Source organism: Cimex lectularius, unplaced genomic scaffold (assembly GCF_000648675.2).
Source record: "Cimex lectularius strain Harlan isolate CLEC.00 unplaced genomic scaffold, Clec_2.1 scaffold14, whole genome shotgun sequence".
Classification (NCBI taxonomy): domain Eukaryota; kingdom Metazoa; phylum Arthropoda; class Insecta; order Hemiptera; family Cimicidae; genus Cimex; species Cimex lectularius.
In genome coordinates this window covers 2043375-2181436 of record NW_019392637.1, presented here as the reverse complement: position 1 = coordinate 2181436, position 138062 = coordinate 2043375, and the positions used below count along the sequence as shown (strand labels likewise).

At 36.5% G+C, this 138062-nt stretch overlaps 15 protein-coding genes and 1 long non-coding RNA gene across 24 annotated transcripts; 8 read left to right on the top strand and 8 right to left on the bottom strand.

Annotated features, from left to right (window-relative positions):
- Positions 1-3809: 3809 nt before the first annotated feature.
- LOC106671940 (apolipoprotein D-like) lies at positions 3810-10309 on the bottom strand. The gene is made up of 5 exons (XM_014402942.2): positions 9914-10309; positions 4561-4787; positions 4387-4501; positions 4175-4326; positions 3810-4120 (listed from the first exon to the last, which is right to left on the bottom strand). Exons 2-5 carry the CDS (start codon positions 4783-4785, stop codon positions 3899-3901), a joined length of 714 nt encoding a protein of 237 aa, XP_014258428.1. The 5' UTR covers positions 4786-4787; positions 9914-10309; the 3' UTR covers positions 3810-3898.
- Positions 10310-10930: 621 nt separating this feature from the next.
- On the top strand, positions 10931-15839 carry LOC106671953 (FK506-binding protein 59). Of its 3 annotated transcripts, none has more exons than XM_014402964.2 (8): positions 10931-11439; positions 11538-11748; positions 12806-13317; positions 13376-13526; positions 13586-13758; positions 13814-14002; positions 14226-14454; positions 15628-15746. In XM_014402964.2, coding segments are annotated over exons 2-8 (1467 nt in total). In that variant the 5' UTR covers positions 10931-11439; the 3' UTR covers positions 15630-15746. The 3 variants fall into 3 exon arrangements, with proteins under 3 accessions (XP_014258450.1, XP_014258452.1, XP_014258451.1); XM_014402965.2 differs by having other exon boundaries at positions 10942-11448; XM_014402966.2 differs by lacking the exon at positions 14226-14454 and having other exon boundaries at positions 15628-15839.
- Positions 15840-16302: 463 nt separating this feature from the next.
- Positions 16303-18810, top strand: LOC106671964 (dephospho-CoA kinase). The gene is made up of 5 exons (XM_014402986.2): positions 16303-16583; positions 17959-18162; positions 18216-18303; positions 18368-18527; positions 18595-18810. Exons 1-5 carry the CDS (start codon positions 16472-16474, stop codon positions 18712-18714), a joined length of 684 nt encoding a protein of 227 aa, XP_014258472.1. The 5' UTR covers positions 16303-16471; the 3' UTR covers positions 18715-18810.
- A 2926-nt stretch (positions 18811-21736) lies between these two features.
- Positions 21737-28836, top strand: LOC106671941 (E3 ubiquitin-protein ligase MIB2). Its single transcript, XM_014402943.2, has 13 exons — positions 21737-22165; positions 22235-22406; positions 24341-24782; positions 24840-25061; positions 25121-25262; positions 25325-25598; positions 25669-25825; positions 25898-26052; positions 27175-27367; positions 27423-27599; positions 27664-27851; positions 27920-28095; positions 28159-28836. The coding sequence occupies exons 1-13, from the start codon at positions 21943-21945 to the stop codon at positions 28386-28388; spliced, it is 2751 nt and encodes a 916-aa protein (XP_014258429.1). The 5' UTR covers positions 21737-21942; the 3' UTR covers positions 28389-28836.
- Positions 28837-41296: 12460 nt separating this feature from the next.
- LOC106671961 lies at positions 41297-44394 on the bottom strand. The gene is made up of 3 exons (XR_002910381.1): positions 43522-44394; positions 41963-43438; positions 41297-41889 (listed from the first exon to the last, which is right to left on the bottom strand). It is a non-coding gene; the product is annotated as an uncharacterized LOC106671961 (long non-coding RNA).
- A 3343-nt stretch (positions 44395-47737) lies between these two features.
- Positions 47738-61007, top strand: LOC106671880 (procollagen-lysine,2-oxoglutarate 5-dioxygenase 3). The gene is made up of 11 exons (XM_014402834.2): positions 47738-48005; positions 56063-56285; positions 56348-56688; positions 56746-57071; positions 57785-57906; positions 57965-58066; positions 58136-58261; positions 58984-59299; positions 59972-60076; positions 60149-60295; positions 60360-61007. The coding sequence occupies exons 1-11, from the start codon at positions 47936-47938 to the stop codon at positions 60642-60644; spliced, it is 2163 nt and encodes a 720-aa protein (XP_014258320.1). The 5' UTR covers positions 47738-47935; the 3' UTR covers positions 60645-61007.
- A 774-nt stretch (positions 61008-61781) lies between these two features.
- Positions 61782-68999, bottom strand: LOC106671882 (kelch-like ECH-associated protein 1). Of its 2 annotated transcripts, none has more exons than XM_014402839.2 (9): positions 68047-68999; positions 66584-66862; positions 66344-66493; positions 66166-66287; positions 64435-64783; positions 63096-63166; positions 62903-63028; positions 62627-62832; positions 61782-62562 (listed from the first exon to the last, which is right to left on the bottom strand). In XM_014402839.2, the coding sequence occupies exons 1-9, from the start codon at positions 68350-68352 to the stop codon at positions 62228-62230; spliced, it is 1944 nt and encodes a 647-aa protein (XP_014258325.1). In that variant the 5' UTR covers positions 68353-68999; the 3' UTR covers positions 61782-62227. The 2 variants fall into 2 exon arrangements, with proteins under 2 accessions (XP_014258325.1, XP_014258324.1); XM_014402838.2 differs by having other exon boundaries at positions 62903-63043; positions 68047-68434.
- Positions 69000-69642: 643 nt separating this feature from the next.
- Positions 69643-74394, top strand: LOC106671884 (uncharacterized protein C31H12.03c). Its single transcript, XM_014402843.2, has 6 exons — positions 69643-69955; positions 70162-70314; positions 70381-70542; positions 70600-70803; positions 73741-73815; positions 73892-74394. The coding sequence occupies exons 1-6, from the start codon at positions 69908-69910 to the stop codon at positions 74087-74089; spliced, it is 840 nt and encodes a 279-aa protein (XP_014258329.1). The 5' UTR covers positions 69643-69907; the 3' UTR covers positions 74090-74394.
- Positions 74395-74736: 342 nt separating this feature from the next.
- Positions 74737-77981, bottom strand: LOC106671883 (cytochrome c-type heme lyase). Of its 3 annotated transcripts, none has more exons than XM_014402842.2 (5): positions 77818-77981; positions 76642-76773; positions 76515-76562; positions 76070-76434; positions 74737-75133 (listed from the first exon to the last, which is right to left on the bottom strand). In XM_014402842.2, exons 2-5 carry the CDS (start codon positions 76771-76773, stop codon positions 74875-74877), a joined length of 804 nt encoding a protein of 267 aa, XP_014258328.1. In that variant the 5' UTR covers positions 77818-77981; the 3' UTR covers positions 74737-74874. The 3 variants fall into 3 exon arrangements, with proteins under 3 accessions (XP_014258328.1, XP_014258327.1, XP_014258326.1); XM_014402841.2 differs by lacking the exon at positions 77818-77981 and adding an exon at positions 76854-77145; XM_014402840.2 differs by lacking the exon at positions 77818-77981 and adding an exon at positions 76842-77133.
- Positions 77982-79380: 1399 nt separating this feature from the next.
- On the bottom strand, positions 79381-81029 carry LOC106671885 (ejaculatory bulb-specific protein 3-like). Its single transcript, XM_014402844.1, has 2 exons — positions 80729-81029; positions 79381-79648 (listed from the first exon to the last, which is right to left on the bottom strand). The coding sequence occupies exons 1-2, from the start codon at positions 80979-80981 to the stop codon at positions 79455-79457; spliced, it is 447 nt and encodes a 148-aa protein (XP_014258330.1). The 5' UTR covers positions 80982-81029; the 3' UTR covers positions 79381-79454.
- A 4535-nt stretch (positions 81030-85564) lies between these two features.
- LOC106671888 (ejaculatory bulb-specific protein 3-like) lies at positions 85565-87497 on the top strand. The gene is made up of 2 exons (XM_014402849.1): positions 85565-85874; positions 87222-87497. Exons 1-2 carry the CDS (start codon positions 85700-85702, stop codon positions 87422-87424), a joined length of 378 nt encoding a protein of 125 aa, XP_014258335.1. The 5' UTR covers positions 85565-85699; the 3' UTR covers positions 87425-87497.
- A 1715-nt stretch (positions 87498-89212) lies between these two features.
- LOC106671886 lies at positions 89213-98550 on the bottom strand. Of its 4 annotated transcripts, XM_014402847.2 has the most exons (6): positions 98108-98550; positions 96069-96189; positions 95911-96010; positions 92771-92899; positions 89926-90010; positions 89213-89838 (listed from the first exon to the last, which is right to left on the bottom strand). In XM_014402847.2, exons 4-6 carry the CDS (start codon positions 92872-92874, stop codon positions 89596-89598), a joined length of 432 nt encoding a protein of 143 aa, XP_014258333.1. In that variant the 5' UTR covers positions 92875-92899; positions 95911-96010; positions 96069-96189; positions 98108-98550; the 3' UTR covers positions 89213-89595. The 4 variants fall into 4 exon arrangements, with proteins under 4 accessions (XP_014258333.1, XP_014258332.1, XP_014258334.1 ...); XM_014402846.2 differs by lacking the exon at positions 98108-98550 and having other exon boundaries at positions 96069-96238; XM_014402848.1 differs by lacking the exons at positions 95911-96010; positions 96069-96189 and having other exon boundaries at positions 98108-98548.
- On the top strand, positions 98217-109026 carry LOC106671881 (ATP-binding cassette sub-family D member 3). Its single transcript, XM_014402836.2, has 16 exons — positions 98217-98469; positions 102392-102434; positions 102704-102894; positions 103869-103938; positions 104002-104028; positions 104099-104169; positions 104257-104437; positions 105521-105733; positions 105807-105876; positions 106743-106840; positions 106899-107070; positions 107383-107576; positions 107630-107731; positions 107803-107976; positions 108277-108438; positions 108511-109026. Exons 1-16 carry the CDS (start codon positions 98354-98356, stop codon positions 108586-108588), a joined length of 1962 nt encoding a protein of 653 aa, XP_014258322.1. The 5' UTR covers positions 98217-98353; the 3' UTR covers positions 108589-109026.
- Positions 109027-114310: 5284 nt separating this feature from the next.
- On the bottom strand, positions 114311-117299 carry LOC106671931 (10 kDa heat shock protein, mitochondrial). The gene is made up of 3 exons (XM_014402920.2): positions 116894-117299; positions 114798-114968; positions 114311-114706 (listed from the first exon to the last, which is right to left on the bottom strand). Exons 1-3 carry the CDS (start codon positions 116894-116896, stop codon positions 114563-114565), a joined length of 318 nt encoding a protein of 105 aa, XP_014258406.1. The 5' UTR covers positions 116897-117299; the 3' UTR covers positions 114311-114562.
- Positions 117300-117320: 21 nt separating this feature from the next.
- Positions 117321-127524, top strand: LOC106671930 (60 kDa heat shock protein, mitochondrial). Its single transcript, XM_014402918.2, has 6 exons — positions 117321-117690; positions 121183-121579; positions 121785-121933; positions 122199-123012; positions 126684-126862; positions 126931-127524. The coding sequence occupies exons 2-6, from the start codon at positions 121183-121185 to the stop codon at positions 127099-127101; spliced, it is 1710 nt and encodes a 569-aa protein (XP_014258404.1). The 5' UTR covers positions 117321-117690; the 3' UTR covers positions 127102-127524.
- Positions 127525-128531: 1007 nt separating this feature from the next.
- Positions 128532-131833, bottom strand: LOC106671890. Its single transcript, XM_014402852.2, has 2 exons — positions 130649-131833; positions 128532-128993 (listed from the first exon to the last, which is right to left on the bottom strand). Exons 1-2 carry the CDS (start codon positions 130709-130711, stop codon positions 128826-128828), a joined length of 231 nt encoding a protein of 76 aa, XP_014258338.1. The 5' UTR covers positions 130712-131833; the 3' UTR covers positions 128532-128825.
- Between the last annotated feature and the right edge of the window lie 6229 nt (positions 131834-138062).

The following is a 138062-nucleotide window of genomic DNA, read 5'->3' as shown; positions in this document are numbered from 1 at the left end:
TAACATCGTACTGACCTCCCATTGGGAAGAGAGGTTGATTTCACAAGTTGCCTGGTGTGAAACTAGCAAATAAAGAATCTTCAAACGACAGTAAACTACTTGAGAATCAACCGGGCAACTTAGTCGAATTGACCAAACCGCCTCATCTGAAATAGGCCTTAAGGAGTACTACGGTCACTACGGTCAATATAAAGGTCAAAAACTTGGTAAAAAATTACTATATTATTTTTTCTTTTTTTTTACTGCATTCCTGATCTCAAAAAACAACTCGCTTGTATAATGACTAGAGAAAAGCATCTAAGTCTGGCAAAGTGATGTATTTGTATCAATTGAAGATTTAAATGACAGAAGAAAAAAAAATTTGATTTCGTCTTGTTGGCATTACAGGACAGATTAGATTAAATTTATTTTTAATAAACAAAGAAAATCTTTAGATTGTTTAAATTATGGTAAATAGGAGTTAAGCGAGGTTTTTGAGAAGCAGGAAAAAGTAAAAAAAAAGAAAAAACACTTTAGCCAAGAGAATTCACAAAACAGATTTTGAGGGCTTAAGTAAGTTAATAAATAAATTATGTACATTTATGGACCAGAAATTATAGGGATATCACAAATGTCATAAAAATCACAGCTCAGCCTCAAAGCAGAATGTTCTTTATTCGCTGATGCTTCCAGCACTTATTAAATTTGTAGGTTCTTATTTTTCTGCATAGGGCATTCCTGCTGGCAGAACATCTGCTGAAGAAGCACGCGTTCTTGACTTCACCTTCATGAAATGTTCTTCATTTTGGTCATCTCGTGAATCAATACTGGTCCATCTTCGGCAGGAGGTGACAAACTTAAACTATTTTGGTTCACTTATTGAGGTTTACCCACCAAGCGATGCTCCAAGGGGCATGCATACAGAACTAGGGGCTTAACAATGCTTCTGTACAGCTTTTTGTTAAAAGCAAAACTTGTCATGGAATGATAGCAAAGGAAACGCATCCTGTTAGCAGTTTTTCCATGGTCGATTCTATCTGCCACATACCCGGTGAATGTCGCACTGCTATCCATTGTTAAACCTGGATATTTAAGCTTCTGTTTTGGCGGAGTCAATTTTAAATTTCCATCTTTGGCAGAAATATGCAATTTTTCAAATTAGATAACAGGACAAAAAGAATAAAAAAATATATATAAGAGGTTGAAAATAACCGGTATCTGCATCGTATGCTAATGATGAATCACTATGTTTCACATGAAATCAGCCCCTGTCAATTATGATAAAATAGAATTCTTACAAATATGTTGAATCAGGTCAAAAGTTTAGATGACAGCGTTTTTTGTTTTTTTTTGTTATGTAAAAAAAAACACCCAAACAGAATCTCTATTGAAAAAATTTATGCAAGAGTGCTAGCTTATATTTTAATTTTTTTAAAGAATTTAATTTTAAAAAGAAGCATTTTAACAAGACAAAAAAAAATTAATTTAAGGGTAAAAACCGTAAGAAAAACCCTAAACCATAGGTAAGGTTTAAACTAAAGCTTCCCTTCCCAAACAGTTGACTGCTTTCACAGAACAAATTCTAGGGCAGACACGTCGCATTTAAGTATTTAAAATTAGCTACTTATAATAAATTAAAGTTGTATAAATTAGCCAGTCCATTAGGTTTATGGAGAGAGATATGAAAACAAATTTAACTTTATTAAAATCCAAATCGGACAGAACAGAATAGATTGGTATTACAATTCGATAGTAATAATTTCAACATTTAACTAATTAATGGTAAGAGAGAGGTTTTTTTTAGCCTGCCCAATTTGGCAATGTTAATTTTCCGTTTAAATTTTTGATAATTGGAGACGCATGACTGGTTCAGCTTTGGGATTTAATTTTGGCGACTGTTCAGATAGAAAATACAGATTCGCATAATATGGAAGAACGTGTTTCGATTTTTCAATTTTTTTTTTTTTTTTCTAGTCTAAGTAATGTCTGTCGAAGAATGGTTGGCTTGTCGAGTCTGAAAATGGTGGTTCGACCGCCTATGATCTTGCATCATTTTATCTCGAGATTTTAGGAAGTAGAGTAGACATCTCCCAACTTTGAATCAATCATTTAACACAGGAAAACACTAATCACTGAGCCATCCTTCGTCGACCGATGAGGAGACGTTTTCCGCGAACTCCTGGAAAAAGCCCCTTTTGAGCGATTGGAGGGTGATGGTGGAGCAAAGCCTCTTGAGAGGGGCACTCTCAACACGACATGCAAGAATGGCACAATTACGTAGAAAACAAACACTTTGAGCCCTGAAGTTGATCTCAATAAAGATCGAAACGTTGGCACGATAAAGAAAATGTTTTTCTGAAACCTACGTCACACCAGACCGCATCTCACAATTTCTGAATAATCATAGACTAACGGTCACTAATCACCACACATTACTAGAAATATATCTCACTACACCTGAAATGGAAAACTCCTGATAAAAGAAATGTACTACACTTCCTGATACTGAGATACTAGATATATCTTTTCCAAATCCTGATACAAGAAAAATCTCCAACTGTAGATACCGGGACACAAGAAATATTTTTTCCAATCCTGATACAGTCATACTAGAAATTAATCTCTCTGAACCTGATACTAGGATGTTTTAAATATCTCCTGAAATGGACAACTCCTGATACTAGGTTACAAGAAATATTTTTTCCAATTCCTGATACTGTCATACTAGAAATACAACTCACTACCCCTGATGCTAGGATGTTTGAAATATCTCCTGAAATGGAAAACAACCTGATAATAGAAATATCTTTTCTGACTTCTGATACAAGAAAAATCTCCAACTCTAGATACTAAGACACAAGAAATATTTTTTCCAATTCCTGATACTGTCATACTAGAAATTTATCTCGCTGCACTTGATAGTAGGATGTTTTAAATATCTCCTGAAATGGTCAACAACTGATACTAGAAATATCTTTTTGAACTCCTTATATTAGGATGCTAGAAATATATTTTCCAACTAGTGATACTATCATACTTGAAATATAACTCCGTACACATGATGCTAGGACACTGTTAATATATCGTCCAACTCATTAAGATGCTATATAAATACATTTTCCAAGCCCTAGATACTATACACAAGAAATATCCCCTGTGCTTCCTTATACTAAGGAATATCTTCTACTAGAAATATCTTCCAATTTTTGATTTGCAATAGCATGCTAGAAATATCTTCCACTTTTGAAACTATAAATATCCCTACCTCTCCCCTGATATCTCTCCAATAACTTATATCAGAAAGTGCTATACTCCAAGACGATTCTCATATTTGTGGCATTCTTACATATTCTCTATATGAAGCGAAGCAATTGCACCCTTGAATTATATCGGGCCTTTCTGTACATGCAGGACACATGCGTGGTCTTTGGCCCAACAGTAAGTGTCCGTGTGTCAACCTCACACGGCCTATCCTTAATGGGGTGAGGATGATCTTTCGAGTCAGATCCTCCATGTGATACAAGAGCACTTCTTTGCTGGCCCGCCAAGGCTGCCACTTTTCTTTAATCATGTTTTTTTATGGCATTTTCTGAGTCAGATCATGGTGGAAGTTGGAGGTTGGGACTTTAGCCGCGTCTGTAGTTTTGCCGAGAATCTCCAGTTCGTGGTACCTTTCCAACAAGAGCACGACCGGGTCGATGGAGAACCTTACTTAAAATTTAATTTGTATTTGTGTATTTTCAGTATTGTTTAGTGTTTATTTATTATGACTTATCGCCCCATGTAATATTGTGCAAATCATTATAGATCATGGTCAAACATTTGTCTTTAAAAAAAAAAAAAACTTTTTTTAATTGTAAAATAAACTTTTGTACATTTTTTGTTCGTTTTTTAGTTTGTTTGATCGGGGTCGAATCGTTTACAAATTTGCTTTTCCGCCTCCACCCAGCAGAGATGTGACACCGTCGCCCAACTTCTCACCCGTCTTGCGTACAACATTACCGATGTTCTTCGCTGATAGGGTTTCAGGGTTGATGTCGACATTGACATATGTCTCATCTTCAACTTTCGGACATTTTGTGTGGTCGATTATCGACAGGTCAAACGGCGAAATGCCGAAGAGCGACATCGTGTTGCGAACCTGAAAATTTAATTTATTCATATTTTTTTGTTTTATATTTATATTTGTATTTACCTTGTCGACGTATTGTTTGTCGAGAGTTTTCCTACGAGAGAGTATCGTCACCGATCGCCTGTTTGATGCTGGAAGCTTTTGACACGTGTAGATGCCTGCGTAGGTGTTATAGTCTGTTGAAAAGACTATGAACGAAGACGTCCCAGCTATGTCTTCAATAAAACAAGAGTAGCATTAAAAAAAAAAGTAGTTAAAAATAAAATAATGCGTACTCAGCGGAAACTTGACAGTCATCCTAGCTGGAGCATCTAGAGACGCCTTCAATGAACCTGTATAATGGTATTTATTGTCGACGCTTGCGATGCCGAGAACAGGGTGTTCACTCACCTAGGACATAAAAGGTCAAACAATTTAAAAAAAAAAAAAAAAAATTGAGACAATCATACCTGCTCAATAAAATATTCGCCAGGCTCTTCACCCACGGTGAAGTTATACGTGAGGCACCGGCTCCCAGTCGAAGTCTTCTGTATGGCGTACCACAATCCAAGGAACTGGGACATGTGGAAGTCGGACTTGGGCTCGACGACAGGGCATTCGCCGAGGTGGTACGTATGGCAGAGGCCAGCCCCAATCAGGCCGGTCAAAATCAACCCAACAGTCAATCCCTTCATATCTATATCAATGGAACAAAAACAAAAAAAGATATTCTTTAATTAAATAATCTATAAATAATTATGACAGCATATTGTTGCATATGCTGACTAGATATGACACCCCAAATATAGTGAATCCTTTCCTGCCATTGGGCTAAAACATTGTACAATGTAAGGATGTTGTAGGAATGTGTAAAGGAAACAGCGCATCCTGTTAGTAGTTTTTCCACAGTCTATTCTATCTGCCACTTACCTGGTGAACCTAGTGGTCGCGCTGCTATCCATTGTTAAGCCTGAATATTTGGCAGAGTTGTTTTTAAATTTCCTTCTTTGGCAGAAATGTGCAATTTTTCCATTTATATAACAGGACAAAAAGAAAAAAAAATTATATATATAAAGATGTTGAAATAACGGGTATCTACATCATAAGCAAATGACGAATCACTGTATTTCGCATGAAATCAGCCCCTGTCAATAATGATAAAACAGAATTCTTGCAAATATGACGAATCAGGTCAAAGGTTTAGATGATTAAGTGTTTTTTTTTTTTTATGTTGTCTAATCATACGGAAAAAAACACCCGAACAGAGTCTTTATTGAAAATATTTACATAAGAGCGCTAGTTTATACTACAACTCCTGCTATAGAATTTAATTTTTAAAAAGGGGCATTTCAACAAGAGAAAACAAAAATTACTTTAAGGGGAAAAACCATAAGAAAAACCCTAAACCATAGGCAATGTTTAAACTAGTTTCCCAAACTTTAAAGCCAGTTGACCGCTTTCACAGAACAAATTCTAGGGTGGACAAGTCACATTTAATTATTCAGAAATTGTGAGATGCGGTCTTCTGGTGTGATGTAAGTTTCAGAAAAACATTTTCTTTATCATGCCAACGTTTCGATCTTTATTGAGATCATCTTCAGGGCCTGGGATTTACAAACAATGTTTACATTTAACAAATACACAGAAGACAAACACTTTGAGTGAGTAGAAATACTTTGATTGAATATAAAAAATATATTTTGCATTGTATAAATTCACTTTTCCACATCCTAAATGTATTTGTTAAATGTAAACAATGTTTGTAAATCCCAGGCCCTGAAGATGATCTCAATAAAGATCGAAACGTTGGCATGATAAAGAAAATGTTTTTCTGAAACTTACATCACATTTAAGTATTTAAAATTAGCTACTTACAGTAGCTAAGGTTTTATAAATTAGCCAGTCCATTAATAATTAAGTTTATGGAGAGAGATATTATTAAAACAAACTTAACTTTATTTATAAAATCTGAATCAGAAGAGAATAGATTGGTATGTAAAATTTGATAGTAACAGTTTGAACATTTAACAAATCAATGGTAAGAGAGAGGTTGTTTTAGCTTGCCCAATTTGGCTATATTAATTTTTCGGTTTAATTTTGGATAATTGGAGACGGATGACTGGTTCAGCTTCGGGATTTAATTTTGGTGGCTGTTCAGATAGAAAATACGGATTCGCATAATATGGAAGAAGGATGAGTTTCAATTTTTCAACAAGCTGTTTTTATTTTTTTATTTATTTATTTATTTTTTTTTTTTTTTTGTAGATTCAACCAAAAACTATATCGGACTTGAAATTAAATTTTAAGGTTGAATCTGAAGTAATGTCAGTCGAAGACTGGTTGGCTTGCCGATTCTGAAAACGGTTGGACTGCCTTGCAGCATTTTATCTCGAGCTTTTAGGAAGTAGAGTAGACATCTCCCAACATCGAATCGATCATTTAACACAGGAAAAGACTCCACCTCTTCCTTCTTGACAGATTCAACCCAACACTGGATTTTTCTTTTGAAGGCGAGAACTTTGTCATTGGCATCGAAAATTTTGATACTTTTCCCATGCGAAGAAAGACTCAGCTCATTCATTTTGATGAAAATATCTTATAAATACGACAGCCATTTCCCATCATTGAAAATTTTGGTGTCAATTAGGAATTCTTTAATTTTTTGTCTATTTTTAAAAGGTTATTTTTAATTTAATAATTTGCTGGAAACGAGTGGATTTTATAGTCTATGTATAATACTATTAAGCTTGTTTCAAATAGTGTATAAGCACGGTGCGAAGGTGTGATCAGCTTAGTTGCGTACATCATTTTTAATTTATCGATGGGTAGACAATGTGCATCCGGGCCTGCAGAAGCGTTTCTTTCCTTCTGCCCATTTTTTCCTTTCTTCTTCTTCTTCTTCTCTGTCCTCAAGACAGCGCTGCACTGCGCTTCAGTGCAAGCTCACTTCATGAGTTATTTCTTCGTTTATTATCTGCGGAACTGAGAGTCTGGAATCTGTCAACTTCATGGAGCATCTCGTCACTCCAGCATCCAGCCCCATATTTTCCATTTCCATTCAGCCAGCATTCATTTTGGACACTAATGCCCCATAACTCTCAGTCAGATTGTTCTTTTTTGTCTATATATTAGTTTGTCATTATTAATTTTATTAGCTTAAAAGACATTTTTTATTGCATGCAATACTAGATGTTTTCAAGTGAATTTTTCGTATTTGTTCTTTATATATATTTTTACCACTGTATATATATTAACTACAAATTGTATTAACATTATCAAACAAGAACATCAATATTCAGAATTGAAAAACAATAAATTCAGTGCTGCCACAAGGTAGCATATTAAGTCCACTGCTTTACTCGTTATACACTGGAGATTTTGCGAAAATAGACGTTATACAAATTGGTATGTAACTTACATAGGGATCTTAAGATCGAGGAGGGAGGTTACAGTGAAAATACAAAGATTTTCTGCCAAATATCAGTCTTGCCTCAGCCAACCAGCAAGAGAACAATAATTTTTTTTTTAATTGTTATTAGTTTTTTAATTTTATTTATACATTCTACATTTATTTTTGTAATTATTAATTTTTCTCGGAGTTTTCTGCTGAACCCCAGGGGGTTTGGGAAGCCCTGAAATAAAGGGTTCTTCACACTCTTATGCCTGTACACAAAGTCCGTAGTCCTCAATTTTTCAAACTGACTGCTGCTTAGCTCACACCATTATAAGAAATTCTTTATGAGGTGTTTTATATGGTGTACAACATAATCCATGTCTAGAAGCGGTTTGATGGGGTCACCAGTTGTAAAAACTTATTTTGGGTAATTTGTAGTTCGGTCTCGATATCAAACCCATGAGAGGCAGGCAGACAAGAGCGTTGGGCTAATCATTACTTTATAATCACGGATTGCACCTTTGCCTTTATTCCTGACATTTTGGGACTTGAGGACAAAAAAAGTTCGTACGTATCACCTTGACAGGGGTCAATTGAGCGGAACAACTCTCCTTACAATTAATTAATTACACAACACACCTAGCAACTACATACGTACTCCACAAAAGAAACACTTTTCCTATCCCTATGTGAACTTAGGGTAACGGTTAACTACTTTTAAGTTGAATTTTTTCCCATCTCAACTATTGATAATCTCTTTTAAATGTAGTTCTTAGTCACAGTTTGTGTTTAAGAACTATCAGCTCGATAAAGCGTGAATAAAAATTATCTTTAAAAGAGATTAAACAACATACTCCCCTCACCTTTATCTACCATTAGTGATATGTACTTCAAAAACGAACTAGATCGAATGATTCCCTAGTTGAACTAGTGTTTAACTAGTTCAACAAAAGGAACTCCGAAAATAGCTATTCTCCAAAAGGAATGGTTTTGCCCATATCTAGATGATGTGTGCTTCATAAAAGAACTAATCAAATGAAATATTTTCACCAGTTTGATAAAACGAACCGTCCTGAAATGAACTATTCAACTAAGTTTGATTTTTTACATCTTTAATGGATGGGATCTAGAGTGATGTATAGTTCATGAACTAACATAAATTCCTAACTTTTACTCTTCCTAAAAAAAGCTAGAAAGAATGATCAAGTAATTTCACTGAACTAGTTCAACAACGAATTGTCCAGAAAGGAACTTGTCATCAAAAGAAACTTTTGCCAACATACATTAGTGATTGTGCAATTTATAAAAGAACTAGTACAAATGAACTATTCTAAGAATTAGTTGAATAAAACGAAACGTCCTGAAATCAACTATTCATCAAGTTGACTTTTCCCATCAAAATGTTGTGTAGTTCATGAACGAACTAGTAGTTCAAAAGAACTATTCTAAGAACTAGTTCAATAAAACGAACAGTCCTGAAATGAACTATTCATCAAAAGTTTTGACTCTAACCATGTCCATTAGTGTTGTGTACTTCGTAAAAGAACTAGTATAAATGAAATATTTTCAGAACTAGTTCAATAAACCGAATCGTCCTGAAATGAACTATTCATCAATAGTTTGACTTTTCCCATCTCTATTAGTGATGTATAGTTCATAAAAGAACTAGTTCAATAAAATGAACAGTCCTGAAATGAACTGTTCATCAAAAGTTTGACTTTTTCCTATCTCTATTAGTGATTTAAATTATTTGAAGTAGTTCGTTCATGAACTGCACATTTCTAGCAGATGTGTAGTAGAGATGGGCAAAGTCGTCCTTTCGAGGAATATATTTTATTTATAATTAATTATACTTTTTTTAACTTTTTACTTACTTTTAGTGTCATTTCATCTCAACCAGGACGTTAGATAAAAAAAAAGTTTAATTAATTAAAATAAACAATAAGGTGAATTATGAAATGAATATTTCCACAAAAGGAACGGCTTTTTCTATATATCTCTCTCTCTATTTATTTGTAATTCATGAACGAACTACTTCAAGAAATGGTTGATTAAAATTAAATTTAAACTAAGTAAAATTATCCTACATTAATAATAAAATAAAACGGACAAAGAAATAAATGACGTACAGAATCAAGGTGAAGTAGCCCCAAGACGGCTTTTAAATTACAAAAAAAAGTCCAACCGTGGGGCATCACTGTTTACATAACTGCATTTTTGTCTACAATTTAGTTTTTATGTTATGGTCCTTATAGCATATGTGTATTTAATAATAATAAAAACCTATCTATGTTATAGTATGACGAATAAAACGGATAATCCTGTGCGTACAGTAAATTTTATAAAACTAGGACGTAAAAAATTTAAGAAGAAATTAATATATAAAAAAATGTTTTTGTTGTTTTGTTATTTATATATATTTTTTATACCTGAATGTAGTTCCGATTGAGTCGTGGGAGGGTCGGAAGGAATTAGGTTCGGACGTGAAAGCGGAGAATAATTCTAAGCCTAGATCCACTCCGACTACTGCTTTTATCCAATCCGCGTCCCCCCACTCAAAGGTCGAGATTTCTTGAAGCCTAATTGGCCAAATTGGCTCCTTCCTCGGAGGACGTTCGTGAGTCACTGGATGGGATTCCGAGAAACCGTTCTTTCGTCCGGGCGGGAGGGTTGATGGACGTAAAAAAAGACAATTTTTTTTTTATAATTACTGAGAATCGCTTGAGATAATGAAATGGACTCCAATCGCAATAGTTGTCAAATTATAACGTTTTATGAGTTAAAGACAAAGAAAAAAACTAATCCTTTGTAATCACAAAGGGCATGGTCCGATTAGTCGTATGTGATTTGTGGAAAGTGTAGTTCATAAAAGAACTAGTTCAAATGAACTATTTTCCGAACTGTTCTATAAAACGAATAGTCGTTAAATGAACTATTCATCAAAAGTTTGACTTTTCCCATCTCTATTAGTGATGTACAGTTCATAAAAGAACTAGTTCAATAAAACGAACCGCTCTGAAATGTACTATTCATCAAAAGTTTGAAATTTGAATTGTCCCATCTGTATTAGTAATTTGATTTATTTGAAGTAGTTCGTTCATGAACTATACATCTGTAGCAGATGGGCAAAGTAGTTCCTTTTGAGGAATAATTCCTTTCGGGACAGTTCGTTTTACGAACGATTTCTAGGAATAGTTCATTTCAAATAGTTATTCAGATATCGTGAGATGCGGTCGGGTGTGATGTAGGTTTCAGAAAAACATTTTCTTTATCGTGCCAACGTTTCGATCTTTTATTGNGAACTATACATCTGTAGTAGATGTGTACAGATGGGCAAAGTCGTTCCTTTAGAGGAATAGTTACTTTCGGGACAGTTCGTTTTACGAACGATTTCTGGGAATAGTTCGTTCATGGACCATACATCTCTAGTAGATGTGTAGATATGGGCAAATTCGTTCCTTTTGAGGAATAGTTCTTTTCTGGTTCTTTTGTCGAAGTAGTTCGTTCGTTTTAGCTTTTGCAGAAGAAAAAACAGTTAAAGTTTTAAATGTTTATCTTATTTCATGGATTTATCGAAAAACTTATATTAATACAAGATAGAAAAGGGAAAAAATATACGTAGTTTACAAAAAAGAAAGATAGGCAAATATGGTTGTTCTTTTTCGAGAATAGTTGGAATGAGCTAGATATAGTTAATGCTTTAATATAAAAGGCAATATTTAATCCATATTTGTTTTTCTATATTTGTGGTTTTTTTAAATATATTTTTTCCTTGAAAGTGAAGCATTTTTTAAATTTTTTTTGAAATTGCAACCTCATATAACCTTTAAGATTTCGGAAAGTTCTAGAATCTATTCGACTGTCCGAGAACCGCATCTATAAACGGTCTGATATATTTTTCGAACTTTTTCTATCCGATTTTCCTGCCTCTATTGAACGGTTTCATCTCAACAAGGTTTGTCAAGTAAATATTTTTTTTTTTCGATTGTAACGATAAGACATGCATGGTCTCTAAATTTAAAAAAAGTTTTAATTATTTTCATTTGTGTGCAGATGGTGACTGCAGAGGAAGACGGGTCTGTGGACGTCACGCCGGCCAAAGACGGAGGAGTGCTGAAGAGAGTCGTGAAGGAAGGGTCGGGCGACACTACACCGGCGAAAGGGTGCAATGTCTACGTCCACTACACGGGCAAGCTCACCGATGGCAGTGTGTTCGACTCAAGCCGGGACCGTGGGACGCCGTTCGACTTCCAACTCGGGAAAGGTATGTCGCCTCGAATCTTGATGCAACGCTATATTGGGTTGACAACAGGGTTATGATACCCGTCTTTTTGCCATAAGAAATATACGATAATTGACTTGTAAGAAATGTAAGATAAATATAATATCACTCGAGTGTGAACCCGGCCTTACCGTGGGATTTTAACGCTTTTGTATCGCTCACCAGAGAATGGTATCTCTGGCAGTGTTGATTTTGATTTTATGCCACTTTCGGTTATCATTTGCGGTTGTTTTTACTTTCGGTTGTTGATATGCATTTCACTGATCACAGTTGAATTGTCAAATTTTGAATTCTGATCTCTTGTTCATGCATTATCCTATACATCATTAATCTTCTGATTTTCCACTTAATAGTATTCGTGTAGATATAAAAATCTAACCACCGGTAATTGGGCTCCAAGGTATTTCCAGGGAGGACTGTTGAATTCCAAGGTATTTCGGTGGTCATCAGACTCTATGGTATTTAAATGGCCATGGAATTTCAATGATTATTGGATTCCATGGCATTACAATGACCATCGGGTTCCATGGCATATCAAAGGTCATAATATGTCTGTGGTCATTGTACTCCATAGCATTTCAATGACTATGAGATTCCAAGGCATTCAAACTCAACGATATTTCAGTGGTCGTTGGATTCCATGGCATTTCAATGACCATTGTATATGCCATGGCATATCAAAATCTATGATATTTCGGTGGCCATTACACTCTATGACCATCGAATTGTGTAGCATGTCAAATCATAACGTGGCATTTCAGCAATAAGTGGATTCTATAGTAGTTCACAGGTCATAGTATTTAATGGTCATTAGGCTAGGCATTTCAGTGGTCATTGGATTTCATGGTGTTGATTGGCTCCTCTGGTATTTCAGAGTTAATCGGATTCTCTGTTAATTCCATGGCCATGGTACTTTCATGCACTTTCCACGGTTTTATTGCAATTCTGAACCCACTTAAAAATTTAGCTACACAAATTAAAACTGTTCAAAATGTGCTAGCATCATATTTAAAGTATATTTTTCAATTTGTTCAATCAGGCAAAGTGATCCGAGGATGGGACATTGGAGTCGCAACAATGAAGATCGGGGAAGTGTCCGTACTCACAATCCGTGAGGACTACGGCTACGGTAAGTCAGGAAGCCAGCCAAAAATCCCCGGTGGGGCCACACTCATTTTCGAGATCGAACTGCTCGACTGGGAGCCTGAAGACTTGTCCGGGAAGAAGGACAAAGGAATACTGCGCTACCCGATCACAAACGGGACTAACTTCGAGTCACCAAAGCCAATGGCTGAAGTCGAGATACACCTGAAGGGTGAATATGAAGGGAAAGCGTTCGACGACCGGGATGTCTCATTTATGCTCGGCACGGGCTCATCTTTGGACGTCCCACCTGGCGTTGAAAAGGCCCTCGAACACTTCACACTAAATGAGACATCGAGGTTGGTACTCACACCAAAATACGCATTCGGCTCGGTCGGATGCAAGAATCTCAACCTACCTCCAGATGCTTCACCTACCTACACCGTAACTCTGAAAAGTTTTCAAAAGGTGAGGTTTTTAACTTCATTTCTTGTTCGGGTAAATTTATTTTTTATGTTTGACTTAGATTAAAGACCGTTGGCTCATGGATCCCGAAGAGTTGTTATCCGAGGGGAGAAGGTTAAAAGAAAAAGGGACAGAATATTTGAAAAAATCCGATGTTAAGTTAGCATTAAAAATGTATAAACATATGGTCAAAAACTTAGATAGTCCGTTGAGTAAGTATGACGATAATTGGTTATGTGTACGGGTTTTTATTTTTTATTTTTATCATCAGCTGATGGAGACGGGGAGGATGAGAAGGAAAGGAAGGCACTGCTCGCCGCCGGCCATTCGAACATCTCCTTGTGCAACCTAAAACTGAACCGACCAAGGGATGCCATACACAGCTGCAACTCCGTCCTCGAGATCGATGAGAAAAATGAGAAGGCCTTCTTCCGCAGGGGGCAGGTAAACTTGTCCCTTGCCAATTTTTTTTCTCACCGTTAACAAGTAATTTTTCCAGGCATATTTGGCAGTTGGTGAACCGGAGAATGCGAAAAAGGACTTTGAGATGGTCGTAAAGCTTGAGCCAAATAACAAAGCGGCCAGCGCGGCCATCCTACAGTGCACCAAGATGCAGAAGGAGTTGAAAGAGCGCGAGAAGAAGATGTACGCCCACATGTTCGAGAAATTTGCCCAGAAGGATCGTGAGGTTAGCTCAACTACTTAAAAAGCAAAAACAAAACCTGCAGCTTTTGAATTTAACTAGAGGAAAAATACATTCCTTTTCCTAAGTAAATATGCATTTATCATTTAAAAAAAAAATACAATTTGGCAAGAAAAAAATTTGCGTTTTTTCTTTTTTAAATTTAACAACTTGCACACCATGGTTCTTTGTCGCGGTTCATTTTAAATAAGATTTCCGAATGTCCCAGTGGAGGTTTGGATGGCTTGAAGGCGAGAAGCCAATGGTTGAAATGGCACCGGATAACCCGGAGCTGGCGGCAGAGAAGAGGAAACAGATTGAGGCGAAGAAAAAGTTCCTCGACGAAGCCGCCAGACGCCTAAGGGAAAAGAGGGAGGCGGAGGCATCCGCGGGTGGTCACGAGGGAGGGGAAGAGGCAGCCGAACCGCCTGAGGGCGAAAACAATACGAATGCGACATGTAATTATTCAAACAAAACTTAATCCAACGCTAATACCTATTTATTTTTAAAAAGACTAAACCAAAGAAATAGTGCAAGGTTGTTGTTGTTATTTTAACAGTTTTTGCTTTTAGTCAATAACAAGTAAAATTATGCATTCAGATCCAATGCAGTAGGAAATGTGTGGTCAGATGGTCGGATCTGACCGTGAGATAGTCGTGTTTGATAGCGGGAAACCTGAGCCCAGATCATCATCCGACAGTCGGATTTGATAGTTAAATTTTTGGTCAGTCCATCAGTTGGATCGGGTAGGAAATATGCGGCAGAACATCCGACAGCCAGATCTGAGTTGTAAATTCAACCATGCCATCTGACAGTCAGATCTAATTATAAAAATGTCACGCATTGCATCCAACCCATATTGATAGTTATAAATTCAGGAGGGCTAACCGACACTCTGATTCTATAGTAATGTCAGTCATGTCATATGACAGTCATATGTAATAGTAATAAATTAAGGCACGCTATCCAACAGTCATATTGGATTCAGGCGTGTCATCCGGTAGACATATTTAATAGTTATAAAACAGGCATGCCATCCAACAGGCATCTTCGATAATCATAAATTCAAGCATGTCATCCGACAGTCATATTTATTAATTTTAAATTCAGGTAGGCCATTCGACAGTTAAACTTAATAGTTATAAATTTAGACATGCCTTTCAGCAGTTGGACATGGTAATGAGAACAACCATTCCATCTGACCCTCATATTGATAGTTATAAATTCAGGAGGCTAACCAACACTGATTCTAAAGTACAAATGTCAGGCATGTCTTTCGACAGTCGTATTAATAGTTATGAATGTCAGATATGCCATCTAACCCTCATATTGTTATTATTATTGTCAGGCATTAATCAGAAGTCGATTCTGATTGAAGGAAACTTGTGGCATGCCATCCGACAGTCATTTTAGATAGTAAAAATGTCAAGCAACAAAAATATTTATTTAAATGAAATTATGTGATAATTTGTTAGAGCTAACATCAGCAGATTTGCGACAGTTGTGATTATTAACAATCGGACTTGACCTACAGTCTGAAGCATGGTACATTTGTAACCGCATGAACCAAGTCCATTCCATTACGGCCGGCATACTCTTTCATTGGTTTTTCTTTTCCCGCTGCCGATCAGAAAGAAGAAGAAGAGAGGAAAAAGCAGCCGGACGTCATGAAGGGCTGCTTTGGCGAGTGGGGCGCAGACGAGAGGGAACGCGAACCGACCGACTTCGAGAAGGAGAACCCCGACATTCTGATGCTGGAAGGAAGTGGCGATTTCAAGAATATGTGACCACCCGGATTGTGTCACTATTTCCATATCTCCTTATCGTATTTTACTGTCCCGTTTTACTCATTTGTAAATAACAATTAAAAAATTAAAAAAAGAAAAAGTCTGTGTCTATTTAATTAATAAAATTAATACATTCAAGGTTTATGCGTAAAGTATGTGATAGTTTAGCAAGATGGTGTTTTGAATGTGTAGCAGTAGACAACACTGAAAATACATGCCTGAGTCTGCAAAAAGAGAATGTCTGTAAAGCCAACCAGACGCCGAATAGAATTTAGCAACTTGCTGAAAAAAAAAAAGGTAAGTACCCTTCATTGTATCCAATTTGTAGAACCTCGATTGGATCCGAGTCGCAGTGGACAGGAAACGTTTTAAATTATCAAGAGCCACAGAATAAATATAAATAAAGAAAAATTGCTTTTAATGCTTAATTTTTATTTTTAACATGTTTCTTCCTTGAAACATGTTATCCAATTTCAGAGGAGGTTGTAACAACAATGACGAATCGAGACGAGGCGCGAAGGTTAACAATAACAGTACAGGAGGTTACACCTTCAATTGACATTCCGTCCTGTTTTTTTGGCTTGGACGGTTTGTAAAAAAACAAAATTTAAAATTATTTAGCTTTAAAAAAAAGAGGAAAATCTAAAAGTGGAATTTGTTAAAAGTAAATAAATCGGTCCCTTAAAAAATGTACATCGTCGGTCTGACAGGGGGAATCGCGTCCGGCAAGAGCACCGTGTCGAAAATCCTCAAGGAGGCCGGCATACCAGTCGTAGATGCTGATTTTCACGCGAGGAGAGGTGAGAAAAATGTACCAGTAGATTTTTTTATTTAGAGGAGTTTAAGCACTCACTTCCAAGTGTGTGCTGTAAGTACCAGATTCATTGTTATGAGTGGGTGAGTCTCAAATTGGAGTCATATTATACTTGTATGACTACCGAGTCATTATGAGTGGGTTTTGCTTAAGCACAACTCATTCCCAAGTTGGTGCCATAAGAGTCTTATGCTTGAATGACTCCCAAGTTGGCGATCATGGGGGTTTTGCTTGAGCACAACTCACTGCCAAGTCAGTGCCATAAGAGTCTTATGCTTGGATGACTCCTAAGTCGGGTGTCAAGTGGGTTTTGCTTAGGCATAACTCACTCCCAAGTCGTTACCATAAGTGTCTTATGCTCGGATGACTCCCAAGTCTGCTGTGAAGTGGGTTTTGCTTGAGCACAAATTCACTACCAAGTCGGTGCCATAAGAGTCTTATGCTTGGATGACTCCCAAGTCTGATGTGAAGTGGGTTTTGCTTGAGCACAACTCACTACCAAGTTGGTGCCATAAGAGTCTTATCAAAAACATGCATGTATTATATATATAATACATGCATGTTTTTGAAAATTAATTTCTTTTTTCCCCCCAGTTGATCATCTGTTTTGCAGGCTGTAGTATGAGTTTTATCTCATGCTCCAGAGTTCACAAACATTCTGAACTTTACATCTATGCACAAAATGGACAAACAAATGTAATCAATTCACTAACTTTGCAATAAAAACATGATGTGTGAAAAATATCTTTTTTCTTCCTTTCTTTTCATTCCATATAGCCACCAAAACAGGGCTATGAATTGAATGATGTGTTTTCTCGTTGAATCTATGCTAGTAGTATCTAGAATACTTTTATTTATTTATCCTTTCATTTCATAACAGACCAAGTCACAGCGAAGCAAGGCTCGGTACTAGCTAGTATTTAAGTAATTAAGCTTAAGTTGATGTCACAAATGGACTTGATTTAAGTATAAGTGAATGGTATGAGTGGATGTGACACAAGAATAAGTTGAATGATGAGTGGGTTTGACTTAAGCATAAATCAATATGATGTACATTTTGACCTAAGTATATGGGCTTGTTTGAGTTAAGCATTAGTTGATGTCATGAGTGGATTTGCCTTAAGCATAAGTCAGTGTGATGAGTGGGTTTTAACCGAAGTATACGGTGTTATGGGTGTGCTTGAGTTAAGCATTAGTAGATGCAATGAGTGAATCTGACTTATGTATAAATCATGATTGGGTTTTGCTTGTGTATAACTACCAAATCTATATCATAACTCACAAGTCCAATATGTAGTGGGAGATAACAAAACTTCACCTTTCAATTCACACTCTTGTGTTTTTTTCTGTCCGCCACCCAGTTGTCGAACCGGGGCGGAAAGCATGGAAGAAGATCAAGGCTGAGTTCGGAGATAAAATACTCAAGAGCAATGGCCAGCTTGACAGGGAGCAGCTTGGCATGCTTATATTTCAAGACAGGGCAAAAAGGAGGAGGCTCAATGAGATAACACACCCAGAAATCTACAAGGAGATGTTCTGGGAGTCAATCAAATGTTTTTATGAAGGTAACGCTTTGTTGTAGTTTATTTATTTATGTATTATTTTATTTTTACTACAGGACATGCTTTTATTGTGCTCGACTTGCCATTGCTTTTTGAGTCTGGGACGATGGTCGATTACTGCCACAAAATAATCGTCGTGACCTGGTAATCTTTACCGTTTAAAAAAAAAATCTTAATGCAATGAAGTACAAAACCGACCTTTTACCAGCGAGCCCGAACAGCAGCTGGAGCGGTTATTGTTGCGTGACAACCTGACCGAGAGGTCGGCCCGTATGAGGATTGAGAGTCAGATGTCATTGGATGAGAAAGCGAGGCAGGCGAGTTTTGTCATCGACAACTCTGGAACAATTGAAGACACGCAGACTCAGGTTTAAACAATTTTTCATGAGGCATAAAACCAATTTAATTTTTTTCTCTCTCTTTTTTTCTTAATAGGTCGAACAGCTCATAAGGCTCTTGAAGGCTGACAAGTTCCACTGGAAGGTCCGTCTCATATGTGGCATTGCAGTTTTCTTCTCTGTCTCGTTAGTATGCTGGCTCATAACGACTAAATGACACTTTGGATAACGGTGTAACATCTGCGATATCGTATTACCCACATAACACACCTGCTTTTGAATAAAAGGCCAATTTTATTGGGTTCTTTTTTTTTATTGTAATAATTTTTATTGTTATGAATTATCGAGGGTGCGAGTCATGCGACGACTGACAAAAACCGTAATGACTGGCCACAAACTTTGTTACATTTATTTGTCCATTAAATGTTTATTTTATTCAAACTGTATTATGTATTATTAAAGTGCCATACAGAATCATACAAGAAAATCCTTTGTTTTTTAAAATGAATGATTCAATCCTCATCATGTGGATATCAATTGTGGCATCGTAGTAATGCCATAGTATGGCAGAAGTGTGACTGATCAAGCTGAATCTTGCTGACAGACCAGCTGGATTAGACCAAACTCTCGCTGACAGGGCAGCTCAATTATATTAAATTTTGGATGACAGGTTAGCTGGAGATTAGAATAAATTTTTGTTGAGAGCACAGCTGGATTAGAATAAATTTTTGCTGGCAGGAGGGCAGCTTGAGATTAGAATAAATTTTTGTTGACAGCTCAGCTGGATTAGAATACATTTGTGCTGACAGGGCAGCTAGATTACATTAAATTTTTGCTAACAGGTCAGCTGGATTAGACCGAGTTCAGGCAGACAAAGAGGCTGGATTAGAATAAATTTTTGTTGACAGGCCAGCTGGATTATTAGAATATTATTATATCAATAATATTTCAAAGGCCAACTGGGCAGCTGGAGATTAGAATAAATTTTTGCTGACATCTCAGCTGGATTAGACCGAGTTCTTCCAGATTGGGAAGCTGGATTACAATAAATTTGTGCTGACAGGGCAGCTAGATTACATTAAATTTTTGCTAACAGGTTAGCTGGATTAGACCGAGTTCAGGCAGACAAAGAGGCTGGATTAGAATAAATTTTTGTTGACAGGCCAGCTGGATTATTAGAATATTATTATATCAATAATATTTCACAGGCCAACTGGGCAGCTGGAGATTAGAATAAATTTTTGCTGACAGGGCAGCCAGAAATTAGAATAAATTTTTGCTGACATGGCAGCTTGAGATTAGAACAAAGGGAGGAGCTATCTATGAACACCCACAAAACCATAATGATTCCTTTCACTATGAAGAGTTCATGTCTAAACGGGACCCTGATTTCATTTTCCAAGCAGTCCAAGTATCAGGGATCACAATAGAGCAACAGCTCACAAGGAATCAACATTTAACTAAAACCACCCAGAGAGCGAATTACCTGGGGCTCTGTGCCAAAAACGGGATTAAATCCCAAAACGACCCTATGGCTATAGGGATAGGGATAAGGATAAGAGAGGCGGCCACAAGGCCTACTGCACCTCGACCTAAATAGATCTATTGTGCTCCTCTGTTAATTATAACTTACTGGCCAGCTGCAGGCTATTAACCAGCCTCCACAGCTTTGCCAGCGGTTCCTTGATGTAGGATCTTGCTTGAGGTTTTTCTTGTCCTACTTACAAGAACCTGCACATACACAAACCTTCACAGAAACATAAAATGTGCTCTGCGGTCTCCTCCTCTTCCTGGCAGTATCTGCACAGTATTTCTTCTGTCTGTACATCTGTCTGGTGCATGTGCTTTCTTATGTGGCAGTGCCCCGTCAGGAGTCCAACCAGAATCCTGGTTCGGTTTGCGGCTGCTTTCCATTATTTCTTTTGTAAGTTTTGTGGATGGTCCTATGAATCTCTTTGCGTGCCTGATATCTGCGGTATTGTTCCACCAGGTTTTGGCTATACACCTGCGTCTTAAGACCAATGCTGACATATGGGTCGGTGGTGTGTCAGGCCAAAGCAATATAGCTGTTAAGTGACACCCAAAGACAAGCTTGTGTCAGTGCAACTGGAGCCAGAACACAATGCCAACTGCGGCCCTAGAGGTGTTCTTAAATTTCCCACCAGTTCATATTTTAATCCAAGGAGAAGCCAGAGTAGCAGCCCACAGGCTCATAAATGGACAACCATCTGCAGGGATAGGCCAGATAAATAAGCAATGGAAATTGAGAGCGGAGATACAGCCAGATACTAGATTATGCATGCCAATAAATACCACTACTCTAAAATATAATTTAACTAAAAAGTACAAGGTACAGATACCAGAACGTTAAGAATGGGCCAAAGGAAAAACCTCTAAAGGTAAACCCCTACTGTACACTGAAGGCTCAAAACTGACAAGGGCACGGTGGCTGGAGTCTTTAGGATGAACCCAAAGACCAAACTGACGGTCAACCTAGGTAAATATGCTACAGCTTTCCAGTCTGAAATCATAGCGATTGAACACTGCGCCAGGGAAATAAAAACTAGGAATACATTTGTGGAAGATATCTATTTTCTCTGACAATCAGGCAGCACTAAAGGCCCTGGCCTAGATTTATGGGTCATGAAGCCATGTTGCCCATCAACGATGAGGTGATTGATGGTTGATATTATCATACACTATTGATTCAAACAGTTTGCCTACATGTGAAAGTTTTGAAATGGGGCAGGTATTGTTTACTAAAGATTTGTCTCCAGGCTTAAACATGGGACGTAATACAATTTCCAGACATCAGAAAATATGCACGTTTGAATCGATCAGTCGAGTAGGATAGTTAGAGGTCAACTATTCAGAGTTTTTTCGAACGTCTTGACTCTCCCAATGAAGCGTTGAACTAAACCACAGGTGAAAATAACTATTTGATTAGTTTATTAATAGCAAATGTACAGTTATTTTTGTTTTTGAACGATTATTGAATGTTGTAGTGACGAGATTTGGTTTTGTTTCTGGGCGGTGTGAGACATTGTACGCCAACGCCTCCATGATTAATTCAGTAGGCTTCATTATTCAATAATTTTTTTAAAATAATATAAAGAATAATTTTTTATGGGAATTATTTTATTTTGTTTAGTTAGTTTGTAAGTTTATTATTATTTTTTTTTTGTAGATGTGTTGTATGTCAAATTGCAGTGGTGAAAGTCAAAAGGGAGTGTATTGTAATCCGTTCCGCGGAGTCGCCAGCTGATCGCCGACGAGAAAGCAGCTGTTTAGTGTTGTCGTTTCCCTATCCTGTAAAACGGCCAGTGTTTATTTTATCCATTTTTTTCGGATTATTGGATAGTTGGACGAATTAGTCGTGGACATATTAAAAAAGGGCTGATGAGTACGTGATATTCGGAAAAACAGGGGCCGTGCCACGGACGGGATGGAACTGGGCCTCAGAGTCGTCCGGGGTCCTGACTGGCTCTGGTCGGAGCAGGACGGCGGCGAGGGCGCGGTCGGGACGGTCGTCCACGTCGGCAGTGAGACGTGCACCGAGTCACCGGACGGGACTGTCGTCGTCTACTGGGATACAGGCTTCCGTTCCAACTACAGGGTCGGGTACAACAACGCCTATGACCTCAGGATCTATGACAACGCCACGATAGGTGACTTGAATTTCCTCCATTCGTCAATTTTGTGTCTATTATGTTGTCTAATAATCGGATACGTTCCAGGTGTCCAGCACGTTGACATCATCTGTAACGAATGCAAGAAACAGGGCATTGCTGGTCTACGGTTCAAGTGCACCGTATGCAACAACTATGACCTATGCCAACTCTGCTACATGGCCGACCGACACGACCTGGAACACCGCTTTCAACGCTTTGACGATCAATACTCACCCGGGTGAGATTTTGTTCTTTATTTCAATATGTCTCAAACCATTGGATCTGAGATGTTGCATTTACATCCGATCTCTCAGATACAATGGATTGAAATATTTATTGGATTACCATTATGTCTAAATCTAAGTTGCAAAAAAAAAAAAAAGTTGCATTAAATGGCTGTTGGATTTACCAGCTATACTTGCCCCGCCGTCAGATCTGATTGATTGAATTGCAGGCAGTCAAATGGCACACTATTCACATCATGTTTAGTCATGAAGTCTGATGGCCTGAAAGGGCTGTTGGATTGCCAACTGTAAATGTCCCACTCAGCCGTCAGGTGTGATGGCCTGAAATAGCTGTCAGATTGCCAGCTGTCACAGACTACTAAGCCATCAGGTGTGATGGCATGAAAAGGCTGTTGGATTGCCAACTGTAAACGTCCTACAAAAGCCGTCAAGTCTGATGGCTTGAAATAACGGTACTCTTCCTACCATCAGTTCTGGCGGCCTGCTATTTAGCCTGTGTTGGATAAACAGATTTGATAGGGTGTGACTGTCAGGTTCAACTACCATTTAAGACAAATTATCAGAAACGATCGTATAAAAGTTACTGAAATAGAAACAAACAATCGCTCATAATCTCTAAATTATTTTATCAGTTGTATTTCTTTTCTTATCTGATGTTTGTACAGGAGATTACTGGCTAATCTATAATTGAAAATATCTGGTGGGCATTTGTAAATATAAGTATAATACTTTGAACTTTTGAAGGCAATGCCAGTCATTAATACTTTCCCTATTGTGTATGACTGTCAGAGAGAATTTCCTTCAGTAACTTTACAGGTTTCAGTAACGTGACAGGTTAACTTTTTATCTCTAATATTATAGATACAAGATAGCGACACCTATGTCATAGTGCAATATCAACTATTTATATATATTGTGACCTTCTGTCTTTCAAAGCTTTTACAAAAATAATAACAATAACTATATATAGTTAGTTTTTTTTTTTCCTTCAAAAACATCACCCTGAGGGTTCATATAACCTTGTAGTTTAAATACCCGTGGAAAAAAACAAAAACAACTAAGAATAGGACATATGTCATTGACAAGTGGACACTTAACTTTTGAGCCATGTCCTGTGTTATGTTTCAGACTTGTATAGAAATATTCATTGACATGTCCTACTTACTTATAGGGTGTCATTCTTTGGCACTGGTTAGTGGGAATGCCTACTTACCAGTGCCATTGACTGTTAAACTCATAAGAGATCATGGAGCTGAAGTCAGTAATACAAATAACTGTTGACCTGAGTATAACAGGACTAATATTTGTTCAGAAAATAGTAAGGAAAACCAGTAACATTACTATTGAGCCAAATAAGCTCAACTTAAAAGAAAGTTGAACAAGAGCTGAAGTCATTACTACCAATTGATTGTTGAGCCCAGAAGAGAGTAATACCAATGACTATTCAAGTCAAGTAGGGCCAATGACTTTCGAACTCAAAATAAACTTGAACCACGGCAGTAGGATCAATGACAATTGAACTGAAGTCCTTAGTACCAATGGCAAAGGAGAGTAGGATCCTGGGTATTGAATAAAAACTGCAGTACGAATGAATGACAGTTGAGTCAAGGGCAGTAGGGTCAATGACTATTGAGCTGAAATCAGTACCACCAATGACTGTTGAGCTTAGATGAGAGTAGTACCAATGACAGTTGAGGTTAGATGAGAGTAGTACCGATGACTGTTGAGCTTAGATGAGAGTAACACTAAATACTACTGAGCCAGAGATGGTGGCTACAATGGCAGTAATACCAATGACTGTTGATCTCAGATGCATGAATGTGTAGAGTGAGAGGTTTCTTGGACCCCCTTACAATATTTTCTTTTTTATAACTTTTTATTTGGGCATTATATAATTTAATCTGTTGCTCTATTTGAACTGTTGCAGGGTGGATTTGCCGCCGAGGAAAGGCTGTGTTAAAATGGTGTTGAAAGGGACTTTCGTCGGTGCAAAGGTGATGAGGGGAAAAGACTGGGAGTGGGGAGAACAGGACGGGATCCCGGGTAAGTTTGGCCGAGTGCTCGAGGTGAGTGGTTGGAACAACGAGACGTGGCGTTCCGTCGTAAAAGTCATATGGTGGACGGGTTTTACCAACATCTATAGACTCGGGTACAAAGGCAAGGTCGATCTCGTATGTGTAGAGCCAGCATCCCCCGGAACGTACTACCCAGCACACTTGCCTGTCCTTGGTGGCCCCCCGTCCGCTTACGGTTCACTCCCGACCCTGACCGACTTTGCCTATTATGAAAGGGTCAAGATAGTCGTTGATAGCAACACACTCAAACTTATGCAGAAGGGCCACAATGGCTGGAATGTCCAAATGGCCGACGTAAGTCTTTCAGTTTGTATATTAGTCTGAGTTTTCAATTTTACTTTATTTCTTCAGACAATCGGCCTGGTCGGGAGGGTGCACAGGGTGACTGAAAAGGGTGACGTTCGTGTCTGGTATCCGCAGCTGCAAGTGAAATGGACACTCAATCCAAGAGCCCTTATCAAAGTCAACGAACACTTCGACAAAGGCGACAATGTCATCATTCTTAAAGACAAGGCTGTCGTGTCAAAACTCCAGCGTAATGGGCATGGCGACTGGATCGAAAAAATGGACTCAGTATGTATAAGAAAATAAATGTCCAAATAGTAGTAATTTTGTAAACCCGCACTTTTCAGATACTAGGCAAAACAGGAAAAGTGGTGAAGGTGTACGAGGACGGCGATCTTAGGGTCACGGTGGATGGGCAGACTTGGACACTCAACCCGCTCTGTGTTGAATCGACAGGCGAGCGTGTCGCCAGCACCTCAGAAGGATCTGGTACACCGAAATCAAAAACTTTTACTAAATCCTAAACTCTTGACAATCTCATCTTTTTTCAGACTTGGCAGAAGAATTGGAAAACCTGGACCTTGCGACTTCAATGAGAATGCACCGCATAATATACGACGCCGGGCAAGGCCTTCTTGGCAATGTCGAAGAATATTTCACTCAGAATCCAGATAAGATCAATTTCAAATCGGACAACAGGACGTGTTTGCAAGTTGCGGCTCATCAGGGTCAGATGGCCGTGGTCAAAAAGCTCCTCGAAATGGGTGCAGATCTGAACATAAAGGACGACGTTGGCGACACTGCACTACATTATGCTGCATTTGGGTATATAAAAAAAAATACTAAAAATTAAACATAAATGAACTTATTTTACAATATACTGGGAAAAATAAAGGAGTCATAGCGGGATCATGGACGTACTGCTTGGAGCGGGCGCGGACATAAACGCCGTCAACCATAGCATGTGCACCGCTCTGCACATATGCATCTCGAAAAAGCTCATTTCGTGCATCAAAGTCCTCCTGAAGTACAAGCCCGATGTCAACATACAGGTGAGTCTCTTAGGTTATCACCGGTCACATTGTGAAATTCAATATTTTGTTTTTCCACCCCCTCTCAATCAGGATAAATTGGGTGACACGCCTTTGCACGATGCGATCGCCAATGAGTGCTCTGAGGCGATCGAACTGCTCACTGAGTACCCGGGTGTCAACTTTGATCTCAGAAATCACAGGGGGTTCAACATTTTGCACCAGGCTGCGATTAAAGGCAACAGTTTGTAAGTAAAAATCCCTTGATTTACAACCCTTAAGTTAAACCAATGGCGTTGAGCCAAGGTCAGTAATACCAATGACTGTTGAGCAGAGAATAGCAGGACTAAAATGACTGTAGGGCCAGTGACAGTTAAGCCTGAAATGACTGTGTCAATGGCTGCAGTACCCAAAAGAGACTATTGTGGTGAAAAGTGAATAGTACAATGCCTATTGAGCTGAAAAGACTAATATCACTCCAGCCAGAGATGAAACAACAATGGCAGCAGTGTCAATGACTTTTAAACACAAAAGAAAGTTGAAGCAAGGACAGTAGGTCAATGACTGTAGAGTTGAAAACGGCAGTGCAAATGACTACTGGCCCAAGGACAGTGGTATCAGTGACTATTAAATTGAGTATATCAGGACTAATGACTTTGGAGCTAGTGTGAGAAGCAAAAATGACTGCAGTACTTATGATCAATCAGGACCATTTGAACAAAACAAAAAAAATTGAACTGGAGGGTAATAGTGCCAATAACTGTTGGCTCTTAATTGTAAGTACCGTACTACCAACGATTCTTAAAGTTGAGATGGTAAGAACTGTTGGACCAAAGATGTAGCTTTTGGGTAAAAGACAGTAGTACGGATGACTGCTAGATGATGGTAGTACCAGTGAGTGTTTACTTGAGTACAGCAAGGGACTAATAACAGTTGAGTCAAGGAACTTATTAAAATAACTATTGGGCTGAAGACAGTTGTACCAATGGTGGTTGACACAGTGATAAAAGCAAAAATGACTGCAGAACCAATGTTTGTTGAGGCAGAGACAAGTACCAATCAATAAACAAATGACTTGAAACCAAGGGCAGTAGGTCAATGGCTGTTGAGCAAAGGATAGTAGTACCAATGACTCTTAAGTCAAAGACAGCAGGATCATTAACCATTGGGTTAAAGTCATTAGTACCAATGACTATCAAGCCAAAGATAGAAGCAATGATGACTGTTTAATTAAGACAAGATTAAGTCAAAGGATTGTACGACCAATAACTTTTTCTCAGAATAGTTGTACCAATGCCAACTACTTTTAGCTGAATGGCAAGGCAGAAGATTATCAACCTCGGAAGATAATATTATCAACCATTTTTTAGCGCCGTGGAATGCATCCTGCTAGTCGCTCGTGATCTGGTCGACTTGAAGAAGGACGACAGTTTCACAGCACTCCACCTCGCAGCGCTCAACGGTTACAAGAATGTTACTGAAGTGCTTGTAATGAGTGGTAAAGCGGAGGTCGACCTCGTGAACAACAAACATCAGACACCTCTCATGCTGTCTGTCTCTCAGGTGAGAAAGCAGTGTTTTTGTTATTATTTTTTTATTACTTTTTTGTTTTGTAAAGGGGCATTGTGGGACCACAGAGCTTCTTATACACTGCGGCGCATCGCTATCGGCTGTCGACGAAGATGGCGACTCAGCGCTTCACATGGTGCTGATCAAGTCAGCTTATATAACAACACAGGTGAAAAAGGACAAAGTGCCGCGAATCGACCAGTCCACCTGTCCAGATATATTTAGGGTTTGTTTGTTTATTAAAAAAATTTCTTTTATATGTTGCATTTATTTATTTATTTTATTTATAGATTTATAGTGGTTTAGAGTATGGAGAAGAGAATAAGGATCGGTTGATTGCGCTTTCAATTGCATGCTACCTCGTCGAGGAAGGGTCTAGTCTGTCCGTAACGAACAACAAAGGGAAAACACCGATTGACCTCGTCAGCAGGCCCGGTGACGCGGATATACTTAAAACGTTCCTTATCACCGATGCCGAGTGAGACAGATTGTTTTGCAGCTTTTTATATTTTTATTTATTTTTTATTTATTTATTTTTTCTGCTAGGAGGTCGAGAAGAAGGGAGGCGAAAGGACCAGTCGAGTGCCTTGTCTGCTCCGAGCTCTGTACCTCTAGGGTTCTTCTCGAGCCGTGCGGTCACAAGGTGGCATGCGAAGACTGCACGACCCGTCTCAAGAAGTGTTTCAAGTGTCACATTTTCATAACGAAACGCATTGCGCAGGGTACAGTAAATTTATTACGCTGTACATTTTTTTAAAAATAATAATAAAATTTGTGCTGAATAGATGGAAGGGTTGTTGAGTACAAGGCGAAACAGCCATCTGTCGAGTGCCTGCGCTACCTCGAGACAAAGATCGCCGAGATTGAGGAGGTCCACTGCTGCACAATATGCATGGAACGGAGGAAGAATGTTGTCTTTCTCTGCGGCCACTCGGCTTGTGACAAGTGCAGTGCTGAGCTCATCACATGCCACATGTGCCGTAGAGCCATCGTAAAGAAAATCAACGTATACTGAAACTTTTTCTACGTTTCTCTCACAAAATCGTCTTCCGAACGCATCCAAATGTTATTTACCAAATCGTACGATGTGACAGCATCAGAACCAAAGGATGCTTTGATTTTTTTTATTAGCAAGGTAAGGTTTACAGTTTTTTTAATCCGTCTAGTGCAAAACGACTGTTCTAGTCATCATAAGTGCTGTGTAATCAGCCTATTTTATACATAAAAATATTATTTAAAAAATCAGCATTATCAATTAACTAAGTATATGAATATTTATTAGGACTGGTTTAGATTGTATCACTTGTATTTTTATTTGGGCTTTGAAATTATCTAATTTTTTTAAATTGTGTTTATAAAATTTAAAAATTTTCAATAAAGCACTGGGAAGAAAGGGAAAAAATTATGAAATAGTCAGAATTGTCAGATTTGTGAACTTAAACCAATAAAAGATGTTATTTTTCCATTTTATTATAAAAAAGACCTCCTTCATCCCATTTCAATCATAAAATAATCATCATTGTAATACTTCTTTATACAGCCTCGACGATGGCCTCGACTCTACTTCGTTCAATTCGACGGTCATCATAATATTTTAGATTTTTAAAAAAAATGAATTTATACAATGCTAGAAAATTTTAGATTGAAAAAAATGAATTTATAAAATATTAGAAAATTTTAATTACAAAAAATGAATTTATATAATGCTAGAAATTTTTTTAATTAAAAAATGAATTTATACAGTGCTAGAAAATTATAGATTCAATCAAAGTATTTGTACTCACTCAAAGTGTTTGTTTTCCGTGTAGGTGGGTCATTCTTGTTTCAATTTTCTAGCATTGTATAAATTCATTTTTTTCCACATCCTACATGTATTTGTAAAATTTAAATATTTATAAATCCCAGACCCTGAAGATGATCTCAATAAAGATCGAAACGTTCGCATGACAAAGAACATGTTTTTCTAAAACCTACGTCACACCAGACCGCACCCATGATCTCCGAATAATTTTTTTTTTTTTAAGTTTGTTTAAGACAAACGCGTTTGTTTATATATAAAATCTGAATTTTCTTCTCTCTAATGTAAATTTCCTTAACTTTTGACCCCGTTCTTAAATCAGATAAACAAAGAGATAAACTTCCACTCAAGTCAAATACCTAGGACTGATACCTGGACAGCAGACTGACGTGCAATCCCCACACAAGACTTAAAAGACAAAAACTTAACAGAGGACTTGGTTGATTCTAGGACTGAAATCCTTGTTGACAGACATGACTCAGCTAAAATTATACAAGACTTTACTGCGACCACTTTAGAGTTTGGACATACAGAGTAGAACAGTGGGGTTCGACCAAACCGTCCTGTGAATCAATCCTTCAAAAGTACTCAGACAAATCATTAAAGCTCTTTACTGTCACTAACCTTACCATCCAAACCAACCTCACAATCTAACTTAACCCTAGTGCCCAAGCCTTCTCTACACATTCCCAACCATAAAACCCGCCACTTTTCCTAAATTGACAATGGCCTCGAGACCTCCTTGTCCCTCACACTGATTGAGTATTGAGTGTAGCACTGGCACAAGTGCTGTGACCATGTGAAATTTGTAATACGTACAAGTATGTATCAGCTATGAATAAAATTATTTTTAAAAAACTTCTCATTTAATAAGGGCAATTTTGGACAATTCATTTGGTTTTAGAGCAAAACTGAGTGTTAATTTGTAAACACTGCTTTTTTATATTGAAGTCAACGAGCGTGTCAAAAAGGCCCATAAAAATATTGAAAAAATGTTTTTATCATATAAACAAATTGGCGACCAAATAAAGTTTACATAACTCTTCAATTTAATAAGGACAAATCTGGCCAATTCATTTCGTTATAGGGCAAAACAATTGGTAAATTAAAAGAAAAAAACTCTCGTTTAGCCTAAATGAGGATGACAGAAATGACCATAAAAATCAGGACTTTTTACATTAAGTATTCATTTATTTTCCTGTAAACTGTTTATGCTCAGCAAGTCCAAGTTAATAGGACATGAAAAATGAATAAAATATCGATAAATGTGGAAAATAGCTAAAAGGGGCAAAACACCCAGTTTTGGCTTTTTCATATTTTCTAATTTCATAACTTTTTACATTTGTTAATAGTTTATTTTCTTATAAACTGTTTATTAAGCCTGTCCATAAGGAGAATGAATAATATAACTTATTGTTATAACCCTTGGCTTTTTCACATTTCCTAATTTCAAATTCATGGTAGTAGGTGGTATCATAGTCTCATTCAGAATTCTCATTCAAGGTGGCCATTCCGAATCGCTCCAAGCAGTCCAAACGGAGGGACGCCGTTCCAAAAACCACGCCAATGGCAAAACTGAACTGGCGTGCCCGGATGTGCCGAATATTCGACCGGTCCAAACTCCATCGCGCCACTCCAAATATCTACGGCGCGACGACGGCATGGCACGTTGGTGAATGGGAAAACCTGGCGTGGAAGGTGGGGATTTTGGCGCGGTGGCCTGTTCGTGAATGGGAAAACCCTCGTTTTTTTGGCGCAGTCTCCGTCATTCTGTCACTGAGGAAACATCTCCGTCGTACATTCTCAAAAAGTCAAAAACGTTTATTCTTTATTGTAATGACATTCAATCGAAATTTTATTGTTGAGGTGATTGAATTGTATGGAAGTTTACCATGTTTTGAAAGTGGTGTTCAATGATTATATTACCACGATGGAAATAAAAGAAATTTGAACCTCAATCAGTTGGTCGACGTTTTCAAAACAAAGGATACAAATGCAATNCACGCATCCGGCGGACTTTTCGAATCATACTAATTTTATTAGGTTTCGTGGTCCGCTTGATGAAATAAATTCATTTAAATTAATTAAGCTTTTGGTTGAGATAAAAAAGTCAGTGTCACAAGCGGGATTCGAACCCACGACCTTCGGCTAAATACGCCGCTGCTCTACCACTTGAGCTATCGTGACTTCGATCCACTCGGAAACTAACTTCCCATCTCTACCCCACCTTTTGAATTTTCCCTCCTTTTTGTCATTTTTCAAATATCGTGTAATCTATTTGATTCTCGGAGACAAATGAAATACTAAATAGCCACGGAGAGCTTTAGTGAAGTATACTTCATCTTGCTTATTACATGTTATTATTTTGGTCCGCTTGACCAAATAAATTCTGTTCAATTAATTAAGATTTGGTTGAGATAAACTAAATACTGATTTCAATTATACTTTTTGTCTAAGGTTTTTGGTAGAAATGGAAAAGGTGTCACGGGCAGGATTCAAGACCACGACCTTGCTGCTCTAACCTGCCGTCTTGTATGATATAGATTTAGAAAAGCATTTTCTTTATTGTGCCTACGTTTCGATATTAATTTAGATCATCATCTGAGCATGGGATTTGCAAAATTGTTTGGATTATACAAATACCATTTAACATATAAAAATGAATTTATAAAATGATGAAGGCAATATAGGAATTTCAGGATTAATCAAAGTACTCACTCAAAGTGTGTGCATTCTGTGAAGATGTGTGGCAAGTATTAGCAAGATATAATTTTTTATGGATTTTTGATTTTGAAGGAGTGGGGAAGGAAGTAGGGTAAGATATTCGTTTTTCTATTAAGACTGAAAGCACTGTGTAAATAGCAGAAATGTACGAGGCATACATTAAATTAAATATAATTTACCTACAAAAGTAAGCTAGCAAAAGAAAAACTTCAGTTAAAATCAGTGAATACAAGACAAGATACATAGAAAAAAAAAAAAGATGTTATATAAATAAAATTTACCCTCTGAAGAGAACAATCCTCTTCATAAAACAGTTTGATGACCGAGCTACCTACATAGTGTTGAAGACTAGCAAAACAACTTAACGGACTGTTTAAATATCAATTGTACTCGCTTTGGCAGTACATACACTAAAATACCAATTTGTGAAAATCGAAATATCACCCAACACGCTTAGAAAAAGAAATTTCAAATTTACAAAGCATAAAATAAATTAAATGTAGTTTACCCAATAATAATAATAAAAAAATCGACCTACACACTGTTCAACACTCACAGAACCACTTAATGCACTGTTTAAATAGCACTTTGTAAAAATGTTTAAAAAAAAATTAATAACAATAATAATAAAAATATAAAAAAATGTAAAAATAGCACAACACCCTTCCAAAGAGAAATCAGAAATGTACAAAGCATAAAATAAATTAAATGTAGTTTACTCACATAACTTATTTATAAGATCATACATATATTATCTGAAGGGGCAGTAATAAAATATTAATATTAACATGCTCACTTACCTGACTACCAGCAGAGAGAGTTGATATACCATTTATAAATCCCCCCTGGGAAAATAAAAATTTCAATTAAAATCAGAGAATAGATGACAAGGTACTTATCAAAAAAAGATGTTATATAAATTAAACTTACCCTCTGAAGGCAACAATCCTCGCCTTAAAACAGCTTCGATGAACCAGCAACCGACACACTGTTCAACACTCGCGGAACTACTTAACGCACTGTTTAAATAGCACTTTGTGAAAATATGTATAAAAAAATGATAATAAATAAATGTAAAAATGTTCCAACTCCCTTACAAAAAGAAATTAGAAATGTAGAAGTCATAAAATAAATTAAATGTAGATTAGCCACAAAAGTACTTTATAAGATCATACGTATATATGTTGAAAGGGTAATAATTAAATATTATTATTTATCATACATATATTAGCTTAAGGGGCAATAATAAAATATTATTACTAACATGCTCACTAACCTGACTCCCAGCAGAGAGAGTTGATTTACCATTAGTAAATCCCTCCTAGAAAATTGAGAAAATACAGTTAAAATCAGAGAATAGAAAAATTATATATATACACATTCTACAATAAATGAAATATAGTTTGAACAGACAAATTTTCTATTAGTTAAAAAAAATTGTGGTTGTATTTAATGTAGCAGAGAGTTACAAAAAGGGACAAATATGTTTTACCGTACGTACAAATACTAAATAGAATCTCTGAATAAGTCATTTTAAAAAATGTTATGTAATTTTTGTTTTACCCTTCTTCAACAATGCATTTTTTTAACCAATACAATATAATTGTTAATAACATTGATATAATAGCATAGACTACAAATATAGTCTATTTGTGTGCGAACAACCAAGAAAAAAAGGAAAATTTTTCATTCTTGTCTTCGATGTAATAGATCTGCTGGGATGGTCGGAAGAATAATTTAGCTCTTAAACTCTTATTTTGGAAATAAACGAACAAAATTACAGAGTTTTTACATCTAAAACGACATGCAGTATTGATTAGAAGGAAAATTAAGCTAGGAAAGCTGTTCATTTTGAAATTAAATGCGAACAACCTAGAAAAAAATTTCAGTTTGTTTTTTGATGTAAACTATCTGCTGGGGTGATTGGAAGAAGAATTAAGTTCGTAAAACCCTTCCTTTTGGAAATAAACGAGAATAGCTGAGCAAAACGTAAATGTTTTTTAGTCTCTTTTTAGAACCAAAACGACTTGCTAGAACGATTTGCCGAAGAATTCAGCTCGTAAAGCCCTTACTTTTAGACATAAATGACTAAAACGTATAATTTTTTGTTGTCTTATTAGAACTAAAACTACTTGCTTTTACGAGTTGAAGTAAAAAAACATTCTATTTTCTTTTTCGATGTAAAACGACTTAATGGGTGATTAGAAAAGAATTAAGCTAGTAAAGCCCTCATTTTGGAAATAAACGCAAAAACTTTTTTTTTAAACGAATAAAACGACCTCCATCATTGGAAGAAGAAATAAGCTCGTAAAGCTGTTTAAAAATAAAATAAATACCTAGAAAAAAAGTCAAATTTTTCATTTTCTTTTTCGGTGTAAATCGACCGGCAGGATTAATTGGACGAAGAATTAAGCTCGGAAACCCTATTTTTGGAAATAAACGGTATTTTTTTTATTGTCTTTTTAGAAGTGAAACGACCTGCTATGACGTTTTGAAGAAGAATCAAGCTAAGACGTAAAGCCCTTTATTTCCAAAGTAAAAACGAAAAATCGTAAAAAAAAATCTATTTTCTATTGCATTCTATACCTATTGCAGGTTTTGAAAATTTGATTTATTTTCGTAGGTGCTTGTCATGTAAACGAAGGACAATCCTGGAATATAATTTACGGATTACAATAAATACTTTTAACTGTTATCTTTTATAAAAACATTTCATTTTATCCATTTACGTTTTAGCGGTCAATTGACCAAGTTACTTCTTTCAATTAATTATTCTTTTTATGTTTTATGTTGGTTGTGATAAAAAAAATCAGTGTCACGAGCGGGATTCGAACCCACGACCTTCGGCTAAATACGCCGCTGTTCTATTATGTTAAATTTATAAGATTGAAGACCTGAAAAATTAAACATGTCCAAACTAGATTTTCGTTAAATTTATTTGTACGAATTTAAACTTGAGCGATGTACAGCCCAAACCGCCCTTAACATCATTTGATCAGGTTGATATGTTGGCCAAAGAGGGAGCCAACATGAACTGGCCAGATCCTGAACCCTACTGTCGCTTAGCATCCTGCCACAAAAGGGATATATCTTGAAATGGGATCCTTAATGAGTCCAAAACCTGGTGGAACAATACCACAGGTACGAGGCACGCGAGGAGATTCACAGAAGGGCCATCTGTAAAATTACAACCGAACCAGGATTCTGGTCGGATCCTGATAGGGCATAGGAAAGCACATGCACCGGATAGGAGTACAGACAGAAGAAACACTGTGCGGATACTGCCAGGAAGAGGAGGAGACCGCAGAACGTATTTAATGTTTCTGTGAAGGTCTATGTAGGTGCAGGTTCTTGCAACTAGGACAGGCGCAAGCAAGTACATACACTAAAGAGCCGCTGGAAACGATATGGATGTTGATTAACGACCTAAAGTTAGCCAGTGAGCTATAAAAAAGCAGGGGAGCACAATAGATCTACTGAGTGCAAAATGCCTTGTGGCTGCCCCATTTATCCATATCCTCTATTTCTATCACAGCAGAGGAATATTGCCGAGAAGGTTTGGGATGGTTAGGCTATAGGTTAGAAATTGGAAACTGCAACGTCTTTGTCCAGCATTGGTAAACCGTAAGGGACAGCTTCTTCTTCTTCACTATATCGGCACGTCACATGTCCCAATGCCGACCCTGCGGGAACTTAAAGGCTGGTACTGTCTGTAGACAAATTGCCGATTTTGTCTGTAGACTCTTGCGGAACAAATCCAAGACGACCTAGAACCTTTGTCATAACAGCACAGCTCAGTACTCACTACGCTACCCATAAAAAAAGACCGACCACCTGGCTTTTGCACGAAAAATGGCCAAATTTGGAAATACCTATTTTATCAGCCTAATTAAAAATGACTATTAACATTTGTTTGTTTTTGGTTTGTATTTTCTATTTTGTTTTATCCAACTAACAAGAATAAATCGGTTAATTTAATTAAAATGAATATATTACAAATATCCTTATTTACTTTTGACCAGTTTATTTGAAATAAATTTCCTTTTTTTATAAAAATTAAAACTAGTTTTGACTCCCTTTCCAAAACCAGCATTATTTTTTAACCAGCTCAATTAAAACAATATTCCGTATATTATTTTCAAACATTTTCCAACGTTTTTATTTTTTTATTTAGCTGAGATAGGTTTTAATTATGAGAGATATTTTTTGCCGGCCAGTCATTGGCCAGGCCGTTTTTTTTTTGTCTTTGCCTGTCAATCATCCGCCATGCTGTTTTTTTCGCATTCCCATTCCGACCTTGAAAATTTGTGAACCAGGATGGACGCTTAAAAAATGTCAAACCTAATTAATTTGCAATTTTTACTTTTATTATAAATAAGTTATCTCGATTCAAAACTTACAAACGGATCATCATCAACATGTTGGACAGATTTAATTGACTTATTAGATGTGTAGTTAGAATAATTCAATTTAGAATAAATGATGACTAAAAGCTGATTCTTGATTTTCTAGTTGTCCGAAATGAGGTCTGAGTATTCGTTCGTTTGATGAGAATACAATGTCAGCCTACTTATTAAATAGTACAACAACAATTTCGAACAAATTTATTTTTATAAATAACTAGAAAAGGCATATATTGAGGCTTGAAATGAAATTGTAGCATCTTAACCGATGAACCGACTCGAAGAGCCAGTAGCCGAAAAACTTCCGATCCATAACCCAAAATAAATCAATATCCTAATTATATAACAAATGCAAACTGATCAATTGACTATTTTCAATGTAATTAATTTAAAAAACACAGAACCGGACTTGTATAAACTTAATAAATGTCAAAAAATAAAAATACCTTTTTAGAGGAAGAAAATTTGGTGTTGAATCTATGGCCGCCAGGAGAGAAAGAGGGCAAATAGCGGGAAAACACTTCCCCCCCCACAACTACAGATTCAGAATTAATCATACAATTCTGTCACAAATTAATTTAAGCATTGGAAAATATTTAAAAATAATATAAACCGGATATTTTAAGTACCTTTTTTTAAATTACACCCGATTCTTTGAAAAATTTAATCATAATTTAGTACTTTCTGGAGATACTTGGTTAAGCTGGCAGTGAACTGATAGACCGACGATTCTCCGTTTAGAATTTGAGTAATTATTTCATTTTAAAAAATAAATAATTAATTCTTAAATATTTTTTAATTTTTAGTTAATTTTTTGAGCTATTATTTTGAGTAAAGATTTTGAGTAATGTAATATTTTTTATTTACACGGAAGGATCCTTGAATCATAGGCCGTTTCCCGCCCTTCCCAAGGACAATTCAGGCTGCGAGTGGCGGTCGAGACTCGGCTTCTTCACGGTGAGCTTTTATTTCCAAATATTGTAATACAATAATAAAATAGTAATAACAATAATAACAAATAATATAATACAACAGTGTTATATTTCTTCAACAATGGTAGGGAACTAGATTGGTTTATAGAAATTTGAACTTAAAAGATGTAAAATTGAAAAAGGAGATAAGTGAATTAAAAATATCATAGATTTTGATTTACCTCCTACTTTAAATATATACCTAAATAAATTATACATAAACAAATTAATTTCATTTTTAATATTTAATTTTATCATTATTCCACTTTCACAATTCATGTCGAGAGATGTCAATTCCTTCAACCTGATGAGCTGTAAGCTTGAAACCTGAAAGGCTGCGACCTTATTGGTCGTTAAGCCTTGAGTCTATAAAAGTCAACGGTGCAGCCCAGCCCCATCAGAGCGAAGCCCCTGCATATCCCGGTGCCAGTGGAAAGAATGTTATTCCATGGACTTCTCAGAACTGATGCTTTTATTATTAATATTGTGCGCAGGGCTTTATTGAGGAGGGGTCCGTGTCTAGTCACTATCGACATCTCCTCCAAGCTACTTGGAGATTCCTTTATCTCAGAACGTTCTTTGAGATTCCAAGGGATGTTAGTTCCTTCAATATCTAATTCAAATTCAATTCAGAAAAGTTTGGTTTTTTTTTAAGTGTCAAAAACTCTTACTTGTTGGACAAACATGTCCAAACTGATTGTAAAGTTTTTTAAATTGTTTTTCAGTCCTGAGTAAGGCGTCAAATATAGCTGAAAGCTCGACAGCAGAAAAACATGTTGGTTTTTTCACCTACATGGCTTCATCCCTGATCACATTAGTTCAATATTTATCATGAAGGCCGATACTATACTCAACGATAAAAAATTCTTACTTTTACCAGGGTGCTATTCTGAGCAGTACGAGCTGATTTCTTCCAAGGCTGTCTGAACACAGATTTGACCCTTTATGTTGTTTTTTATAGTAAGTAGCTAGATCTCAGATCATTTATATTAAAAGAAGCATTAAATTAAATTATAAACTAAATATTAAGGAGTTGATTAATTTATTAAACATCATAAATTTCATTTTTATATTTTGCGCAATATTAAATTAAATATTTACAAAAATATATACAATGTTGGTCAATTCTATTTATCCCCCACTTTTATATTTACATTTCACCTCTCTTCCTCGTCTTCCTCATCTGGTGCGTACCTGTCGAGCAATTCTTGTTTTTCATTTTGTCATAACTGCTCAGTTAAACTACACTGCCCGAAAAAAAAAAAAAATAAAACCAACTTTGGAAATCCATATTTTCTCAGCCTGTTATGTCACAGACCTGCGCTAGGTCCCATTTTTTAGAAAATTTTATGCTAAAAAAGATGGCCTTTTATTGTTTCCCTAGCTTCAGTCATTTACTAGATGGATTAATACTGTATTTCATGACTAGCTATTATGGGGGGAGCCAAATGGTAAAATAACGATATATACATCGTTAAAGATATCTTCCAACTTAAATTGACATGAACCTATTTACAAAAGTAATTAATAATAACAATAATAATAGCATGTAAGAACTAATCAAATTACATCATCAAGTACATCGCGCTTCATTTGAAATCAATAATTACATGACGCAACATAGTTATTTACTATTCTTAAGTAAATCCGTTTTAAAAAATGTGTTTGTTTTTGGTTTGTATTTTCTATTTTGTTTTATCCAACTAATAACAAAAAATCGGTTAATTTAATTAATAAGAATAAACTACAAACATCCCTATTTATTTTTGAGCAGGTTATTTTGAATAAATAATTTTGATCGCCTTTGCAAAAACTGCATTACTTTTGCACCAGCCCAATTAAAAGAAGAAAAAACCTTACAATATTCCATTTTCCAATGTTTTTATTTTTATTTTTATGTAGGTGCGATAGGTTGCCATTATGAGGAAGATTTATTTTTGCCGACCAGTCATCGGCCATGCCAGGTTTTTGTTATTATTTTTGTCTTTGAAATATTGGATATTTGAGATTTTTTCAACTTATCATACCTGATCATTTAAGGCTGAATTACTAGATTAAAAATATTAACACTTCTGTTGAATGTAATAATATAAATGAATAAAAAGTAAGGAGGTTGTAGTATCAGTAAATAGTTATCTTAATTTCTCTGTAATTTGTGTTAATGATAACAAATTTGAACCGAAAATTTCCTTGAAACTTGGATTTACCGGTGTGCTTTAAGCACAGAATGGGGGATAATACATTAGCTCTTAAAGGGCGTAGTATAATATACACCCCCACTAATACTTCTATCTACCTACTGAATTTGAACAGATTATTTCAATGAGTGTTTAAAAAAGAAAAAAATACAATTGGTGCTGTTTATTTCAATCACTCTGAATTTTCCATTAAACTCATCATCAGAACTGATTCTTGCACCCACAACAAAAGCAATATTTAGTCAAAGTTTGTTTTATTTTATTTTGAAATAAGTTCTTTTTACAATAATAACCCCATGCACAATATTGTATGTTTTGTAGCATTTGCTGTTATTATATCAATATTATATCAATGCTGTTAAAAATTTACATTTTATTAGTTGAAAAAAATTCATTGCCATCGATGGTTAAACAAGAATTACATGGGTTTTTTAAAATTATTTATACGGAGATTCTGTTTAGTATTTGTACAATAATTTAATACAAAAGATATTCATTTTATGAGATAATCTGTATTTTACTCAATATTGGGAGGTGCCTTGGGATGCGATTTGGGTGCCTGTCGGGTGGTGGTTATGAAAGGGTGTCCTGGGGGCGTGTGATACTGCAGGGGGCCCTAGTCCCAGCATGAAAGCTTTAAGGCGGAAAATGACCCAAAGCTGTTGATCGCCTTTTTATATTACAAAAAAATTATATAACATCTACTTTATATATGTACATTGTTTCTCTGATTTTAACTTTTTTCCTTTTCCCAGGAGGATTTACAAATGGTAAATCAACTCTCTCTGCTGGCAGTCAGGTTAGTGGGAATGTTAGTATTAATATTATATAATTGCACCAGTAGCTAATGTAAGTATGACTTATAAATAACATTTGCATGTAAACTACATTTCGTTATACATTTCTGATTTCTTTTTCTAAAGGTGTTGAGCCATTTTTAAATTTTTTATTTTATTTTCATAAAATGCTATTTAAACCGTGCTGACTTTGTGGAAGAATTTGCCAAAACTACAAATCTCATGTTAGTGGGAGGCATGGTTTGCAAACATTCAAAAGAGGAAGTAATAAGAGATGTAACTGTAGCAGCCTGTAGTCAAATTGATGAAGAGTTATGCAAGGTTTAGAAGATTGAAGAAGGGTTTTTACATCCGAGTCTGACTTCAGAGGAAAGGTTTGTGAGAAACTGCTTAAGGAACTGAGATTCAGATAGTTGATTTGTAGTGAAAGTGCTAACTAAAGATTAACCAGTTGGATATTCTAAAGCAATGGCAATGAAAAGCTTTTCCTACTTGAGATTTATTATATTATTATCAATTTATAACTAAAAAATAAATAAATAACAAATGGAGTAAGTGCTGCTTTCTAGAGATTTTCAAAGGCCAGAACCGGTTGATTTTTCTCTTTTTACATTCCTCGTTTTCTTACTTTTCAAAGTGTATTTTCATGAAATCTACTACAAATAAACAGTTTACAAAAAAAGAAATGAATAAGAAATGGAGTACGTATTCAAATTGAGTGATGAATTGGGATATTTTGTCCCATTTTCTATTATTATCTCTATTTTATGTATTTCATGATATTTTTTTGAAAGAAATATGCAAAATCAAAAAGAAAGAATATATGCAAAATCAAAAAGAAAGAATCGGAAGATTTAATTCTTTTTGCTTTCTTGTTGGTACATCCCCCCTTGTTCTATTGTGCTATGTAGTTGTAAAAATTATGAACTTATAATACATAACCTTCAAAATAAGGTTGTTCCAGACACAATCAAAACTTAACTTTAATGTTTAAATTTCATGTCTAATCATTAAAAAAAAAAAAAATGTTTGCTGCCAAAATTTATATTTGATATTTAGACAAGTAAATCAAATTTTAAAATATCCAAGAAGCCGAACGATTTATATTGTGGTTTAATCTTTTGCCCGATCCTCTTAGACAAAATTTTGTGTTCCAAGTTATACTTTCGTGTGTCAATTGTTGAGGTTTTCAATAAGCTTGAAAGAGGAAAATAACGTAGTGAAAAAGACTTGATAAAAGATGGATACTGTGTGGTTATTTCACTTATCAAAATCTGCATCAAGTTTCTTGCCTGAATCAGAAGAAACCTCTTTGTGCTGTGTTCATATTTTGATAGATGAGCCCAGTTTGGAGCGATCTTATTGCTCATCGAAATCATGTTGTCATTTTTTTTAGAAGATCTCACCTCTTCTACACAAGGAGAAATTGTTCCTATTGGTGGTTGTATGCTGTAGACCACAGTTGTTCTTGTCGTTTCTTCTTTTGATTGTTGTTTAACTTTTTCAACATGTGCAGGTGTCACTTTGCGGGTCCATTTTGAAACAGCCTTTCTTATATTATTCAAACATAGAAGTAAATTGAACGTTTTTTTAAATTTGATGTTTTTTATGGATGATATCAGATCCTACAATGTAAATCATTGAATAAATTTTAAAAATAGTACTAAAAATGTAGAAATGGAGCATGTTTAACGTTACCAGTTTGGTATTCTGTTTTCCACAACAGAAATACCCCATTGTGAGTACAGATGATCACTATCAGACTAGTTTGAACAGGAAAATAATTAGTTTACACAGATATTGTATACATAAAATATATAATTTTCAAAATAAAAAAACTCTGATTGAATTTAAAGTCAAATTTAAGATATTTAGAGCAGAGAAATTTGTGTAAATGCCAAGAAAGAGACCAAATCTTAGTGGGAAGGAGATCAAACTTGTCCAAGCAAGCAGACATTTTACAAATGGACTAATTTAACAAGAGGTTTACCGTGGTTCGAGAGAATGGACACGGGACCGGTTCGGGAAAGAATGATTAAGAATATGATTTAGAACTATCACATTAGTGCACTTTAGGAAGTATTCATATAAGGAAAAAATGTAGAACAGGAAGGATAATAGACAGACGCACTCTATTAGGCATTTCTGCCACAACCGACAGCATATAATAACATCAACTAAGGCTTCAGGTGAAAATAAGCTGTTAGTTCAAACGGAGGGTGATTAGGAATGGTAATGAATAAGGTTAAGTGGACCGACAGATTACAAGGATAAAACAAAGTGAGTGTTAAGCTCATCAGGTGACCTGTGGAACATGGAAAAGGCTGTAAGATGGGGTTTACAGGGAACATTCTGAGAGGATAAGACCTCAAGGAAATTACCTGCTGTTTGAAAGTTTGTTTCAGCCCGTTAACATAGATGAACCAATGGATGAGCGGGGTGCCTAAGGCCAGAAATCGTACATTTCAAGGACGGCGGAAAATACAATTTTGAAAAGAAGCAGGAGAGTCAAGGAAGGATAGAAAAAGGATTCCAGTAAATAATATAATGAATCAGTGAATCCCAGTTATGGAAGGCCACATATTGCAAGCTTTTGTCTTCCATTAATACAGAGAGTCAATATATCAACAGTTAATTGTATGAGTGGTTCAGGGGGTCCAATAGGACTGTTGATCGATCACAACATCCTTCCTGTATCTCAAAGGTACTTTACCCAAGGAACAAATTTAAATTAAATGGATTTAAATTAATGGATCAGGTGGTTCCTCTTACAAAAGGTGGCCTCCAAGGATCATTAAGTGATTTAAAAACAAAAAAATTGAAGAAATTTTTTTATAAGACAATCACTTAAAAAAAAAAATGCATTAACAAGTTGAATGTGTTTCACCTTACCTTTAAGATAGTGATCCACTGACCTCCCTCTCAAAAAAAAAGAAATGTCTTTATTAGCAAATTGTTGCTTCTGGTTGAAACAAATATTTATAGAAGACAAAATTACGTTTCCATGGAGAGTGTCCACATAATTTATTTAATTATTAATAACTGCTGATCGAGTTATATTTTCATTTTTCTTGTTTTCATCAAATGTAGATGCTGGGGCAATATGTTAATACTATCATGCTCACTACCCTGACTGCCAGCAGAGAGAATTGATTTACCATTTGTAAATCCCTCCTGGGAAAATTAAAAAAAAGTTAAAATCAAAGAATATTACACAAGGTACATATATAAAAAAATGTTATATAAATGAAATTTACCCTCTGAAGGCAACAATCCTCGCCTAAAAATAGCTACTGTGAACCAGCAAACTATACGGAATTAATATTCACGGAACAACTTAACGCACTGTTTAAATAGCACTTTATGAAAATATATGTAAAAAAAAAAAGAAGTAAAAATGGCTCAACACCCTTAGAAAAAGAAATGGGAATCCAAGTATGCAAAATAGTTCATAAAAGGACTATCATAAAAATTAACAGTGGAACTACTAGGATGTGTTCGGACTAGCATAATAGTTACTCTAGAGGTGTACGTATAGACTGAGAGTGGCAGAAGCAAGCCTGTGCATAATTAGCCAGAAAGAAGCAGTGGAACATGTCTTCTGATGGTGTAAATGCTTATTTATGTAGACCAAGATTCCTTGGGCCTGAATGATAAGAGATTCTTTTAAAAAGCTTTGTAATCTGGTAAAAAGCCTTAAGACAGGAGGAGCGTTAGACAACAATGTAGATGCACAATAGACCATTCTGGTCATGATGTGTAGGACATGAAGATACTGATACCTACTCTAATCTAATAACTTGCACTGAATATGTCTACAAAGGATCATAGGTCTATTGATTTAGGAAGAAAATATAGGATTAAATATTTTTCCCGAAAGGCTGCATGATCTTTTTTTATCATTGGATCATTATTTCTTGGTTTTGCAGGGTTAGAGCTGTAAGATTGAGCTTTTTTTTCTTTAAGAAATGGCACAATGTTTATTTCAACAGGTCAATTCAGTCTTGAACGGGTTATAAATGGAAACAGGAAAAAATAGGACCATATCACACCCAACATAATTTTCATATAGTAAGACCAGTTTATGGTAACGCGGCCTGATTTAGAATTAATCCATGCCTTTAAGTTTTCCTTGCATTTTTTAAATTAGTTTTAATATAAATAGCTAATTTATCAGCTAGCTGATTGATTAATTCGCAAAACCAACACTTCTGCAACACTTAGAAGTCTTGCTGGTTTAGTATACAGGCTGTCCCAATTACTGCCAATGGTGCATCAATGGACAATTCATTCTACCCATATTCTTTCCCTCGATATCACATCGGCATATTGTTCTGCCAGGTGCACAGTTACCAAGAGCCTGATATCAGTATTGGACTACCTTGACTGCTGATGCTTCATTGCATTCTATTTCTCAGTCTGAGTCACATTTTTTGTTTAAAGAAAGATATGTGATTTTTGATTAAAAAGAATAAGGAAAATTTTTGAGCACTCTTATTGCTTCCAACAGTCTGCAGTCCTGGAGCCAAAACCCTCGACAATAAACAGACTCCTCCATCATCAGAAGCATATCTTATCTATGTCCTTCTAGACTTCATGTTTTGTACTTTTCAGAACCATGATGTGCCCAGAATCCTAAGGTTGAGGTTAGAAAGATTTGGTCTCTTTAAGAACTTATTGTGCCATCTTATTATTATCTGGAGCTCTTTGTTACTCTTAAGGCTTTTTAACAGATCCTTCAGGACTTGGCTTTTATCCAGGCTTGCTGCTTCAACCTTCATTTTCATTTAGTTTGCAGATTAAAGATTAAATTACAAAGAACATATAACTCCACCTGAAACATGTGACAAGAAGGGCCCAGTAAACTGAAAAAATCGAAATTGCAAAATTATTAGTCAAAAGCACCTATTTAAAATAGTTCTCCATTTCCTAAAAGCACATACAAAAAGCCAGATTCATTTAAAAATGTGTAACCTCCATAACTAGGATTGATCAAAAATAATTTTATAAATACAAGTTTTACCATGAATAAAAAGCAAAGTAGTACAAGAGGTCAAACCACTTTATCATACCTCTTATATATTATCATTTCTAATTAAAATTCTCTGGGCTGTACTACGATTCGAGCCCAGAACCTACGACACAATGGCACAACGAGTCGGGACACCCTATCCACTCAGCCACTATGGTCCCTTTATAATGAATATATTTCATTCCATTTATAGTTTAAAACAATACCATTATTTAGTAACTTTTATATCTGTAATTTTTGCCAAATATAAAGTAGATTAAAAATTCGAATTTACCTATTTTCTCAGATTCATGACAGAAAATTGAATTATGAATAAGTAACCTAACCTGTCCCAAATTCTAACCCTAGCCATGGCCAAACCTATGACTTAATCCATCTCTAGCCATAACACAATCCTGTTATGTAGAAATATTTATGAATTTCTGTAATTTATGCCAAATTCAATTTGGATTCAAAATTTGCACTCACATATCTTCTCAGCTTCACGATGAATAATTAAATTATGAATAAGTAACCTAACCCGACCCAACCTTAACCGTAGCAATAACTCTACCTAATCTTTAAAAAAAAAGTAAACAACATACTCACTCCACCCTTTATCATTTTTAAAAACCCTACGTAACCATAACCCTAACCTAGCCAGAACCTACCCTAACCAGTCTTTAACTATACCCTTTTTTTAACTAAACTAACCCAACCCCAGCCATAATTTTGTCCTATAGGAATATTTATTGAACATGAGTAATTTCTGGCAAATCCAATATGGATTCAAAATTCATACTCATATATTACTCAGCTTCGGGAAAATTGAATCATGTATAAGTTAACTAACCCGTCCCAAACCCTGACCCTACCTAATCCTTCTTAACCTAATATTAAATTGGCACTCTCAACACGACACACAAGAATGGCACAATTACACAGAAATCAAACATGTGCCCTAAAGATGATCTCAATAAACATCAAAACGTTGGCACGATAAAGAAAATGTTTTTCTAATACCACCAGACCGCAGCTCACGATCTTCGAATAATCTTCGACTAACGATCACTAATCACCACACACACCTAATATTAAATTCATAATGCAAAAATGGTCATGCAAAAACCAAAAGCATATCCATATTAAAACTAACCAAAATTCATATTTATCCCTTGATATTTTGAAAAATTATATCCATGTAAAATGCAATTGATTCTCCTTCTTTTTCACATCAGAATTAGGCTTGCATCCTGTTGCGTCTTCACTGAGCATCTTTGTCGTTCCCTTCCTCTGCCCCTATTAGATCCCAGAATTCATCTGTTCAGTCGATGTGGAAAAACAATCTTTCTTTTTTTGTTTGATTCTCTCAAACATCGACTATATTCCCAATTCCTTTTGAATGGCTCCCCTCAATTCCTTGACCCTCCATAAGAATTTCATTTGTGCATTCGTTGACAACATGCATTAAGTTTAACAAGGTCTATTTTCATCAGTTGGTACATCCAACTTGAAGGGGGGATTATAAAGAGATTGACCATCCGATCATTAGGGTCATTGATGGTAGACACAGTAAACTTATGATGAAACAGCCCTCACCAAGACTCAAACTCATTGTTGAAATTGGAGAGGGCTAGACTAAGAGGAGCGATAGGACTACTAACTGGTCACTGGCATCTGAGAAAACATGGGCATATACAACAATGATGCAGTTTATGCAGTGAGGAGGAGGAAACAGCCACCCATGTCATCTTCAAATGTGAAGGAACAGCTCAATGGAGATTTATCCTAAAATACAAAAAAGTCTAGGGAATGAAATTGTAGCAACAACAGTCAAAGACCTGATACTTCTAAGAAGATTGGGTCTATTGAACTGAACTAAGGAACTAGGAAGGTACAATAAGCCAGAAGGGTGCAGTGCCTGGGGAGTACAAACGCCACTTCCTAGTATCCTCATTATCAAACCACACCGTTGTTTATCCATCTATCATATATTAACGGTTAAATTAGGATACGCTGTCAACTTTCATGGCATATAGCTAACATATACGGAAGGTACCAACATAATCTATACAATTTTAGCCTCCCTGCCACATCTATAACGTGTAAATGACACCAACTCTAACATAACCAACACCCTAACTTCCTTGGCACATCCATTAAGTATTAAAGGCATCAACTCGTACATAACCTATACACTTATCAACAACAACAATCATGAATGATGATCATAGGTCATAGAATGCCTATTCCCAGCCACATTTTTTTTTTTACTTCTGTTCGTTATAAATAAACAAAAATAAAATTCAATCTAAATGTAAAGATAAATTTATTCTTTTTGCAATAATTTTTGTTTTTTGGAAATTAAATTCGTCGAGTTACCCGTTCGATATAAGGGTGGGAAATTTCCTTTGCCAAGATTGGCACACCTGCGCTCTCAGGTCAGTTCCAGACTCGGCTCCGCTCCCATCCACACTCGACCAATTGACTCAAACCGGACCCAAACCAATTCCGGTCGCCTCCGAGTCTTTTGTTTGTGTGTTTTAATTTCAGTTTTCCGGGAAAAAGATGCTTTCAAGCTAGATCTAATATCAACTGTGTTGATATTTTCAAAAAAGTAAAAGCCTATTTGATCAAAAATTTTTAAAAAAGCCGAAGAGATGGTGGGTTGGCTCATCTGCCTACTCCTGACAACATTCGTCAACTCGCTGCCCTATTCCAGTGCAAACGGTGAGATTTATATTTTTTATATCAAATATATACTTTTTTTAAAATGGTGTTTTTAAATTAAAATTATGAAGTCTTAATTCGCCTTTTTGAACCGCGTCGTGTTGATCCAAATGTAAAGCATACCATTTTACACGCCCTAGGGCAATTGCCTGGGGATTTTTTCTTTGTTTTAACCGAAAATCATGTCAAATTGATAAATCGCACAAGTCAATAAGGTACATTTGGTCGAAATAAGTCAAATTCCGTGAGAAAAAGCTCATTTTTTTCAAAATTTTGAACTAATTCAAAGGAGGCCAGTCTTGCCAACATGACGAACTCTCAAAATTTTTGAACTAATACAAAGGAGGCCAGTCTTGCCAACGTGACGGACTTTCCAAGTTTGTTCAGTCCTTGATTATTTTATTTCTTTTTAATCTTTATATCTTTTAATTTTAGTTTTGATAATGCATGCGAGTAATTCTTTCCCAGTACAAAAAAAAACAATAATAATAATTGCAATTTGCATCCTTGGAAAGGCGATAATAATGCATGTAATGAAGCAACATATGGTTTTCTTTAAAAAAAATTTGTTTAGTGGTCTAATGGACCGTATTAATTATGTCAATTAATTATTCTTTTTATGTAAAGTCTTGGTTGAGATGAAAAAGTTAGTGTCACAAGCGGGATTCGAATCCCGCTCGTGACACTAACGTTTTCATCTCAACAACACATTTGCACTCACGCACGCACACAGTAAGTAAAACAGTGTGGTGACTCAAAAACATGCTTGCTATAATATTTACACAAACACACACATACACATGTAGTAAAACTATTTTTCTTTTTAAAAAAGGCGTTAATCTGCTTGTATGTATTCATTTCAAAAATTGGTGATATTATTTTTTTAATCGTTAAATAAACACTGTTGTAAACACACATACACAAACATAGAGAGAGAGAGAGAGAGAGAGAGAGAGAGAGAGAGAGAGATAGAAGTGGGGTCACACTTTAATGCTGTGCTGTAATACATTCACCCAAGAGCACACAAATCTATGTACAGGTGTCCTTTTTTAGATGGCCTGGCTGAATTTCTCTTGAATCAATGAAGCTATAAAAAAATACGTGTTTAATATTGTTTAGTCTAGTTTCAAATTTTTACCTGAGAAAAATTATACTGGGTACCTCAGACCCAGTTCAACTTCAAAATTTCAAATACGACCCTATACATTCAGACACATCATTTTAAAAGATCTTTTGCGCTGAAAACAATGGTACAATCGGATTTTAAATTGGCCAAAAAAGACAAAGTTTTGGCCAAAAGATTTTAAAAAAGTCATTTGGTTTGCTATTTATTAATGACATTTCATGTTCGAACTGCCGGCCTTGCGGAAAGATGCTCTTTTCATTCACTCTTCACTGGTTGATAGAGACAGGGGAGATGGATCGATGAGCATTTTCTATCCTTTGCCGTAATTCTTCAACTGCCGTTGACACTGTTTTTTAAATGGCTCCACAGAAAATAGTCAAGTGGAGTTAAATCGGGTGGCATGAGGTCCTATCCTTCTAGGTTACTATGGATCAAATAACGTCTTGTCTACAAAGAATTGTCTGCGGGGCATCTATCAAGCAGGAAAATCTTATTGTTGCAGAAGTAAAACCTCCCTCAAAAAAATCTAGGAACTGTGCACCACTTAAATTATTTTAGTAGAAATAAGGCCCAAGAGAAGTCCAAACCAAACGTTGATACTGTGAACCACCTGATGATGACAAGTGAACGGAATTCTCACATTTTCCTCTGCCCATGTTAGAACATTCCAATGGTTTAGTATTCCATCAGAAGTGAACTTGGATTAGTCCATAGGACGGATGGAAGAACGTTTTCTTCAGCCTCCCAAATCGACATTCGCGCAATGAACGTTAGATGCCTGTCAATCAGAGTCCCGAAGTCCCTGGACAAGATGAGAGGATACAGCTTAAAATTCTAAGTCCGGAGTACATCTCCAATTTTATATTTTGAAAAATCTAAAACCCTTTACAACATTTCGGAGAGAGGAATTCGAGATTTTCGCGAATATAAAGTAAAATATTCAGCTCCTCGTCGAAATCACGCTGCCTGGTTCTTTTTGACATAAAATTTGTCATTTTTTTGACCAGTTTAAAATCCGATTGCTCCATTGTTTTCAGCGTAAAAATTGTTTTAAATGATGTGCCAGGATGTGTAGGGGTCAGATTTGAAATTTTGATGTTGAGCTGGGCCTGAGGTACCAGTATAATTTTTCTACAAACAAGTTAAAAGTTTGAAACTATACTAAAAAATATTAAACACTTTTTTTAATAGTGTCTGGTTGGTTATTTTCGTTAATAAAGCACTGTTATGTACTCACATACATACACGCACAAAGAAAGAGAGAGAGTGAGAAAGATGCGTTAATAAATACACACAAACACTATATACACGCGCATATAGAGTGGCAGCAAACTACATGACGATCCGGTCAATTCTTTAGAAATTTAATAAAATCCGGTACATAAGTGGCTAACCCCATCCACAGACACCCAGGTGTCGGAGGAAACCGATTGGCTCATTACTGCATCTACTCTGATATTAAAATCAATGGATAGCAACAGCCAGCCATAAAAAAAATATTCACACACCAAACAGCACAAACAATATACAGCTGGAGGACGGAAATTAACCCCCAAGCACTCAGAGCCATTATCAGAAGTTGCCTGATTTTTTAATAAATCCAATGAAACTTTATTAACTTCGTAGACATGATAGCTGGAAATAGTATCGGGATAAAATGTACATGTAATTATGCTAACAAGTTTGTCAAAGGATTATTTCCTAAGTTTTGCGTATTCATATCAGCCCTTCCACTGTGTCTTAAAATGGTACTGTAAACCCCAAAATCAGTAAGCGTCTTCAGCGTGGATTCTATGATTGTTAGGGATTAATAAATACGTTTACAGAACGACAAATTGTAGAGTAGCATAGAAATGAGAGGTCAAATAAATTTGTAACGGGGTACAGATGATAAGTTTATTTTCGAATTGTACCCTTTCTGGGAGGATAGGATTTATAATTATCTTAAAATTCCCTCGTCCCATCACCTTCATTCAAGTTTTAGGTCACACAATCGGAGTTCGGACCCGGACTATTCTAGCTTGCTCGTAGCCATTCACTCCTTCAATCATTTGTTCACTTGTCTTATTCACTGCTAGCTCACACAACCGGACGGTCACCCGGGCTGTTTTGGCCTGATCGAATAGTCATTCACACACTCTAATCATTCGTTCACTTACTCTTACTCACTGCTAGCTAAAACAACCGGATACTCGGTCTGTTTTGGCCAGATCGGATACTCATTCACTCACTCAAATCATTCATACATTTACACTTACTCACTGCTAGCTCACACAACCAGACACCCGGGCTGTTCTGGCTTGTTCGGACAGTCATTCACTCATTCCAATCATTTATTGAACCAGTTCATTTACACTTACTTAACTGGGTGATTTATTATTATTATTTATTTAAATGGAAACAAGAACGTCTTCTTTAAGTTGGTAAAACTGATTTCGATTCATAATCGCTTATGTTTAGGAACAAACAGTGTTGCCACACAGAAACAGAATTTTACTATTAAATTGGGGAGTGGTGAAAAGTTGCAAAGTGTATGATTAGTGTGTCAAATAGTTTATTTTGTCTCATGGAGCACGTTTAACGTTCGAAAATCGAAACGGTCCGTTTTAGACGAATATTTTCTCATTTTTGCGGTTCTCGAGATAATCTCGGACCACCTCTTTTATCTCGTTCGGTCTCATTTCATGTTAGTTTATCTGTAAGGCCGAAAGGTCTCGGTCTTGGTTTTTTTTATATATAAATTTTTATCCAGAGGACGGATCGCTATGACCCCTCGGAATGAGGAACAAACAGAGACCGCGTGGAAAATTACTTAGCGTCTTATCCGGACTGCTTTTCCAGGCCGTGTCGCGTTTCGCCTCGGTTTCAAAGGAGGCCTATAAATAGATTTAATGCTTGCATCAGCATCGTTAGCTCGCATTGTTTTTTTCTTCTTGTTTTTACGACTTGGGTGATGTCAGAGGCAAGGGTGTGCTATCTCGACTATAAACGTCTATCGCACAGATTCGGATTTCCGCCAAGAGATACCCTAGAACGATAATCAAGGCAAAATGTTTAAGGGAAGGTGGCCTTAAATTCATCTAATTGAAAAATAAATAAATGAAACATTAATTTCGCTTGAAACAATCCGGGCAAAGTCTTAAGTGCCACAAAATGATTCTTCACTGTCGAAGGGCACAGGCGTACCTTTACAGTCTGATCGAGGGTTAGCATCCTTGTGAATATAATTCACCTGTAATTCGGCAAAAATGCATATGAATTTTTTTTTAATATTCCACTCATTTAATTCGGAAACGATTAACTTTAGCAAAAATAGTCTTATACAAACCCCAAGTTAATTTTGGCTAGGAATCACAATTTTACTTTCAGTAAAAGTGGCATAAAATAAGCTTTAGAATCATATCGTACAGTACAAATATGGGATTCTCATTTAAAATAACAAAATTAGCGTCACTTCCCAGCTAGATGATAAAGTTATATTAAATCTGTTACCACCACGCGAATTAAATGGGTGGACTATAGACGTTGATACACCCTGTATAGCTTGCTTAAAAGCGTGAATGTGAAAGATGGGCTTGAATGAATAACCAACCGAGCGAGAGAAAGACAGGCTCGTTATGATCGTGTAAAGACAGCGATGGAAAATGTGCGTCAATTCCGTTGTATGCGCGCATGAATGAATGAACCGAATGGAGAATGAGAAAGAATGAGAGTGTGAATGAGAAATGAGAGAACGAAAGAAAGAATGATTGAATGATAAAAGAAAAACTAAAGAGAGAGAGACACACATACACACACACAGATAAGTGAATGTGACCAAGTAAGACCTGTTCGGTGTATGTTTGAATGAATGAACCTAATGTGAAATAAGAAAGAATACGTTAATGACAAAACAAAGAGAGAACGAGAGTAAGACTGAATGAATGTGACCGAGTGGAGAATGAGAATGACTGAGTAAGATGTGCGGTGAATGAGCAAAAGGGTGAATGGGAAAGGATAAGAAAAAACGTGAATGAATGAGAAAGGAGAAAACGTAAGAGTGAGTGTTTGATAAAGGAGAGATGAAATAGTGTGCGAATGGGAAGACTCATTATGCTGGCAACACTGTTTTTCAGCTTCTCACTCATTCATTCGTGTTATTCGTTCATTTGCTTAGTGAGTCGTTCACTCGCGTTCACCCATATGATAATATACTGGCAACCCTGTTTTTTCAGGTCTCAACGAACAAGCGAATGACAGTTAAAACAGAGTTGCCCAAAGTTATTGTTCGGTTTTAGAGAAATGGGAAGGAAGCCCTTCAAGAGCAAGGTTTGACGTATTTGAATCTATAATATTTATGCATTCACATAATTTATTTTAATATGTAAAACTACGTCTGCGTGTTGCGTTTTATAATGCGTTCTCGTTTGGGACGGATGGAGAAATATCGAAGAGCGTGGAGCCTCGGGCTCGTGGACCGACCTCATTAATGGCCGTTTAATAGGGGACAATCTGCCTTAATTGCCCTCTTCAATATTTAAAAGTCGAGGGGGAGGCTTTTCGGTTTGATTTTATATCTGTTTTCCAGATGCGGCAATCAATTTGTACATTACTGTTCTCAATTTGAACGGTTTTGAAATGGTGGAGGAACCTTGTGGAATTCCAAAGATATCTCTTTTATAGGTTGAAAAGTATTAAAATTTTATTTTGCTGTACTGTTGGCAACACTGTTTTTTCAAATTGACGTCATTACTACATTTACTCAATACAATCTTTCTTTAATAATCAATAAAAAAGAAATGTTGGCAACAGTGTTTTGACTCAATTATCCCCTCAGGCCATTCTTTTGTTCAAGTAACCAGTTTTTTTGCGAAACTGATTTTCCACCGATTAAATCGGCCATTCATTCATTAACCGATTGTAATTAATGACATTGTAGCGATGCACGCACGCTCAATTGAATATGTACAGTAGAAGCAATGGAAAAAAAAAAGTGTTACCAACAGTCATTTCATACGAGAAGATTTTCTACTTCAATTATTATTACACGAGAAATGGCCTTTTATTAAATAATCTACATACATTTATAAATCAATTAATTGTGTTAATTTTTACATAGGGGAGATAAAAATAGATAAAAAATAATCTACATTTGAACAATTTTTTTTTCTGCTATACTGATATCCACCGGGCATCGATTACAAAAAAAAACAGTGTTGCCAAACACAGGCCCCCAGCATACACGCCCACACACACACACACGTACACACGAATTGAACAAATTAAAGATATCAGGAGTTCATTGAAATCTGGTTCCGGATGGTCATATAGATTAATAAAATCTGACAGAGAGGTCAGTGGTGAGATGGATAATGAGGCGGTAAAAACAGTTCCTTATGAGGAATAGTCCATTTTAGGACATTCTTTCCATATTTACTCGTAGTCCTGAAAAGGGGACGTGAGGATCTTTTCCGTTCGCATCTAGCTCGTGGCCTTATCGGACATCATGTTTCTGAAGATGAGAGTCGACGCACTTCTGCTTTCGAGTGGATGTGTGTTACACTCGCAATTTCAGTGTAGAAGACACAGGAAACAAGACGACCCTCCCAACGTGCCCTTCCGAGGGGGAGGGTCGACATTGTGCACCCAACCGTGCGCTGCATAGTAAAGAAAACAAGAGACTGACTTGCCTGTCCGGCATTCCGGCTATACTCCCTAGGCAGAGAAGGCAACTCTCTCCCCAGAATGGAGGGATCTCTAGCGTCAGGACCTCCGGGATATCCGGCCACGTTTGTTTCAAGTGGAATTTTAACACTCCGTCTTGGGTAGAGGAAGCTGATTAAACAACATCACCAAACCAACAGGCTCTCACAGTCTAACTACCCGCCATCATCACTAAGCCACTACGAGTCCTTTACCCATGTAACGCACTACTGGGCTTGGAACTTTGTCCGTAGTTCTTGGTCATGCACCCCTTCCCCGTCTTTGCAGACAGGATCTGTTATCCTGACTGTATGATCGCGCACCCACCGCGCCCGCCTGCTGACTTAAAGCCCACCCAGGAATACAGGCTTGTGCTTTAGAATTTGCCACGCTCTCAATGCTGGACCGTTATTTTTTTGCCTGGAAACCCCCTTGCAACCAATGGGTAGGAGAGGTCTTAAGAAAAATACCGTAGGTCATTGATTGAGAAAGGGAGTGACCAAGAACGCGAGGCTGTCTTTTCAGATTGCACCCCCCGATCCGGGCACAATATACCACCCTTTGTCGCCGTGATCCCACAAATGATGGGGTGTCATTTTGGGACAGTTCGCTTTATTGAACTAGTTCTGGGAATAGTTCATTTCAACTAGTTTTTTATAAACTACACATCACTAAAAGAAGTGAGCAAAGCCTTTCTTTTTGAAGAATAGTTCATTTCGGGACGGTTCGTTTGATCGAACAGTTCTTTTATGATCTACGCATCATGAATAGAGGTGGGCAGAGCGTTCTTCGTAAATAATAGTTTATTTGGACGTTCTTTTGTGAACTGCACTTCACTAAAAGACATGGGCAAAACACTTCTTTTCGCGGAATAGTTAATTTCTGGATGGTTCGTTTTATCGCACTAGTTGTTTTATGACCTACACATCACTAATAGTGATGGGCAAAGCTGTTCCTTTTAAGATAGTTCCCTTGATTGAGCTAGTTCTGTTATGAACTACGCATCAATAATAGAGGAGGGGAAATCGTTCCTTATATACCGAGGAATAGTTCATTAATGGACAGTTCGATTTATTTGTTGAACTAGTAGATCTAGATGTTTTCTGAAGCTGGTTGAGTTCGGCTCCTGGTTAGAGAAATTAGGAGCTCACTGAATACTGCTAGCTCCTAATAGAGAATAATTCAAATGATGTTAATCATTCAAAAAATTAGCTGTGCGAAAGTGCTGTACGACGGCATATTTTTCCAGGTCTGATGGTGATGACCGTCGCGACGAACAGGACGGACGGCTTTGTTCGATACATGCGTTCTGCTGAACATTTCGGCCTCGAGGTCGAGGTGCTCGGTATGGGCGTCGCCTGGGAAGGCGGCGACATGAACTACAGGGGCGGAGGTCACAAGGTGAACCTTCTGAAGAAGGCCCTCAAGCCGTATAAGAACGACAACCAGCGTCTCGTTCTTTTCACGGACAGGTTTGTCATCACGGCCCAGGATGTCGGATGGGAGGGCTTTTTGACGAATTTGTCATTTTCAGCTTCGACGTCATCTTTATGGGCGGCGCTGAAGAGATAGCGGCCCGATTCGCCGAGATGGACTCGAGGCTGGTGTTCTCGAGCGAGTCACTGTGCTGGCCCGAAGAGGAGCTGGCCGAACAGTACCCCCAGGTCGAGGATGGTTACAAGTACCTCAACTCGGGAGGCTTCATCGGCTATGCCAGCGATATTTACGAGATACTCAAACTGCACAAGATCAAGAACAATGACGACGACCAGCTCTTCTACACTAAGATCTACCTGAACAAAGCACTGAGGGAGGAGCATAAGATCAAGCTCGACCACAAGGCCCTCATATTCCAAAACATATATGCTGCGGAAAGTAAGTTTAATTTTTAAATTTTTTAAAGTTTTTTATTGACAATTCGTTCTATTGTAGAGGACGTCAAGCTCGTGACGGACGGCACGGACGAAAGGGGTTCGTACATAGTCAACGAGGCGACGGCAACGAGGCCGCTCATCCTCCACGGGAACGGCAAGAGCAAACTCCTCCTCAACTCAATCGGCAACTACGTTGGAGGAGGCTACGACGACACAAGGGGGTGCACGTCATGCAAGAAGCACGAGCAGGGGGCGGCTGATGGCAAGACGGTATTAATGACCATTGTCGTGTCGAGGGACTCGCCGTTTCTCGAGGAGTTTTTTGAAGGGGTCGCTCTACTGGCTCACCCGGCTGACAGACTACACCTCTTCATCTACAACAAGGTGAGCTCAGGCGGAATGACTTGTAGGACATAGCTACAACCTCCTAACCAAACAAAGCTCTTATCCTTCCACTCTAACCCGCTACCCAAAGCTCTAGTCCCTCCAACCAACCCAATAACCAAGCTCCTACCCCCTCCAGCCTAATTCCACTAGGCCCCTAGCTTCCATCACTTACTCTAACCGATTAGAACAAACTTCCAACCCTCCACTCTAATCTCACTAGCCTAAGCTCATGCCCCTCCAACCAAGCAATAACCCAAGCTCCTGCACTCCACCTATTCCACTGCTTCCAGCCCTCTTTTCCTAACTGACTAGCACAAATTTCCACCCCTCCACCTAAACGCACTACTCAAAGTTCTTATCCTTCCACCTTTAACCATAGCCCAAGTTTCTAACCATCCACCCTAACCAACTAGAACAAGCTCTTACACCTCTATCCAACCCAATAATGCAAGCTCTTACCCATCCCAAAATCCACTAGTTCAAGCTTTCAACGCTATATCCTAACCTACGAGCCCGTACTTTTTGCTTAATTGTCCAAATCAGGAATACCAGCTCATGTCGTTTGTATCAAAAACATCCAAATCGTACAAACTGTCTTACATCCTCGTGTACCAACCTGATTTCAGGTTCTTGTTTTCTTCAATCCCCGTCTTTCCATAGGTCGTCCTCCTTCTTTGTATTTATTATCAGTTAATCATTTTTCCTCTCAGGTGAAATTCCACGAGCCCATCGTCCAGGCCTTTGTCAAGAAGAACTCGAAAAAGTACTCCTCTGTGAAGCAGATCTTGCCAGACGATAACCTTGACGAGGATTCTGCCCAGGATATCATGATGTCAGTTCAAGTCTTGTAAAACCCACTTGTTTTATTAACGTTTGGTTTTTTCCTCCAGGGAATATTGTTTGAAAAAAGAGTGCGACTACCTTTTTGTCCTTTATTCTCTCGCCATGCTGGAAAGGCCAGACACGATATCAAGGTTGATCCAGCAGGACAAGTCAGTGTTTTATTTATTTATGTTTTGCATCTTGTTTGACATCCTGTTAAAATATATGGTTGTGTGTAGGAGTGTGATAGCACCCCTCCTAACGAGGTACAACGAGGCCTTCTCCAACTTCTGGGGTGCGCTCAACACCGACGGCTTCTACGCACGGTCCTTCGACTACATGGATATAGTCAACAATAGGAAAAGGTAAAGAAAGAAAAAGGTTTCTAGGCTTGTAGCAGGATTTTAGGCAGAGACGAGGTCAGGGAGGTTTGAGATATGTCTTGAGGTTATAACTGCAAGGACATGCAGACATCACCCAGATATATTTTCCACTAGCCCAAGTTCCCTTCCACCATAACTCATTAGCGAGCTAATATTCTTCTACCTTAACCGAATAACCCAAGTTCCTATGACTTTACCTTAACCAAATAACCCAAGCTCTTATGCATCCACAATAATTCAAGCTCTAATGTCTCTACCTTGGCCCAATTTCCTATGCCTTTACCTTAACCCAATAACCCAAGCTCCTATGTCTTTACCTGAACCCAATAACCAAAGTTATTATGCCTCCTCCTTAACCCGAATAACCCAAGCTCTTACGCATCCATCTTAACCAAATAACCCAAGTTCTTATGCCTTTACCTTAACGAAATAATCTAATATCCAATGCCTTTACCTTAACCCAATAACACAAGCTCCTATGATTCTACACTAACCCAAAAACTAAGCTTTTATATCAATACCTTATCCCAAAAAACCAAAGCTCCTTACTTCCACCCAACTCACAAGCCAAAATTTCCATCCCTCCACACTAACCACATAGTCTAGGATTCCATCATTTCACTCTAGCCCAAGTTCCTGGGGTTATAACTGTGAGGACTTGCGGACCCACCCAGTTGACATTTCCTTCTTTGTTTTCTATAAAGGGGCGTCTGGAACGTGCCGTACATCTCCGTCTGCTACCTCGTCAAATCATCCCAGCTCTCGTTTCTGAGTGGGGCATATAAGAGCGACAAATACGACCCAGACATGGCGTTCTCGAGCTCGCTCCGTGAGAAGGGTGTACATATGTATGTCGACAATACGGTCGACTATGGCTACATGACAAACCCGGACAGCTACGACACGAAGCTGTTAAATGCTGATTTCTACCAGGTCATTGACAACCAGCACCAATGGGAGAGGAGGTACCTACATGAGAACTACTCGCAGGCTTTGCAGCCCGGCTCGACGATCCAGCAGGTAAGCGGACGTTTTTGTTAAAAAGAAATACGATACCAGATGGTGCCCTGTTGGCCCACAGATTAACCCTTCTTGACATTCCTTTACTTCTCTACCCTTCCAACTCTAGTGTATGGGGTAACCAATGATAGGTTCAGTTTCATCAAGGGTCTCTCCCTGCCCCCCAAAAAACCTCACATCCCTCCACCCTAACTAACTACCAAAAGCTCCTACCCTCCTCCACCATAACTCACTACCAAAAGTTTCTATACTCCCATTCAAGCACCTATCCCTTCGCCGTAATTCACAGCTCCTACTCCTTCATTGTAAATTACTACCAATACTTTAATTCACTACCAAAAGGTTGTACTCCACCCTAACCAAATAGTAAAAGCTCCTTCCTTAACCCACTACCAACAGCTTCTACTCCTTCACTCTAACTCACTATCAATAGGTCCTACCCTCCACTTTAACTCACCACTAAAAGGTTATACTCCACCTCTGACAACTACCAAAAGCTCCTACCTCCAACTCACTACCAAAGGTCCTACTCTTCCACCCGAAGCTCCCATCTCTCCACCTTTATCCATTACACAACGTGGTATCTCTCTACTCACACCCACTACCCGAAGCTCCTACCCCTCCACCTTAAGCAGCAATATTTTTTATATTTTGTGTTTTCTTTTTTCGTAGCCTTGCCCTGACGTCTACTGGTTCCCCATTACGACAGCCAGGTTCTGCAACGAACTCATTGGAATAATGGAAAACTTCGGCAAATGGTCTTCAGGGACCAACACGGTACTAATATCGAAACTTCTTTTTTTTTTAGAATCAGATTTGATTTTTTTTTTTTTTTTTTTTAAATTTTAGGATGAACGACTGGCAGGTGGATACGAGAACGTTCCAACGAGGGACATACACATGAACCAGGTTGGACTAGAGAAACAATGGCTCCACATCCTCGGCGAGTACGTCCGCCCACTTCAGGAGCACGTCTTCACCGGCTATTTCCACGACGTGAGTCGATCCTTTTTTTGTATTTTACATCAGTTTGAATTAATTTCTCGTCTTGTATTTCCAGCCTCCCAGGTCTCTAATGAACTTCGTCGTCAGGTACAGGCCGGACGAACAGCCTTCACTAAGGCCGCACCATGACTCATCGACTTACACTATCAACATCGCCCTGAACCGGCCCGGTCTCGACTACGAAGGAGGCGGATGCCACTTCCTCAGATACAACTGCAGCGTCACCAACACGAAAATGGGCTGGATGCTCATGCACCCAGGCAGGCTGACGCACTTCCACGAAGGGCTCAGGGTCACGAAAGGCACGAGGTACATCATGATCTCGTTCGTCGACCCGTAAATACTCAAAAACTACGACACAACCTAATGTAAGTCGGGAAAAAGGGCGAAATGGGGCGGACCCAAATTTCTAACCGTAAATGGCAATTATTTTCCCCCCCACAGGAGAAAGCAACCAAAGTGCACTGCCAAACTACGCTATGGAAGGATTCCCAAAAGTTGAACCTAAAAAAAAAATTTTTTTTCTATTTAGAATATAGTCTGGATTTTTATTTTTTATGATTTGTACTTTTCATAAATGTGTAATGTAATATATATTTTTTAGTAGCCAATCCCTATTAAAGTGGTTGGAGGAGAAGAAAATTCTGTTTATAATTTATAATATTTAAAACAGTAAAGGATTATATTATTTAAAAATAACTTACCTAGACTTTCCATAAGGAACTCATTTCCTAGGTTTTCCACTCCTTTGCCTCTCAATGTCTCCAACATACTAAGTTTATTATTCAGTAACATTGCTAAGGTTATTACTGCAAAGTTACTGAACTTCTGCAGAATAGTTTAGGAACACCTGCACAAATATGTTTCGGTAAGGTTTTACAATTATATTACCTTTTTCAAAATTGTTTTATGAAAAAGTATACAATACGTTTAGATAAGGTTATTATTGAGGAGGTTGTGTTACCTTTGTCAAAATTGTTTAAAAACTACTGTAAAAATCAGTTTAGGTAAGATTACTATTGAATAAGTTATATTACGTTATCAAAAATTTAGGAACGGCTATGCAAATATTTGGTTAAGGTTAATGTTGAGCAGGTTAAGTTGCATTTCCACTAAATTATCAGATTATCATCGAGCAGGTTATGTTTCCTCCCTAAAAATGTTTTTAAGAATGACTATACAAAAAATAAGTTCCTATAGGTTATCATCTAGCAAGTTTTCTCTAAATGTTTTAGGATATTTCCACATTAGGTTATTATTGACCAGGTTATGTAACCTTCCTAAAAATGGTTTTTAGGAATGACTATACAAATATGTTCTAATGAGGTTATCGATCAGGTTGCACTACCTTCCTCTAAACGTTTTAGGAGAAATATGCAATATTTTTAGGTTATATTGCATTCTTCAAATTCAATACGCAATATTTTTCAATAAGAATAAAAATTTTAAGGTTAGGAAAAGAGAAAATTAATAAAAATGTCTTTTTTGTTTTGTTTATCACCATCTTTTCCACATACAAGGCTTATCATATAACAATTTGTACAATGTGTCTTATAAAAAAATAATAAAATTTCTCTGTCTCATAAATTATTATTATTACATATATATACAATTATTTGTCTATTATTTATTTATTATTATTTTATTACTTTACATCATTTATACAGGATCGTATCGTCGTCTTATCCCTCTCTAAAACAATACTTAAAAAAATAAATTATTTATTCAATATTTATAACGAGGTACTAGAGAGAGAGAGAGAGAGAAATTGGAATATACATTAGATATTAAAAAATTAATGGAATGATGGATTTTTTCCGCTTTTGATTTTTTTCTTTTTTTAGTTCAATTATCACAAAAGGACGTCAATATGAAAGATGGCTGTAATACTGAGAAAATTTTGGAAATCGCGTGAAGCGTTTGTCATCGAGAAGACCCAGCAGGGGCAAATGGCGCGCTGAAGGAGACGGCGGACGCATGGCCCGAACGCGATGAAGTCATCGGTACTCCGAATGACCACCGGTCGAGGGCGGGGTCGTAGATCTCGACCGTCGAGACGAATTCCTGCCCGTCAAAACCGCCGATTGCGAATATCCTGTTGTCGATGGCTGCGACGGAGAGGGCGCTACGAGGGAGGGAGACGCCGCTCACACGCTCCCATCTGTCAAGTTCCGTGTCATACCTCTCGACATCGTCCAGCTGCCGAACACCATCATAGCCGCCAACAACATATATGTAATTGTTTAGGCACGTCACACCTAGAATTTAAACAAATTAATTAAAATTAAAAAAAAGAAGAAAATCTTTCTAAGTAGGGCTTACCGGAGCCACTTCGTGCTATGGACATACTCGCGACCTGACACCATGTGTCTGTTTCCGGGTGGTACCTCTCAACCGTCTTGAGACGCTCCTGCCCGTCAAAACCGCCGATCGCATACAGGAGTCTGTTGACTACAGCCACGCCGACACCAACCCTCTTGTTCTGCATCGGCTTTACCGCGTACCACTTGTCCTCCTCAGGGTCATACCTTCATAGACCAAAAAACAAACATAATCCTTTTCTACCCTCATTTTCAAAATTCTTTAATTTGTAATTACTTCTCGACAGAATTGAAATGTTCAGGACCAGCACAGCCCCCGACTGCGTAGATCATACCATCAACCACACCGACACCAACGCGGTTCCTGGCTGTCGTCATGGGGCTGCAAGGCCTCCAAGTATCCCTTGACGGCTCATACCTATTTTAACAAATCCTCATTTATTATTGATTAAAAAAAAAAAAAAAAATACCTGTCGACCCAGTCGGAATCGTAACTACAGCCAGGCGTATTGTTCCTCCCACCGATGGCATACAGTATCCCCTGGGAAAGCAAATCATTTTCAACTTGGTAAAAAATCTGCACCATAAAGGTCTTGAAGAAGATATGTATGTTCTAAAATAGCCTCTTCATAAATGTAAGTTTATTATTGAACAGTTCATTTTAACTAAAAAATACATTAGGAATACATGGAAATAGGTTTGGGTAAGGTTATTGTTAAACAGGTTATACGTCATCCTAAATAAATGTTTAGGAACGATTATATAAATATGTTAAGGTGAAGTTATTGAGCAGATTATATTACATTCCTTTAAACGGTTACTAAACACTACACATTCCACTAAACGTTTGAGGAGAAATATGCAATATTTTCATGTAACATTATTATTGTACAGGTTATGTTACATTCATCAACCTTGTTTTACGAGAAAAATCTTCACTATATCCAAATAATGGTTATTACTGATCATCTAAAATTGTTTCTGTCTATACAAATATGTTGAGGTAAGGTTATCGTCAAGCAGGTTGTATTATCTTTGTTAAAATTATTTGGGAACAATTGTGCACAAGTAATGTTATTATTGATAAGTAGTTCGTCCTCAGAATTGTTTAGAAACATATACTGTTTGTGTAAGGTTATTATTAAGCAAGTTATATTATCTTCCTTTAAATTGTTTAGGAACGACTATACAAATATGTTTAAGCACTTACTTTATCATCAAATTCACTAATTTCGTGGTCCGCTTGACCAATTAAACATTACAATTAATTAAGGTTTTTAGTTGAGATGAAAAAAAGTTAATGGCACGAGAGGGATCAAAATAGTTTAGGAACACTTCTCCAGATATATTTAGGTAAGGTTATCATTGTACAGGTTATATATCCTTCCTTAAAATCGCTTTAAAAGCGAATATACAATATTGCCAAGTGATTTTTATTACTTGGTTCAGTCATAATGTTTCACTTCTAAAAATTAAAATACTTACTCTCCATTTTGAGGCTGTGGTAAAATTAGGAAATGAATAACCTGCTCGATTATAACCTCTCTTTAAAAAATTTGTTCACTTTCCAGCAAAAAACCTAAAAATAACCTATTCAATAATAACCTCACATTACAATTTTTACTTAGACAGAACAATGATGAAGGAAGGTGAAATAACCTGCTGAAAATAGCCTTCCTGCATATATTGTGAACATGCTACTGGACCATTTTGAGGAAGGTAATATAACCTGTTCATAAATAACCTGCCATTTATTCAAAAGTAAATGTACAAGGATACAATTTTATAATAGAGTAATAAAAATTGTACCTTGACAAAAGCCGCTCCGAGACCAGAACGGGGAAGCGTAAGATGGGCCAACGTACTCCAACTGCCCGTGTCGAGGTTGAATGCTTCGAGCGTGTCGAGCGACTGCCTCAGGAAGCCGCCAGCGACATAGACGATCCGTGGGCTGTTGGGAGTCCGCTCTCGTACACTCACCCTCTTGTGCAACGTAAGCTCTTTGAATATCTGCGCCAGGTACTCTTTGCAAGCAGGCATCTTCCTTATTACGTCGCAGTTCTTCATCTGTTGGTTGAGGAAGCTCGGTGTAAGAAACTGGCACCGCACCTCAGACAGGACGCAATGCATACTCGGACGCCTTTCATCTTCGTTGTACCTTTATTTTTCAAAAATACAAGAAAAATTAATCTGTTCAATAATAACTCCCATTTGTACATTTGATAATGTTTTGAGAATTGTATGTACAACCCTCCTCTTAAAAATAATCCTGAATATATCAAAACAGTGTTGCCAACTATGATTACTTAAACTTACCACTGTTAATACAATCCTCCCACCAATAATACTTAGTCTGTATGAAAGCAATGTTGCCAACAATGATTCCCCCACTACTACACATTCTTTGTATAACAGTAGTGTTGCCAACTATGATTACTTAAACTGCATCAAGGTTTATACAACCCCACCTCACCAATAATAATTTGTGGGTATGACATCAGTGTGGCCAAAAATTATTATTAAAACCACCAATGTTTATACAACTCCTCCCTTCACCAATAATAATTATATAATTATATATAATATAATAATTATATAATAAGTATGAAAGCAGTGTTCATTCCTTGTTAAAAAGATAGTTCCTGCTCACAGTAAGTCATTTTTATTTCTCTACCGCTTTGTCCTATATATTTAATATCACAATCATTACAATTGAGTTAGTAAACCCCGCTTTTTGCCATGCTGTCTTTAGGTTTTGAGAGGATTTTTTTAAGTAACCCGTACTTCTAAAAGTTATTATAAAACCTTCTTGTTTAAAAATTTTACTAACTTTTTCTGATAATTCATCAATGTATGGCAAACAACGGAAACCTAACGATTCATTTATGGTCAGGTGACTGAGTCCTATCATAGTGTCTGTAGTTGTGGGTTTTTTATATACGTCTATTTCAATTAGATTGTTTATTATGGACAATTATGGTTTATTATGGACTTACTGTGAGTAGGAACTATCTTTTTAAAAAGGATTGAACACCGCACTCACTTCACCATTCATCATTTCTTTAAAAAAAGCAGTGTTGCCAAAAGCTATTACTAAAAAATCACCAATGTTTTATATACCCATCACCACCACCAATAATACTTTGTCTGTATGAAAGTAATGTTACCAACTATGATTACTTAAATTTCACCAATGTTTATACAATCCTCCCACCAATAATACTTTGTGTGTATGAATGTCAAACATAATTCCCCCACTACTACACATGCTTTGTCTGAATTCAGTGTTGCCAACTATGATTTTACCAACTACTACTAACACTGATTGTATAGAAGCAGTGTTACTAACTATGATTACTAAAGCTCACCAATGTTTTACAAACCCCCCCCCTCACTAATAATACAATGTTGTATGAAAACAGTGTTGCCAAATTGCCAAATATGATTACTAAAACTTCACCAATGTTTGTTAACTATTTTAATACAGCCACTTCCACCACAAAATTTACACAACTCGCCAATAAAAGTCATAAAACTTACTTAACCCATTTTAAAACAGCGTTGTACACTTCGGTCTCTTCTTTGACATTGAGCTCATCCTTTCGTATCAGGTTGACAAGTTGTTTCTTCGTAAGCTGCATAAACTCCTCTTCCTGGCAGACCTGCGACCATTGATATAATTAGTCAATTAATTATCTTTGTTTTAAACTGACCTTACCTCGGCGAAGTGCTGCATTATGTACTCGGTTGCCTTCTTGTGCAGTTCGGTGCAGCAGTGTTGATCGGCAAAGAAAGAGATGCCAAGAGCATTCGCTGGCGAGAGCTGCCGCTCAAGGAATATGCAACACGCCATTATCACATCCGTTATCTGGTTTAAAAAAAAAAAAAATCACATCCACTGTCAATATTATATAATTGACGTTAATATTGATCCATTTCAAAATTTAAATTGAAATACCTGCAGCATGGAAGCAGCTGGTAGGAGTTGGCAGACAGCGAGCTCAGTGATGTGTATCTGTCCGGTGTATATGAAGCCGATGAGACGGGTCATTATCGAGGGGCAGATGTCGTGAAGGGTGACAGTCGAGCTCTGCGTCTCCTTGAGACCACCAGTGAACATCGCCTTGAAGTAAGGGCTCGCTGCGGCGAGCATCACCTTGTGCGCCTGCAGCCTCTCATTACCGACGACTAGCGTCACGTCCGTGAGCATCTGGTGGCACCGCATCATCGACATCATCTGTGATTTAATTCAACTTAATTGAATACAACATACATATACAATAATGCTTTGTTTGTATAAAAGCAGTGTTGCCAACTAGTACGATGAAAGTTCATGAATACTTGGACGTTGGCAATACTGCACTAATAAATTTATTATACAAAGTATTACTCATTATAAGCTCCTACACTAGAACGTTTTTGAAATCATAGTTGGCAACACTGCTTGTTGTAAATACTTTTTTAAAGTAAAGATAATTTGTAAAGTCTTTCAGACAATAGTGTTGTTTTTAATACATTGTATAAAAATTGTATGGAACAGTATTGCCAATAATGATCATTAAAATGATACCAATTTTTGTTTAATGTTTTTTTAAAATACAATCCCACTGTGTATAAAAATTGTATGGGAGCAGTGTTGCCAACTGTCTGTATATTTTAAAAACATTTCCAAACCATCTTTACTCGAGAAATAATTGTCAAAATGCACTGTTCCTACTTTAATTTCCAAAACGTCCACAAAATAATACTTTTTTTTTATTGTAATTATGAGGTAAAACAGTGTTGCCAACCAGTTTCAAAAAATCACCAATGTTTATTGAATATTTTAATAGCCCCCACCCCTGCAATAGTCGTTTTTATAATAACTATAATAAAGCAGTGTGCGTATATTTTGCGTATGATAACTTCACCAGCGCTTGTTAAAAAACAGCATAATTTTACAAAACAAGCTCGGGCAAACCAGTTTTACCAACTCGGCACGTAAAAAAACATCTAAACCGTATAGTTGAATTTTTTCGTTTACATTATACATTTCTATATTTTAAGATTTTTTCGTTAATTCTTTAATTTTTCTTATAGATCAAATGCAATGACGGACACCAGACAACCTAGACATAACACAAAATTATTTCCAAAAAAACAATGACGATAGATATTTATCAGTATTCAAGTAGGATTCAATTGTTACATTTTAGTTAAAATGGGGCCGAAAAAGGCGCGAGGAGGGCTTGCGAAAAAAACGCTGAGTCATTGCATGACCGTTCGAAAACAACAAACTGATAAAAACCACTTGATAAGCTTCATCGAACGTTTGTGTTTTTTCCTTTACTTTTTCTATTTTTTATGTTTAATTTATGAAATTGTTTCAATATTGAGCTTAGCGTGTGTGTGTTTGAAAAAAAGGAAAATAAATCGTCCTACCTTGAGGAGGTCTTTGTGGTAGTTGGTCATTCGGAAAGTCATGTCGGACGCGTCGACGGAAACGTCGAGCTCCTGAAGTCGGTCCGCTGTCCGTCTGTCATCGTCGGCGAGCATATTTTCCAATCGGCTGGTGATGTCTCCTGGGCCGGCATCATTCGGGCCCGGTCGGCGGGCCAGGCGGGGATCTCTCGTCCTACTCGACAGTCGGTCCGATTTGCCACTGGGCCGCTCCCGGCTCCCGCTGTCACCACCACTGACGGACAGTGGTGGGGCGATCCGACTCCGAACCAGGCATATCTCGTTCATTAAGGGGACGAGTTCAAAATAAATAAGCCATTGTCGAAAAACAACTATATCCACTTATCTTTCTTTTTAGTTACACCAGTTCTTTTTGAACTGTACTTTTTAAGAGAACTGTGGCACCACTGAGCTAACTAGTCAGAGCTAAGCTGGTTTTTGGTGAACTATAGTTTTTTATATGGCTCTTAGCGATCAGTAGTTCTTAGAGAACTGTGTCACTGAGCGAACTGTAGATAGATTTTTAGTGAACTGTGGCACTGAGTGAACTAGTTTTTAGTGAACTACAGTTCTTTGTGAACTGTACTTTTTAGATAACTGTGGCACTGAGCGAACTGTAGTTCTTGGTGAACTATTCTTAATGAGCTATGTCTCTTAGTAAACTGTAGACTTTAGTGAACTATGGCTCTTAGCCATCCGTAGTATTTAAAGTACTGTGGCACTGTTGTCTTGTTGAACTATAGTTACATCTTACCGATCTGTAATTTTGGTGAATTATAGTTCTTTGATAACTGCAGTAATCAGTGAACTTTGGCTATTAGCGATCTGAAGTTTTTAGAAAACCATAGTTCTTTGTGAACTGTACTTGTTAAAGAATTGTGGCACTGAGCGAATTGTAGTTCTTAGTGGACTATAGTTCTTTATGAACTACGGTTCGTAGCGATCTGTAATTTTTTGTGAACTATAGTTTTTTAAATGAACCATGGCTTTTAGCGATCTGTAGATTTTGGTGAACTATAGTTCTTTGTGAATTGCACTTTTAATTAACCATGGCTATTAGTTATCTGTAATTTTGGTTAATTATAGTTCTTTGTGAATTGCAGTTTTCAATGACCAATTGCTATTAAAGATATGCAGTTTTTAGAAGTACCTAGTAACTTTGGTTTACCAAAAGAAAGACTCAATCTTTAACGAAGCACCTGATTCGTTCGACCCAGTTCAATAAAACGAACTGTCTCGAACTGAACTACTCATCAAAAGGAATCACTGCTATCTATTAATGATATGTATTCCAGGAACGAACTAGTTGAAACGAACTATTCCCGGAAGTAAATTAAGAAAGCTCACTGAGAGTCTGAGACAAAAGGGACTATTCGTCAAAGGGAACTGCTTTGGCCATTTCTACTCAAAACACTCGAACCCTCGAGCCATGTGAACAGTACTGTTTTCTTTTCCAAACATTACGTTACAAAAATGAGTATTCTCGTTTGTTTTCTTTCAACTTAGAATGAGCAGAAAACATGATTTATTTAGACAAAACATAAAAGATGTTTTTAAAAAAAGGCGGGCATTTTGTTCCCCGTCTATGAGTCACGGTTTTGATAAGGGAACAGTCCGTTGGTGGCTGTTACCTCTTTTAACACCGTAGGGGGATCGTTGCGCCTCGAAGAACGTTGATATTTTTGATAATCCACAGACGTGAACCGACTTGTGTTATCAGAAGAAAGAAGAGGAAATTACTTTTTTAATTTCTGTTACTGGAGGGGAAAAAAGCGTGGATTGGAGCTGTTTTGGTAGATTTCTCTTGTTTCTTTGACTTAAAGGAAAAACAACCCAAGCGGACATGTCCGACGCCGGGCCGGAAGAGTCGACGGACTATACGAAAATGAAGGCGAGTTTAACTTTGATAATTGATTATTTTATTGTTATTTATTAGTTTTAAGTGGATTTATGTTGAATAATACAACGTTACTGTATTATTTGGCTGATTTTTCTTTCTCAGGTTTCTTCCTTTGGAGGTTTCAATTTTATATTTAGGTTTAAAGATTTTTTTTAATTCGAATGATTAATTTTTTCTATTTGTATTTTCATTTCTAGGTGCCTGATTTAAAGAAGTTGCTTAAATCGCGCGGTTTGTCAACGGCCGGGAACAAGCAGGAGTTGATCGATAGGCTACAGAGCAGCGAAGCGGCGGCGGAAGCGCTGCTTGAAGGGAGCGAAGTAGGCGACCATTTTGATGAGGACCTTGAGGTATGTTGGTTTGTTATTCGTAATTTGTCTTATATTAACTGTTTCGATTGTACTTCTGTATTGCAGAGAGAGTTGGATGAGACGCCGTTGGAAGACTCGCCGCAGAAGCTAGGCGACGCGCCTGACCTTACAGCCGAGGATATAAAACAGGATGATGTGTCAAAGTCGGCTGCCGACGGCAAGCCAGACTCTGCCAAGGACAATAAGACCGAACTCGAAGACAAACATGTAAACTCATTGCTTTAATTTAAAAAAAATAAATAAAAAAATTTTTTGTATCATCAGGTTAAGGTGAATCTCAAGAATGTCGCCCTGTCGGACGCCGCAAGAAAGAAGGCGAGGGCTGAGCGATTCGGATCAAACGCCAAGGCTGTGCCGGCGGACGTCTTGGCCCAGAGGGTGGAAAAGTTTGGCCCCAAGCCGTCGAATAGCACACTCACAAAACAGGCAGACAGCACGACTTCTATAGTTACCACGACACAGGCGAAGGTTAGTACGCCCTGAAACTGCTGGAACTGATTGACTTAAAAATTGACTCTGCATTAGAATTATTTTGATTTACTGGTTGGACATGCTTTTCAAGATAGGACGTGTTGATGATGTGACAATCACTGTATAAAATAATTAAGTTTGTAATCATAACTGGATAAGATTCATAAAGAGAATATCTGAACTTACTATAATTGACTTATTGACAAACTGGTTTAATAATTTATTGACTGAAGAATTGTCTCACTTTATTAGAAAGCCAGTATTAAAAAAAAAAAAATTGAAATGCTGTTTATGTGAACTTATTCGCTTTTTACGAGAATTATTGACTATAGGCATAGAAAGAATATGCTAACAATTGACTTACAAACTAACTCAATAATTTTTATTGAATGAAACTAGTATTAATCCAGAAATCCATTACAGTTCGTGGTCCAATTGACCAATTAATTTTTTAAATTAATTAATCTTTATAAAAGGTATTGGTTGAGGAAAAAAAATCAGTGTCACAAGCGGGATTCGAACCCACGACCTTTGGCTAAATACGCCGCTGCTCTACCACTTGAGCTATCTTGACTTCATTTGTCGCGGAGAATCAAATAGATTACACTACATTTGAAAAATGGCAGAAAGGAGGGAAAATTCGAGGGGTGAGGTTGAGATGAGTTGGGAAGTTAGTGTCCGAGTGGATCGAACTCATGATAGCTCAATTGGTGGAGCAGCGGCGTATTTAGCTAAAGGTCGTGGGTTCAAAACTTGCTCGTGACACTGACTTTTTTATCTCAACCAATACCTTTCATAAAGATTAATTAATTGAAATTAATTATAAACGTATTATTGAATGGCTCATTATGTTAACTTACAAATTAGTCCAACTTTTTAACTGAAGAATTGACTCTTTATGAGAATTATTGACTTACAGGATGGACATTCATAAATGTCAATGTAAGAATTAACAAATAAAAAATTAAGTTTGTTATTATCTGATATTGCTAATAATTAGCAAACTGGCTCAATAACTGATTTAGGAATTAACTCTCTAACTGAATCCCTCATTATGTTAACTTATAAACCTGTCAACTTATTGACATTTTATGAGAATTATTGACCATTGGCATAGAGCATGCTAACAATTGACTTACAAACTAACTCAGTTATTTTTATTGACTGAATATTTAATGAGACTAGTAACTTATTGACTTAAGTATGGACTCTGTGGGAATTATTGACTTACTAAATGGATATACAGAAACGTCAACATAAGAATTAGCACGTTAAAATTAAGTTTGTAATTTTCTCATATTGACAAAGTGGCTCAATAATAGATTTAGGGATTGACTCACTAACTGAATGGCTCATTATGTTAACTTACAAACCATTATTGACTTAAGAATTGACTATTTACACGAGGTTATTATCTATCTACATACATACTCTTGTAGACCAGACGCGTTGACATGACAACTAATGTATAAAACAATTAAGCTTGTAATTATAACAGGATGAGATTCGTAGAGAGAATATCTGAACTGCTAATGATCTGTTTATTGACAAACCAGACAGATTATTTTTTGAAGAATTGACTCATTCTTTAAATATCTAGTATTAGGTTAAAAGGCTGTTTAAGTAGAGTTACAAACCATTATTGACTTTTTACAAGAATTATTTGCTGTTGGCATAGAGACGATATCCGATCGTGCTAACAATTGACGTACAAACTGACTCAATAATTTATTGACTGAAGAAAAAATTTATAATGAATATCTGATCTTACTAATAATCAATTTATCGACAAATATAATCGACTCGATAATTTATTTACTGAAGTATTGCTTCATTCTTCAAATATAACTAGTTTAATATATTAAAAAAAATCGAATAGTGTATTTTGTAAACTTACAAACAAGTTGACTTAAGAATTGACCCTTTATGAGCATTATTGACTTACTCGATAGACATACAGAAATGTCAACGTAAAAATTAGCATATAAAAAATTAAGTTTGTAATTATCTGATTATGTTAATAGTTGAACTTATTGACTCTTTATTTGAAGGAATTGTTTTCTATATGTTTAATTGAATGACGAATGTAGCAGATCTCTTGAGAAAATGCGAGTGATTTATTGACTAAAGAATTGAACCTATGTGAAGTTAATATATATAAGCTTAACGTGAGATGAATTTATTGTAATGTACTGTGATAATTTTTTTTTTTTTTTTTAATTATTGACTCACTGTAGAACAGACTTACTGAGACTGAAGGATTAACTTTCTGTTATATACCATTGTGTAACAGTTGATAATTATTGACTCATTAATACAAATTATAATTAAAATGACATTTTAAGTCCGTTTTGTTTACTTATGAACTGAAAGAATAGACTCTCTGTGACATAGCCAGTAATTATTGACTTGCTTTGGCGAGGTGAAAAATCTGTCTTTTGACTTACCAATTCGTTAACTCTTGGGCTGATGTATTGACTCACTACTAGTTGACTTAACTCGTTAACTTGTTTAATGAAGAAATGACTAGCTGCAGTTTTAGATTATTTACTTACGTACTAGTTCGTATTCATTGATATGAATTGATATTAAGCAGCTAATCATGCAATCGATTTTTCACTTTAAAAAGTTGTTTTATTGACTGAATTAATGAAAAAGAAAAAGCCCAGTAATTCATTGACTGAAGAATTGATTCTATCTTTGAAGAAGTCTTGTTAGACCTGACACATCGATTGAATCGACACTGTGACTTCTTGGCTCACTGATGGTCTGACCCAACTCACTGAGTGAATTTACTCTTGACTAATTCACTCACTTACAATCTGACCTGACTCACCATGTAAATTGACTTGTGTCTCCGCCAGCTCAGTGATGGTCTGACCCAACTCACTGAGTGAATCGACTCAAGAATTGTTCCTAACTTTTTTTTTCCAGGCAACCACACCAACAAGTGACGTTCTCAAAAGGCGAGCTGAGCGTTTTGGCATACTGAGCCCTGTAGAAGCAAAGGTACACCATTTAGGATTTTTTTCTCTTCTTTTTGTACGTTTGATTTATAATAAAAATATTTTAATCCGTTCGGCAGAGGCAGCATCTTGAAAAGCTGCAGGCTAGGAAGATGAGGTTCTCCCAGACGCCCGCCTCCACCGACACAAAGCCAACTACGACTACATTGGCGACAGCTGAAGCTGTTACAGTCAGCACGCCTGTCCAGGTCGACGGTGCCATTTCGTCTGAAGAGAGGAAGCGCCTAAGAGCGCAACGGTTCAAGATCACCGTCTAACCGAACGTACCCGACAATTTTTTTTTTTTATTTTTTTTTTAGAAAGAGAAAAAAAGAGAACGTTTTATATTTGTTTTTGTTTTCTTTTTGTGTGTTTGCCCTCGAATTTGTAGTACCCATTGATTTTTTTTTTTTTTTTATTGTACAAAATCGAAGGTTTTTCTTTAATTAATCTTTTCATTTGTGTGTAAATTTTTCTTTTCTTTTCAACTCCCCGCATTTTCTGCTTTGTTGTATACGCTTGTACATTGTATTAATGCTGCATTACCACAAAGCCCTTTTTTTATATAAATTTTTCTTTTTTATATTTTCCATTTGATTAGAATGTCATCGTTCTTATATAAATAAATATTATGTATTAATTATACTTACATATAAGGCTTGAAAGGCTTTTTTTTTTACAGCGAAGAGAGAGAAAATGATAATTATTAATTATCAGTAAATAATGAAAGACAAAAATTATTATTAAATAAAAAAAACAATTGTTTTACTTTTTGAAAACAAATTACATTTTGTTTGTATGAACACAGTTTTGTCAAGACTGTCGATGGATTTTTTTTTTCTTGTTTTCCTTTTTTTAAAATTCTAAATTTTTCTATTTTTTTGAAGGCCTTTGGTTTTTTTTTTTTTTTTTTTTTTTTTTTTTATAAATTTAATTTCCTTTCAAAATTTAATTTTTTTATATTAAATAATAACAATAATCTAAGGACTAGGCTCTCGCTCTGTTTTTTTTCTCTCTCTCTTTCTCTCTACCCCTCCTCCCTATCTCTCTCTCTCACTATATCTCACTTCTCCTTCTCGTCATCGTCTTTGGCGCCCTTGATCGCCGAAAGCCGGTCCTCCAACTCGTACCGCCACCTCATGTAAGCGACTCGCATCCTGTCCCAGACGTTCTCCCAGCTGTCCATGGCTGGGCGGACATCGATTATCGCGAACCTGTGATCCGGGCCGACACTCCCCGAGTCGTAGTAGTCAATCACGTACCGCACCTCCTTCCCGTTCCTGTCGACAATCCAGTCGTGCCTGTCGAACGGGAGCTCGTACCTGGAATAACATGGCTGGACAATAAATAAAATCGAAGCTGATGTCTCACATTAATTATAAAATTCAAATAAAATTAAAAAGATCAATTGCTTGCGAAAAAGATTAAAAAAGAGTGCTCGTTTGGGTATGAGTGCACATATAGCCAAGGGTAACAAGGAGGCCAATACAGTCCAAGGAAAATTTGATTGAGACACATTTCGGCCCTGAACTTTTCGTGGTATACCAAATTAAATTACTTTGCACCTTTTTTCTTAATTATTGATCAAAATTTTAATAAATTATTTATTATTTTACGTATGTCGACATATACAACCACTCGTAATGAATATGCTGTTAGTCTGATCCAGCTAGCATTGGAAAACCTTATGGTTCACATTCTACGCTGACCAGGAAGAATATTTACTGTTGTCTTTAAATATAACTTTTCTTCATATACATTCTAGAGGAAAGCTAGAAGTCAATCAGAGAACGAAATAGTTGAAGTATAAACTAAGGAAACTTTCATAAGTGGTGCTTTGTTTGTTATTTATAAAATCACTAATTTCAGATAACCAAGATCCTGGAGAAGACAATGATTTCAAGGGCATAGAGCCTCATGACTTTCTTTTCTCATTTATAGTCCGAATAATAAATAAATCGCTTATTATTTTACGACCTGAACCGAATCAGCGAGTAAATAAATACACTCAGGCTGATCCAGTGGGCATTGGATAACCTCCTTATGATTCCAATTAAGATCACAACCCTTGGCCTAAAATAGATACGTTGGCACTGGATAACTTCTTTATGGTTTTAACTTGACCAAAATGAACAATTACTAGCAGTATTAAGTTTTACAGTTAATGTTTCTTTATATACATCGATAAAAAAAAATTTTTCCTTGACAATTCACAAGGCCTCATAAAAATATAGAATTTTATGAATCAAATGTCTCACCCAAGAAGTTGGCGCATCCTCGCCCTTGGTGAGTAGTCAGCTGCCTTCCCTCCAAAGCTCTTCAGTTTGGGTTCTAGGCACTCATCGGCGTGTAGCGCCTCCCACTTGAGCACCTCGAGCCAGGCATGCTCATTGTTCGCATTGTGTATCTTTATTATGTCATCCATGTCCTTCTGCGAGAGCTGGTCATCACGCCAACGCCAGCCTTTGCGTAGCATCGCGTTCCAGAACATCTGCGCCGACGGGTAGACCCAGTGTGTGTCCTTTTCATCCTGCTTCACGGCCTTCGGTATGTTCGAGACCTGGCGTTCGGTCGAAAGAGGAAACGGCTGGTCAGGGGATGGCATCTGATTTGGTGCTGGCATCTATTTACCCAGTAAGTTTCAATTTTTTTTTAAAAATATTTTTCTGTTTATTTAAAGATTTTTTTTTACCAAAGTATTACCATGTTTAGAGGGTTGATTTCGTTCCCTGAACATGCTCCGGCAGAACTCTGTTGTTTTAATTATTGAATAAAAAATTTGTTAATAAGGTTAAAATGATGTTAAAACGATAATTTTCACTTCTCTTACATAATGCATTGGACACTCTTTAGGGATGTAAGCCGTAACCTGCTTCGACGTGGCACCATCTGAGTAAACGTTGGGCCCCGATCCGACAATCTGCCCAGCGGCGAACTGAGCGGCGGCCACCGTGTTGCCCATCTGTAAACGAGAAAAACCAAAAAAATATGAACTTTGGGTCGAAGCATCGCGGGACGGCCGTCGCGCACTGGCGCTCTTACGCCATCCACTGGGTACAGCCGTTTAAAGCCGTTGTTCTCCGGGAACGAGATGGTGGCATGCGCTCCGACAATCTGACCGGCAGCCACCTGAGCTGCTGACACTGTATTGCCCATGAGACTAGCTACTTGCTATATAAATCCAGCGATGAACCATAAAAAAAAAATTCCCTGTCCAACCTAAATGATGTCCTGTTGTATCATGAAACAAATTTTGTCCTCATTTTTGAAAACACAAAAAATTTAAAAAAATATAAAATGTATGTTGTTTTGTTAAACTGAAAAATAATTAGCATATGTTTTAATATTATTTTTTGTGTGGTCATTAGTGACCGTTAGTCGATAATTATTCAGAAATCGTGAGATGAGGTCTGGTGTGATGTAGGTTTCAGAAAAACATTTTCTTTATCGTGCCAACATTTCGATCTTTATTGAGATCATCTTTAGGGTCTGGGATTTACAAACATTGTTTAAATTTAACAAATGCATGTAGGATGAGGAAAAAAGTGAATTTATACAATGCAAAAAAGTATATTTTTTTCTTCAATCAAAGTATTTCTACTCCTTCAAAGTGTTTGTTTTCTGCGTAAGTGTGCCGTTCTTGCGTGTTATGTTGAGAATGCCAGTGAGATATTGCAGAAAACAAATACCCCTGTGAGCTTCCACTCCATAGCACAACCACCAGTATGGTACAAAAGCCGAACCAACAACAAAAAAGTAAATTGTCGCCATATTGTCAAAACTGACAGTACCGTATAAGAATCCCAATTCACCGGAACATCTACTGACAAGTTTCGAACCCACAATCCAGCGCACAGTCACCGATACAATATAAAAACCCAAAATAGGCACAATAAAACCCATCAACCTTATTTTCCATCCAAGAAATAACTATAAAAGAAGACTCATCCACTTAAACAGAACACTACAAATGAATGAAAAACAAAAAAAACTGTAAAAAAAATACCTTTTATAAGCTCGTTTTTAATCAGTGTGTATTTCTGTCGATTCAGACTTGATTTCTTTTTTTTTTTTTTTGCTTTAAAATATTCACGATGTCGAAGGTTGAGCGTAAATCGGCCTCCTCTGTACTTTTATTCCCAGAGGTACGTTTTAAGACGGAGTAACCTTGTAATAACCTATTGGCTACCTTCTCAAATTCATGCAGTATATGTGATCGATGACGTCACAGTCCCGAGTCAAATCGGTGAATCTTATATTTCGTTACTGTTGATTAATAATTATTTGGAGATCGTGAGATGCGGTCTTGTGTAAGTTTAGAAAAACATTTTCTTTTATGGCATTAATCATCTCTCGTCGATTCCACAATGCTGAAATAGGTTTAAAACTGAAAGAAATAATTTAAAAGAAAAAAAGAACTGGTGGTCAAATAATGGTTAACTGCCTTTAAAAAAAAGAAAAAATTATTACAAATAGATAATAAAACCTTGCCAATAACACAAAATTGGAAAAAAATTGACAATTAAAAATGACCCTATAAAAATTAAACTGAGCTCACTGTCTATTCTGATTTTACAATAAAAATAATAAAATAATCTGACTCCAGTGCTTTAAATAAACGCATAAAACAAAACTTTCTTTTTTGGCTCTTCCTTTCTCCTTTTGCTTCTTCTTATCTTCGTTTTTCTTTTTTCAATCTTCGGTTTGCATCCAAATTCATTGATTTACACAAAGTAGATATTTTAGATTTAATCAAATTATTTGTATTGATACAAAGTGTGTGTTTTCTAGATGTGTCATTGTTGTGTGTTGTGTTTAGAATTGTTAGATGTGTGGAGTGTAATGATCGTTTTATATGTTTTGTGTGTTACTGATATCGAATTTGATTTATGATATTAGCATAGCTGCGGCTGAATTTACATGTGTCCGTTTTGTAATTGATGTGTTTGTCTCTGTTGACGTAAACCATTTCTAAAAAGTTACATTTATGTTTATTTTTTCTGTGTTTTATATTTCTGGATTGTTGAAATCGAAGTTGTGTTGGTGTTCAAAATGGTAGGTAGCCAGTGCTGTAGGATTTTGTTTAGGTTTGTTGCAATCACCCTCTTATCCATATTGGGATGTAATTCTGACGTAAGTTGTCGGACAATTTATACAATTTATTTTGTAAATTAAATCAGACTTATTTGTTTCTGGTGGATCTTTAATTTTGGAAAAAAGGGTGTGAATAGTTTCGTAGTTTTTGAAGGCTATTTTAAAGTTATCAGGAAAAAAATTGTGTTCAATTTGTGTGATAGGCCGTGAACGAATGGAATGGACATGTTGGTTTGTTTGATAGAATTGACGTCGTGTTATTAGTGATAGTGGATGGTGTTAGTGTTGAGTTGTAGTTGCTGACTATGTATTTAGGGTAGTGATTGTTGGTGAATCAGTTGTTCCCAGATTAGACTTCGTCCATTAAATTTTTTTCTTTTCAAAAATAGTGTGCCTTTTAAACTTTCAAACACGACACAATAAATAAAAAGGAAATTACGTGGTTTCTCATCATACCACTAAGGAAAAAATGTAATACACATAACTCTTTTTATTTATTTACATTGTACATCTAAAAAAATTCTGTAATGATATTTGGCCGTGTGTTGTTCAGTGGAGTCCGAGCTTTTTCGCCTCGGCTTGGTACTTCTTGCGGTAGGTTCCGGACGGGTCGTAGAGCTTCTCGAGTGCGTCGTAGTCGGCCGGGTGGTTCTTCATCATGTGCCTGATCACCTTTTCGCTCCCGGCTTTCTGCTTTTCGTTGCACTTGGAACAGGCGGTGGCCAATGCGTCGGGGATGGCATCTGTTTAAAATTTAGTTTAAAGTTAAACCAAAAACAAAATGGGAAAAGGAGGGAAAGATTCAAAGTAGAGATTCACCGTCGATAGTGAATTGATTCTATCCAAATAAGATCCTCTAGTTGATCGAAAATCGCATCTATCGAGATTCGATTTTGAATCGGGTCTATATTGAATCGAGCATGAATCTGCTCTGATCACAATCAATTATGAATCGATTATTAAACAGATCCTATCGTACGCAATCTATGATCAATCGATCATCAACACAATCGATATTAATCGATCCTCAAAACGCGATCGATTATGAAGCGATCGTCAACACGATCTATTACGAATTGATTCTTAAATTGATCTATTACGCAATCTAGTATGATTTCATCCTCGTCTCAATCGATCATGAATCTATCCTTAAACCGACCATATAGTATGCAATCGAACATAAATCGATCCTTCTCGATTATTAATCTATCATCAACACAATCGATTATGAATCGATCTTCAAAACAATAGATTATGAATCGATCCTTAAACCCAACATATCCTATTACATGAAATATGATCGATACTCGTCACAACCAATTATGAATGAATAATCGTTATAAATCGATCATATAGAACCCAGTTGAATTGATTTTAATCATAATCGACTACAAAATCGTTTAATGGACTACAAAATCGTTTAGTGGATAAAAAACTGTTTAAAATTGAATTATAATTAATTTTCTGTTTTAATATTAAAATACTGATTAAATATCGTTGTTTAAAAGAAGATGAGATTGTTATAGGTTATTTTTGCTATTGATTTAATTTGTAAGTTTAAAGTCCTAGTTTAATGTGAATTAAATTCACTAATTTCGTAGTCCGCTTGACCAATTAATATCTTACAATTAATTAAGGTTTTTAGTTGAGATAAAAAAGTCAATAGCACGAGCGGGATTCGAATCCACGATCTTCGGCTAGACACGCCGCTGCTCTACCACTTGAGCTATCGTGACCTCGATCCATTCGGACACTAACTTCCTATCTCAACCCATTTAATATGAATGTTTATGCGTGTTTTATGTACGGATATTTAAGGTCACCTTTGAGCTCTTTGCCGTCCGGGGTGCACTTGCCCTTGTTGACGAGGCAGTCGAAGTACTTCTTGTAGAGCCTCTGGTTACCGAGTATCTCATCGAGGTCGACGTTGTCATATTTGGTCGTGTATGCTGCGACCAGGCCGACGAAGAGAGCTATAGCGATGAAGGTCTTCATTGTTTTTTTATTTGTGTGTCCGTCTATGGTGCAGGTGCGACTGTGCAGTTGGGGGATGAGCGTCGAGGCTTTTATCCACATCCACCCACCACCGGAAAAACTGGTTTCGGGCCGCTTTTTGTTTTGCCTTTCGTCCCTCTCTCTCTCTCTCCTCTTTTTCTGGACATCTGCGTCAATGGAAATTAAGACGCGATCGTTAGAATTGAAAATTTCCAAGAAGGCGCGGAGGTCAAGACCCGACAGGTAAATAGAAGTCATTTGGGTCCGATTGGTCTCGCTGGGTATAAACTGTCTTTAAATACCCAACCTCTTCGGATTCGAATATTGAAAAAACAAAATTTCCATTTCTTGGTCGATTTCTCGGATCTGAACTACGTCAACGGCTTTTTTATTCGCGTGTTTATTAAATGCTTGATATTTCTAAGGACGACCGGATCGTTGCGATGCCTTTTTCGTGGATTATGCTGGGGAAAATCCCCTCGGGCCGGAAGGGGGAACGGCCTCGGCCAGTGGAAAATACCCTTCTCTTTTCTAGTTAGTCGTAACTTCCCTGTCAGAACGGTACATCGCGAATCTTCATGCTCTCTGCCTTAGACCTTATGTCGGATCCTCCCTTAGTTAAAATAAAAGCGAAGCCGGGCGGACCAACGACCTCTCCCCGGTTTCTGACGATTGGAATTAATTGAGGTGATAGTAAAGAAACGATAAACCCTCTCTCATCTTCTTCCTTCGTTTATCTCAATCTCAGAGGCGATTAAAGTTCAATTATAGAGCCAGGAAGACGATTAAAAGAACGACGAAAAAACTTGTCGGGCTTGCACAATTGAAATTAATCGAGAATTTAAAAAAAATTAACAAACAAAAATAAATCGACAAAATAAGTTGTTTTTGTAATGTTTGTTTACCCTTTGTACATTTAATTCAGCCTGTATTACGTTATCACTTTTACAGGGGTTGTTGTACCTTTTATAGGGGTAGTTGGCCATTCATGTTAGGGTGGTGTGGCTTGTCTATCCTACAGGGGTTGTTTGGAACCGCTAGGAGGGGTTGTCACTTTTATATGGGTAGTTGGTCAAGAATGTTAAGGTGGTGTGATTTGTCTATATCCTATACGAGTTGTTTGGAACCTCTAGGAAGGGGTGGTTATTATATTGATAAAAATGGTCGTTGCTCGTATGATTGTAGGTGGTTTGTTATACTTGCAGGGGTTGTATTTCACTCCTAGGAGGGTTGTGACTTCTACAGGGATGGTTTTTCATTGGATCTCACTTCTAAAAGAGGGTGATGGTCAATTTGATTAAATGGGTTGTTGCCATTTCTATAGGGGTTTTTTGTCGGTCATACTAAGGCAAATTGTTTGTAACACATATTTGCCTTCACCCCACTACTGTAGGGGTTGTTTTTACGTCTAGGGAGTGTTGCCCCTTGTGAGGGGTTGTTGTCATTCCTATTAGGGTTGTTTGTTACTGAAAATTAGTTGCAACATCTAAAGAAGTTGTTTTCACTCCTATAGGATTGGTTTTCACTTTTTCAGGAGTTGTTTATCATTAATGCGAAGTTTCGCACCGATAGAGGATGTTCGAAACTTCTAGGAGAGTGGTGTGTTTTGTGTGTCCTATAAGTGTTGTTAGTTACTTTTAGGATGAGCGATTGTCACATATTGAGTGGTATTATGTCATGGCACGTTATCGCTCGTTAGGTAGTTCTCTCTTTAGTATTATCACTCTTTGAGGGTGTTGTTTGTTAGTTCTAGGTGGGTTGGTTATCACTTTTACAGCGGTGGTTAATCATACATGTGAAATTGTCACCCCCTTTTTTTCCAGGGATCATTTCTCATTCACATGAGTTCTCGCTCCTACAGGATTGTCGTCACTCCTATAGGGGTCAGTTCAAAGAAGGGTGGTTGATGTCTCTCTAGGGGTTGTATGTTACATAAGGTGTGACCACTTATAGGTTTTTTTTTGGGGGGGGGAGGAGCCTTCCTTTTACAGGGGTAGTTTGTCATTCATGTGCGTACTCCCTCCTTTAGGATTGTTGTCACTCCCATAGGGGTAGTTCTAAGAGAGGTGGTTGATGTCTCTCTAGGGGTTGCACACGTCACTCATACGATTGTGGGAGATTTCTGGAGGGGGGCGTGTCAGTTGTATCGGTGTTGCGTGTTATTTTAATAGGGGTTGTTTGTAAGGAGGTGGAGTAGTAGGTCAACGCTGGACACGCTTTGAATGTTTATCCCCTGTTGAATAGATTTTGTATCGGGACCCTGTCGATCCTGGGTTGGATTCTTTATTTTAATTTGTTTGTCGTCTCCCTGGTTGGCTCGGGTCAAGGAGCCGTGAGACGTCCCAAGGGCGAAGAAGCGCTTTTCAATTCTTCACTTCCTTCCCATTCTTCTCCACTTTGTTTATTTCTGTTTTCATGAGAGCGGTGCATACAGATGAGTGGGCGGGGGAGAAGGGGAAAATTGATTTGTTTACGAGGCGGTCGAGGTTTTTCTTCTCTTTTTTATTTTTATATTTTGTTTGTTTTGTTTCTAATTGTCTTTTTTTCTTCTTCATCTTCTTCGGTCTGCCGTGCGGTTTAATTGGCCCGTTTTTCTATCTGGCGTCAGAGCGGTTTCATATCTGGGGAAAAAAACCGAGTCAAGGCGAGTGAAACAGTCACCGGGAAAACGCCCAGATCGTCGCACAACCGTGATAAATCTGACCGACAACGGACAACCCACAAAAAAAAACCTTGGGTCCGCATGGCTTCGCTTTTAAGAAAGTTAAGCGTTCTCAACCCTCAAGACTCCAACCTGAGGAAAGGTTCTCGACCGTCGAGATCATTTACTCATATGACAATCTCAAAACAAAATTAACTAAAACTCAAAACTTATATGCAACCTCAAAACGTATCCCCCCAAAATTTATATGCGTCTTCAAAACAAAATTAGAAAACCCATAACTTATATGTATGTGTACAACGTACATGTATCTGCAAAAAAAAATTAACGAAAACCCAAAACTTATATAAACCCTCAAAACGTAACACCCTCCCCAAAAAAAAACCCACATATATCTCCAAAATAACATATTTATATGCCATGTATATCTCAAAACTTATATGCATCGTACACATACATAGTACAACGTACATATATCTGCAAAAAAAATTAACGAAAACCCAAAACTTATATGGACCCTCAAAACGTAACACCCTCCCCAAAAAAAAACCCACATATATCTCCAAAATAACATATTTATATGCCATGTATATCTCAAAACTTATATGCATCTTCGAAACAAAATTAANAGCCCCCCCCCCCCAAAAAAAAAAAAAGCATCTTCAAAACAAAATTAGAAAACCCGTAATTTATATGCATATCTACAACTTACATGTATCTGAAAAAAAATTAACAAAAACAAAATCTTATATGCAGCCTCAAAACGTATTCCCCCCCCAAAAAAAAATCTTCAAAACAAAATTAGAAAGCCCATAACTTAATGCAGCCTCTAAAAGTATTTGTCCCCCCCCCCCCAAGAAGAAGCATCTTAAAAACAAAATTATTGAAAACCAGATCGAGATGCTCAAATGGCTGCAGTTCAATACAAAATACGCGAGAAAGACAGGAAAGAGAAGGAATACATGCGGAGGGCCGGCGATGACCTCAGCTGTTTGTCGGCCCATAAACCTTCCACTTTATATACATATATAATACTTAATGCAAAATTAACGAAAACCCAAAACCTATATGCATTCCTTCCACTGACAGCAAAATTAACTAAAACCCAAAACTTATTTGCATCCTTAAAACAAAATTAAGTAAAAACAGAACTTATATGTATGCTGTCACTTATATTCATCCTTAAAGCAAAATTAGCGAAAACCCAAAACCCATATGCATGCTGTCCACTTATATTCATCCTTAAAGCAAAATTAGCGAAAACTCAAAACCCATATGCATTCCTTCAACTTATATGTATCCTTAAAGAAAAATTAACGAAAATCCAAAACCCATATACGTTCCTTCAACTTATGTGCACCCTTACAGCAAAATGAACTAACAAACAAAACCCATATGCATTCCTTCAACTTACATGTATCTGTAAAGAAAAATGAACAAAAAATCAAAACTTATATGCATTCCTTCAATTTATATGCATCCTTAAAGTACAATTAATGAAAACCCAAAATTTATATGCACCCTTAAAGCAAAAATAACTAACCAAAATGTATATGCATTCCTTCAACTTATATGCATCCTTAAAGCTCAATTAACGAACACCCAAAATTTATATGCATTCTTACAACTTATACGCATCCTTGACACATAAATTCAATCCCTAAACTTATGTTTCATCTATAAATGTATATGGAACCCTGGAAAACCTATGCTTTTTTTCAGCTGTAAAACATGCATATGAAAGCCAGAAATGTATATCCCACACCAAAAACTTATTCGCATTATTACAATATATATGTAACCCAAAAGATTTTTGATCTCACAACCTCCCATCAACCTAAGATAAGAAGATATACCTAGATTTCCGCTGAATCCGAAACCAACGACCAACCCCTAGAGGTTGTAGGCAGAACCCGGGACGAGTTCCTTGAACCCCTAAAAAGATGTCGACCGGGCTCCCCCCCCCCCGCCAGGGGGATATTAAACCCCAAGTGCGTCAAAAGCTCTCACATCCCATTCCGCGGGTTAATTTCTGAGTTTTCCCCGGTTCCGGACCAGCTCGGCCCCCACCGTCGCGACAAGTATAAAAAGCCGTCCCTCATCCATCTCCCAAGTCAGTCTTACTGAGTCCAAGACGATGTACAAGACTATTTTTCCCGGCCTCCTCCTCATCGGCCTGGTCGCAGCATACACGACCAAGTACGACAACATCGACCTCGACGAGATACTCGGCAACCAGAGGCTATACAAGAAGTACTTCGACTGCCTCGCCAACAGGGGCAATTGCACGCCCGACGGAAAAGAGCTCAAAGGTAAATTAAATATGGCAAATTTACAATTCAATAAAAAAAGAAATAGAAAAACATAAAATTCCAAATAGGTTTTTTTCCCATTTCTCCCTCCCCACCTTGGGGAATAATTGAGATTTTATCGTACTTTGGATGTTGAGATGATGGCAAAAACCAAGGTTAATTGGCCCGCAATCCTCCCACATTTCCCACAAACAAAACTAATAAAATCTCGTCAACTACGACTTATCTCCCTACAAGTTTTTTTAAACGAGTCTTCGACGAATAGGAGATACTGGGACCGGTCCTGAAGGACGCCCGCTCCGGGAGTAGAAGCGAGACCCAGTCAAACATACTCAAATACACAATCTTAATCGGTTCTTCTATTATTAATATACATTAAACGCTTTTGATGTACGGTTTAGCCTTCAAAATCTGCATACATGTTTACACATTGACATTGCTCATGGTACTCATACTAATGAATGAGATACGAGTGAATCTCGTTCGTATGTAGCATTGGAAAAATATGTTGGTAGCATTTGATGAACAAGGACAAAATAGTAATGGTTGAAGGACTCTTGAAGGAAGAGAGAGTTGGAATGGGGAGTACGAAAGGAGAAGAGAGCTAAATGTTGTGAAGGATGGAGTGAGAGTAAAAAAAGGGGTAAAGGACCGAAAGTAGGAGTAGAAGGTATAAAACGGAAAAGGGCCTAAATCTATTAAGGGAGTATGAAAGAAAATGGGACAGAAATATAGTAGGGGATATAATTTAGTAGTGGGGGTATTGAAGGGGAAGGGATGTTAATGTAGTAGTACAGGGGAATAGAGTTGGAGTGGGAGTAATAAAGGGAAAGGGGCAAATGTAGTAAGTGATAGAGTAGGAAAGGGGATGAGAGCTAAATGATGTGAAGGATGAAGCGAGAGTAAAAAGGGGGGAAGGACCGAAATGCATGAGTGGAAGGTATTAAAACGGAAAAGGACATAAATCTGTTAAGGGATAGAGTAGGAGTGGGAGTGTGAAAGGGGAAGGGAGAGAAATGTAGTAGGGTATATAATTGAAGTGGTGGAAGTTTGAAAGGGGACAGAAATGTAGTAGGGGGTATAGTTTAGCTGGTGGAGGTTTGAAAGAGGAAGGGACAGAAATGTAGTGGGGGATAAAATTGAATTGGTGGAGGTTTGAAAGGGGAAGGGATAGAAATGTAGTAGGGGATATAATTTTACTGGTGGGGGTATTGAAGGGGAAGGGACATAAATGTAGTAAAAAAGGGAATAGAGTTGGTGTGTGACTGTATGTAGAGGGGGGATGAAATTCAAAATTGATCATTATGAATAAAAATTATTTATTTATTCATTTTTTTAAATTAACAGCCGCACTCCCGGACGCCCTGACAACCGCCTGTTCCAAGTGTACCCCGAAGCAGAAGGCCGGAAGCGAAAAGGTGATGCGATACCTCTTGGAGAAGAAGCCGGCCGATTTCCAGACCCTAGAGAAGATCTACGACCCGAACGGCGTCTACAGGGCGAAGTACCAAGCCGAGGCAGCCAAGCGAGGTCTCAAGCTCCCGTCATAAGTCGAACGGACGACAAAACAACCGAAACCATTGTATAAAAAAATCACCCCTAACCACTCCCCACAAAAAAAAATCAATGTAGATTTTTTTAAAGTTTATAACTCCTCCCTCCTAAAAAAATATATATATTAAATAAAAATTATATAATTATGTTTTTTTTTTTTTAATACAGCGAGAAACCTTAGAACATGATAGTGAACGAAAGATGATGAAAAATACATTGAATGCATTTGTATAAAAGAAATATTTCATTCTAAGGGCACAATGAAAGTGGGGATGTTCTAAGATAGCCTAGAAGGGAAAAGACAACAGTAGTGGGGGTGTGACAAGGGTCAGAGTGGAAGGAGTGTAACAAAAGAAAGAGGAAGAATATGAAAATATCACCTAGAAAGGAAAAGAAAGAATAAAAGTGTTGGTGAAGGAATGGGGGAAACCCATCCTAGCGAGGAAAAGATATAACGATAGTAAGGGAAAAATGTTGTTGGAGTTAGAAAATAGAAGGGGCAAAATGTACTAGGGATAATAGAGTTGTGGATTGAGACTAAGAAGGGAAAGGGACATTTTATGCAGAGGGTATGTGAACGGGTAAAGAACAAATTTTCTTACTAAGGGTTAGTGTTGGAGTGGGAATATAAAAGAGGTAGGGACAAAATATAGTACAGAATACAGTTGGAGTAAGAGACAGGTGGTACATAATAGGGTCAGATTGTAGGGATTTAAAAGAAGAAAAGACCGAAGGAAGTTATCTCCATATTAAGGAGAAGAGGCAAAATAGTAGTGGGGATGTGACAAGGAAGGAGTGGGGAAAGATAACCAAGAGGGGAAGGAACAGAATAGTAGTGGGGATGGGACAAAGAAGGAGTGGGGAAAGATAATCAAGAGGGGAAAGGACAGAATAGTAGTGAGGATGTGACAAAGAAGGAGTGGGGAAAGATAATCATGGGGGAAAGGTCAGAATAGTAGTGGAAGTGAGATAAACCAGATCGCAAGTGAGAACACAGGATAGTAGGGTCGAAATTTGGTAATATAACAGGACAAAGGGGCAGAAAAGTAGAAGGGATATGATGCAAAAAGATCACCTAGAAGAAAAAGGGCAGAATAGTTGATGGGATGTGACGAGAACTGACCCCCACCCATAGAGACTTAGAGTGGAGGGGACAGAATAGCAGTGGGGATGTGACGCGTGACCCCCCCTCAAGAGGGGATATGAAAGATTAGAAGTGGGGGTGATAACTTAGAGGGAAAGGGGCAGAAAAGTAGTGGGGATATGATACGGAAGATGTAGAGAGGGTCTCTACTATCTGTCAAAAAAGAAGATAAATGACAAATAAATGATAAAATGGAATGCAATTTTTTTAAATTTATTTTTTTTACATATTTCTTAAAAATATTGTATTTGGCAAAATTTTTGACTGTTGACTATCAGTCTGAATTAATATAAAATAAGAAAAAATATAACAATTCTTCTTTTTTTCTCACTTTGATTTTTAAATGAACAAAAAACAAACTTTGGAATGTTTCACAAAACTAGATTACCCTCGGTAACAATCGGTTTCCCCCCTCTCCAGACGGTGGTCCGGACGGCACTTTGATTCAGTTTTTCTTTCGCTTTACGCAGCATGGCATGTACGGCTTGCAAAACAAACCGGCACCCCGTAAAAAATATATTTCCTTTTCTCTAAAAAAATTCTAAATTCTACTTGGTTAGACATTTAAAAACAAAATAAAATATAATAAAATAAAATAAACATAAACAAGGAACAAGACGATACTGGACATACCGTATGATTTTTTTTTTTTTGGTCCCTTACACATACATATATGCATATCAGACTAAAAAATACTAATAATAATATATAATGTTTAAATTTACCTTACTAAATTTATCAACTATTTGATTTGAAACCCTGATTTTAATTATTACTTTTTTTTTAACGTAAAATTAAGGCACAATGATCGGAAATTGCTTTTCCGATGGATCAAAATAAATCGTTAGAAAAAAAAATCTAAAAAAACTATTATAGTACACAAACGAACAAGACTATCCTTTAAAAAAATGCTAATAAAAACTTCTGTTTTTTTTATGATTATTATATATATACAAAGGTGTATTTTCTTCTTCTTTTTTTTTTAATTTGCATTTTTTTTTGTTTCATGTGCCCTCGAATTGTTCAAGAGAGGCCAAGGTAGCAGCGTACGTTGCGTGAACGTCCGTATTTCGAGGTGACCATCACCGTCTGGACCTGGCGGCAGTTCTGAGAGTGGCGGGCCATCAGCGAGTGCGACGGGAACCGCTTGAGGCAGTGGAGGCAGGCTGGACGGCCATGCGTCTTGTTGTGTGTTACTAGGGAGTTATGCGAGGCAAGGCGGAGTGAGCAGACTGGGCATGTGAACTCGAGCTTGCGCGGTCTCAGCTGGTAGAAAAAAAAATATAAATAAAAAATTTCTCATCATTAAAATATGTATATATATATATATATTTTTTTTATAAATATATTTACCCCTTGTACGGGTTCAAGGAGGTCCAGGAACATCTTTGGCAGGTCTGGAGGTGGCTCTTTAGCCGTCATACATTGTTCCTCGCAACTTCACACACAAAAAAAAATAAATAAATAACAAAGAAACACAAGTTTAAATCACAAATAAGGGTCACAATGCTCTAGCACCTCTCTCTCTCTCTCCTTTTCTCCCTTAGCGTACCCTCCAATGATCTACTCTCAAGCTAATAGTCAAACAGCAGCTGCAGAGCATGGACTATGTATAATACCCCAATTTATTCAGGTGATGGAAGCTGACATGGCGGAGACAGTAGACTATTGAACACTGCTGGGGATAAGTTTCTCATTCAGATGACACAATGCCAAAACCATTAAATAACTCAAACAAAAAACCGTGAGTGAAGACAGACCCAATAAGTGGCCGAATGCCGGTTCAACACAATACAGAGATTAATTAAGGTTTTTAGATGAGATAAAAGTCAGTGTCACAAGCAGGATTCGAACCCACAATCTTCGGCTAGAAACGCCGCTGCTCTACCACTTGAGCTATCGTGGCCTCGATCCACTCGGACACTAACTTCCCATCTCAACCCCACCTTTTGAATTTTCCCTCCTCTTTCACATTTCCTGTCATAATTCCATCATTAATCGAGCCCTTCCCCATTCTCACATTCCCACCATACCCTGGGCCTTTTTCCTTTCACATTCTCACCATTCATCTGTTCATCTGGCCATTCCCCTTTCCCATCTCACCACCAATCCAACCTTTCCCTTTCTCTCCATGATCTAAATAAAAAATAAAATAAAATTTTGTTTTGTAGACAGAATAAAATATTTCTTTTATAAAAATGTACTCTCTGTATTGCATTCAATTCACTAGTTTCGTGGTCCGCCTGACAATTAATATCTTTCAATTAATTAAGGTTTTTAGTTGAGATAAAAAAAGACAGTGTCACGAGCAGGATTCGAACCCATGATTTTTGGCTAGATACGCCGCTGCTCTACCACTTGAGCTATCGTGACATCAATCCACTCGGACACTAACTTCCCATCTCAACCCCACCTTTTTTGAATTTTCCCTCCTTTTTGCCATTTTTCAAATGTCATGTAATCTATTTGATTCTCGGCGACAAATGAAATGGCGATGGAGAGCTTTAGTGAAGGTATACTTCATTTAAATTGATTAGATTCACAAGTTTCGTGGTCCGCTTGACCAATTAATATCTTGCAATTAATTAAGGTTTTTAGTTTAGATAAAACAGTGTGTCATGAGTCCGAGTGGATCGAGGACACGATAGCTCAAGCGGTAGAGCAGCGGCGTATCTAGCCGAAGATCATGGGTTCGAATCCTGCTCGTGACACTGACTTTTTTATCTCAACTAAAAACCTCAATTAATTGAAAGATATTAATTGGTCAAGCAGACCACGAAACTAGTGAATTTAATCAGTTTAAATGAAGTATACCTTCACTAAAGCTCTCCGTCGCCATTTCATTTGTCGCCGAGAATCAAATAGATTACATGACATTTGAAAAATGGCAAAAAGGAGGGAAAATTCAAAAAAGGTGGGGTTGAGATGGGAAGTTAGTGTCCGAGTGGATTGATGTCACGATAGCTCAAGTGGTAGAGCAGCGGCGTATCTAGCCAAAAATCATGGGTTCGAATCCTGCTAGTGACACTGACTTTTTTATCTCAACTAAAAACCTTAATTAATTGAAAGATATTAATTGTCAGGCGGACCACGAAACTAGTGAATTGAATGCAATACAGAGAGTACATTTTTATAAAAGAAATATTTTATTCTGTCTACAAAACAAAATTTTATTTTATTTTTTATTTAGATCATGGAGAGAAAGGGAAAGGTTGGATTGGTGGTGAGATGGGAAAGGGGAATGGCCAGATGAACAGATGAATGGTGAGAATGTGAAAGGAAAAAGGCCCAGGGTATGGTGGGAATGTGAGAATGGGGAAGGGGTCGATTAATGATGGAATTATGACAGGAAATGTGAAGAATATGTGAAAAGAGAGTGCCAGTATAATGGTGGGCAAGATTAGTAGTGGGGATGTGAAAGGAAAAATAGTAAGATTGATGGTGGGAGTACGATAGGGAAAAGTGCCAGGGTAATGATGATGATATGAGAGAGGAAACGCCAGGGAAAAGGTGGGGGAGTTGAGAAGGGAAGTAGCAGGGTAATGGAGGTGATATGAGAGGGAAAAGTGCCAGGGCAATGGTGGGGACATGAAAGGAGAGAACAAGATTAGTAGTGAGGAATTGAGAGGAAAACTGGTAAGATTATTAGTGGAGGTATGATAAGGAAAAATACCAGGGTAATAGTGGGGGGATATGAGCGGGGAAGCGCGAGGGTAATGGTGGTGATAAGAGAGGGAAAGTGCTAGAGTAATGGTGGGGACGTGAAAAGGGGAGGGCAGGATTAGTAGTGGGGAGTTGAGAGGAAAAATGGTAAGATTAGATTTAGAGGTATGAGTATGATAGGGGAAAGTGGTAATGATGATGATAGGAGGAGATGTGCCAGGATAATGGTGGGGACGTGAAAAGGGCAGGGTCTGATCGGGTGAGGATTAGATGGGGTAAAGAGCAAGTTTATGAGGATATGGCGCACAAATGTTGGCACATATGTGTATACATGATCCATTAACAAGAATGTAATGACAGTATCAAAGTTTCGAAAAAATCGATAAAACAAAAAGAATGTTGTTTTTCCATTGGATTAACCATACCTTACAATAGACAGACATGAGATTATATTAAATAACATAAATAATTCAATACAAAAATTGACGAGAGAGCATAATAAAATGACCCTGATAAAAAAAAAAATAATAATAACCTTGGTGGAGGGGTGAGGATTTCAGGGCGGTCGTCGTCGTCCTCGAACTTTTTGAATTCGGGCGAACCGTCGAGGGTGAGCTGAATTTCACTCTTGCTGCACATTTTTCGCTTTCTCAATGTTGAATTTCTAAAATTAAGAAAAAAAAAGATACATTTATTGTGAATAAGGTCAAAAGCTGTGTATACAATATACTCTGCCAACAATGAACCTTACAGCCTACCGACCTAAAATGGCATTCAAGTCATTTACATGAGATACAAAGATTAATAAAATATATAATACCCTATTTAAAAGAGAAGAAGGGTCTAGCATTTTTAAGTAACTAATGGCCAATACCATTCTAAATGACAAAGACCAACAGTGAAAGCCATAATATGATTATAAGTGACAATCAATTTCTTCACCTTCCGATGAAACAACAATTGATGGACTAAATTATCAAACAAGATGGATGAAGACTAAAAACTTCCATTAAATATTTTATGGGCCATCCATTCATCTTCATCTTCAAGATCTTCATCCATCTTGTTTGATAATTTCGTCTTATTAAAAAAAATACAGAAAACTATGTGGTAAGTACTACTTCAAGTATTAATGACTTGAAATGTGCCACCATTTTGATTTGTAATATACCAGGCTAGCCAACATTGTACAAATAAACCTGCCGTTACTAACAATTGTGCTAGGTGTAAGACTAAAAACACCGGTCAAACATTAAATTTTAAACATTATGCAAGCCATATTAAAAAAAAGAAACAAAAAATACAGAATACGAATCAGAAAATAATTAAACAACCATTTGTCGCTTTAATTGAGCTTAAAAATGCCACCATTTTGTTTTGAATGTACGTACCAGGTTGGGCAACATTTCACAAGAAAACTTTCTGATTCAAACAAGGTGTATGATGTAAGACTAAAAACACTGATCAAACATTAAACCTAAAAAAATAAAGGATATGCATTAAAAGAAGATTTAAATAATGGTGAATTGAGCACTTTAAATAAGTCGATGAAGCTGAAAATGCCACCATTTTGAGTTGAAATACATGCGGGCAAACATTACACAATAAATCTTCAGATGAATGATGTATCGCTAAAAACACCATTAAAACATTATACAATCCATGTTTAAAAAAAAAAAAATAATAATAATAATAATGGTGAATTAATCGTTGTAAATATGTTAAATGAGGAATTGGTGTCTGAATGGATCAAAGTCACGATAGCTCAAGAGGTTAAGTGGTGTATGTACCGAAGGTCATGGGTTCGAATCCCGCTCATGACACTAACTTTTTCATTTCAACCAAGATCTTACATGCAAAGAATAATTAATTGAAAGACATAATTTGGTCACTCAGACCACTAAGCATAATGGATATGCTAAATGACTTGAAACATGTCACCATTTTTTTTTTTTGCAAATATCAGGCTGGCCAACATTACACAAGAATATTTTTAGGGTGGAGGGCATAAGACTAAAAACACTAATCAAACATTAAACATTATACAATACTTATTAAAAAAGGAAAAAATACAGAATATGCACTAGAAATTGTTTAAATGATGATTAATTAATTGTTGTACATATGTTGAATTGAAACACGCCACCATTTTGTTTTGCAAATACCAGGCTGACCAATATTACACAGGAAAACTTTCAGATTCAAACAAGGTGGATGGTGTAAGCCTAAAAACACCCATCAAACATTTTAAGTGTACAATATTAAAAAAAAATGAAATTAAAAAATAATTAAATATTGGTGTATTAAACACTGTATATTAATGGAGCTCCATTTTGAACCGCACCAGGCTTACGTAATCAAAAACTTACAGGCCGACGAATAGTTCTAAGTTGAGAACATATGTTTTTATACGCCATAATTTAAACGATAAAATATGAATCTAGCTGGACTAGTTTTTATTCAGTAAAGTTTTACAAATAACATTACATAAAGTGGGTTTAAGATTAGAGGTGCCAATTTATTTAATATTTGTCCAAAACATCTTGAAAAATTTTTCACACGAATTTTGATGGTAGCAATTTTTATGAACAAGTCAAACACTGTACGTAATCTTTTTTGTGTGTAATATATAAAATGAACTGAAAACTTATTTTGGGGTTGTTTTGTTTGTATTAGGGATAGGGTTGTGACCTGAAACCATACTGAAAGCGTATAAACCCAAGGGTTTTTTTCTTTATACAGAGAACTGCTTTCTTGCTGTTTTTACCATCCAAACACAACCGTTAAAATATTCTATGTTTTCAAATGAAGAAAACAGACCGGTTGCGATCCCGGATCGGCCAGGGGGCACGATTGTACAAACCTTTTCGTAAAAAGGACAATTTTAAAATACATATGTAAAAAAAAACCTTCGAACCCTTTACGGTAAGGATAAATAAGAAAAAACAAACAATACGATAAACAACAACAAATTGAGTCAATTACCTTGTTGACGGACAGCCCTCGACATCGTTACCTCCCCCTTTCGCGTTATCGCACATGGCGTAGCGACGTCGTGCCAGGGATGTACGATGATTTTTTTAAAACCGGAACAAGTAAATAGAAATATTTAAAAGAAAAAAAATGTTTTTTCACCCTTCTCTTTTTTTATTTTCCCCAACAAAAAATAATAACAAAACAAACCGTGACGCGATATTGAGTAAAACAATTTTTCTGACATTCACATATGGCGGCCCCTCCGGTTTCGAGACAAAAACAAAATCGAGGAATTCGAAGTACCGACGGGTTTTTTCCCTCCCCCCACGAGTGCAATTTTCTATTTTTATTTATTATTAATTTAAAAATTACAAAATTTACAAGGAAAAAAATGTATTTGTCGCGAGGGTTGAGGGCGATTGTTGGTTTACCTATGCTTGCAAGTCGCCTTGGGATATTTTACATTGAATGCGACTTTCAACCGGTATTCAAAATACTCAACAAAACAAAAAACAAATAAATAAATAAATTTTAAAAAGTTTTTTTTAAGACTTCACAGGTGAAAAAAAATTTACAAAATAATTTCAGATTGTTCGGCCAAAAATCGCCAATTTTACAATAATGTCAGCCATGATCTGTTCTCACATGTACCAAAATTCAAAAATTCAATTAAAAAAGTTTAACTTTCAAGCATCTTACCAGATTGTCAATTTAGCTTTCGGACCCATCATTACACTACTCATCTACTTCACAGAGATTTAATTACTTCGAGCAGAAACTGTACCCGTCTGGAGTGTTTCTAGAATAAATTAAAATTATTGTTACCCCAGGCTTATTGTCTGATTATACAATCATACCTTAAGGAGTGATTTTTCACAGTTAGCCAGGGTACAGAGACTTATGGAAGACGTGCTTGCAGGTGTGCCACAAGGGACAATACTGTCTCCGCTGTTGTACACAATTTTACTTCTGATATGTCTACAAATGAGAATGCCACATATGCAGTTGACACTGCTGTAACAAGTCTCTACACAACCTTCACTTATGTTTCGAAAACATAATTAAAATAAAAATACAGATTACATATTTGAAAATAATTAAACATCAAAATATGTGTTAAGTACTACTTCAAGTATTAACGACTAGAAATGCGCCCACATTTTGATTTGCAATATACCAGACAGGTCAACATTGCACAAATAAACTTGCCGTTACTAACAACCATGCTTAGGCTAAAAAAAGGCTAAAAACACCAGTCAAACATTAAGTTTTAATCATTTTACTGTTCTACAGGTCAAGTATTGGGAATGTTGCAGAGAAACATTTACTAAATTAAACATTTTGACTCTGCCCAGCTTTTATAACTTACAATGTGTACTGTATTTGTTACAAACAAAGCAAGACTATTAAAAAAAAAATTAATTATGTACATTATCACTATACGAAAAACTGTAATAAAATAGTTCCTGAGTGGCCGAACCTTAAAAGATGTGAAAACTTGTAAATATTGAGCTATACAATTTTTTTAATAATCTACCAGACGATGTCAAATTGTTACCTGAAAAAAAATTATACTTAAAATAACAAAATTCCTCACTGTGAATGCCTTTGAGGAGTTTTATCATATATTAATAGTGGGATAAAAATGTATTAATTTCTCCTATTCTTGATAAATGTAATGACAAAACTTGTACTTTGTTTCCTTAACACAATAAAACTTTTGTATCTTTTGAAGTGGTTTTACATTGAAAAATAAATTAAAATTTTCTTTCGGTTTTTTTCTGCATTTATATGGAAAAGTAAGGGTTTTACGAGTTTGGTTGTACTTCCAATCATCTCAGCAGTTTTACATTGGAAAAACTATTTTTTTTTTAATTTCTTTTTTTCTCTGTTTTCTCGTTCGATTCCAAAATTAAGGGCTTTACTGGCTTAATTCCACATCGATCATACAAGCAGGGCGTTTTACATTGAAAAAAATCCTTTTTTTTTTGTTTTGGTTTTGGTCTCGAAAATGGAGGGCTTTACGGGCTAAATTGAAACGTGTGTAGAGGAACGTTTAGCTTGTCACATCCAATCGAATTGTGCCATCCCTGACATAATGGTGGGCGGGTTAAACATTGGTACTCCATTTCTTCCATTCTTAAAAGAAGCGCGGGGGTGTTTCCTTGAGTAAGGAAAAACAAGGTAAAAAATAAAAATGAATTCATTCGTGTTTTTTTTCTTAACACAATAAAACTTTTGTATCTTGAAGGCATAAAGTTATTCTTTAGTTATAATATTGATATGACACCACAATAATAGCACCACACTTTATGTCCTGATGATGGCCTTAATAAAGGTAAAAAGTTGGCAAAAAACAAAAAAATAATAATAATAAAACAGGCGTTTTTCTAAACTGTACCTCATTTTTGACCGCTCCCCATGACTTCAACAAATTATGGGGGAAAACAGGACACTAAGAAACACACAATTAATTGTTTCTGTTTACTGGTCTAATTGACTTATTTCAATTATTATTATTATTATTTTTTTTTAAATGTAAGGTCTTGGTTGAGATGAAAAAGCTAAGCGTCTCCTCTTTCGTGACACTGACTTTTTCATCTCGACCAATACCATACGTAAAAAGAATAAATTATTGTTTTTTCTAATATATTTTGTTTAAACTAGGCCTGAATAAACATAATAAAAAGAAATGAGTAAATAAATGGAATACTTGTTGAAATTTGCGAATATCAAACGGCAACAAGTGGCGGGTTTATTCCTTTTCCCTCTTTTACATTATTGTTGAATATTTTGCTTATTTTTCGTTTTTTTTTTTTTTTTTTAGTTAAAAGTAGAATAAATAATTAACGTATGTTATAATCTGTTTAAAATGTATTGTTTAAAAAAAAATTACCGTTTTAAAATCGTACGGGTCCGAGGCGCGATCGGGACGCGTTGCGCTTTGCAGTACAACCTTGGCCGCCCTTCCAGCCCGCTTTTCTCCCACTTTTTCCGACTTCAGTGAAGGTCTAGGATCGAAGATTGGTCTTTGGCGTTTGGAGTGTCTAACGTCTTCGTAGCTTAGTGGTTGTGTCACTTCTGCTGACGAGGGGCACGGACGCGTAACAGGTGCATACAAAGTCGTTCTGCGGTCTGTCAGATGGCCAATTTGAGCAAGTACCTGACACGGCAGAACGCCGTCGGCGCCGCCTCCGTCTCGGTCGTCGCGTTCCTCCTCGCTAAAAAGATTTCCAAGGGTGGGAGGAAACCAGTCAGGTATGACATAGCAATATTTCAGACCACTTGTAGATAAATAAATAAAAAAATTAAAAATTAACAAACAAAAACAACAAAATATGTAAATTGGGATTGTTTTTTTTGTTTTTTGTTTTTTGAAATGGTCCATTGGTAGACTGTCATCGTCGGTTGCTGTCAGATGACCTGCGTAAGACCTTGAAAAATCCAAGATAAAAAAGTAATAAATCGAAATTATTTATAAAATAAATAATTAGTCATTCAAGTTACAACAATGGACGAACAAAGTCGATTTGTCAAATTGTTAAAACTTGGAAAAAATGTACCAAACATTCTCTTTTTGCGATAACTGATCCCTGTTGTAATTTGTATTTTAATTTTGAATTCGATTAATGATATTAGCGTAGCAGCGACTGAGTTTACCTGTGTCTGTTCTGTAATTGATGCTGTGTTTATCTCTGTTGATGTAAACCATTTCTAAAAAGTTACATTTATGTTTGTTTTCTTCTGTGTTTAATATTTTTGGATTGTTGAAGTCAAAATTGTGTTGGTGTTCAAAACGGTGGGTAGCCCAGTGCTGTAGGATTTTTTTTTTTTTTTTTGCAATCAGATATGTTGCTTTACTCTCTTATCCCAATATTGGGATGTAATACCGATGTAAATCGCCGGACAATTTAAACAATTGATTTTGTAAATTAGGTCAGATTTATTTGTTACTGGTGTGGGATGTTTTAATTTTGGAAAAAAAATGTGTGAATTGTTTTATAGTTTTTGAAAGCTATTTTAAAATTATCAGAAGAGAGAAAGGTGTTTAATTTATGTGGTAAGCCGTGAATGAATGGCATGGAAATGTATGTTGGTTTGTCTGTATTTGATAGATTTGTTGTAGTATTATTAGTAATGTGTGGTGTTTAGTGACCGTTAGTCTATGATTATTCAGAAATTGTGAGATGCGGTCTGGTGTGACGTAGGTTTTAGAAAAACATTTTCTTTATCGTGCCAACGTTTCGATCTTTATCTCAATATCATCTCCAGGGCCTGGGATTTATAAACATTGTTTAAATTTTACAAATACATGTAGGATGTGAAAAAAATGAATTTATACAATGCTAGAAATTTTAGATTCAATCAAAGTATTTATTTTCTCACTCAAAGTGTTTATTTTCTGTGTAGATGTGCCATTCTTGTGTGTCGTGTTGAGTGCCAGTGAGATATCTCAACACAACACACAAAAACGACATACAAAAAAACGAATACTTTGAGTGAATAGAAATAGTTTGATTGAATATAAAAAATATTTTTTGCATTGTATAAATTCACTTTTTTTTCCACATCCTACATGTATTTGTTAAATTTAAACAATGTTTGTAAATACCAGGCCCTGGAGATGATCTCAATAGAGATCAAAACGTTGGCATGATAAAATGTTTTTCTAAAACTTACATCACACCAGACCGCATCTCAAGTTCAAAAAATAATCATTATTAGTAATAGTGGATGGTGTTAGTGTTGATTATTCCGTTGATTATGTATTTAGGGTAGTGATTGTTGTGGAGGATATGTTTGTATATCTTTATGCACTTGTGGTGAAATGATTCATGGCTTAGCGTAATAATTCTGTGAAGTAGCCCTTTGGCCATGTTTATTATTGTATGAAGAGGATGGTGTGATATAAAGTTGAGGTAGGGATCTGTGTTTCTCGGTTTTTGATACCAATCTCTGATTAATGTGCCATCTGGTTGTTTTATTACGAGTGTATCTAAAATGGTATTGTTTTGTTGTTTTGATTTCATGTGTAAATTGTTGGCGTGGGCGAAAGCTATTAAATGTCTGTTTGTGCTCATTTTGTTGTGATGGTATGAGGTATTAGGAAGCAGGGTTTGTTCATCCCAGGAACTGCAGCCTTTGGGATTGTACCTTCCTAGTTCGCCAGTTCAGTACAGTTGACTCAATCTTTCTCAGAAGTATTAGGTTGTTGACTGTTGCTACGCTTTCATTCCCTAGGTTTTTTTCTGTATGCTAGGTTATGTCTCTATCTTCGCACAAGGCTGTTTCCTCCTCCAGATTTGCATAATCTGTGAATGGGATCATTATATATGCCCCTGTTGTGTAGATGTTTTGTCAGATGCCAGTGACCAGTTGTAGTCCTATGACTCTGAGTCTGGCCCTTTCCAACTGCAGCAGAGAGTTTGCCAGTCTTGGTGAGGGTTGTTTTATCATAATCATTTTGTGCTATTTAGATCTATTCTGTGACGGAGTAGTCTGTTTTTTTGTTTTGTTATCCCAAGTCTAGATTCGGGGCCTATGTATGGTCTTGCAGATCCTCCTCTGGCCAGTGTGTCTGCTTTTTCGTTACACAAAATTCCTCTGTGCCCTGGCACCCAAGGTATCAGGTGTTGCGTTTCCCCAGGTTTTGGAGATTTTGGATGCATTCACTAATTTTGAGGTGATTTTTTTACACACTAATGCTTTAATGCTTGGTTATCCGATCTTATGAGGATTTTTTGCCAGTGAAACCTCTTAAGATTTTCTCAAGTGTTGATGGCAAATATTTCTGCTTGAAAGACCTACCCTAATGAGTTTGATTGCTCATATTTTGGGCTTGTACAATAAAACGCCCTATCTGGTTCCTTCATTGGTTTTGGAGCCGTCTATATATATTGTATCTGATGCTCTCCTGAGTTCTTCCTCCCCTTTACATTCTGTTGAGACTTTATAGAATGTAAAGAATGTTTCCGGGTTCATATAATCAGTCCCCATTTCTAAGATTGGGCGTCTGATTTTATTAATTATAGTTGTGTGTCCGTTTAGTTCCCATCCAATTTAATTGTTTTTTGGAGCCCATACGAGTTTTTCGTAGCTTCTTGTATGAATATTTACAGTTTAGCAGTAACCCTCCAGTAATTTGTATGGGTTGTTCACATTGCCCCTGTGATACATGGGTTTGCTAATCTTTGTATGCTGCTTAGTGATTAGGTACTTCTTGTTGAGCTAAATTTTTGTAAATAATCAAATATTTTCAATTTTATTCACTGCCTACGCAATCTTTATGAGAAGGCTGAGAGGAAATAAATGAATGGGACGAGGCTGACTACTTGACTGCTTTACTGGACTATTTACCGTCCATCGTGACTTTTCTGATGACTACTGATGCCAGGTCAAAAAAGAGATAGTCTCTTCAATTCCACTTTCTCCTAGAGTCTTCCAATTTGATGTACACTAATTTAGAAAATCCCCGGATCTGATAGGCCCTTAAATCCATATACCAAAATAGCTCTAACCTAACTTACGCAATTCTAAGTTGTACAATTTATATATTTTATTCATAAAATCTTATGTAGGATACTTGCAAATGTAATTTTTTGATTCCTAATAATGCTTATCGTTAGCCTCAAGGAGATCCAACTAAATGGTCACCCAAATCCCCCTTTTTAATATTTATAACACGGTAGGATCCGCCTTCTATTTGCCTCATTAGTGGTTCTGTGTTCGTATCCTGGCTTTTTAACTGATAATAATAGGAAAAAAATATTGTAAAATAAGATACTTGTTAATGTAATTTTACTATTTATAACAAAGTTATCTGCCTTAAGATTTACATGTTTTCCCTTTTATTTAGGATATTTCCACTCCTACTCTGAGACCACTGCGTCTGACAGTAGACGATGAAATCACAATAGCCATGCTTATCTCTTTTTTCTCATTGAACAAAAGGCTTAAATGTTATTTTTTTCATTGGCAGTTTGTTTACAGAAAAAAAAAAATCAAATAAACAATTTATTAGGTCGGAACAATGGCACAGGTTGTATAAGATAGAAATGATAGAAAGTATATCTAAACGTATATATAAATATCGTGATTTTATCCTCCAAGTGAAATTTTGCTTCCTCAAAGTAAACATAAATAACATAACTCGGATTAATTTTTGTGTTTTGTTTAACAGGCAAAAACCGCCTCCTCCTGAAGTGGAATATGTCATTGGCGAGGTAAGAACCCATCGTTTATGTTTTATAAGGTTGTTTCCCGATAGCCTCGATCTGCTGGATCAACGGTGGGCAGATCGGGACAATCATAAATGACCGAAAGCGAAAGTGATTTGATTTTCCCGAAAGTCCGCATGAAAGGGATGAAACGTTAGCCATTCAATTTTTCTTTAAATAATCCTCTTTTAATCCCCTTTCTCTGACACTTTCACAATCTATATATAAACCTTTTAATCTTGTATTATTATTATTATTATTTTTTTTGTTAATAGAAAACGTCAGAGGTGAAGGTGAAAGCGCACGTCGACCGCAATTTCTTCAGACAGCTGTGTCGCCTGCTGAAGATTGGCGTGCCTGGCTTGTTCACAGCCGAGGCTGGATTCCTATTCCTCGTCGCAGCATGCCTGGGTGCCAGGACACTCTGCGACATCTGGATGATACGCAATGCGACCGCAATCGAAAAGTAATCTCTCACACTATTTTATTTTAAATATTAGAATGTATGCTTCCCAAATTTCCATTCATGTATATTCAATTTACTTTTTTACTTTCGCTTAATATGCTTTTTTTTTTTTTTTTTTTTTTTTTTTTTTTTTTTTTTATTTTATTTTTTTTTTTTTTAACTACATGTGGACCATTTTTAATAAATAGCCTTCTAATAGGCAGACAAAAATCCATTTCCGAGTAGTGTCCATTTATGGGAAGTCATTTCTTCTCCATGTCAAAGCTTTTTGCCACATTTCTCCTACACTTTTATCTTTCTTATTTTTCTATTCTTATTCTAAGCTTTTTTTTATTCCTTAGTCCTATTTTTTTTTATTATTCTTGTTCATTTTTTTCTTTTCTTCTGGTTTTCTTGATATTATTTTCCTTGTTTTTGTCCTTATTTTATTTCTTGTTCTAATTATTATTGTTATTTCGTTTTTATTAAGCATGAAAATAAGACAACAATGGATACATTTCTATCAGACAAAACTCGTGGTCTAGTTGAGGGTTGATACACATTCATGCTAATAAATACATTCATTCTCAATAATAATAAAAAAATCTGCTAAAATAATAAAAATCCTAAAAAGCAGAATTGGGGAGACAAAAACGTGTACCTCACACTATAAGGAGCCGAGGAAGCTCTTCAGTTAAGATCGGATGGCCTATTTCTCTACAAACACAAGATTTATCCCCAAAGGTGTGGTCAACCTGATATGGCCTATTCTTCAGCTAAGGGCCACCCTATTCAGGATTAGGAGCTTCTGTGCTGATCCGACCCACTGATATTTTCAAGGGTTTGTTTTTTTAGGATGAGATGTTAGGTAAGGAGTCATACTCCAGACCTGTTTGTCCAGGATGACTCTCCAACAGGAACCCTGCCTCTGGCTGCAAATATTGTTCTTAATCTTTTCTTTTTTAAAATTATTGTTATTTTTATTTATTTTTTAGTGCGATCGTCACTATGGACAAGGAAAAATTCAAGAGGTTCCTATTCCAATTTTTCACCGCGATGCCTATGGTAAAAATGTACCTTTATTTAAAAAAATAAAAAAACGTATATTAATTTTTTTTTGTCTTACAGATCGCTTTTGTAAATAATCTTTTAAAAGTAAGTATTCTTTTCGATTTTTTTTCTTTCTGGTAGCGATATTTTATGTGATCTATTTTTTCTCTTGCAGTGGGGCCTCGGGGAGCTGAAAATAAGGCTCAGGACGAGGATAACGCACTATCTCTACGACCAGTATCTAAAGTAACCCCCCCCCCCCACAAAGCATCCCACATATTTTTATTTATTTTTTTTTTCTTCTAATTTTTACACAATTTTTCTCTTCCTCAGAGGCTTCACGTACTACAAAATGTCCAACCTCGATAACAGGATAGCCAATGCCGACCAGCTTCTGACGACGGACGTCGACAAGTTTTGCGACATGGTCACTGACTTCTATTCGAACATGTGCAAGCCGTTGCTTGACATGGCGATTTACGTGTACAGGCTAACGACCAACCTAGGAGGCCAGGTGGGCACAACAAATTTTTCACTTTGCGACGAAATTATAATACAATATTGTCATTTGCATGTGTTCAAGGGGCTTTTTTTTTTTCTACTTTCCATTGTGTACTCATCATGATTTGATAAAATGACCTGTATGTAAAGAACAATGACAGGCGGGATAATTTAATCTAGACCAATTATCCTTACCTGGCCTGATTTGCATTTTGAAAAGTCATTGCGGGAAAATGTCAAACGGAAAATTTTTCCCATTTGTCTCTTTTCCTGAATAACAATTGATAAAAAACAAATTTATAATTTACACCTCATACCATGCAACAATCAGATACTTCCCAGAAAAATACCTTTTTACTCTCCAGGAAAAATTAAAAAAAAAACCACACGTACATCAAATGATCATTATTGGATGAAAAATATGGATTTACTTCTCAACGTGGTAAAATTGATGCTTTAAAAAAAATTTGATATATTTTATTTGAAATCTCAGGTTTAAAGAAACCCTTTGATATAGAATCGACTGTCTAGTAATCGATTATTGTTTATTTAGCTTGTAACCAGCGTGATCATTTTGTAGTGTGTTGTTTCTGTACGTACATGTATTTCTTATGCTAATTAAAGCCTTAATTTCTCATAAGGTGTTTTCAATTATAACACCCTTGTTGCTGATCTTTATTGATGTAAAAGGATCTTTTTGATTTGACTAGCTGGTTACAAAACTTTCCAAATGATGATGGATACGTTTTCGTTCTCTACATAGCAACCTTAATTTTTAAAAAAGAAAAAAAAAAGGCCCTTCCCCTCTTACATCCCCACCGTCAATCTGGCCCTTCTCCTCTCACATCCCCACCATTAACGTGACTTCCTCTCTTACATCCCCACCTCCAATCTGTCCTTTCTCTCCCACATCCCCACCTCCAATCTGTCCTTTCTCTCCCACATCCCCACCTCCAATCTGTCCCTTACCTACTCATATCACCACCATTAATCTCGTTCTTTCAAATCCCTACTATCAATCTGCCCTTTTCTTCTTCACATCCTACCATAAATACCCTTCTGATTGATATAAAGTTTATTTATTCATTACTTCCAGGTTCCATCTATAATGCTTGGCTACTTTTTATTCGGCGGGACACTTCTCACATACTTGCGCCGTCCTGCTGGTCGGATGACGGTCCAAGAGCAGAAGCTGGAGGGCGAGTACCGGTACATCAACTCACGTCTCATTACCCACTCGGAAGAGATCGCCTTCTACGGCGGAAACAACAGGGAGAAACTCACCGTGCTCGCATCGTTCCAAAAACTCGTAAGTTGAAACAAAACTCTTTAAATATTATTTTAATATTTTAAAAAAATATCGTATGTCTTGGGATCGGCAGATCTCACATATGAGGAAGTTCCTGGAATTCCGCGTTCTAATGGGCACCTTGGACAACATCCTAGGAAAATGTAAGTAAAATATGACAAATAATTAAATATATAAAGATAGACAAAAGTTTAAGTACTAAGTGAATCCGTATAAGACCATATGGAAGAAGAAGAAGAAAAAAGTCTGGTCCTTCCTGTATTGTATCCCCACTGTTTATCTGGCCTTTCCCCTCCCACATCCCTTCCTTATTGGACTCTTCCCCTCTCAATCCCCACTTCCAGTCTGGCCTTCCCCTCCTTATTACACTCAAGCCCCACTTCCAGTCTGGTCTTCCCCTCCTTATTGGACTCTTCCCCTCCCAATCCCCATTTCTAATCTGATCTTTCCCTCTCACATCCCCTCCTTATTGGACTCTTCCTCTCTCAATCACTACTTCTCTCTGGCCTTTTCCCTTTCGATCCCCGCATCCAGTCTGGCTTTTCCCTTCTCACATCCCCTCCAATTATTTTACCCTTCCTCTTACAAACCCAACTTGCAGTCTGGTCTTCCCCTCTCACATCCCCTTCTTATTCAACTACCTCTCTCATATCCCCTCCTTATTTGACTAGCCCTCTCAATCCCCACTTCCAGTTTGGCCTTTCCCCTCTCACATTTCCATCTCTAATCTGACTTCCCTTCTCATATCCCCACTTCTAATCTGGCCTTCCCCTTTCAACCCCTCACTGCCAATGAGGACATTTTTCTAAATCTCTTTGTTTCTTTCTCTTCATACCGATTATCTAAATAAACAAATAAAGTATAATTCCATCTTGAAAACAAAATATTTATCAAATAAGAATAATGGAGAAAAAGAAAAGAAAGGTTGGTAACAATGAGAAGACTAATATTAGTCAAGCTGATTGAACATACTATATATCATTTATTTGTGTGATGTATGTGTATGCAGATTTTGGAACTGTAATCGGTTTCTTGGCCGTGAGCATGCCATTCATGAACACCCAGCATCACCTCCTCTCGTCAAAATCTAAAGAAGGCCGTTTTATGGTACGTTGTTTATTTATTATTGTTTAATTTGATTATTATTATTGTTATTTTTGTACAGGAATATTACACAATGGGAAGAATGATGGTCAAAATGGCTGAATCAGTCGGCCGGATGGTCCTGGCGCTGAGGGACCTGAACCGCCTCGCAGGACTGACATCGCGAGTCAGCCAGCTCTCAACGGTCCTCGATGACATCAACAACGGGAAGTACCAGCGTACAATGATTACAGGTATAGCGAAACTGAAGTCTAGGGTATGAAGTATAGGGGTGTCGGTGGCCGCAACGGTTTAGGCGTTGACACGGCGCTCATCACTGTAAGGTGATGGTCCCGGGTTTGAATCCAGTGTCCCTGCATTCAAACTCGACACACTTACAAATGGGCTTTTTTTCAAAAACCCCCCCCCCCCCAGAGGGTTGATATAACCTCTGCTTTTGCGAACCCTCATAAAAAAAAATAAAATAAATAAATAAAAATAATAAAAATAAAAAAAAACTGATGTTGTACATAAGCGAATCAATTTTTCCCCCCTGTTTATTTTAGACGGGCTCCAATTCGGTAACGGGAAAGTCGTCTATCAGGATAGGACGATACGATTTGAAAAAGTGCCACTCATCACGCCCAATGGTGATGTGCTCGTCAAAGAGCTCAATTTCGAAGTCAAGTCAGGCATGAACGTCCTCGTCTGTGGGCCGAACGGCTGCGGGAAGAGCTCACTCTTTAGAGTCCTCGGGGAGGTCAGTTTATTTTTCATTGCAAAACAAAAATAAATGTTTTTTTTTTTCTGTAGCTTTGGCCACTTTTTGGTGGTACGCTGACCAAACCAAACAAATCCAAGCTGTTCTATATACCGCAGAGGCCTTACATGTGCTTGGGCACGCTGAGAGACCAGGTTTTTTTAATATTTAAAATTATTTAACCAAAAATTATTTTAACCAGGTTTTATATTATTTGATTTAAAAGGTGATATATCCACATACGAAAGAGGAGATGAAAAGACGAGGGAAGAATGACATCCTGCTCACGAAACACCTAGAACAAGTGCAACTGTCATACCTCCTCCAGAGGGAAGGAGGATGGGACTCGATAGCCGACTGGATCGACATTCTATCAGGTGGCGAGAAACAGAGGATTGCGGTACGGCCGTTAAAATTAACTCCCTTGTGATTTTAATTGTGACAAATTATTATTATTATTATTTTTTTTTTTTTTTTTNAGGGAGATAGACGGAACACAGAGTGAGGTTCATCGGCGCCGCTATCCTCGCTGCAATCGCCTGTATTTCTGTGTTTATCCTCACCCCATGTACCGGTACGTTTTCTCTTATTAAGATGGCCACTCCTCCATGCGCTCTACCGCCCGGATCCGGCTGCACCTCTTTAGAGAAGGTTATAATATTATTATTATTATTATTATATATATATATATATTTTGTAGATGGCCAGGCTTTTCTACCATTCACCACAGTTTGCAATCCTCGACGAGTGCACGAGCGCTGTGAGCGTCGATGTCGAAGGTTCCATGTACCAGTACTGCCGAGAAGTTGGGATTACGCTTTTCACCGTATCGCACAGGAAGTCACTTTGGAAACATCATGATGTATTGATTTTTTAAATTTTAAATTAATCCTATCGATGTTTATAAATTTTTTTTTTCTTTTGTATTTTCCAGTATTATTTGCTGATGGACGGACGGGGATCGTTCGATTTCAAACCAATCGAGCCAGAGACGGAGGAATTTGGCTCGTAAACCCCGAAAAAGGTGTAAGTTTTTTAAATTGCTCAAAGACAGGTTAGAAAAAACAATTATATAATCGATGAACTTTTTTATTTCTTAACAATCGTTAACCATTCGTCCTTTAAAAAAAAGGAAGTTAAAATCAAAACTTTACCAAGGAAAAAATATATATAAATTTATATTTTTTAAAATTTCTGTGATCGTCTTTTAAATCCGATTAAAATCTAGATATATTTTTTAGAAGGGAAAAAAATGTTTTATTATTAACTACCCAACCTCTATATTTACCCAGTGGTTGGTTTTTTTAAATGAATTGTTATTGATTTCTATAGGGTGTATAAAATGTTAAAATTTTTACGCAAAAAAAAGATGTTATGTTTGTATAATAGGGTGGTGTCATGGGGTAAAAAAATAGATAAAATAACATCATATGTGATAAAATAAAAAATGTAAACAAAAATTTTGTTCTCAATTATTTCGCCCTTTTCCCTCCTCTGTTGTCATTTATTTATGATTATACAGAAAACCTCGTTACAAGTGAAAATGAGAAGGAAAACATTTTTTTTGCACTGGGGTGACCAGACTTGGGCAGAAATGAGGGTGCCCTCGGCAAGGTTGAATGAGGCCAAAGATGCTTGGGCAGTATTTGAAAGCCAAAGGAGGCCCCCAGCCAGGGCTCAGCAGGGACATCGGCGAGACTCGAGCTTGTACAGGTCGGCGTGGACGAGTCGAAAAGAAAGGTGAAAAATAGGACGTTATAGTGGTGGATTAAATTTTTGTGGGACTTTATTTTCTCATTGTCGTGGAGCAGGAAGTTTCCGACTTTGAGGGAAGAACTGCTGTAGAGCGAGAAGGAAAAGAACGACGAGGTTCGAACTTTTATGCAATTTGGATTTCTAACCGTTTTGTTTTTTCGTTGAAGAGACTTGTTTGTTCCTTTTTTTCTAGTTTATTCACAATACAGAAACCAGGCACTTCCCAAAGCTAAACTTACATTAAAAAGCAAAAAAAAAGGACACCGGTGGTCATCTGCAAGACTAAGTACAGCTTCCTCAATCTGGGACCTTCACTGCTAAAAAGTATCGTAATGAAATCAACGAGATAGACCGAAAACTGGGAATTATGGCCGGCAATAATCAATTGGAAGCAGCCCATCCTCCTTCATTCAACGGCATGACTTTATGAGTCGGGTTACGAGGCTTTACCCATCATACCTGATATTTTTCCTACTTATCACTTTTTTAAACATCTGACAACTCATTTTGTGCTAGAAACGGTTCAGAAGCCAGAACGAAATTGAAAAGATATTTTGGGAGTTCTTCGATAGTAATGGAAGTTATATTGATTCAATTTTTTTTTTTCAAAGTTAAATTGTAGCTTGTTTTCTACTGTACATAAAAAGGCTTAGGTTGAAAGGTGGCCCTTTCTATAGCTTACCAACCCGGCACCTCATGGCTCTCTTGCTGAACAAGAAACAGCTTATAAGCTATTAAACAGCTAAAGCTTAATAAAATCAAAAAACGCTGAAAAACTCAATAAATAAGTAACATAAAGCCTTATGTTTATATTAAAATAGAAAGAATTGTTGGGCATGTTTAGGCCCCAAAAACAACTTAAAAATCAATTTCTTGATGCCTTGTATGTGGTTTGTTCAGACCAGAGAACAGGGGGTTCCATTATCCAATTTTGCAGGTGAAGGCTGTAGCTGTAACGTTAAATTAAAAACAGAGGTGACCCATTTATTCACGGCTGATTCTGGACGGTAAGACTGAAAGGATGTCATGGTATAAAGCAAGCTCGTCTCTGGTGAAAATTTCAAGACTAAATTCCTTAATTCATCTGCAATGAAAATTTAAGTCTCTCCTAGATATTAACACTGATGAAACAGGATTCAATTTTAAACTATTGCCCAAGAAAACACCTTGAAGCTTGACTCAAATGTAAAGGGACACAAGGTAAGCAAGGAGAGTGACAGTTACTACTTAACAACAGCCCCTGGTTGTGACAGGAAGCTAAGCCTAGGGAGCTAAAACGTGTCAATGTCTGATCCCTTCCAGAGGTCTACAAACCATAGAAGCACTCTGACTTTTGGATGAATGCCAATTTTTAAGGATTTCAATTTTCGAATTTCTACCAAACGAAGGATTGAAGAGCCTTGAAGGAAGAAGGCTCTTTCTTGTCTAGGCCCCTTCCCATCCAAACAAAAATGACTGGAAAAAAATACGTTATGTATTTTCCCTCGTTGGTAACCAGTCTTATCCAGCCCTCAGACCAAGGAGTCATCGAGACTATAAAGCGTCGCTACCAAAAAGAAAAAAAAAATTGCTACTGCTTTTGGAAAATGGTGAAATTACGAATCTCATTGCTACTCAATATAATGACCATCAAAAATGTTATTTGCACAGCAGCTGAAGCATGGGATGAAATTAAACCATCAACGATTGTTGGAAAAAAAAATCTGGTATTCCACCAGAATTCCGCCCTATCTTAAAATTGGATAAAAATTAATAATATACAGTTGGTTGAGATGGTAAACGGTTTTCAAAGAGATATCAAATTTCAAGAAGAAACAGTAGATCAACTACGAAGATGACGCTGGACACCAAATTTTAACGGATATTGTGGTGGCAACCTCATCCAAACAGGAGCTACTGATAGTTCTGAAGACGAGCCAGAGATGGATAAGGACCAGAATGCTAGATGAGTCGATGGCGTATTTTGAAAAGCAGGGAGACTACATCAGCTAGCAATCTAATGCATTTGAAAATAAGAGGTCACACAGCGACGAAACGTGTGTCCAAACTTAGAAGGTTAATAAAAGACTATTACTTTAAATATGAATAAAAGTGTAAACTATTTTTTTTTCTAAGAGTGTAAACTATTTTTTTCTAAGTCGATCAAAAAGACAAGTTCCGGCCCCTTCAAGTCCGGATAAACGGATTTCTACTGTATTTACAATTTTTTACACTAATCTGAATTGTGAAAAAAAAAAGAAAAAACTATAATAAAAAAATAATGTAAATATTAACTTACAATTAATTAAGGTTTTCAGTTGAGATAAAAAAAGTCAATGGCACGAGCAGGATTCGAACCCACGATCTTCGGCTTGATACGCCGCTGCTCTACCACTTGAGCTATCGTGTCCTCGATCCACTCGGACACCAACTTCCCATCTCAACCACACCTTTTGAATTTTCTCTCCTTTTTACCATTTTTATCTCAACTGAAAACCTTAATTAATTGTAAGATATTAATTGGTCAAGTGGACCACGAAACTAGTGAATTTAATAAATATTAACATATTTTTCAATCCACTCGGACACGAACTCCCCATTTCTCAACCTACAACCTATCGAATTTTACCTCTTTTTGCCATTTTTCGAAGTGACGATAGCTCAAGCGGTTAGAGCAGCGGGGTATTGAGCAGTAAGTTGTGGGTTCGAATCCCGCTCGTACTAACTTTTTCGTCTGAAACAAGACCTTACATAAAAAGAATAATTAATTGAAATAAGTAATTTGGTCAATTAGGCCACTAAACATAAATGGATTAAAATAAACATTTGGCGCTGAAAACACCATGTAAATATACTACCCCAGAAGGAATTTTTTATGTACACTGGAATTTATATTTTCTATATATTTTTTTTTTGTAAAATTTTATGGTAAATAAAGAATGTATATATAAAATTATTTATAAAACAGCGAATATACAAAATAAAGGTACAGCAAATAATACAAAGAAAAAAAATTACAAACTACTATTACTATTTGCAATAAAACAAAAATATTAAACATACTTTTTATTAATTGAATAATTTAACATTTTTGTTTTTGTGAAATTACAAAAACCATTTGGAATTCATAGCCCTCCTGTTTCTCTGGGAAACCCTCCCCCCCCCATGTAGCATGTGTCCATGTATACAAATGGTCCTGGCTTTAGTGATTCTGGAAAAAATATGACGAACAGTATAGGAAAATTAAAATATAATTTCACAAAAAAACTAAGACAAAGTTGATGAATTTTGTGAAAAGATACTTACATGGGTCATCCTAGACTTTCTTCTGTTATGCGAAAAAGGAGGTAAAATTAATTAGTATATATTGCTTCTATAATTATATACTTTCGTCTAAGTTGGTTTTCAACAAAACTGGAGACAAAATAGTTAAGTTAAAAAAATTATCTTTCAGATAGAAGGGAAACAAGGTAATTTTTTTCTTTTCTAACTACTAAAGCATAAAAACATTAGTTTATATAAAAAAAGATATAAAGACAAATCTTATTGTTAATTTTAGGGCTTATTATTTACACAAAAAGTCAAACTTACCGTAAAAGCGGCGTAGAAAGTAGATAATGCGTTTGTAGCGCTATCAAACAGTTTAAGGTTAGAGACTTGCAAATGAAGCTCACAATAAGATAATCCAGGCTGTTCTGAACCATTCGAGCCCTCCATGGGTATGTACAACTTGTCTAACTAAAATATAAGGGGAAAAAAAGTCTCACAGAAAACGGCTTAAACGCTGTGGTATCACCCGCATTTTATGTGTTAAGCGTAGTGTCACAAAAGCCCACCTGGTTGTGACCCTTGTGCAAGAACTTACCTTTAAGAGTAAATGACTTTTTTTTACAGGTTCAGATTTCCTTTATTTCCATTGGTTTCTCAAGTAGATATAAAGTTTTTAAATTATTACCCTACTTTTGCATTTCATTTTGTATTAAAATTATGGTAGTACGATAAATTAAAAAAAAAAAAAATTTTCAGAAAGGAAAAAACAAAAAACAAAGAACAAAGAATATTCATCTTACTTTTGTGTACACCGAGTACCAACAGATTCTCGCTGGATCATTGTGCTTTTGTTTGACAATTGTTAGTGGGCCATCGTTCAGGAGATATGACCCAGTGATAAAAAATATGCAATGTCAGAGAAGCGAGAACAGACTTAAATCTAAACCGCAGGATCGAAACTTCATAGGTTTATATTAAAAACTAAAATAGACTTAGAACAAAAATGAGAACTGGGTCAAGTAAAAATAGAATAACCTCTAGGATAGACCAATATATTTCAAACAATACCAAATTTAATTTTTTTGTACATTTTATTTGAAAACATTGATCTACAATAATGTCAATGTTATTCATAAAACACTATTTTTTCACCCTTAAAAAATATAGTAAATTATGAAGCTTAAGCGACACTATCAGTACTTACTATCGACTGGAGGAACGTCAGTCAATGACCTACTTCTTAAAAGTAGGATCGGGTAAATTGAACTTAACTGAGGGACTAAGGGAAAACGCACGATAAGTCTGTGGGAATACTCGCTTCCTAGCATCATCTTTATCTTCACACTCTTACTCGTACGTTATTAATTGCAAATTGATGTAAGCTGGTTTACGCCTGAGATATGGGGATGAATTAAAGGGAAATTTTACGTATATTTTTTTCCTCCTAGATGACACATAATTTTTGAAAGATCAAACTTTTTCAAGTTTATAACACTAAAATGTAGACTATTGCAGTTGTACTACATATTGAATTATCCGAGAAACATCCTCGAGTGTTTTTGACGATCTAAATACCTGGAACCCTTCGTACACACTCGTCAAAAAAGCGTTCCCCCTCATTATTCAAAGTAAAAAATAAAATGAAGTCTTGCAGGAATTTGTAAATTGTGAAAAGGCTGGAACTTAAAATATTGTGTAAAGAAATAACAAAAATTATAAATAATAAAAAATAAAGAAAGAACTAAATAAATTTATTATTAAACATATAACATATAAAAAAAAGGGGAAAATACAAAAAATATTCCCGCTTTTCAACTAGAAAAATCTATAGTTTTTTTTTCTGTTTTCACTTCTGGGTGATGGGGGAAGGAAGAAGGAAAAAAATAGAGAGAAAAAATTTACAATTGGAATTTCGCACGTTTCCTCTTGTAAGGCAACGCCCGGCTTGTTACTACTTCGGGGTCCAGGCCTTCGACCTCGTCTCACATCTCCAGCTTCGCTAGGATGTCTGACTCCCTGAAGAGGTGGTACTCTTTGTTCTCCTCGATTTCGACCTTTGTACCTCCGTACTCAGGGAGGAGGACGTGGTCACCGACGGCCACCTGAGGTGGAACGAGTTCTCCTTTCTGAGAAAGAGAAAAAAAATTGACGAGTAAAGTCTGCCTGATGATACGAAGACCACACATCATAGATGACATTATTGATCATCTGCTTTACCTGATTTCTAGAGCCGGGTCCGACAGCGACGACAGTCCCATGCAGAACCTTTGACTGGGATTTCTCTGGGATGACGATGCCCCCTTTTGTCTTAGTGACCGCCTCAGCCTTCAGGACGAGGACCCTGTCGAACATCGGCATAAGTTTCTTGATTGCAGCTGCTGCTTTGGCCTGAGGGTGTAAAAGAAATGTGTAGATAGATAAATTATACTAAAGACTAAATAAATAAAAGGGGAAAAGATTTTTTTTTTGAGATTCCATGTATTAGGTATATGTATATCAAATTTATGTGGGAAAGGGGGCATGAAAGAAAATTGTAGGGACTTCGCTAGAACCTTTAAAGAATCCCCCCACCCATCCCAGACCAGGGCCTGTACTCTGAAGGTTACACGTGGGAGCCCTTGAAAAAGCTTTTGTCTGGTAAAAAAAACCTTGTGTAAAGCGGCCAGCTCTTATAAAATATAATCAAATCTCTCTTAAATCATTTGGAAACTTCTTACCTCGATGACATCCCAGACAGGAGAAAAACAAAGGAAAAAATCAATGTTACTCCTTACAATTTTCAATTTAAATAAAAACAAACCAGGCTATTTATCACCGCATCAGCCCGGTCAAGGCGTCTCAGTTTTCTCCTCAAACCTCAGGGTTATCATTGATCCTTGCCTTTCTTTGGCCGTAATATGAGTTTCTTCGGCATAATGGCATCAAAAAAATGTTCTGAGATAATTACGGGATTACCCTGGAGTTTCTTTCTCCTATCGCAAAGCCTATCCTGAATGCATTGTTTAACTAGCCCTCGGAACAACATAAAAAAAAAAAAAAGAAACGACCTGATGATGTCTTTGGTAATCTTGTAAGTTCACCTCCTTGAGTTGTGGGTGGCTTATGCAGGGTGTCCTTTTAATTTGGTTTAAAAAATTACTTAATGCAGACTATGACCTTATAAGCAAAGGTGGTGACCGTCATGCTGTTGACAACGACCATGAGCTGACCCTACAAAAAACTACTTAAGAAATGGTGGAAGAACTTAGCGTCGACCAGTCCACAGTTGTTCGCCATGTGGAAGCTATCAGGACAGCAAATTAGGTGCACAGCATGAGCTGAAAGACCCCAAAAAGGATCACAGGTATGAAATCTGTCCAATGCTTTCCGTATGCAACAAAAATGGTCCATCTCTCAGTTACATAGTAACATCAGTCGTGGGTAATGAAAAATGGATATTATACAATAGACAGTGGCTGGGTAAGAGTAAACATCAGGGCACTTCACAAAGCCAATTTATATTATATATATATAAAAAAAAAAAAAAAAAAAAAAAATATATGGCCCCTGGTGGTAACACATTCGGCTTCCTGAATCTGGATGAGAACTTCACTGCTGAAAAGTGAAATCAACGGGATGGACCGAAAACTGCGACATTTATGGCTGGCATTAACAATTGGAACTGGCCTATCCTCCTTCAGGACAATGCACGTCCTCTGGCACGACTTCATCAATCAGGTTATGAGGCTTTACCACAACATACTAACCAGATCTATCTTCTAAGCATTATCACCTTTTTAAACATCTCAACAACTTTTTTATGCGAGAAACGGTTCAGAAGCAAGAATGAAATTGAAAACGCGATTAGGGAGTTCATCTATTCAAAAGACCCTAATTTATAGTGCATTATCTTTGAATCAACCCTACAAAAAGGACACCCTATATAACACATTTCACATGAAACCAGATTTTTTTTTAACTACCTGCTTACGTCCTCGCTTAGCTTATCTAAACTGATAGAAGGCCCTCTCCTTATATTAACTTACAATAAATGTTTTATTAATATTAATTATAGCGTCTATTGTTTAGTTTGATTAGCAGTAAGGTTTTTAAACAATTATTGTAATTTTTTTGCCAAAATTAAGCGGATAGGGCGAGATAACCTCCCACCACCTCGAAGGGCCTGGAACGTTCCACGAGGTTCCAGATCCCATTAATTTCCAGCCTTAGGGTTGTAAATATATTTAAACATAAAACTGAACAGATCAAATTTGGTTATTTAATGTAAATATATGTTAAAAATTTATATGCTTGGATTTTTTTTAATTACTTACCATCTTTTCTCGTTACAATTGGTGAAACTTTTGGACGAATCTTTTCGGTTCGGACGCCCTTTTTTGTTTTTGTTTTTTTTAAGAAAAAGCTTTTTTTCTTCTAATAATTAAAGCTTTTTGCTTAAAGCTTGCGTAAAGATTCTCCGAGTTGTAAGTCAAACGCCGGTCGAACTTGGACTGCGCTATAGATCCGACACGCCGACCACGAGATCAGTGCTGACTTAAAAGTGAATTTTGAATATGAGAATTTTTTTTTAATGAAAAAGTTAAAGTTTTTTTAAAATCTCTTCCAAAAAAGATAAACGAGTTATTTTATTTGCAAAAAAATATAGTTCATATTTGTTTTTTTGTTATTTACAAATAGATTGTTCTTTTTTTTCTAAATCTCCTTACAGATGCCCCCTCCATCATTTGTTTTTTCCGTTCTCGAGAACAGAAAAAAACCCGGGTAGATGTGTGAATAAATTCGAGAGAAATTCAGACTTGATTGTTTTTTTAACTGTTGCGTTTCGGTTAAGAAAAAAGGGCCAAAAAGTGGATAAAGGAGTTTCAAAAAACTTTTTTTTTCCTTTAGTGATTTTGTCCGGTGGCGCGATCTGGTCTCCACAGGGGCCGCTCCGAACGTATTTTGTTCATTCTCACGGCTGAGAGCACGAGGTCTACCGGCAGTACAACTTAACGTAAAAAAAGTTTCATTAATATTTGATTTTTTTTGTTCTTTTCTTGGTTTTCGGTCCGTTAGAATTGTGAAGAGAGAAAGAGGATCTTTTGTTCCGACAGTGAAAAAACCAAAAAAGGTGAGGAAAACACTTTAGGTACGAACACGTCGCCGGGCGGCTCGGACGGTCTAGAAAGGTCCATGCTTCCACCCCTCCACTATTTCTTATTTAAAAAATAAGTCCTAAACTCTATTAATAAGTTAAAAAAAGTAAGAAAAAACGCTTTTACATGTATAAATTATTGAATAAAAAAGAAACAAAAATGTTTTATTTAAAAAAAATTACAAGTACGTATTTAACCTAAAACAAAAATGCCGGTCCTTGTAACTCCGAGTTTCTTTCCCATTAGAGATATTTTCCCCAATTTTTTTCTATACCCAATAAGGTTTCTATTTATTTTTAATAAATATTAACTTTTATTTATTGATAAATATGAAAATTTATATATTAAACTAAGCCTGGTGGAAGCATGGCCGGACATTAATTCTCCTCTTATAAGAATATTTTTCTGGGCCTAAACGTGGCCCAACGATAATTCTTTCTATTTTAATATAAATTTAAGACTTTATGTTTATTTATTGGGGTTTTCAGCGTTTTTTGATTTTATTAAGCTTTAGTATCATAAGCTAGAGCCATGAGGTGCCGGTTGGTAAGCTATAGAAAGGGCCACCTTTTAACCTAAGCCCTTTGAGTTTTCAATTTATATTGGGTTTATGGAAAAATAATGATTTTTTTTTTTTTAATGTACAGTAGAAAACAAGCTACAATTTAACTTGGAAAAAATTTAATCATGATTTCCATTACTATCTAAACATTTTTGCCAATGCACAACCAATTCGTTAATCCCAGAAGTGTAGAAACCAGAATCTCTGGAATCTTAGAACTCCCAAAATGCATTTTCAATTTCATTCTGGCTGCTGAACACTTTCTTGCACAAAATGAATTGTTGAGATGTTCGGTAAGATAAAAAGTGATAAGTAGAAAGATCCGCTGAGTACGATACGGTAAAGCCTCGTAACTCATCTTATGAAGTCATACCAGTCCATTGTGGTGTGTAAGTGCGTTGTCGTGAAGGAGGATAGGCCACTTCCAATTGATTATTGCTGGCCATAAATGTCGCAGTTTTCGGTCCGTTTTATTGATGTCAATTTGGCATTTTTCAGCAATGAAGGTGTCTCACCCAGATTGAGGAAGTTGTAATCAGTCCTGCAGATGACCACCAAGCAGTGACAATAATTTTTTTATTATTTGGAGATGTGAGATGCAGTCTGGTGTCTAAACCTAACCAAAACTAACATTCCTCCAGAAATCCAAAACTTCCTATCACTTGGTCCTAAACATTCCATTCCTTCACACCAGACCTCATATCACGATCTCCAAATAATCATTAACTAAGGGTCTACACACCATACAATTTTTTTTATTGTGCAAATTGGCTTTGGGAAGTGGTCTGGTTTTTCACTCTTCTCCAGCCACTGTCTAGAATGCTATTGTTTTAATAAGTTTTTGTCCCACTGTTACTATATGACAGAGAGATGGATCAGTTTTGTTGCGTACAGGAAGCATTAGAATTCTTGCAATCCTTTTAGGGGTCAGCTCATGCACCTTTGCTTTTCTGATGGCGAACGACTGTGGATTCGTCAACGCCAAGTTCTTCGGCCATTTCTCGAGTAGTGAGGTCAGCTTCGACTATAATCCTTCAACTGGTCGTTGTCAACAGCAGAACGGCCATTACCTTTGCTCGTTGCCTACATTATGGAGTTTTTGAAACTATCTGAAAAGGACACCCTGTGTACCCACCCACAATTTAACTGAAGGAGATGAACTTTTGAATGAATGTGAATTACGTGAAGCATCACGTCTTTTCTTTTTAGATTCCATTCTGAAGCGTAGTTAAAATTGGTGCATTCACGATAGGCGTTGGGATTGGTTAAAGAAGCTCCTTTACATTTTCCGGTTTAATCCCGTAATTGTCTCAGAATATTTTTTCGATGCTGGTATTCCCAAGAAACTCATTTTACCGCCAAAAAAAGGGCATTGGTCTATGATAACACTGAGGTTTGAGGAGAAAACTGATAACGCCTTGACTGCAACCAATGCGTTGGTAAATAACGCAGTTTGTTTTTATTCAAATTGAAAATTGTATGGGGAAACTTAGATTTTTCTTTTCTTTTTTTCTCTGGGATGTTGAGGTAAGAAGTTTCCAAATGATTTAAGGAGATTAGATTAGGTTATACAGGAACTTCTTAATCCTCATTACAGAATTTTTGAAACATGCTACACTGTGGATTCATTTATGGTTCCTTGCCCACAAATGACATTAATATTTCGAGCGATTTGTACTGGCCCAAGTTTAAATTCATAAAAATAAATTTGCCGAAAATCACTGACAGTTAGTTTGAAGGCACAACAGACAATTAAACGTTTTACTAAAAGCATTGTAAGAGAAAGAAAGCAAAATAAATAGGCTTTAAAATGATGTGTATCCCTTAGCCTAATTGGTTAGTTTTGTTTATACATTTGGTATTAAAAGTATAGCGTAAAGGAAAAATTGCGTTTATTTTGCATCAACCCAATAATTCTACAATGCTGTAAACGATTTTAAGCATTCTGGTAGATTGATTAATGTCTCGACCAACCCCACAACATATACGCCCTTCTTTAGAAGCGCCTTGTCTCTGCTAAACTAGAGGTAAATCGCCAAATGCCAAATGTTCTCAAAACACAGGCCCCTTGAAATTTTAGGTGAAGTGGCTGGGTAGGGAGAAAAATGATTTTATGCGTCCTGTTCAATTAATTTTCAATGTTGCTGTCATATACAGGACTTTTTTTTTGGTTCATCGTAAGGCAGATAACTTAATTTTGATGCATATGGCCGCATGTGATTTTCTAGGCTGAGCCCATTGAGGCTATAGTTTATATCCTGGGTAGTGCCAAGCGTGATTTCATTCGTCCAGATCAATAGATGATAGATACATTGTCCATTCTAGCTCTCCACGGTACTTTTATGCCTTTTCTTTAAGAGTCTTCATTAAACAAGAGAAAAATGGCCAAATGAACTTTCTCAACCTTATACGAATTGGTTGATCTTTACGACTTTCTTTTCTTAACTTGATCCTTAATTTTTAGTTTGGAAGCTTTGTGAGTCGAACATGATCATCATAATTTATATCTAGTCCTAATTTATACTGATTTCCGATGCAAAATAACACTTCGTTTATTTCTATAACACATTGCGGGAACCTTGGCCAGCCAATCTAGAGGTAAATGGCCTCCACACTATTATCATTAACCGTTGTCAAACGGCCTTGCGGTTTCCGTTGATAAATGTTTTTACATTCATTTATTACTTTCCTTATGCAAATTGTTCAGCATTGCGTTTTTTAAGGTATTTGATACTTTTGAGTTTTTTTGCTTCATTGAGACAGTAGTGTCCATATTTTATTATGGTCCAGATGTTATGTAATTATGTTTTTTTCTCATTTTCCATGAAATTTTCTTTCTCTGTACCTTATTTTTTATTTTAATGTTTAGCCTTCATTTTTTATTAATTTGAATTTTTGTTTGTAGATGTTCCGTATGTTGAGAGCAACACACCACCTCGCAAGGCGTAGCTATGCCAAGGATGTCCGTTTCGGTCCTGAAGTGCGAGCACTCATGCTCCAAGGCGTCGACATCCTAGCCGATGCTGTTGCTGTAACGATGGGTCCCAAAGGACGCAACGTCATACTCGAACAGTCTTGGGGCTCGCCCAAGATAACAAAGGACGGTGTGACGGTTGCAAAGGGCGTCGAGCTCAAGGACAAATTCCAGAACATTGGCGCCAAGCTTGTACAGGATGTTGCCAACAATACGAACGAGGAGGCAGGCGATGGTACAACGACTGCCACCGTACTTGCCCGCGCCCTTGCAAAAGAAGGCTTTGAAAAGATCAGCAAAGGCGCCAATCCAATCGAAATCAGAAGAGGTAATATTTTCATTTTCTTATAGAAATAATAATACTAAACTAAAATAAATTTTAACATGATGATCTTAACATTTATTCTGACACCTCTTGTATGAAAAATATTTGATTACAATTATTTAAATAAAATCTGAAAATTAAAAATTTAATCTATACTATTTTGTAAGTTTGAGATTTGTTTATTAAATTAAGTCTTGTATTTTATAAGGTGTCATGTTGGCGGTGGATTCGATCAAGGATCATCTCAAAACCCTTTCAAAGCCGGTCACAACGCCTGAGGAGATAGCACAGGTTGCAACTATCTCAGCTAATGGCGATAAGGCTATCGGCGAACTGATATCAGATGCGATGAAAAAGGTACAGTAATTTTTGAATTATACTGGGTGACTTAACACGTCGCTGCTGACAAATGATGATACTGTTAAACCATTCGCGGAGGTTGTTATGTTAGCCGGAATGCAGAGCCGCTCTTTGGGTTTTCCATTGAAGAGGCTGCTGCACTGGTCGAGCATGCAGTCGAGGATGAAAATTTGGCACTGATGTCAGCTTTATGCCATGATATTATTTATAATAAAACAACATTTTTTATTGGGAAAAAGTTTATATTAATTTTGTGTTTAAGGTTGGAAAGGAAGGTGTTATCACCGTTAAAGACGGTAAAACACTACATGATGAGCTTGAAGTCATCGAAGGTATGAAGTTTGACAGAGGATACATTTCGCCATACTTCATCAACTCGTCGAAAGGTGCTAGGGTTGAGTTTCAAGACTGCCTTTTGTTGCTTTCTGAGAAAAAGATCAGCTCTGTACAGTCTATTATCCCTGCTTTGGAGCTTGCCAACTCGAAGAGGAAACCGCTCGTGATCATTGCCGAAGATGTTGACGGTGAAGCACTCTCAACACTCGTCGTCAACAGGCTCAAGATCGGCCTCCAGGTCGCCGCCGTCAAAGCGCCCGGTTTCGGCGACAACAGGAAAGCCACCCTCCAGGATATCGCCATTGCCACCGGCGGCCTGGTATTCGGCGATGAAGGCACTATGGTGAAACTTGAAGATGTCCAGTTTTCCGATCTTGGCACAGTGGGTGAAATCGTCATAACAAAGGACGACACACTCATACTCAAGGGCAAGGGGAAAAAGGAGGACATCGACCGCCGTTCAGAGCAGCTGCGCAGCCAGATCGCAGACACGACAAGCGAGTATGAGAAAGAGAAACTACAAGAGCGTCTGGCACGATTGTCTGCGGGTGTGGCTTTGCTCAAAGTTGGTGGGTCGAGCGAAGTAGAGGTCAACGAGAAAAAAGACAGGGTCAATGATGCCCTCAATGCAACACGTGCTGCTGTTGAAGAAGGAATTGTACCTGGTGGCGGAACCGCACTCCTCAGGTGCATCCAGAAACTTGAATCTCTACCAACTGCCAACAAAGACCAAAAAACCGGTAAATCATGTTTTTCCCCACTATTTATACCTTTATGAATTATTTTTATAATTTCTTTAAGTGGCTCTATCCTGGTCCCCAATGTCAGTTACAGCATAGCTCCTTGGTTTCATTGAACCTTTCATAATCTCAACTTTTCATCTGGTGAAAGCTCAGTGCTGTCATTTATTATTTAAACTTACACGCAATTATAATTCACTGTGAAATCTCTTTAAAATTTTACAAGCACTGCTCAGCGGAACCGTACATCACACTGGTTTTCCCATCCAGATTTTAAAGGTAGCCTACTCAGGTTGGTTTGGGTTTAAAACGTTTGGTGTAGAAGTTTATGTATGGTTCCTACAATCATAAAAATTGTAAGGTGTCATAAAACGTGTAATAGTATTTACAGAGGCAAATAACTATGTCGAGACATCACCTCGCTACATATGTCTTTTGCAAATGTAAATCTGCTACAGCAAGATAACAGTGAAATGTTAACAAGGGGTAGTATGAAGTATGGAGGGGAAAGAAAGCATTGGTGGTTTGGAGGACTCACAGTTTATCCGATTACATAGTCTAAATTAAACCGATTTTCCTCAATTACAATATTAGACATATAATCAATTTTACCCAAATACAGTACAGCAGAAATCCGTTTATCCGGACTTAAAGGAATTGGGACTTGTCTGAATAATTGAAAGTCCGGATATTCCGAAAATTTGTAATTATATTACAATCATATCATAAAAACAAAATAGTTCATTAGATTTTGTGGTCTGATTGATGCCAAATAGCATCTCTCACTTAATTAATCTTTATGTAAAGTATGGGTTGAGATAAAAAAGTCAGTGTCGTGATCAGGATTCGAACCTACGACCTTTGGCTAAATACGCCGCTGGTCTACCACTTGAGCCATTGAAATGTGGTTATAGCTTTATGAAAAGATTATTTAGTAAAAGATAGTCTTTTATTGACTTTTGTTTAAGTCCAGGCGTCCACACATTTCGTGAAAATTGATACGTATTAAATATATGTAATTTATATATACAGTTTATATTCGTATAATTTATATGCATATATTTATAAATATATGTAACCTTTTCGATGAAGCCAACATACAAATAACACGACAGCAATTTCTAGTCTTTTAAAATAGAATACTTTTTTTCTTTTTTTTTTAATAGTAACAATAATAAACAAAAACTAGTGGCTGTCGGCCTCATGTGTGACTAGTGGAAGGGCGATTTGGCGGCCTTTACGATTTTTTATTCAATTTTTTTTTTGTCCACATTAAAAGAATTCCCATTTCCGGCGCATGGGAACGACTGCTGAAAGCACTAAAGTTGTTGCCCGGACCCTGAGAGTACTGATTTTGTTTATTTAATTATTTCTTTTGCCTAACTCCATATCCTTACACCAACGGTGTTCGGCACTGCGTTCGAATAGTAGTCATCTATTTCATTTCAAGTTCAAGGTTTTAAATATGTAAGGATATACTTTTTTAATAAGGTTGTTTTTAAATTGTTAATCATTTTATCATACTGTTAAAATATGAATTACTCTTTAATAAGGCGGAAATTAATAGGTTTAAGTTTGTCTCTAGTTCCGGCTGCTTTATCCTCTCGTTGCTTATTACCTCTCGCCTCTTCTCTGCTATTGGGTTGTCCGGAAAATAATGCAGGATTTTGGTATTAAACAAAAAAAAAGAAACTAGTTACTTTAAAGCAATGTTCTTTAATCAANTGTTGACATTCATACAAATGAGTAATCCTGTAAACGTAAACAGAATATTTTATATAGATTTTTTTTAATGAAAACTTAAAATCCTGCATTATTTTCCGGACAACCCGATAGATTCAGGTGTAGATCGTACAACTGACTGGTGGAAGATCTCTTTCTTTCATATTAATTTTTTGTTTTCAAGAACTATTTTTATTTTCATGCTTACAAAATCTTTTAGCAATTTATAAAAAAGTACATCCAGTCTCGACACCATGGTACAGATTGCAATTATCTCAGCTAATGGCAATCGGCGAATTGATATCAGGTACAACGAAAACGGTACAGTTGAATTATACTGTGTGACTTAACACATTGTTGCTGACAAATGATGATACTGTTAAACCATTTGTGGAGATTATGAAAACGTTGCTGCTGACAAATGATGATACTGTTAAACCATTCGCAGAGGTTGTTATGCCGGCCGGAATGCGGGGTCGCTTTTTGGGTTTTCCACTGAGAGGCTGCTGTATCGGTCGAGGATGAAAACTTGGCTCTGATGTCAGCTTTAGTTGTTAATATTAAATGGAATGTACATCTTAAACAGAAAAAATATGAGTTGAAGTTGTGTTAGTCTGTGCATAGTGAACTTGCTGACCAGCATTGGGTCAGTCTTCACTTGCAGGTTTGTTGAAGAACTTCTTGAGAGTTCCTCAAACTCCTCCTTCCTGAGTAGTTTAACAAACCGCATGCGAGTGAAAATGGGACCTTATATGTGATCTAGTGCTGGTTCATCTGTGTTAGGCTGGTAGGCCTTTACATCAGAATTGTAACTTACACTGGATCCAGCACAAATTTGACATACTGGTGTTAAATACCCCAACCTAATTTTGTAAAATGTCAATATTAATCATTTATGTTTAGTGGTCTAATTGACAAAATTACTTTGAATTAATTCTTTTTATGTAAGGTCTTGGTTGAGATGAAAAAGTTAGTGTCACAAGCGGGATTCTAACCCACGACCTTCAGCTCAATACGCCACTGCTCTAACCACGTCATGATGGCTCAAGTGGTTAGAGCAGTGGCGTATTGAATCGAAGGTCGTGGGTTCAAATCTTGCTTGTGACACTAACTTTTTCATCTCAACCAAAACTCTACATGAAATGAATAATTAATTGAATATCGTTCAATATTGATACAAAACGAGGCTTGAAAATCTGTTATTAGCAGGGGAAGATGGATGAATGATTTGTTAAACGACTCAAACTCGCGAGTGAAGATGGCCTGTAGTGCTAGTTAAGTAAAAAAAGTACACTGTTCTCACATAGACCCTGACCTGACCGACTTGCCATTGTCTATGCTTGTTCAGAGTCGGTTAGTTCCTGCATTGGGCCACTGTTCAGCGACTCTGCCCTGGCCGGGTACCCTCATGGCTCCTATTTCTTTGCTTTTTTAATCATCCTCTTTTCCCAACAAGGGCAGAGGAGGAAAGGAAAAGCAAACAATGTGCCAGATGATCATCTTTTTCCAAGGGTTGGCATGACCCGGTCAGCCATGGAACAACTCATAATTCGAGTTTGCATTACGCTTCCTTCCTTGTCCATGTACCTCTGGAGGAGAGTATACAACACCCCACCCCAGTTGACATGACCCTCAGTTTGATGAACCATGTCCCAGTCCTGCAACAAACTTTCCACTCTTGAATAACGCTTCGACTTTCGTTATTTATTGGGGGCTTTTATTTATTCGTCTGTCACATAACTATTCCTTACAGATTTTTAGAAAATGTTCGTTTGCCTCCCTACTGGATGGACAATCCATCATTTTTATGCCCCCATATGAAACGTTTATTTAAGAGGGGACCCTTGTTCATCGGATCTAAATAGATTTTCTTAAAGAAAATTGTTTTCTCGTGTCTTGTTCAAAAGATCAATATTGTTTTTATATGAATCGTTTATTTTATTTTTAAGGAGTCGATATCGTCGCGAAGGCTTTGAGAACACCGTGCATGACAATCGCTAGCAACGCAGGTGTTGATGCAGCTGTAGTCGTGAGCAAGGTTCTCGAAGCATCTGGTGACATGGGCTATGATGCTTTAAACAATGAATATGTCAACATGATTGAGCGAGGGATTATCGACCCAACGAAGGTAGAAATATATATATATATATATTTTAATGATATTTTAACCCAAATTTGTTTTTTTGTTTTTTACAGGTGGTAAGGACGGCACTCACAGATGCAGCCGGAGTCGCTTCCCTCCTCACGACGGCCGAGGCGGTTGTCGCGGACATACCGCAGAAGGAGCCAGCTATGCCCGGCGGTATGGGTGGCATGGGCGGTATGGGAGGAATGGGAGGTATGGGTGGCATGGGAGGAATGATGTGAACGCCTAAACCGTTTTGGTGCATAGACGATTTTGTAAGGAAAACACAAAGCAAAAAAAAATAATAATAAGGATGCGACATTTAGAAAGACCGTAACTTTCTTGGTAAAAAAACAATTATATTAAAAATAACGGTCTTAAAAATAAATAAAAATCCCTTTATATTTTTCATAATTAAAAATTAGAAGAAAAATGAAAAAAAAGTTAATTAGTGCCTAAGTTTTGTCTTTAAACTTTTTTTTAAATACATTAAACATCATAACAAAGATTTTGTTTTCTTTGTGAAAGGAAAAAACATTGTTAGTGCATTTAGTCGTGCGTTATGTCGCCGAGAAACCACCCGGTAACTTGTTAGTCATTAGATAATTCGTTAGATTTTTTTTTTTATATTTATATTTTATAATAAACAGAACTGAATGTACAAATTGTTTGGTTTTTCTTTTTTTTTCTTTCTGTGTCCAGTCACGTTCGGCGTGGACTCATTCCATCACTCTCGCCTACCCCTCAAGTCGATGGGGTAGGACGCTTAGTAGGAAATAAAACAAAAGAAAATTGTAGCATTATGCGTGCCTAGGTTGCACGTCTTGTACATACGTATTACAAGTAATATGAATTGTTTGTGTAATTATAAAATGATGCCAAACTAGATAGTTGTTAATTTCCCCCTGCATTCCTATTTATATAACTATGGCTTTTTTTGCTAACGTTTTGACCTTTATTCGGGTCATCTTCAGGGCCTGGTTAAATAACAAAACATGTTGATTGTAATATATATATNTATATATATAATATGTATGTATATGTATATAATTTACCAACATGACATCACGAGAATTAGCACCACACTTTATGAGAGTGAAATACTCGATTCAAAATTTTTACATCTTAAATTATATTTTTTACAATCAACATATGTTTCGTTATTTACCCAGGCCCTGAAGATGACCCGAATAAAGGTCGAAATGTTGGCAAAAAATGAAAAAAGGTGTTTTTCTAAACTACTTCATTCTTGACCGGTCCTCACAACTTCGACAAATTAATATATAAGTTAAAAAAAGAAGTAAACTTCCGTCTGTCTTTCCTGTATTTTTTTTTCTCGAGTTGTCACTTTTCTTATAGGTGTGCGATATGTGTATAAATGTGTCATTTTACTCGGGGGTCATTCTTCTCTTTTTCTAATGATATAAAACCCAGGTGTCTCTTGTATGTTCATGACCTTTCTAATGATTTTATATCATTGTTCTTCAGTTTTTGGTGTCCACTCGCACTTCTGAAGTTGTTTGCATAGGTGCTCTGGTAATCCCCAGGGATTGTTTATTTGGCCCAATTATGTTTTTCTATGTATATGACCTTTCTGCCGATCTTTAGGACTTGTGCTGTCGTAGACTTGGATTCTTCAGGAGCCGTGGGTTGAAACGAGATCAATACAGACAACAATTATATTTTATTTATTATGCTAATATTTACCAAGTTGTATTTACATAGACAAAACATTCATACAAATATATTATAAAAAAAGAAAAGAAAGCAAAAATCTTGAAATTGATGCAGATACTTTCTTCGCACGACGAGCTTGAAAAAATAAACTGGCATAGGCCTTCGTTTTATCTTTATTGTTTAAATCAAAAATAATAAAACTGTTTTTAAAGATCTTTCACCTCCAGACCTCATCTTATACACAAGAGTTTGTGGACGAGGGTGGATAAAAGAATGCGGTTTTTCCCTTTCATCCTGGATGTGGTGAGTCGTGCTTTTTGTACTGTGTGTAGTGACCCTGCCAGTCATACTGCTTCGGCGACTGCGGGTCCTTCGGCACGACTGGGAAGCAGCACCAGAGGATAAACGCGACGAAAGCCACTATCGTACCGACGAGGAGGAGGTAGTCTTCGGCTGTCTACAACACCACCAACAAAGTTATTTTAAATTTAAACTAGTCAATCCACAAATACGTTATCCCAAATACTAGCGTACAGGATATCGATTATTAAGATTAAAATATTTATTAACAGGCAGAAGCCCACAACAGTGTAGTATTAATATATATGCAAAGATAAATACTAAACATTGGTAGGTATGTAAAACAAATACATTACAATATAGGTGTATATTTAGGGACAACTTGGTTACAACCATATCGATATTACATAAAATATCGATAAGTCCACCCAAATACATCCCCTCATGGAATATCGATAGTTATTAATAGAATATCGATAATATATTGATATTCAATATATCGATATTTTGAGAGGATGTATTTTTATTCATTTATTTTCTACATGCACCACTATTGTAGTACATGAAATATAGATACATTTACATTACATTATATATTTCATTTATGAAATTTAAAATTAATTTTATATAATCATAATTCGAACCCCGCTCGTGACACTGACCTTTTTATCTCAACTAAATATCTACATTAAATGCCTTACAACGTGGTTCATGTAGAAAATAAATGAATAAAAAAATATATATATCCCCTCAATATATTATCGATACACTACTAATAACTCGATATTCCATACATCAAATATCGATATATCTACCCAAATACATCCTCAATAATATCGATATATTGAATAATAATAAATTATCGGTATGATTTTAATGACCATCGATATTCTATACATCTCAAATATCGATATGACTACCCAAATACATCCCATAAATAATATTGGTATTATTGAGAGTCATTGATATTAAAACGGCATTCGCTAAATAAGATCCATATCTATTGGATATTCGATATTCCATGTCACAAATATCGTTTCCCTCAATAATATCGATATATTGAGTATCGATATCGTCCTATTGAAAACTGTCATCCCTTAGGTCAAATTTAAATACCGTCAATATCTATATATTTAATACTTAAAAATTAGTTGCGTTCCCCCCCCCCCAAAAAAAAAAACAAAAATAAAAAATCGTTATTTTTATGATACAATCGATATTGAATGTCGTATATAGATATACTTCTTCCTTAAAAACGTATCAAGAAACATTTGTTCAAATCGATGAAATAAAAACCGATACTATAGCAATGTCGATATTTGAGACGTATAGAATATCGATAGTTATTAATAGCATATCGATAATTTATTGATATTCAATATGTCGATATTATTGAGGATGTATTTGGGTACCGTGTCGACATTTGAGGCGTATGGAATATCGATATTTATTAATAGCACATCGACAATTTATTATTATTCAATATATCGATGTAAAAAATCGAAATTCATTATATCGATGTACTTACGTTCAATAATATCGATATATTGCTTTGAAACGAACACAAATTATCGATATCCTACATGTAAAAAAAAATATTTAAAATATTTATACATCTATATTAAAAATAGAAAGAACCATCATTCGATCGAAGGACATGTTGAACTAAAAGTCGCTTCTTGTCCGCAGTCGAAACGGGACTCATCTCGACGCAGGACGACCCGTGACAAACGCCTCATCGCGTACGGCAAAAGTCGGCAAAGCGAAACGTCGCGGACCCCTTTTCATAACACAATAAATATATCTACTTACGGGATCTTCGCCGAGGAAGATGGCGTAGAGGAGGCTGAGGAAGTCGTAGACGGGGGTGAGCATGTTGGCGTTCAGCGGCCGCCTCCCCACGGCAACTCCCTCGCCCCCGGGGGCGGCACCTCACCACAATCGATTTACCACCCCACCACGGCCTTGTCGATCGGAACAAAAACATACCCAAACATTTTTTTTACCTTTTCTCTTTTTAGGTTGAATTTAATTTTTGTACAGTTATGCTTTTCCTCTCAATGACATTTTTCTTCCTTTTATAATTTTTAAGCGATTTCCTTTTGAAAAAAGAGTTTTTTTTTACAGTTCAAAAAGTGCCTTTTTGTCCAAAAGTCCTAAACAGTACTAGAGGGAAACTTGGTTTAGGCCGCCATTTTGTTATTCCAAGTGGTCATTTTTCAGTGTATTTATGATCATTTCTGACATCCTCCTTTGAGCTCAAAACAATTAAATAGTTTTTTTTTCATTCATTATCGCAACCTATTTTCACTCTAAATTACTCTAGAAAAATAAGCCAAAATTGACGTTATTTGAAGCCGACGAGTCATGTAAATTTTATTTGGCCATAATTTTTTTTATAACATTTGGACATTTTTATGGCCATTTCTGAAACCTCATTTAGCTGAAAAGTTGAAAAAGTATTTTTTTAAATTTTCACCAGTTGTTTTTACATTTCATTGTGTTTACATTACATTTAGGGATGTACTAATGTACCCACCCTAACCATCCCTAAACATTACATTTTATATTTCTATTAGATCTCAGATACTGATCGCTCCAGAAATTGTACCCAAAATGTAAAAAAAAAATTTAAATTACTGAAACGCTGAAATACTTAAGAAAATTGGTAAAAGTAAGCATTTTGACCTTTTTGTATTTAAATGATGCTGCCATCATGGCGAGCAGTAGAGAAACTGTAGCAAGAGAGGAAATTTATTACTCTAAAATAAAATGTTAAAGAAACAAAGTGTTATGAGTTCTCTTTTTTCAAACCTAAATATTTATTGTTTATAAATACTAATAAAATAAGTACCATAGAGTACATGATGGTCCTTCTTACCGCATTGACATTCGCCTAAAAGAAATAGTGACAATAATCACCAAGAGAAAGGTGAGCCTCCTTAATTCGTATGAATGAAAGTGGCCATTAATTAGAATCGTGAGTACATGACATTTGAAAAATGGCAAAAAGGCATATTGAGCCGAGGGTCTTGAGTTCGAATCCCGCTTGTGACAATACTTTTTCATCTCAACCAAAAACCTTAGATAAAAAGAATAATTATTTGGAATAATTAATATGGTCAATTATGGCCATTAAACAAATAAGGATTAATTTAATAATTAAAAGAAGTAGTTACTTCACTAATAGCTCCCCATGGGCACTTCATAACTCACTGAGAATATAATCGTGAGTACATGACATTTGAAAAATGGCAAAAAGGTATTGAGCCGAAGGTCATGGGTTCGAATCCACTCGTGACACTTTTTCATCTCAACCAACTTTCTTAGATGAAAAGAATAATTAATTGAGATAATTATAACTTGGCATGGGAGTTGCTTGATGAATGGTATTATAATAAAAGGCGCATTGTATTTATGCATATAAAGACAATCCTTGACTATGAAAAGGCGGAAAAGGCTTCAGCTAGTAAGTTGTTAATATAATATTGTGGATGTTACTTTAACCAATTTATGAAATTTACAATCTTTTAAAAGCAGAAAATTAGATCCTGGAACATGTCAAAAATGGGAAAGTGTAATTAATAAATGATTATTTGGAGATTGTGAGGTGCGGTCTGGTGTGATGTAGGTTTAGAGGAACATTTTCTTTATCATCCCATCGTTTCGATCTGTACTGAGATCATCTTCAGGGCCTGGGATTTATATACATTGTGTAAATTATACAAATTCATGTAAGATGTGACAAAATGAATTTATACAATGATAGAAATTGTAGACTCAAAGTATTTGTACTCACTCAAAGTATTTGTTTTCTGTGTAGATGTGTCATTACTGTTTGTGTTTAATTAATAAAAGGGAAGGACCAACCCTTAACCAATTTATTTCCTTTCTACAAAACAGAAATGAAAACTTAGAATCTATTTATGGGGATAAGTGTACCATAATAAAATATGATTTCAAACAAAGTAATAATAAATCAAAAAATCTTCATTTATGTAATCAAGAGGAAGATTTACATTATAAAGAAACCTCATAAAATCTGTCTGTAGATTCTTTACAGTATTATCTACATCTAACAGGTTACAGGGGCGTCTAAATGAGAACTACCATAGAAAGCGCAAAAGCTCTATAAATGCCGCAAATGATCAATTGCATAAAGAAGAAGAAACTAGATCCAGTTTGCAAAACGAATACCAAGGGAATTAAAGCTAATATGATGAAAAGGAAACAAAGATCACTACAAGTGCCCTGTCTGTTCATCACAAACAGAGAGTTACTTTCCACAGCAGTCATTCATATTGAGGACCAGAAGGGAAAAATACTAGAATGTGCTCTGTTGGATAGTTGTTCCCAATCCAATTTTATTACATCTGCTCTAGCTGAAGGACTATGCCGTCCTACTGAAACATCAGCACTTTTAGTTAGTGGCATAGGAGGAATATTATCAGAAAAATTAAACTATTCAGTGGATTGTATCATAAAATCTTGATTTGAGTCATTTTAGACTAAAGCTAGAAGTCTTCTCCCACCAATACCACCGATTGTGATATTCCCTCTAATTTGTTTCTTGCAGACCCTAATTTTGATCAATCTGGTCCAGATGACATGCACATTGGAGTTGAACTATTTTTCTGTATATGAAAGGGCCAGCAACTATCTTTGTGGAAGAACTTGCCAAAATTACAACTCATAACCATGGAATTGGGTAGAGGGAGGCATGGTTTGCAAACATTCAAAAGAAGAAGTAATAAGAGATGTAACTGTAGCAGCCTGTAGCCAATTGATGAAGAGTTATGCAAGGTTTGGGGGATTGAAGAAGGGTTTTTGCATCCGAGTCTGACTTTAGAAGAAAAGGTTTGTGAGAAACTGTTTAAGGAAACGAGATTCAGATAGTCGATTTGTAGTGAAAGTGCTAAATAAAGATTAACCAGTTGGGATAATCTAAAGCAACGGCAATGCAAAGCTTTTTCCTACTTGAGAATACTTCTGGAGTTATCCAAAAGCCAGAACTGGCTGATTTTTCTCTTTTTATGATTTCTATTTTCTTTCTTGCTGCGAGGGTACTAAGATGCAAAATTGATAATCGCTAAATAGGGTGTGATCTTTGTCCGGCTTGGGATTGGGATGACTGTCAATTGTAGGATAAATAAATTGTTTATAAGAAAAGAAATTAATAACTAATGGAATAAGAATAATAATAATCAGCAAGTATCAAAAACCCCGAACTGGGTATTTACTAATTTTTGCATTTTTCATTATTATTGATAATTTCCAAAAATTCGTTATTAATTATAGGCTAAACAAGCGGTTTAAAACAAGATTAATAACAAATGGAATAAGCACCTCTTATGGGAAGGTATATGAGTCCATGAAAGAGGGAGAGATGAGAGGAAAAAAGTATGAGAACCTAATCAGATATCTAAAAGCCAGAATTGGGAAATTTACTCCTTTTTGCTGTTTTCCATTATTATAAATATTTTAAGTATTTTATATTATATTTTTATTGATTGTTGGTCAGATAAACAGTTTGTAAAAAAATAAATGAATCAAAAAATAGTTTAAAATGGGTATAAAAATTGGCAGATAATCAATCAAGTCAGATTTTGTAAATTTATTCGTTTTTTTGCTATTTTCTATTATTGTTGTTATTAATTTTTGTATTTTATCTTATATTTTTGTTTAGAAGAGGCTAAATAGATAGTTTATAATAAAAGAAATGAAGAATAAATGGAATAAGTATTAAAATTGGGAGAAATGAATAATCCAGGACTGGCTATAATAATTGTATCTATATCTCTATAATTTTATATACATTTTTTTTTAAAGTTTATTATTGGTTAAATGTAGAATAAATCCAACAATTTATAACTAAAAACTAAATAAATAACAAATGGAGTAAGTGCTGCTTTCTAGAGATTTTCANAAAAAATGTAGAACAGGAAGGATAATAGACAGACGCACTCTATTAGGCATTTCTGCCACAACCGACAGCATATAATAACATCAACTAAGGCTTCAGGTGAAAATAAGCTGTTAGTTCAAACGGAGGGTGATTAGGAATGGTAATGAATAAGGTTAAGTGGACCGACAGATTACAAGGATAAAACAAAGTGAGTGTTAAGCTCATCAGGTGACCTGTGGAACATGGAAAAGGCTGTAAGATGGGGTTTACAGGGAACATTCTGAGAGGATAAGACCTCAAGGAAATTACCTGCTGTTTGAAAGTTTGTTTCAGCCCGTTAACATAGATGAACCAATGGATGAGTGGGGTGCCTAAGGACAGAAATTGTACAATTCAAGGACGGCAGAAAATACAATTTTGAAGAGAAGCAGTAGAGTCAAGGAAGGATAGAAAAAGGATTCCAGTAAATAATATAATGAATCAGTGAATCCCAGTTATGGAAGGCCACATATTGCAAGCTTTTGTCTTCCATTAATACAGAGAGTCAATATATCAACAGTTAATTGTATGAGTGGTTCAGGGAAGTGGTCCAATAGGACTGTTGATCAATCACAACATCCTTCCTGTATCTCAAAGGTACTTTACCCAAGGAACAAATTTAAATTTAAATCAAATGGATTTCAATTAATGGATGAGGTGGTTCCTATTACAAAAGGTGGCCTCCAAGGATCATTAAGTGTTTTAAAAACAAAAAAATTGAAGAAATTTTTTTATAAGACAATCACTTTAAAAAAAAAATGCATTAACAAATTGAATGTGTTTCGCCTTACCTTTGAGATAGTGATCCAATGTTACCGACCTCCCTCTCAAAAAAAAAGAAAAGTCTTTATTAGCAAATTGTTGCTTCTGGTTGAAACAAATATTTATAGACGACAAAATTATGTTTCCATGGAGAGTGTCCACATAATTTATTTAATTATTAATAACTGCTGATCGAGTTATATTTTCATTTTTCTTGTTTGCATGAAATCCTGGGACAATAATAAAATATTAATACTAACATGCTCACTAACCTGACTGCCAGTAGAGAAAGTTAATTGTGACCATTCGTAAATCCCTCATAGTTAAAGAAACAAGTCAAAATCAGATAATAGTACACAAGGTACATATATAAAATAGATGTTATATAAATGAAATTTACCCTCTGAAGGCAACAGTACTCGCCTAAAAACAACTACTGTGAACCAGCAAACTATACACTGTTTAATATTCACGGAACAACTTAACGCACTGTTTAAATAGCACTTTATGAAAATATATGTAAAAAAAAAAAGAAGTAAAAATGGCTCAACACCCTTAGAAAAAGAAATGGGAATCCAAGTATGCAAAATAGTTCATAAAAGGACATAGGCTGTGTTAGGACTAGAATAATAGTTAGTTACTCTAGAGGTGTATGTATAGACTCAGAGTGGCAGAAACAAGCCTGTGCATAATTAGCCAGAAAGAAGCAGTGGAACATGTCCTCTGTTGGTGTAAATGCCTATTTATGTAGGCCGAGATTCCTTGGGTCTGTGATACAAGATTCCTTTAAAAAGCTTTGTAATCTGGTAAAAAGCCTTAAGACAGGATTCACTGATTCATATTATTTACTGGAATCCTTTTTCCATCCTTCCTTGACTCTCCTGCTTCTCTTCAAAATTGTATTTTCTGCCGTCCTTGAATTGTATAATTTCTGGCCTTACGCACCCCGCTCATCCATTGGTTCATCCATACTGGTCATGATGTGCAGGACATATACTGATACCTACTCTAATCTAATAACTTGCACTGAATATGTCNAAATTGAATTATGAATAAGTAACCTAACCTGTCCCAAATTCTAACCCTAGCCATGGCCAAACCTATGACTTAATCCATCTCTAGCCATAACACAATCCTGTTATGTAGAAATATTTATGAATTTCTGTAATTTATGCCAAATTCAATTTGGATTCAAAATTTGCACTCACATATCTTCTCAGCTTCACGATGAATAATTAAATTATGAATAAGTAACCTAACCCGACCCAACCTTAACCGTAGCAATAACCCTACCTAATCTTTAAAAAAAATTAAACAACATATTCACTCCACCCTTTATCATTTTTAAAAACCCTACGTAACCATAACCCTAACCCTAGCCAGAACCTACCCTAACCAGTCTTTAACCATACCCTTTTTTTAACTAAACTAACCCAACCCCAGCCATAATTTTGTCCTATAGGAATATTTATTGAACATGAGTAATTTCTGGCAAATCCAATTTGGATTCAAAATTCATACTTATATATTACTCAGCTTTGGGAAAATTGAATCATGTATAAGTTAACTAACCCGTCCCAAACCCTGACCCTACCTAATCCTTCTTAACCTAATATTAAATTGGCACTCTCAACACGACACACAAGAATGGAACAATTACACAGAAATCAAACATGTGCCCTAAAGATTATCTCAATAAACATCAAAATGTTGGCACGATAAAGAAAATGTTTTTCTAAAACCACCAGACCGCAGCTCACGATCTTCGAATAATCATCGACTAACGATCACTAATCACCACACACACCTAATATTAAATTCATAATGCAAAAACATATCCATATTAAAATAACCAAAATTCATATTTATCCCTTGATATTTTGAAAAATTATATCCATGTAAAATGCAATTGATTCTCCTTCTTTTTCACATCAGAATTAGGCTTGCATCCTGTTGCGTCTTCACTGAGCATCTTTTTCGTTCCCTTCCTCTGCCCCTATTAGATCCCAGAATTCATCCGTTCAGTCGATGTGGAAAAACAATCTTTCTTTTTTGTTTGATTCTCTCAACCATCGACTATATTCCCAATTCCTTTTGAATGGCTCCCCTCAATTCCTTGACCCTCCATAAGAATTTCATTTGTGCATTCGTTGACAACATGCATTAAGTTTAACAAGGTCTATTTTCATCAGTTGGTACATCCAACTTGAAGGGGGGATTATAAAGAGATTGACCATCCGATCATTAGGGTCATTGATGGTAGACACAGTAAACTTATGATGAAACAGCCCTCACCAAGACTCAAACTCATTGTTGAAATTGGAGAGGGCTAGACTAAGAGGAGCGATAGGACTACTAACTGGTCACTGGCATCTGAGAAAACATGGGCATATACAACAATGATGCAGATTATGCAATGAGGAGGAGGAAACAGCCATCCATGTCATCTTCAAACGTGAAGGAACAGCTCAATGGAGATTTATCCTGAAATACAAAAAAATCTAGGGAATGAATTTTTTT

Coding starts and splice junctions, on each gene's coding strand:
- LOC106671940 (XM_014402942.2), bottom strand. CDS start 4,785: ATGAAGGGATTGACTGTTGGGTTGATTTTGACCGGCCTGATTGGGGCT. Junction 4,327..4,386: donor GACTGTCAAGTTTCCGCTGA/GTACGCATTATT, acceptor GTTTTATTGAAG/ACATAGCTGGGACGTCTTCG. Junction 4,121..4,174: donor ACAAACAATACGTCGACAAG/GTAAATACAAAT, acceptor TTAAATTTTCAG/GTTCGCAACACGATGTCGCT.
- LOC106671953 (XM_014402964.2), top strand. CDS start 11,538: ATGGTGACTGCAGAGGAAGACGGGTCTGTGGACGTCACGCCGGCCAAA. Junction 13,527..13,585: donor AAACTTAGATAGTCCGTTGA/GTAAGTATGACG, acceptor TTTTATCATCAG/CTGATGGAGACGGGGAGGAT. Junction 14,003..14,225: donor TTGCCCAGAAGGATCGTGAG/GTTAGCTCAACT, acceptor CGAATGTCCCAG/TGGAGGTTTGGATGGCTTGA.
- LOC106671964 (XM_014402986.2), top strand. CDS start 16,472: ATGTACATCGTCGGTCTGACAGGGGGAATCGCGTCCGGCAAGAGCACC. Junction 18,163..18,215: donor AATCAAATGTTTTTATGAAG/GTAACGCTTTGT, acceptor TTTTTACTACAG/GACATGCTTTTATTGTGCTC. Junction 18,304..18,367: donor AAAATAATCGTCGTGACCTG/GTAATCTTTACC, acceptor ACCTTTTACCAG/CGAGCCCGAACAGCAGCTGG.
- LOC106671941 (XM_014402943.2), top strand. CDS start 21,943: ATGGAACTGGGCCTCAGAGTCGTCCGGGGTCCTGACTGGCTCTGGTCG. Junction 27,368..27,422: donor TCATGCTGTCTGTCTCTCAG/GTGAGAAAGCAG, acceptor TGTTTTGTAAAG/GGGCATTGTGGGACCACAGA. Junction 28,096..28,158: donor AACGAAACGCATTGCGCAGG/GTACAGTAAATT, acceptor TGTGCTGAATAG/ATGGAAGGGTTGTTGAGTAC.
- LOC106671880 (XM_014402834.2), top strand. CDS start 47,936: ATGGTGGGTTGGCTCATCTGCCTACTCCTGACAACATTCGTCAACTCG. Junction 56,689..56,745: donor AAACATATATGCTGCGGAAA/GTAAGTTTAATT, acceptor GTTCTATTGTAG/AGGACGTCAAGCTCGTGACG. Junction 58,067..58,135: donor AGGTTGATCCAGCAGGACAA/GTCAGTGTTTTA, acceptor GGTTGTGTGTAG/GAGTGTGATAGCACCCCTCC.
- LOC106671882 (XM_014402838.2), bottom strand. CDS start 68,352: ATGAACGAGATATGCCTGGTTCGGAGTCGGATCGCCCCACCACTGTCC. Junction 66,288..66,343: donor TAATGCAGCACTTCGCCGAG/GTAAGGTCAGTT, acceptor CAATGGTCGCAG/GTCTGCCAGGAAGAGGAGTT. Junction 63,044..63,095: donor GATTCCGACTGGGTCGACAG/GTATTTTTTTTT, acceptor TTGTTAAAATAG/GTATGAGCCGTCAAGGGATA.
- LOC106671884 (XM_014402843.2), top strand. CDS start 69,908: ATGTCCGACGCCGGGCCGGAAGAGTCGACGGACTATACGAAAATGAAG. Junction 70,804..73,740: donor TTACCACGACACAGGCGAAG/GTTAGTACGCCC, acceptor TTTTTTTTCCAG/GCAACCACACCAACAAGTGA. Junction 73,816..73,891: donor TGAGCCCTGTAGAAGCAAAG/GTACACCATTTA, acceptor TCCGTTCGGCAG/AGGCAGCATCTTGAAAAGCT.
- LOC106671883 (XM_014402840.2), bottom strand. CDS start 76,967: ATGGGCAATACAGTGTCAGCAGCTCAGGTGGCTGCCGGTCAGATTGTC. Junction 76,774..76,841: donor TGGATGGCGTAAGAGCGCCA/GTGCGCGACGGC, acceptor TCTCGTTTACAG/ATGGGCAACACGGTGGCCGC. Junction 76,563..76,641: donor AAGAGTGTCCAATGCATTAT/GTAAGAGAAGTG, acceptor TTAAAACAACAG/AGTTCTGCCGGAGCATGTTC.
- LOC106671885 (XM_014402844.1), bottom strand. CDS start 80,981: ATGTGGATAAAAGCCTCGACGCTCATCCCCCAACTGCACAGTCGCACC. Junction 79,649..80,728: donor GGACGGCAAAGAGCTCAAAG/GTGACCTTAAAT, acceptor AATTTTAAACAG/ATGCCATCCCCGACGCATTG.
- LOC106671888 (XM_014402849.1), top strand. CDS start 85,700: ATGTACAAGACTATTTTTCCCGGCCTCCTCCTCATCGGCCTGGTCGCA. Junction 85,875..87,221: donor CGACGGAAAAGAGCTCAAAG/GTAAATTAAATA, acceptor TTAAATTAACAG/CCGCACTCCCGGACGCCCTG.
- LOC106671886 (XM_014402845.1), bottom strand. CDS start 95,276: ATGTGCGATAACGCGAAAGGGGGAGGTAACGATGTCGAGGGCTGTCCG. Junction 90,011..92,770: donor ATCCTCACCCCTCCACCAAG/GTTATTATTATT, acceptor TTGTGTGTGAAG/TTGCGAGGAACAATGTATGA. Junction 89,839..89,925: donor TCCTTGAACCCGTACAAGGG/GTAAATATATTT, acceptor TTTTTCTACCAG/CTGAGACCGCGCAAGCTCGA.
- LOC106671881 (XM_014402836.2), top strand. CDS start 98,354: ATGGCCAATTTGAGCAAGTACCTGACACGGCAGAACGCCGTCGGCGCC. Junction 102,895..103,868: donor AATGCGACCGCAATCGAAAA/GTAATCTCTCAC, acceptor TTTATTTTTTAG/TGCGATCGTCACTATGGACA. Junction 104,438..105,520: donor CGACCAACCTAGGAGGCCAG/GTGGGCACAACA, acceptor CATTACTTCCAG/GTTCCATCTATAATGCTTGG.
- LOC106671931 (XM_014402920.2), bottom strand. Junction 114,707..114,797: donor GACCCGGCTCTAGAAATCAG/GTAAAGCAGATG, acceptor TCTCTTTCTCAG/AAAGGAGAACTCGTTCCACC.
- LOC106671930 (XM_014402918.2), top strand. CDS start 121,183: ATGTTCCGTATGTTGAGAGCAACACACCACCTCGCAAGGCGTAGCTAT. Junction 121,580..121,784: donor TCCAATCGAAATCAGAAGAG/GTAATATTTTCA, acceptor GTATTTTATAAG/GTGTCATGTTGGCGGTGGAT. Junction 126,863..126,930: donor GGATTATCGACCCAACGAAG/GTAGAAATATAT, acceptor TGTTTTTTACAG/GTGGTAAGGACGGCACTCAC.
- LOC106671890 (XM_014402852.2), bottom strand. CDS start 130,711: ATGCTCACCCCCGTCTACGACTTCCTCAGCCTCCTCTACGCCATCTTC. Junction 128,994..130,648: donor TCTTCCTCGGCGAAGATCCC/GTAAGTAGATAT, acceptor GTGGTGTTGTAG/ACAGCCGAAGACTACCTCCT.